Source organism: Ambystoma mexicanum, chromosome 2p (genome assembly GCF_040938575.1).
Source record: "Ambystoma mexicanum isolate Mex_15411 chromosome 2p, UKY_AmexF1_1, whole genome shotgun sequence".
Classification (NCBI taxonomy): Eukaryota; Metazoa; Chordata; class Amphibia; order Caudata; family Ambystomatidae; genus Ambystoma; species Ambystoma mexicanum.
Window position 1 is genome coordinate 252,974,867 of NC_090923.1, and position 144,179 is coordinate 253,119,045.

The 144,179-nt window shown below is 43.6% G+C and overlaps 1 long non-coding RNA gene and 14 other non-coding genes across 17 annotated transcripts; all 15 read left to right on the plus strand.

The window, feature by feature from the left end:
• The first annotated feature begins 40,798 nt into the window (after positions 1-40,798).
• Positions 40,799-86,466, plus strand: LOC138566365 (uncharacterized). 3 transcript variants are annotated; one of them, XR_011301921.1, is made up of 20 exons: positions 40,799-40,863; positions 42,327-42,379; positions 42,886-42,937; positions 47,868-47,903; positions 48,086-48,129; positions 49,449-49,501; positions 50,031-50,071; positions 58,429-58,481; positions 58,984-59,035; positions 63,942-63,994; positions 67,201-67,241; positions 69,452-69,517; positions 70,699-71,175; positions 71,262-71,313; positions 72,899-72,934; positions 73,121-73,161; positions 77,127-77,179; positions 77,713-77,764; positions 82,831-82,872; positions 86,162-86,466. It is a non-coding gene; the product is annotated as an uncharacterized lncRNA (long non-coding RNA). The 3 variants fall into 3 exon arrangements; XR_011301920.1 differs by lacking the exon at positions 40,799-40,863 and adding an exon at positions 41,026-41,134; XR_011301922.1 differs by lacking the exons at positions 40,799-40,863; positions 42,327-42,379; positions 42,886-42,937; ... (1 more) ...; positions 48,086-48,129; positions 49,449-49,501 and adding an exon at positions 49,800-49,933.
• Positions 41,498-41,640, plus strand: LOC138568126 (small nucleolar RNA SNORA16B/SNORA16A family). The gene has a single exon (XR_011302498.1). It is a non-coding gene; the product is annotated as a small nucleolar RNA SNORA16B/SNORA16A family (small nucleolar RNA).
• On the plus strand, positions 47,950-48,020 carry LOC138568158 (small nucleolar RNA SNORD65). The gene has a single exon (XR_011302524.1). It is a non-coding gene; the product is annotated as a small nucleolar RNA SNORD65 (small nucleolar RNA).
• On the plus strand, positions 49,249-49,383 carry LOC138568128 (small nucleolar RNA SNORA16B/SNORA16A family). Its single transcript, XR_011302500.1, has one exon. It is a non-coding gene; the product is annotated as a small nucleolar RNA SNORA16B/SNORA16A family (small nucleolar RNA).
• LOC138568154 (small nucleolar RNA SNORD65) lies at positions 49,883-49,953 on the plus strand. The gene has a single exon (XR_011302520.1). It is a non-coding gene; the product is annotated as a small nucleolar RNA SNORD65 (small nucleolar RNA).
• On the plus strand, positions 57,602-57,744 carry LOC138568125 (small nucleolar RNA SNORA16B/SNORA16A family). The gene has a single exon (XR_011302497.1). It is a non-coding gene; the product is annotated as a small nucleolar RNA SNORA16B/SNORA16A family (small nucleolar RNA).
• Positions 67,063-67,130, plus strand: LOC138568157 (small nucleolar RNA SNORD65). Its single transcript, XR_011302523.1, has one exon. It is a non-coding gene; the product is annotated as a small nucleolar RNA SNORD65 (small nucleolar RNA).
• LOC138568127 (small nucleolar RNA SNORA16B/SNORA16A family) lies at positions 69,898-70,040 on the plus strand. Its single transcript, XR_011302499.1, has one exon. It is a non-coding gene; the product is annotated as a small nucleolar RNA SNORA16B/SNORA16A family (small nucleolar RNA).
• On the plus strand, positions 70,478-70,616 carry LOC138568129 (small nucleolar RNA SNORA16B/SNORA16A family). The gene has a single exon (XR_011302501.1). It is a non-coding gene; the product is annotated as a small nucleolar RNA SNORA16B/SNORA16A family (small nucleolar RNA).
• On the plus strand, positions 72,979-73,049 carry LOC138568156 (small nucleolar RNA SNORD65). Its single transcript, XR_011302522.1, has one exon. It is a non-coding gene; the product is annotated as a small nucleolar RNA SNORD65 (small nucleolar RNA).
• LOC138568131 (small nucleolar RNA SNORA16B/SNORA16A family) lies at positions 76,309-76,446 on the plus strand. Its single transcript, XR_011302503.1, has one exon. It is a non-coding gene; the product is annotated as a small nucleolar RNA SNORA16B/SNORA16A family (small nucleolar RNA).
• LOC138568130 (small nucleolar RNA SNORA16B/SNORA16A family) lies at positions 76,910-77,044 on the plus strand. Its single transcript, XR_011302502.1, has one exon. It is a non-coding gene; the product is annotated as a small nucleolar RNA SNORA16B/SNORA16A family (small nucleolar RNA).
• LOC138568155 (small nucleolar RNA SNORD65) lies at positions 82,681-82,751 on the plus strand. Its single transcript, XR_011302521.1, has one exon. It is a non-coding gene; the product is annotated as a small nucleolar RNA SNORD65 (small nucleolar RNA).
• On the plus strand, positions 84,606-84,678 carry LOC138568159 (small nucleolar RNA SNORD65). The gene has a single exon (XR_011302525.1). It is a non-coding gene; the product is annotated as a small nucleolar RNA SNORD65 (small nucleolar RNA).
• On the plus strand, positions 86,023-86,097 carry LOC138568163 (small nucleolar RNA SNORD99). The gene has a single exon (XR_011302528.1). It is a non-coding gene; the product is annotated as a small nucleolar RNA SNORD99 (small nucleolar RNA).
• Positions 86,467-144,179: the final 57,713 nt, after the last annotated feature.

Consider the following 144,179-nt stretch of genomic DNA (forward strand, 5'->3'; position numbering starts at 1 on the left):
CACGCTGCTAAGCCAGTGGAAAAGTACAAGGGTTCTTGGTGGCAACCCAATCATAATGGACCAAGTAATCTAGGATCTTATCGTTTGTAGAACCAATGGGACGCCGTACTTTTAGTGACATCCACAATAGCTATTTTAAAGGAAGGACTTAGATGCCCCACCTGACACTGATTACCCAATCCAGTCACCCGTTACCATATACAGATATAGTACCTATAGTAAAGTTACCTTCCTTTAACCAATCAAATTGCATGCAACATTTTAAGCGTTACACGTCAGTGATGATGATTTTTTAGTATAAAAGATGTGTTTTCTATGAAGTTCATTGGAGTTTAAGCGATAAGGAGGATCGAACGGTTGCTGATGTTCACTGAACTCCCCGTTTTTTGTACTTGTCCTCAAACAGACTGCCTTTGCCAAACAATTGAGTTGTCATTATTGATTTGATGCTAGAGTACTAACATGCATCCCCATTCATCTCACGGGTGCTGCTACCTCATCTTACAGTGCTATTGGGCAACCCCCAGCTTTATACCAATTCACAATCTGAAAATTCTAATTCTATAGCCAAAAGTAATGAGAAACCAGCTCAAAGTTTAGCTGATATTCAGAAAATTAGAGAACAGTCATTCATCCCTTTTCAGTTGAATGAGGGGAAGGAATCTGTTCTTGCCCGAGTGTGCGTGAACAATGGTAAGAGCTTCATCAGCGAAGCCATGTTCAGGCAGCTCTCAAAAGATCCAGCTATTCCCACATTTAAATTGATCGATAAGTGGGAAATAGGCCTGGAAACTTCCAATTCCAAACATCTCCTGCCTAGCAGTTGTATGCTCAAAATGTCTATAGGAAACAAAAGCATAGTACATAATTGTTGGGTCGTGCGAGATGTCCCTGCAGCATTCTATTTAGGCAGTTACATTCTCAATCAGTTTGCCATTAATTTGGACCTGATAAATTACAAAGCCTGGTCCCAACTAGGGGTAATCCCATGGTAATCCGAGGACAGAAACTGCAAAATCCTGATGCATGTGTACACCTCAATGCCCATTTCCAACAGCAGGGGTCGGGGATAAAACCAACGCCATTATTCTATGTAGAACACAACACCATTCCAATATTGATGGATAACAGCGACCTTAGGAGTATCACTCTGGGCGCAGGCAACATTATTGGATTGGCGGTTGATGACCGACATTTATCCATGGATTTATGTAATGAACTGATAGGACCAATCCCCAATGACTGTTTTGACAGTGATAGTGACTATGACATACTACCAGACAGAATAGTCACCCGGCAAGGGGAGAATTTCCTGGTGTACTCATCCTGCCCTTATGGTGAGGAAGAGGTGACCTGTGACATCGGGCAGGATGAGGTGATCTTCCAGGTCCACAGTCACAGCCTCTCCTACCTGAAACCCTCTGTAAAGGTCAATACTCTAACCAGGGACCTCTCCACCCAGCTGGAGGAGGCCGCTGAGATAGCAAAACAGCAAGTCTTTCCAGGCTTCAGGCAAATGCTTGAGGAGCGAGTGAACCTATCTGATGCCTGTGAGACTCTGGAGCAAAAGCAAAAGTTGAAAAACGTGTTCTTAGATTTTCAAGATCTCTTTGCGGTGGACTCGTATGACTGTGGTTGCACTGAAATCCATACAACAACAATTCCCTTGCACCCTGGAATGACTCCAGTGTTTGTGAAGCAATACCGCTTGCATCTCGCATCCATGGAGTCCCTGACGGAAATCATCAAAAACCTTGAGTCCCGTGGGATAATTCGTCCAGTCCACAGCACCTTTCATAATCTGGTGCTGGGGATTTTAAAACCGAATGGCCAGTGGAGACTCTGTCATGACCTGAGGGAGCTGAATAAACGGGTCCACATGTCCCGATGGCCTCTCCCATATATTGACCAAGGACTGGCACAGATCCAGGGGTGAAAGGTATAAACTGCCATTGACCTGACCAATGGGTACTGGACCGTGCCTGTCAGTAGGAGGTCCAATATAAGCTGGCCTTTACCTTTGGGGGTCAGCAGTACACGTGGACCCGGACTCCCTTCGGATAGATCAACTCCGGCAACAAATTCAACATCTTCCTACATAAGACCATGCCCAACTTGGGTGAAAGGGGTAACCTGGCCTATGTGGATGGTGCCCTAATAAAAAGCTCAACTGTGGAGGAACACATAGCAGAAATCCGATATGTTCTGACACAGTTGAGGGTTGCTGGAGCAAAACTATCCTTCCAAAAGGCACAGTGGTGCAGAGCCTGTGTCAACTTCTTGGGACATGAAATCACTCCAGAGGGTCTCTATACCCAGGAGAAGAAAGTGGAAGCACTCCAAAAACTTAAAGACCCCACGATGCTGCGGGAGCTAAGTAGCCTCCTTGGACTGACTAATTACAGTAGGAAGTTCATTGAGGATTATGCAGAGATCACAAGACCACTGATCCATCTTTTGAAGCGGGGGGTCAAGTGGTAGTGGGGTCCAGAGCAAGCCGAGGCAGTATAGAAACTCAAAGGTAGCCTCTCACAAGCACCTTGTCTAGCTTGCCCTGTCAGAAACAAGAAGTTCTTCTTGGAGACAGGGATCTTGAATACATGCTTGACAGCAGTATTATATCAAAAGCATGACAAGATCAATAAAGTCTTCTCCTATGCAAGCAAGACTTTATCCTCTGTGGCGGAAAAATTCTATGATTGTTGAAAGCACTCCTGGCAACAGTGTGGGCATTGAAAAATTACCGCCCAAATTACCGCCCGTTCATCCAGGGGGAACACATCATAGTGGAGACTCCAGACCAGCCTTTGCAATACCTCCAAAGTGACAGAATCCAGCCCAGAAATGTAAGTAATTCCAGAATTACTTCCTAGATTCTGTCAATGCAAGGCTTTCCTGTGGAGGTCAGATATGGCCAAAACAGGAAGAGTTCCCTCATGCATGGTCTGGCTGACTTGCATGAGTGTGCCAGAGAAAACTGCCTAGAGGACGAAAGTCTTAAAACCAAGGACAACATGGAGGAATAACTGAATTCCCTGCACAAAGTCTATGACAAAGACATGTGCAAGGGGATGCTCACAGTTTATGTGGACGGGTGCTCCTACCATATTGACAACAAGAGGGAAAAGGAACTGGTGGCTGGCATTGGGAACGCCTGGGTGAATGATGCCACAGAACTCTCTGCTGGGTACAAAATCGGTCCCTGTAGTAGTCAGTTGTCAGAGTTGATGGCAGTTCATCAGGCCATCCTCACTGCCGTCCAACACCAACTCCACGAACTGGTCATAATCACAGATTCAGATTATGTCTGGAACGGGTTCGTGGAGCACCTGGTTAATTGGAAAACCAGAGGCATGCTATGTGCTAATAACAAACCTCTCAGAAATGGCAAGCTAATCCAAAATATTGATGATCTGGTCACCTCTAGTGGGATGACCATCTATTGGAAGAAGATGAGAGGTAATTCATGAATACAGGGACAAGACAAAACTGGAAACGACCCAGCTGATCAGCTGGCCAAAACCAGAGCCATCCAGGGGGATCTCCTCGAGATCGAGCCCCTGTTGGGGAAAATCCAGGTCAGTGCTATCACTAGGTCCTAGTCAAATGCTCACAATGAACTCTCAACTGCACAGTGGAGTAAGGAGATTTAATCACGGCACAAAAAAGGGTCCGATTATTGGTACATTTTATCAACACATTGAGGACCCTGACGGATATCGATTACATTGGGAAAGAGGACCTCAGGGTGTTAATGAAATGTCTAAAAATGTTCCAAATCCAAGACTGTGTGTTGGTGAGGATATCCATATCTGGCTGTTACCAGTGGGTGGTCCCTACCTCATTTCGAAGCCTGATGCTAAGTCTTGCCCATGACTCATCCACAGTCGGTCATCAGGGTTTTCACACTATTTTACAAATCTTACGAGAGGTTGCATACTGGCCACACATGGGGCATGACCTCGACCAATACTTGAAGGGGTGTCTTGTGTGTGCACAATTTCAGCCATCATCTCTCACACACCAAGCTCCCCTCCAGAAGTGGGGGATGGCACTGCCTTGGTCAGATTTAATAGTATATTTCATTGGGCCCATGATTCGCTCCTCTAGGGGGAACAAGTACATGTTAACCGTAACATGCTTGTTTACCAAATGGGTGGAATGTCTCCCGGCCCCAAATTGCAAGGCAGAAACAGCAGCTGCCCTGATGATCAACCACATCTTTTTGAGTTTTGGGCTACCCCAAAGGATTGAGTCAGACCGAGTTAGTCACTTCACCAGTGAAGTGAAGACAAAGATGTGGGAGATATTTGGGTTAAAAAGGAAACTTCACATTGCATACCGCAATTCCTCTAGTGGTAGAGTGAAAAGGTACAATAAATCCATTGTGAGCATTCTAAAAAGGTGTGTGGCAGACTCTGGGCCCAGTTTGGACATCTGATTACCGCTTGTCCTGATGGCCATCAGATCTACACCTTTTTCTGCAACCAAGATGTCTCCATTTGAGCTGATGACTGGACAAAGGATGGTGCTACCTCAGAATTTGCTCTATAGAACACAGGAGCAGACACTGATAAACGCCTCCACAACTCATGAGTATGTTGAGAATCTAAGAAAACACCTTCAAAATGCTTTTGCGTATGCTCAGCGGAATCTAGAAAGATCTGCAGAGGGTATGGAGACTCAATATGATCTAAAAACAACCAAAAAGGAATACCAAGTAGGAGACAGGGTCTACTTGTACTATTTCCAAAGAAACCAGACAAAAGAGCTTAAACCTTTACCCAGCTGGCGAGGACCTTTTGAAATTGTAATCTCACCTGTCGCCTACAGAATCTGCATCCTCAAAGGCGAATTGACAGGAGAGAAATGGGTCCATATTAATCAGTTAAAGAGTTGTCACCCTAGGCACACTTTGCAACAAATTGTGGAGCTCAGAGAGAATCAAATAGAGGAGACATCTGAAGCATAAGAATAAGAAAAAGAAGAATCAGAAGGGAACAATGGATTTATAAGTATGATGATGTAACAGGGAGTATTTTTCTTCATTATCAACTGTCATTATTAAATGCATGGGTGTCCCACTGCCACCAACCCTATTGGAAGTCAGTTAGTGGGAAAATGAAGTAACTAGTTTGTATTTATTTAACAGATTCGTATTGGTTGCGCCTATTCAAAGACCAAGGAGGACCTCCCCGGCAACCTGGAAGGAAGAAATCAAAGAAAACCTGGGGTGTGTTGCTCACCACCATAAAGGAAGATCCAAGAGAAAGCTGTGGGTGTCGTTCCACGTTACAACGAGAGACAGCGAGAGGATAGTGGAGTTCCACTCTCTGATGGAAGAAGGACTCCTGACTGATGAAGCCCACTGTTAGGGAGAATTCTCTGTTTAGGCTGAATTTCCTAATCTAGTGAGTCCCCCAGCAGCTTTGCTGGATTTTTGGGGTTTATTTTTTTCTCCTGCCAAGAGTGAGACTCTTTTACCCTCACTCTTGGGCATGATTTGAGTGTGTATCTTTGACTCTAGATGTGTTTAATGGGCTATGGGGTATTTTACTCCATAGGGCTTCATTTGTTTTTGTGATGTGTGTTACACAGCACCCTCAGTGCAGTAACACAGGGGTGTCATAGTGACCCCCCCAATATAGACTCCATACCCTGGGACTGACTACTGTCTCCCAGGGCATGTAAAGTCACCATTGACTTTACTAGTCTCAAATTCTGAACAGAACCAGTACAAACCATCATATTGTGGACGTACTGGCCGGGGCAATTCGATTGCACCGGGGTCTGTTAGTCAAGGGGGCACGTCTCTGTCCCCCCTGATTGAGTTTTGGCTGGTGGCAGTGGATACTACCTTTTACATTCAACCGCGAATATATCTCTATGGGATTTCCCATTGTTCGAGGCTACCAACTTTAATTATTTAATTCCTATAGCCTCACCGGGTTATTTATTTAATATGAATTCTCCGGTTGGTATTTTTTGCCAGAACTCGGTTCTAAAATGGCGTTTGTGTTCGCTTCTTTGACTCCAACCCAAGTTGAGCGCTTTGTTCCACTTTTTGGCAGGCTTCTCCACAGAAGCCATCCAAAGTGGTGCCACTCTAACTGGGGTACTTAGGAGGGGTGGAGGGGGATTTAGGCACCCTGGACTGAGTTGCCTAGGCAACTCAAGTCGTACTCCGTCCTGATTGGGACAAGTGGTGAGCCGGCCGGCTCACCACTTAGCATGTTTGAGTGACTGCTAGGCTGAGTGAATGGGGGTTTTCTGCATAAAAGCAGGGCTTTGGGGACTGGAACTTTAAAAGTTGCCACAGGACCTAAGAATACGATGAGGGAGAAGCTGAGCCGACCTGCTACGACGACACCACCGGTGGAGCCCTGCTGGACCGTCTCACCACTTTTCCCAACGACAGAGGAGATCTCCAGCCCGGAGAGTCTTCTTCCTTCGATTGGTGGGGATAACCAGTCTGCTTCCTTTTCCCTTCCTGGAGCATCTCGTGGCCGCCTTGCCTGTGCCAAGCACACCGGCAACCGGGATACCACGTTTTACCACTACCACGAATCAAAGGGTAGTACCTTTAACCGGAAAACTCTGCGGCTGGTTTCTACCCTGGCAGTGCAACAACCTTCATCTTTCCTCCACGTCGAGATCTTCTCTTCCTCTGGACGACGACGCAACTTGCACCCACTACCAGGAACAACTGCCACCGCTGGAGGATCCTTTCCACATAAGGTACCATGTTGCGCCTGGCTTCCCTTGCAACCGACTGTACGGGGTAGATTTAGCCCCCGGCTTTCGAACCTGGGTTAGCCTGGGACACCCTGGCTAAACTTTTCTTAGCCTAACTAAACCCTTTCTGAACTCCCTGCAAGACTTTTTTAGCCTGTTGTCATTGTTTGATCTTGTGTGCATTTGTGCCCTGCTCTCTCCAAGAGTGGGCCCGGCCTATGGACTTTGGCTCACAAGTAACTTTTGACTTTCCTGCCTTGCTTAAGAGTTCCTAAAGAGTAGTGTGGTGTATTTTCCTACCTTCTGCCTTTTTCCCCTCCCTTTTTCATTAATTTATTGGAGTGCCATCTATAGTTAAGCGCTCACTTCTGTCAGGAAATAAGCAGTGTTAACTAAGACTTGTCTGATAAGGAATAAGGGATGTATATATAATAATAGTAACTGTGTTGAGAGTGATTTAGAATAATAGTGCTGGAGTGTTTCAATCAGTGTGTTTTTAAATACATAATTATATACTTTGATACCAAAGCTCTGGTCAGTGTTTGCTTGTGCTATTGTATCTGAGTGCCTATTGTGTATACTTTGCATACTGCCTAACTCTTCTTGAGGGAAGTCTGACTGCTCAGCCACAGCTACCAAGTGAATCTGTGTGGTACAGACTGGTACCAAGTGGGTTTACTGCCAAACATCTGTAGTCTTAAATCTTTTGCAGTGGTCCCAGAGGGAACTGCACAGGTTTCTACCTAACACCCACCTTGCCCTACTCTCCCTCGAAAAGGGGGGAAATCTGTGGGCCACATTGACCCACTGAACAGAATTTCACCAAAACCAAGCTGCCTTTGCGAAGAAACAGCAAAATAGCTGCACTGGTTTCTGTGAGCTCCAAGGCCTCAAAACTGCGTTTTTGCAATAACAAAATGAAGGCTGCAATGTCTTGCCATGCATACATTGGGCAGGATGGAACAAGGGGACACACTGAGGGAGTGTGCCAGTGTGTTCTGACACATACAAATGGAATGAAGTGAAAAAGCAGCGATGCTTTACTGCAAGCCCAAAATCCACATTAAAAAGGAAACTTTTTCACCTTTAAAATGCTGCTCTGACCCTATTTCCATCTGTTCTTCCTTACACCACTGTTATTAAAAAGGCCCTGCCATGTTCAGTATATCTCATTGTGCTTCAGTAAAACCAGGCATGATTTCTGAATGACAGGCCCTGTCAAATCAACTCTGAGAAAAATCACCAAGGAACTCCACGTTTACCCGCATGGGAAAACACGTTATTTTCTTCACAAAGTATCAAAGCTCAGTTGTGCAAAGAAACTCCAGCCATCTGAGCCATGTCAATTTCAATGCATCTGTGCTTCAAACAAAACTCCTGCATACAAGAAAATAATTATAACTGCAAGACAGTGTGGGAATCCAGAGGGAGATGCAAATCCGAATTTAAAAAGAAATGCCTGTTTTTCACCACACATGTAAAATGGGCTTTGCAAACTCAAAGAGAAAAATGCCTGTTTTAAAAAGTAAACCGTTGAATGAAAGCCTACCATTATCTAGCAATGTGAAGGGATTTGTTGCTGGGGAAAATACACACATGGGTTATTTTATTCAACTGGCTTGTTTAATTCAGGACCAAATATAAGAAAGTGAAACTGTTAAACTATATTGGCTGGATTTTGCAAGTTCCAAAAGAAAAATAGGTTTCTGCTTGGGGGGATGCTGCCAACAGGAGGGCCTCTCTCAGCAGATACTAACACCCCAGTGATAATTATTAGGTTGGACAAAATCTAGTCTAGGCTGAGCCCATTGACAATGGGATTTCCAGGACAAGGAAGTGTGAACTGGGAAGAGGGCAATAAACCTTCGATTAAGCAGTGAAACCCCCACCTTGCTCTTGAGGAAATGACAGTTGGTGGCAGATGAAGAAAGAAAAAAGTAGTCCAGTGACAGACAAAGGACTGCCATTTGCTTCCAAAGACTATTTATGAATAAAAATGTTAAGACTTTTATCTCTGCAGCAGGACTTTGTAAACATGTAAAACATTTCACAGTTTAAAGGTGATTTTATGGGCTTGCATTTAAGACATGGTAGAATTCACTGACCCTTTGGGAATGGAAATGGCAAAGAATCCAGGATTACAAGGAAAGTATCCAGGATGCCAATGTAAATTTGTATACTTACATCCCTTATGATAATCCAAACATGTGTATAAAGTTATGGAATTTTAGGCTGAATCGTTCACACTCAAAAATACCATAAAGTATTAGAAGGTCGAAACAATGTCGCACAGATTGCAGAGTTGGAGTGCTATGCTCTACATAAAATATGTAACCTGTGTATATAATTTGCTACAAGATTTCCACTGTATAAATGTACAGTTTGTGGCAAAATCGGATTATGGCTAAGATAACTGTAGGAGGTTTTTGAACATTGTAAACTCACATCACAAATCTGCCCTCCTGCTTTGAAATCCAACCAGTTGAGAGCAAGGCATAGACTAGCACCCCTGACCAATCCCGTGGGTTAGAGTTGTGCTTAGCTAAGCCTGCCCAGCCATATACTTTGATGATGTCACTATGCATTATAAATAAGAGTCCCTGACAAGACTCTAGGCACACACTCTTCCTGATTTGCCTGCATCTGCGTTTCTGTTCCATTCATCCTGCTGAGTCCAGATTCCAACTATAAGGCCAAAGCATTGCTGACCCTACTCCAGGGCCCACTGCAAAACCCAAGCATTGCTGATCCTATTCCCAGCAAGGCCATTGATCCAGAACCAACCCACCAATCTCCCATTAAGAAGGTGAAACCTGTGGTATTCTTTTGGGAAGCATCCTGGACCAGCCTGGCTTGCTGCCCTCTAACTGCAGGCCCACTAACTGCATCCAGAGGTACCTGTGCCATCCAGTGACCAGAATAACTTTCCGGTGACTCTACCCTCCCCAGCTGTCTTTTGCCCAGCTGTCCTTGGCCAGGAACGCTGCCGTTTAGTGACCAGAAACATTGACAGTCCAAAAATCCCAAAACTAAAAGTGGACTGTAAGTATAATCCCTACCCCATAGAAATCCATAATCTACCTTGTCTTGCATTTGTCCGTATCCCACTCTCTAAGCCATCCTATCCTTATCCTGGTAACTTGTTAAAACTGTCAGAATTCTCTGTGTTCTTGCCCTTAATCTCGGAGCGTTAGTACCACTTTTCTCTTCATTTCTGTCTTGCATAGATCATAAGTCATTAGCAATATTGGGTTGAATAAATAAATGTTCCCTAAAGAAAAGGGATACACTACGTGAAGGGTTACAACTGCAGCGTAACTTATATTCACGGGTGGCGTTCCTCTTTACTTAGCCATTAAATCTAGTTTAAATAAAATTTGCCTTTCACTTTTAAAACCAATTTTCTCTTTTTCACTGCTATATTGCCCTAAAGACTACCTTCCAAATCTTTCACAATTCACTAGCTAGAGACCTATTTTCACCTCGATGTTGTACCTGTGATATATATCTGTCCCTCAGACTAAAAACTGCATCACAATTTGCGATATTTCACCCGTTTTTTCAAGAAACCATTTTTACACAGAAATTGAAAGGAAATGCAACTATTACACGTGTCATTTTGCTGCAATCCGTTTTAAACTTTCCACTCAGTTTTCAATTTATGCTCTTGGTAATCCATTTCTGGTGATTGTTAGTGTCTATGCATTGTTGCTTTAGTGAGAAACTGTATTTACCTTGGAGTTTTAACCGCACTTTAATTATTTATTTGTCCATTTCTGAGTGTCATTTCATAACATTACAAGTGATTTAAAATCTGTTTTCCACTCTTATTTGGTGAGGGAAGGTCGGATTTCTATTCTGTTTTCTGCCTCTTATTCCTGATTACCTGCTGTGTTGTTCTATCCATTCAGAATTCAATTATTTGAGGGTTGAGGGAACATTGCAGGGGGAAATCCTAACTTGGGTGCTATCTTTCCTAAATCAAAAAGTGCTCCTATTCCCTGGTGTTTTGTATATGTGCCACTAGAAGGTTAAACCAAGTGTATTGCTTACATTCTCATTTGTAATTATCACCTATTGGTGATTGCTGCCCCATATTAAAAATGGTATGATTTCTTTTGAATTTTAAAATAAATAAATAAATATTGTATTTCACCAATCAGCCTGGTTCATGGTCCATTGTGACCCAGGGTATTTGAAAAGGGGGTGTGATACGAGTTGTGTACCATCTCAAATTGAATCTGCATAAAGTAAGGAGAAAAGCATCTCAGTTGTGCGCTACATACTAGGCCGAGACCAAGGTGTGTGTCGCCTGATTGAAATCCTTAATAATATGGAGCCGCCTCTGTAGGAGCTGCCCTTTGCCTCAGAGCCCTTAACCGCAGGGGCTGCCCTGGGAAGGAGGGTTAAAAGCACCTACATGGCCTATCAGGGGAGGTGGGCGGGCTGCGAGGTGGGAGGGAGATGGAGTCAGGAAGTATTGAAACTGATCGGGAAGCAGGCAGCCCAAACAATTGCACGGTTTTACTCAAAATAGAGGCCCAGGACGGTCAAGTAAGGAGAGCACTCACCAGTGGAGGCTGGAAGAGGAAGGGTGAGCACGGCACACGGCTGTGGACTAAGCCAGGCATGTGGAATAAAGAGGCCTATCAGTGGAGGTGGGAGGGCTGTGAGGCGGGAGGGAGATGGAGTCAGGAAGGATTGAAATGGGTCGGGAAGCAGGCAGCAGTGCAGGGCAGGCGGCCCAAACAATTACACAATTTTACTCAAAACAGAGGCCCAGGAGGGTCAAGTAACAAGAACACTCACCAGTGGAGGCTGGTGAGTGTTAATTCTGCACACTAACTACACTTATAATATAATAGTATTCATGCTCACACATGTAATACTAACATTAATTCACCATACAAAATGATTGTACTTTACAAAAAATTCATTTCGTTTGTTTGCGGTGCACACTTTTCTCTTTTGATATTTTCATGTACATCCTTTTAAAATATACAGTGGGCAATGTTGAAAGCTGTAGTCAGTGGCCATGGCTAAAGGCCATCGTTAGTGCCCATTAATATGTTAGAATATACAGTCAGCATAGCCAAAGGCTGTGGGAACTCTCTAGTATTCTGTTGAAGACCATGGCAAGTGGTGGTTAGTCTATATAATATACAGTGGACACAGCCGAAGGCCATAGCTAGTAGCTGGTTAGTGTTGTATAATACACAGTGGGCACGGCCGAAGGCCTTCGCTTTGTATTTTATTATTTTAAAATATACAGTGGCACCAGCCCACTTACCATAAAACACACCACACTCCCGCTCGCGCTCCCGGGTTCAACTTTGTTCTATGGCCATTAACTCATGCCAGAGAGATAACAAGTCAGGCATAAAAACATAGAATTTTTTTAACAATAAGCAGATTAAATAAACAGACAGCAATTTTAGTAAAATGGGAAGAATAAAATGCAAGTTATAAATCACAGATATTTAAAACTCGGCCTCATCTCACGTTTCTTTCAGCCAAAAGTTTAGAACCCTGCTCAGCCTAACGACCGGCCTCTCATCTCAGGATGGCACCCCTCTTGTGAGACACTGCACTCCCTTCACCCTAATGCTCTGGTCAGTGCTTAAGTGAGAACGTGGCAAGCAATGAATTCCGCAGGGGCAAATCAAAGCCTGGGCAACTGCACACGCTCGGCACAAGCCCACGGGAGAGTCCCTGCCAAATAATGTGGGTATACATTTTTATAAGGAAGGGCTGTCACAGTGACACACTCATCCAGAACCTTCCTTCAGTGCAAAACATGTTTGTGCTGGTGGAACATACCCACTAGGAATTTATCCAAGGCACTCCTATCCCTCAAAACTCGGAGGCCAGCTGCACAAGCTCTGGTATGTCTCTTATAAGAAGTGTTCTGGACAAGCTGTTTTTCACTCTAGTGCAAAAGAGTGTCTGTTTACAAAGGATGGCAGAGCCAATGTTGCAAAAGAAAAATGTTTCAGGGGAATCTGAAACATATGCATTGCAATTAACCCCTTGTGAGTAAGCTCTACAGGCCCTGCACTCTGCTAGTTGGTGTCATAGTATTACAGGACTGGCCATCTAGGCGTTATAATGTTTGAATACTGCAGGTCTGCAAGTACTCAATATATGCCTCTATTAACTACTAAACTCAGTCCTCTGTCCTGCCTTTGCAAGCTATGCACTTGTGCACAATGTAGTTAGCTCAGCAGGTTTTGCACCTGAGCATCATTATATAACAGGGTGCATTCAGTATGTGTGCAGCCAGTGTGATTTGCATGATGGTGGCTCCATCCTAACACTAGGTGCGGTGGTAGTTAGAGATCAGTCGAAATGTGTGCAGTCAGGTGGTTGGTCTCTGAGACTGCATTCTGGCGGCATTATTGATATTGATATTTTATTTCTGTCACGCTAGTACACAAGTGTTTCAGAGCGCGGCAAGGGATGGGAACAGGGGAGAACAAAACAGCAATCTTACTAGGCCCAGTGGCATTGAGAATGCGCAAGTGCATGGGAGAGGGGGAGGGGAAAAGTGCATGGAATGGGGAGAAGTGGAAAGTGCTAAGCAGAGGAGAAACAGGTAAATAATAATAAATACATAAATAATAAAGGCAACAAACAGTGGTAGTGCAGCCAGCAATTTGCAAGTTCTAGGTTTAAGGCAGCAGACAGGGTAGGTCTGATAAGTGCAGGAAGATAAAGGGAGGGTGTATGGGTACAGATACAGACCCCAGTGCAAGGAGTGGCCTGGAGGCAGTGCGGGAGGGTAGCAGTTGGAGCAGGTACCTGGGCCTGGAGGACACAGGGTGGCCAGGTGCATGGTGCCAAGAGAGAACAGATCAGCAGGGGGGAGGGGGGGCAAAGGCAGAAGAAAAGAGGAAGGTCTTGAGGTGCTTCTGGAACCAGAGATGGTTCTCCTCAAGTTTTAGAGTGGCAGGGAGGCTGTTCCAGAGGGAGGCCCCAGCCGAAGACAGAGATCTACCCCCAGCTTGTTTCTTTGAAAAACGACTGACCCTGAGGGAGTTAGAGGCAGAGGAGCGAAGAGCTCGAGAGGGGAGGTATTTGCGGAGGGATAGCTGAAGGTATTTTGGACATGTGTAGGACATTTATGTGTGCAGCTAAGCTGATTTTTTGATGGGATATAGCTACGTTCTCACAGGTTGTTGAGGTGTTCATAGAGAATTGTTTGTATGTGTGCAGCTATGCCAAAATTGATCGAGGGGTATAGCTGTTTGTTGGTTTAAAGTGGAGAGTAAGCATAGTGGTAGGAGAGGAGAGTGTCTGGAGTGGATGATCAGCTCTTAGGAGCCCACTCTTCCTGGTTACTTTCTGGATCTGGATGAGCTGGCAGGGATCGTCTTCATGTTTCACAGTAGCGGTACTCTGAGGTACACTGAGGTAGATTCACAGGTTGAACCGGAGTAAGTTATGATTTGCACGGTCGGAGGGTCATTATTCTTAGGCTCAGAACGATGTGTCATGGAGCCTACTTTCCGGGTCCTTGGTTGTGGTTTATGATGGGTTACAGGGTAGGTGTTGGCAGGATACTGGTTATAGGTCAGGATATACTGTGCAGCAATGCAGTCCTGCAGGGCAGTGGTGCCAAAGGACAGGCTGGGCAGAGGCATTGTAGAGCCTGGTTGTTTTAGTGCCTGTAAGGCACATTCCTCTTGGGTGTAAGACACATCTTCGCAACACTTTCAAGTACAATGAACAAACAGTGTGGCAGGTGGGAGCGCAAACTGTCCTCATGAGAGATCAGGCATGACTGGAGATTTCTGTTGCCTGGTGGATTTGGGCCTAGTTCATGCAATGCCACCTTTACCCTGCAAGCCTTCTCTTCTGCCTATGATTATTAATGTCTACACAAAAATAGTGATGCCGCCCCCACCTTGGGCCACACCATATGTATACATTACAATTGATTATGTCAGCATGGGGTCCTGCTGGATGGGAAAAAACCCCTTTCACTGTCCCTGCACCCTCTGGCTCATCACAGTGCCTCAAATTCACCTTGTCTCACTGTAAAGCACCTGAGGGGCCTACCCCCTTTCCGACAGAACTCCACAAGTGATTTTTGCTGGGTCAGAGACAGCATGACCCCACCAGATTTGAGGTTTTCTATTAGTAAGAAATGAGTTGATCCAGTCAACGGCGTCCTTGGAGCAGCCTCCTATACTGGATAGAGTTCTTGGGAGCCTCTCGTGATCAAGAAGATCAAAAGCTTCTGATAGATCGAATAACATCACTAGTCCAGTCTTGCTCCTATTGATGACACCTGGCATCTGAGTCTCAATATCCAACAAGGCACTCTCAGTGCAGTTATTAGATCGAAACCCTGGCTGCCTAGGATGCAGAATATCAAATGATCTAAGTGCTCCTGGAATTGTATTGTGGCAATTGTGAATAGGTCTCACATTTCTGTTTATGATGGGGTTCTGTGTCCAGGTTTCTTTAGCAAGGTATTTACCACAAAATCTTTTATAGAGTAGGGAACAATTTTGTGAAGAAAGGTTGCGTTGGTAAATCGCGAAAGAAAAGGGGCAAATTAATTGATTTTACCCAGAATAAACTTAGATGAAATGATATCACCAGGATAGGTCATTGGATGCATTTTCTTAAGTACCGTCTTCGAATCAGACACAGAAATGGGATTAAACTTAAAGGTAGGCTGTGGTTTGTTTCTCGGGGGACTCAACTGGGTTGGGCAGCATATCCAAGGCAATATTCCTAGCAATATTGGAGGTAATAATCTTAATCCAGTGAGGTAATAGGTGAGGTCATGGCTAGAACAAGACCTATCCATCCTACCACTCCCAACTGTTTATCATGTGGCGAGAAAGGGTTTTTGCTCGCACATGTCCGAAAAACAACCTGATGAACCTATGGAAAGCGGGTGGCTAGGAACGGAGGAGTGGAGAGAATGGGAGGAGAAGGGGGCAAAACCACTGAGGAAACTGACATCTTCCTGTGTTCTATCAGCTCCTTCCAGGCCTGGAAGTCTGTCCAAACAAATCAATTCTGGGCCCTGGTTGACTCAAGAAGCAGACAAATGGCCATCTGCTCGTATCTGGTCTGTCCGAACAGACTAAACTTGAAAGAACCCATAAAAATAACCTGTCTCTATAGGGATGCTGGGGTCTGTCCTAAAATTCCATTCACATTAGTGTAAGGATAGCTGGAAGAGGATGCAATTCAACACTACAGCTAAGTCAACGCCTAGTCTATAATACTGAATGAAGACCCTTATTGATATATCTTTATGTCCAGTTCATGCGTTCTGGATGACTACCCCTATATAACACCCCTCTCTTGGAATCCTCCTGACCCCACTGAGCCAAGAAGTAGTTCTGTTTTGCAAGTTACAAGGTTTATTTGATAATTTAAACAATAGGTATATATATCACACTTTAGAATAAATTAATAATTGAATAGCACACTTAATCTGATATGATAAAGATTAACAACGGAGAATCTGGCACTAGCACACTTCTTGATAATCACTAAGGAGTTGACATGAAATGGATAAGATAGCAACAATACTTTTATGGTTTCAAATAGATGCAATGTGGAATGAAATGCAGTAAAGAAAATAACTTGATAGGATTTCAGCAAAAGACAATGTAATCACTTTCTTGTACAATTCACCCCCCCCCTTTTATGCAATGCAAGGAAATGGACGGAAGGCACACAATTCTCAGAAATTCAATTCAAATGTAATTCAGTTCACCCAGCAACTTAGACTACAGAAGTTGAAAACACAGGCAAAATGCTTTGATATGTGCTGGCAATGGAGTGAAAATATGTTAAAATGCTTTTAATTCCCTCTAGAGGTTCAGGGTGAGTGGTATCTAGTTAATATTAGTCCAGGCTCACTCTTGCAATGATTCAGGGATAGTTTTTATGAGGCAAACGATTTTTTTCAGAGGAAAGCAAAAGCAGCTATCTTTTTGCAAGTGGAGAAATTTTCAAATCGCGGCAAAATTCGCGAATGCGTCTGGCGCGATTACAGAGGAAATACAAGGACTATCACTATCGTTTTGGGGTCCTATGATGAAAGCCTAGGATCACAGCTTCCAGATGAAAGTTACTGCAAGTCTCTAGCACAAACGGTTACGGAGATATGAGCGATTAAATAAAGGTCGTTTTTCAGATTTGAAATTTTAAAGTTCAAAAAGACAAGTGCAGCTTGCAACTAGAAAATGACAGTGACAGCTTTACAAATGACAGGTGACAGTTAGGAGACAGTTCTACTTAGATTAAAATAGCTTGAATTATATTATTTTAACTAAGAGATTGGTTCTGCACAGTTTTACTATGTACTCACACTATATTTAGAAATATGCCTCGCCACGGATCTGGTCAGGTTTTAGACTGGACTCTGCACTTCACAGTGATCTGGGTCAGCTCTCTCTGGTTCTGCTAACAGTGATCTGGGTCAGCTCTGCTCTTTCTCTGGTTCTGGAAATTTGATAGATTTGAAGTCTCTATGTCTGCTCTCTGAAGGTTGATGGAGGTAAAGTATGGATTTTCCCGGCAGAGCTTCCAGCTGCAAATGGATTTGAAGGTCCCTATCTGTCCTGTCTCTCTGCTTTTATGTGTTTTTAAAATGGGTGTGTGTGAGCAGCATCACTAGCCAGCCCCTCTCCACTTATCATTGGCCAAGCTTTCATTTCTCCCCTGATTGGGGGAGCTAGGTTGTGTCAGAGTGATGTCATTTTACAGCCTGCAGAAAGTCCACTCCTCCTGTCAACTTGCACACAAATCTAGATTTGAACCAAATACATATTTCATAACTACACAGTGGTTTGAAATTACATGCACCCTTCACATATCACAGGAGGTATACCCTGTTCAAACTCTGCTCTTCCTGGGGGCTTGCATTCAGAAATGGCAATATTTTGCACTTTTTAACTGGTTTGCAATACCGGACATTACCCCAAATTTACACACATGTGCGCAAGGAGTATGGACATTAGTTGATGAAGTGTCAGATTTTTCACATGCACACATTTTGAGTAATATCCTCTTTTCCGCTAAAACCCCCCTGAACATGCCACCGGTTCTAAAAACCTCTTAAAATGTGGGCAGAAAAATCACAAGAATTATGGTGTCATTTATAAAATTTTCACAAGTCCGCTCTATGAGTTATTCATCTTTTTCTAAAACCATATTCTGGCTATAGAGGTGTGTCTTTTCATGTCACATGGTACAGAAACCAGTCTTTCCAGTTTCTGCCAAGCTCAGAGACCCTGCCCCTCCCAGCTTCTGCCAAGAGGAAGCTCCATTTACGACTCCCGCCAATAAAACATTTGCCTGAGTCAGGACAGGGCTTTGTTCAGAGCTCCTGTATTCTGTGGGGCTCCCCTTAATTCAATTATCAGAGAGATGGCATATCCTTAGTGTGGCCAGCAAAAGGCAGATAGGCCTGGGAACACAGCTGTGACTCAAGTTTCACTCCTGATGGGGTTAGTTGCCAGGCAGAATTCAGTTCCTTAAGCCAGGTTTCAGATAAAATGTCACTTTTTGTTACCCAGTTTTCTGCATTCAAATAAAACTAAACATTTTTACATATGCAGCTAGGATGCTGATTCTAAGTTTAAAACTATGACATTTAAACAATTGAAACCTATGTGACACACAAAAGTAGGTCACTCAGTCAATTTAAACATTTAGATTTTTTTAGTGTCTTTCAGTCCAAATTTACTTAAACTGCTGAAATCCACAGCTCAGCCAGTCTTGTTATAAACCTTCAAGTCACTTCAGAATGTAACTTTACATTGGATCCACCTCTCAGTAAGTCTTTCTTTGGCTTGCTTTGGGTTTATTTATTCAGTTTTCTACAAAATCTGGTGGTTTTAAAACGCCGGCTTTTGGATAGTGGTGAGTACTGGTATTGCACCCCTTTTTGGGATTTAAGAAAATGAATTCCCAACAGTTATGGGTTTGCTTTTGGCAATCAGCATTGCCATTCCCAATGGTTTCAGACTACTGTGTGGGTAGTCCACTGGTAGTTTTAGGCAGTGTCCTTCTGTGCCCATAACATATTCTTCATGCATTTCCCTGTGCATTTTCTGGGAAGCTCTGGCCATCATGATGTTTTCCATGTCAGTACTGCACAGTTTTGAGGTAGGGCTCGGATGCGTGGATAAAAACATCCCACAAGCCCCCCTCTTGCGATGGCCATTCTGTTTCACTGATGGGACTCGCAAGACCTGAGATGTTTCCTCATCTTCTTCCAATAGATGGCACAGTTCAACATCTTTTCCTCCATCCGGTCCTGATCGATCGGTTCTCCTCGCCGGTCCTGATGGGAAGATTGGGCGGTACCCCGGGCCCGTTGCGTCTCTGCTCCCGGTCTCCGGATCGTCCTCCTTGGCCCGTCTCCAGGTTTTCTTTCTCCTAGGACGACAAAGGAAGAGCGGCAATACCTATTCATAGACGTTTTTTCCACCACTGTTGAGATAGTGGGGCAGCATATGCATTTCATCATAACGAAACATTACATTCTTATTTTGAAAAAAAAACAGTATAACTAAGAGACAGTTTCATGCAATCACAATATTTTAGAGACTAGATGTGGTATGTTTTATGGTTGGAACTGAATTAGTCTGAGACAGTACCCGCTAGGATTCCAGTGGATTCCTCCAGTTGTTGCAGAGTGTGCCTGGGATGGCAACATTTCAACTGGTTTATGTGGACCCACTTGTCTTCCCCCTCTGCCAAAGGACCTTTGGGGATGTGGATTTTGTAGGCCACAGGGGAGATTTTGTCTATAATCTCAAAGGGTCCCTTCCATGTAGGCAAGAATTTCCGCTGTTTTGCCTGGTTTCTTTGGAAGTTGTACAGATAGACCCGGTCTCCCACCTGATATTCCTTCCTGGAAGTTTTCAGGTCATAATGGGTCTTCATGCTATCAGCCGATCTTTCTAGATTCCGCTGAGCGTAAGCAAAAGCATGTTGAAGGTGTTTCCTTAAATTCTCCACATACTCATGAGTTGTGGAGGCATTTATTAGTGTCTGCTCTTGAGTCCTGTAGAGCAAATGCTGCGGAAGCACCATCTTGCGCCCAGTCATCAACTCAAATGGTGACATTTTGGTTGCAGATGAAGGGGTAGATCTGATGGCCATTAGGACCAGAGGTAATCGGATATCCCAACTTGGCCCAGAATCTGCCACAAACTTTTTTAGTATGCTCACAATGGTTTGGTTGTAGCGTTCCACTGCTCCAGAAGAAGCTGGCCTGTAAGCAATATGTAACTTCCTTTTGACCCCCAGTATCTCCCACATCTTTGTCATTACTTCACTGGTGAAGTGGCTACCCCTGTCTGACTCAATCCTTTGAGGTAGACCAAAACGGGAAAAGATGTGGTTAATCATCAAGGCAGCTGCAGTTTCTGCCTTGCAATTTGGGGCTGGGAGACATTCCACCCACTTGGTAAACAAGCATGTCACAGTCAACATGTACTTTATCCCCCTAGCCGAGCGAATCACGGGGCCTACAAAGTCGATTTGTAAATCTGACCATGGCAGTGTCATCCCCCTCTTTTGGAGAGGTGCACGGTGCGTGAGGGATGATGGCTGAAATTGTGCACACACAAGACACCCCTTCAAGTATTGGTCGAGGTCCTGCCCCATGTGTGGCCAGTATGCAACCTCTCTTAAGATTTCCAATGTTGTGTGAAACCCCCTATGACCGGCGGTGGCCGCATCATGGGAGTGACTTAACATCAGGCTTCGGAATGAGGTAGGAACCACCCACTGATCGTGGCCAGCTTTGGATTTCCTTACCAACAAACCGTCTTGGATTCGGAACATTTTTGGACATTTCATCAACACTCTTAGGTCCTCTTTCCCAATGTAATCGGTATCCGTCAGGGGAAAGTTCTCAGGGTCCTCAAGGTGTTGGTAAAATTTACCAATTATTGGATCCCCCTTCTGAGCGGTAATCAAATCAGCATCAGGGGTCTCCTTACTCCATTGTGCAATTGAAAGGTCATTGTGAGCATTTGTCTGGGACCTAGTGATAGCAGTGACCTGGATTTCCCCCAACAGGGACTCAATCTCAATTAGATCCCCTTGGATGGCCCCGGTTTTGGCCAGCTGATCAGCTAAGTCATTTCCAGTTTTGTCTGGTCCCTCTACTTTGGAATGACCCTTGATCTTTTTCCATCTCATTCGAGGTGACCAGATCATCAATGTTTTGGATCAACTTTCCATGTTTCAAGGGTTTGTTATTAGCACATAACATGCCTCTGGTTTTCCAATTGACCAGGTGCTCCACGAACCCGTTCCGTACATAATCCGAATCTGTGATTATGACCAGTTCGTGGAGGTGATGCTGGACAGCAGTGAGGATGGCCTGATGCACAGCCATCAATTCTGCCACCTGACTACTTCGGGGACCAATTTTGTATCCAGCGGAGGGTTCTGGGGACTCATTCACCCATGCATTTCCTACGCCGGCCACCAGTTCTTTCTCCCCGTTGTTGTCAACATGGTACGAGCATCCATCCACATAGACAGTGGGCATTCCCTCACACTTGTCCTCTTCAAAGACTTTGTGTGGGGAATTAAGGTATGCCTCCAGGTTGTCCTTGATTTTTAGACTTTCGTCCTCGAGACAGTTTTCTCTGGCACAATCATGCAAGTCAGCCAGACCTTGCGCGAGGGGACTCTTCTTGTTTTGGCCATATCTGACCTCCACAGGAAAGCCTTGCATTGACAGAATCCAGGAAGTAATTCGGGAATTACTCACATTTCCGGCCCGGATTCTGTCACTTTGGAGATATTGCAGAGGCTGGTGTGGAGTCTCCACTATGATGTGTTCTCCATGGATAAACGGGCGGTAATTCTTCAATGCCCACACCGTCGCCAGGAGTGCCTTCTCACAATCGTTGAATTTTTCCTCCACAGAGGATAAAGTTTTGCTCGCATAGGAGATTACTTTATTGACCTTGTCATGCTTTTGGCATAATACTGCCGTCAAGCACGTATTAGAGAACCCCGTCTCCAGGAAGAACTCCTTGTTTCTGACAGGGTAAGCTAGGCAAGGCGCTTGTGAGAGGCTTCTTTTTAGTTGTCTTACTGCCTCGGCTTGTTCTGGACCCCATTCCCACTTGACCCCCCCCTTCAGGAGATGAATCAGGGGTCTGGTGATCTCTGCGTAGCCCTCAATGAACTTTCTGCTGTAATTAGTCAGTCCAAGGAGGCTCCTTAGTTCCCGCAGAGTTGTGGGGTCTTTCTGTTTCTGAAGTGCTTCCACTTTCTTTTCCTGGGGACAGAGACCCTGAGGAGTAATCTCATGCCCCAAGAAATTAACACGGGTTCTACACCACTGTGCTTTCTGAAAGGAAAGTTTTGCTCCGGCGGCCCTCAACTGGGTCAGAACATAACGGATCTCCGCTATGTGTTCCTCCACAGATGAACTTTTGATGAGGACATCATCTACATAAGCCAGGTTACCCCTCGCACCCAGGTCGGGCATGGCCTTATGTAGGAAAATGTTAAATTCATTGCCGGAGTTGAGGTATCCGAAGGGAGTCCGGGTCCATGTGTACTGCTGGCCCCCAAAGGTAAAAGCCAGTTTGTATTGGTCCTCCCTACTGACAGGCACGGTCCAGTATCCATTGGTCAGGTCTATTGCAGTGAATACCTGTGACCCCTGGATCTGGGCCAGCCCTTGGTCAATGTAGGGCAGAGGCCATCGGGAAGTATGGACCCGTTTGTTGAGTTCCCTAAGGTCAGCGCAGAGTCTCCACTGGCCGTTTGGCTTTAATATTCCCAGCACCGGATTATTGAAGGTGCTGTGAACTGGACGGATTATTCCCCGGGACTCAAGGTTCTTAATTATTTCAGTAAGGGACTCCATTGATGCGAGAGGCAAGCGATATTGCTTCACAAACACAGGAGTCATGCCAGGGTCCGTGGGGATTGTTGTTGTGTGGATGTCAGTGCGACCACAGTCATATGAGTCTACCGCAAAGAGATCTTGGAAATCCAAGAAAACTTGTTTCAACTTTTGCTTTTGTTCCAGAGTCACACAGGCATCAGCTAGGTTGACTCTCTCTTCCACCATCTGCCTGAAGCCTGGAAAGACTTCTGGTTTGGCTATCTCAGCGGCCTTCTCCAGCTGGGTGGAGAAGTCCCTGGTCAGAGTGCTGATTTGGACTGGAGGCTTCAGGTGGGAAAGGCAGCCCTAATGGACCTGGAAAATCACCTCATCCCTCCTGAAGTCACAAGTCACATCTTCCTTACCATAGGGGCAGGAAGTGTACACCAGGAAGTTCCCCCCGTGCCGGGTAAAAATCCTGTCTGGTGTTGTATTGTCATCACTGTCAAAACAGTCCTTGGGGATTGGTCCTAACAGTTCATTTACTAAGTCGATGGAAAAATGTCGGTCATCAACCGCCATTCCAATAATGGTGCCTGCGGCTAGAGTAATACTCTTTAAGTCGCTGTTATCCACCTCTATTAGAATGGTGTCATGTTCTATGTTGACTAATGGAGTTGGGTTTACCCCCAACCCTTGCTGTTGGAGAGAAGCGTTTAGATGTATGTAAGCATCAGGGTTTTGCAAATATTGTCCTCTTTTAACTTTCACTCCCAGGGAGAATTGTCGGGTCCTTTCTGGGATGGTGACTTCCTCTTTAATCTGAATTTCAACTGCATAAGGTAGCAATTGAGCTGACCTAAATGCTTTTTCTGGATCATCAAAGCCCATGGGATTATCCGCTAATCGGGACCAAACTTTGAAGTTTATTAGGTCCAAACTAATGGCAAAGCGATTGAGAATGTCACTGCCTAAGTAAAAGGCGGCAGTGACGTCTCGCACGACCCAACAATTATGGACTATGCTCTTGTTGCCAATAGAGATTTTGAGCATACACCTGCTTGGCAGGAGATGTTTGGAATTAGGTGCTCCCAGGTCCATTTCCCATTTGTCTATCAGTTTGAATGCGGGAATGGCTGGATCTTTTGGGAGTTGGCGGAACATGGCTTCGCTGATGAAGCTCTTACCATTGTTCACGCACACTCGAGCGAGAACAGAGTCCTTCCCATCATTTAACTGAACAGGGATGAACAACTGCTCTCCGATTTGCTGAATATCAGCTAGGCTCTGAGCTGATTTCACATCTTTCTGGACTATTGGAGTGGGAGTTTCTGATTGTGGATTAGTATAGAATCTCAGAGTGTTTCCTTCCAGCGTGGAGTACCACTTTAGACTGGAAGGCAGGTTGATTTTCAGAAATAGAGAGGACCCTCCATCACCAGTCTGTTGTCCTACTGCTATTACTGTCACGTCTGGAATTTGGCTATTCTGGAAGTGAAATTCGACTTGGTCAGATTTTTGTTCAACCATGTGGCAGGTTGCCGTTTAAACTAACATGGTTGACACTCTGTTTTAATTTTATTGGTCGGCTAGTCTGGGTCCAGAGGACCTTGTTTACGCAATCTATTAGGGGTGACAACCTCCTCAGGAGGTCATTGCCCAGTAAACAAGGGGTGCCCTCTGGAGTCACTACTATGACCGGGTGTTTCACCTTGTGTCGCCCGATCTTAATGTCCAAGTCTGCAGTCCCCTCAATGGGAATTTCCTTCCCGTCAAAGTTCTGGAGTTGTCCAGGAAGAGAGGTGAGAGGAATTTGGTAATTCCCTCCCCTTCCTGCATTCAGTTCGTCAAAGGCCCTTCTGGACAGAAGGGTAGCTTGAAATCCAGTGTCCACCAGTGCCAAAATTTTACCCTGCCCCTGTACTTGTACCGGGGCATAGTATCTTCCCTCCTTCTCCTCAAGGGGGCACAGATAATGTACATTTTTGGACAACTGGTGGGCTAACTTTCTGGTTTTGGACATCGCTGGAGAAGAGATTTGGGCAGAATTCTGTGGAGAGCCTTTGGAATCTGAAAGAAAAAGTTGGCAACTGGAGATCAGAGCCATTGTGGGTTCCCCTGGCTCCGGTTCTGGGCCGCCCCCCCCTTTTTGGAGGCAGTCACCAGGATGGGTTTGAACCAGGGGATTTTCTTGCTGTTGGTTCTGGGATGAGATGGTGGGCGGCGGTAGCTCAGTCTCCACATCTCCCCAGTCTGGATTTGCATCCCTAGGGACCCATTTTTCTTTGGGAGGAGTTCCCCCCTCTCTGAAGGAGAAGATCCTTTTCCCAGGATCCTCTGAGGATCCCTCTCCCTCAAATTGGAAGATCTGTACCTCCTCCTCAAACTGAGTCTGTTTGGGTCTTTTGTTCCTCCTACCCCCCCTCTGCTCCTTAGGAGGCAGACTTTCAGGGGCAAGAGATTTTTTTTCCGGTTCCTGGGTTTCCAGGGGCTGTTTACAAGTGAGGAAGGAAGCTTCCTCCAAGGCTTTACACCCCCCTTCCCTTTGTGCCTCCTCCCTGGGAACCGGTGAGTTATCGGGGTGCTGCCCCCGTCATTGTTCTGGAGCACCAGGTCCAGAGTTGGGTGCGTTCTGCGCCGGCACACCCATCTGAGGGTTCTGCTGAGCCCTCAGTATGTGACCCAGATCCCGCGCCATGTTTTGAACCTGGCGCTCTAACTGGGAAACCCGCTCAGGCTGATACGGGGCCCTGTTTTCTCCGCTGGGCTGATCCCGGGAAGGGTAGCTGTCCCTTCTCTGGTAATACCCCGGATTGGGAAGATTTGGGTACCCCTCCACCCTTGGCCTCCCCTCTCCCGGATTAGGTTGTCTGGGCTCAGGGAATTGGGGAAAGAAGGATGGATGATTTTGGGGTTGGAAATTGGGTGGATACCTGGGGAAAAAGTTCTGCCCAGGATTTGGAGAATTTCTGCCCTCCTGTGGGAAGTTGGGAGGGAAGTTCCCTGGGTTAGGTGCTTGGCTGGACCCCCCACCTTGGGCTGGAGGAGTCCACACATAACCCAGGATGGGTCGATTTCCCTTGTAACGGGGACTTACATAATCAGGAGAGCGAGGGACCCCATTTGTGGGGCTGCCTCCCTGGCTCCCTGTCTGTGACTGGCCCGAGGACCTTCTGGGCCTAGCATTATTAGGTGCAGGTAGGTTTTTAGGCCCCCCCATCTCCAAATCCAAAACGGGGGTGACCTTTGCCTCTGCCACCTTGGCAGCAGCAGGGGTGCTGTTGGCTTTGGGGTTTTTCTGGGCATTACTTTTGCTATCTACCGGTTTCTGCACCTCATAGATCCGGGTAGCCTGTTCAATGACCCAGTATAAAGATCTTTTCTCGTGAAAATCCCTCACGAGCTGGGTCATTATGTATTTGGGCAAGGCATGAAAAAATTTATTAATGAATTCTCTACTGTCTGTGCGCACCCTTCTGGTGGTCTGCGCAAAAGCACGCTTTAACTCCTGCACAAATTCTTGTGGGGCCTGATCCTCCCCACATTGTAAATTGTAGGCTGCCTTGCGAGCCTCTTGAGGATTTCTATGAATGGAAAAATGTTTCAAGATGGCCGCCTTATAGGTGGACCATCTTAAATGATTTTGGTCCTCCAGCCCCGCAAAGAAACTGGAGTATTCCAGGGAGAAGGTCCACTTTACATATTGAATACAGCTTTGGCTGTCCTTCAAATGGAAAGTCTCCATCATTTGCTCAAACAACTCTAAGTGCTCCCAAACAGAATACTTAGCGTTCTTATGGTAAGGCGTGATGACGCTCCTGATCGCCTTAATCTGCTTTAAGGGGTCCTTAAGCAAGGCCCTTTTTGCCTTATTGGCCTTTTTGGTTCGGGTAACCCTTGTCCATTCATCCTCTGACTCAGAGGCACTGCTCCCAGAGGTTCCTGTCTGCTCTTCCAGGTTTTCCCGGATTCTGCGAGCCTGGGAATGGCTGGCAGAATGTGGGGACCTGGTCTCCTGTGTCCTGCGCAGTTCAGAGGAGTCTTCAGATTCCTCCTTGCTGCCAGGATTTGATGGGTACCCCCTCCACTGACCTAACTGGGCAGAGGTTTTCAGGATGCCCTTAATGGGCCTACTCTCCTGGGGTTCCCCATTAAACTGCACTGTGCTTGGGTGCCCATACCCGGATGCCCGCCCCTCCATACCTGGGTGGTACTGGCCTATGAGCCCCATACTTTTGTCTGGATAGTAGTCTGCCATCCCTGTGGCCCGGTGCTCATGTGCGCCAGGGAATATGGGGGTGGCAGAGTCCAGTGACTGAGAGGTATGAGGGCCTCTGGTACTAGGGCTCCTGAGGTTATGCTCCGGAGCTTCCCTTTCCCAGCGAACCTCATCTCTATCCGCCCCTGCTCCCTGTTGCAATGCAAGAGCCTGCATTTGTGTCTTCAGTTCCTCAGTTAAGGCCTTACTAGACTCTATCAGTCTCTCCTGCATCGCTACCTGTTGCTGGAACCTATCATTGTGCTGGCAGAGAGCCTCATTCTCTCTCTGTGTTTCCTGATTGGTCCTGGAGCACTGGGCCAGTCTTTGCTGCAGGAGGGTTACCTCCTGAGCTGTGTCCCTATTGGCCTGCTCCTTTCTTGCTAGAGCATCCTCCACCCTCCTGGTGTGCTCTAACAAGTTCTGGTGTTCTTTTTGGAGGTCACCCAGTCCCTGGTGGGCCAGGTGATTTTCTTCCATTTTTCTTTTTAAATGGCAGACTTCTTGGCCTAAGGCGTCTCTTTCCTGACTAAGAGCCTGCATTTGTGCCGCCAGGTCGTCCCTTTGCCTTTGGAAGGCACCAGCTTTCTGCCGTTCTTCATCAAACTCTGCCTGGGTATCCAGGTCTTTCATAATCAGCTTGTTACTCTCTACCTTCACTCTATCTAGATGACTTTGCAGGGTGGCTACCTGCTCTGTGCATGCCCTGTTAAAGTCTAATTGTTGCTCCAGCTTTTTCTGGCTCTGCAGTAAGGAGTCCAAACTGTCTTGGTGCTCCTTCTGCAGGGCCAGAAATCTAGTATCCTGGTCAGCCTTTTCCTGTTGCAGTATATCCATGTCCTCTTTTATTTTAATGATATACTGCCTGCTATCATTTTCTGACTCCTGGCTCCTCTGCAGCCTCTGCTCAGAAGAGTCCAGATCAGATTGGGCCTTCTGTAATGCCAGCAGTTGCCTACTCACCAAATCTTGGCCTTCAGCACATTTGTCCTGCATGGCTCCCATATGTAAATATAAATATGCCGCTACCCTGGCAATCTTGTTGTGCTCATCCTTGGCCTTAGAGGACATATATAGTTCACTCAGGGCCACATGTAAGGGACCCTGGTCTTTCCATATATCTGACCCTGTTTCCGTGATTTGGGGTGTGATGGCCTGCAACCAGCCTGTTTGGTCCTGGAGAGTCCACTCACCTCTCACAAATAACTTATGTAAGAAGTGCTCTCTGGCTATTTTCATGTCTACTAAGGTCGTCATTCTAGAGATTGGTCTTTGTCCTGACTTACAGAAGTTTGTATTTTATTTTTGCAAAACAGACCTTTTCCCAAGAGCGTTCCTATGAGGAGTGCTTTACAGCGTAACACAGCGTGGTGATCCGACCGGATATGTGTATCTGGTCAGCTGGCACGCTGTATTAATCTGCACAAATGGTAGATCCAACCCAAACGTCCGGCACGAGCCCCCAATTTGTAAGAGGATGCAATTCAACACTACAGCTAAGTCAACGCCTAGTCTATAATACTGAATGAAAACCCTTATTGATATATCTTTATGTCCAGTTCATGCGTTCTGGATGACTACCCCTATATAACACCCCTCTCTTGGAATCCTCCTGACCCCACTGAGCCAAGAAGTAGTTCTGTTTTGCAAGTTAAAAGGTTTATTTGATAATTTAAACAATAGGTATATATATCACACTTTAGAATAAATTAATAATTGAATAGCACACTTAATCTGATATGATAAAGATTAACAACGGAGAATCTGGCACTAGCACACTTCTTGATAATCACTAAGGAGTTGACATGAAATGGATAAGATAGCAACAATACTTTTATGGTTTCAAATGGATGCAATGTGGAATGAAATGCAGTAAAGAAAATAACTTGATAGGATTTCAGCAAAAGACAATGTAATCACTTTCTTGTACAATTCACCCCCCCCTTTTATGCAATGCAAGGAAATGGAAGGAAGGCACACAATTCTCAGAAATGCAATTCAAATGTAATTCAGTTCACCCAGCAACTTAGACTACAGAAGTTGAAAACACAGGCAAAATGCTTTGATATGTGCTGGCAATGGAGTGAAAATATGTTAAAATGCTTTTAATTCCCTCTAGAGGTTCAGGGTGAGTGGTATCTAGTTAATATTAGTCCAGGCTCACTCTTGCAATGATTCAGGGATAGTTTTTATGAGGCAAACGATTTTTTTCAGAGGAAAGCAAAAGCAGCTATCTTTTTGCAAGTGGAGAAATTTTCAAATCGCGGCAAAATTCGCAAATGCGTCTGGCGCGATTACAGAGGAACTACAAGGACTATCACTATCGTTTTGGGGTCCTATGAAAGCCTAGGATCACAGCTTCCAGATGAAAGTTACTGCAAGTCTCTAGCACAGGGGTGCACAACTGATTTTGACAGAGGGCCGAAAGTACCTTACATGAGGGCTATAGTGGGCCGAAAAGTAAATGTGGGCGGGGCTGTAGGCGGGGCATGGCAGGAGGCTTTTTAAACCCCCAATTTCTACTAAACACATGGAAAAATAATGTTTTTGAGGGGTAACGATTTTTATTTGCATTTCAAACTTACATTTTATACTACACATTTTCCATTGTTATAATTTATTTCTATATAGTTATTGTATCTCGCATGTTTAGTTAACATATATATTTTATTGACCCTAGATTGGACATGCCGTCATTTTGGACTGCTACAGTTTGCTATTTGGGTTGCCCAAGAGGAGTATGGCCTTCGTTGAGTCAGGTTTCCTCAAAAAGCCAAAGATGAACATCTCCCAACTGTGCCTGTTTTAGCTTTATTATTGGGTTCACTCTTGGAGTGCAACACTATGCCCCGTGTCCCTCACCCCCAACCACACACTATGCCCCTTGGCCCCCTCACCCCCAACCAAACACTATGCCCCATGGCTCCCTCACCCCCAACCAAACATTATGCCCCATGGCTCCCTCACCCCCAACCAAACACTATGCCCCATGGCTCCCTCACCCCCAACCAAACATTATGCCCCATGTCCCTCACCCCCAACCAAACACTATGCTCCATGGCTCCGTCACCCCCAACCAAACACTATGCCCCATGGCACCCTCACCCCCAACCAAACACTATGCCCCATGGCTCCCTCACCCCCAACCAAACATTATGCCCCATGGCTCCCTCGCCCCCAACCAAACATTATGCCCCATGGCACCCTCACCCCCAACCAAACACTATGCCCCATGTCCCTCACCCCCAACCAAACACTATGCCCCATGGCCCCCTCACCCCCAACCAAACATTATGCCCCATGTCCCTCACCCCCAACCAAACACTATGCTCCATGGCCCCCTCACCCCCAACCAAACACTATGCTCCATGGCCCCCTCACCCCCAACCAAACACTATGCCCCATGGCACCCTCACCCCCAGCCAAACCCTATGCCCCATGGCTCCCTCACCCCCAACCAAACATTATGCCCCATGTCCCTCACCCCCAACCAAACACTATGCCCCATGGCCCCCTCACATCCAACCAAACATTATGCCCCATGGCCCCCTCACATCCAACCAAACACTATGCTCCATGGCCCCCTCACCCCCAACCAAACAGCACACTCTCAAACATGCACCCATACAGACCCGAACCCCCCACCCCCCCAACTCCAAACCCCCACCCCCCAAATCAGCACACACACAAACATGCACCCATACAGACCCGAACCCCCACCCCCCAACTCAGCACACTCTCAAACATGCACCCATACAGACCCGAACCCCCCACCCCTCCAACTCCAAACCCCCACCCCCCAAATCAGCACACCCACACAAGCACCCAACCAGACCCGAGCCCCCACCCCCCAACTCAGCACACTCTCAAACATGCACCCATACAGACCCGAACCCCCCACCCCTCCAACTCCAAACCCCCACCCCCCAAATCAGCACACACACACACGCACCCAACCAGACCCGAACCCCCACCCCCAACTCAGCACACACACAAACATGCAAACATACAGACCCAAACCCCCACCCCCCAACTCAGCACACACACAGACCCGAACCCCCACCCCCCAACTCAGCACACACACAAACATGCACCCATGCAGACCCGAACCCCCCACCCCCCCAACTCCAAACCCCCACCCCCCAAATCAGCACACACACACAAGCACCCAACCAGACCCGAACCCCCACCCCCAACTCAGCACACTCTCAAACATGCACCCATACAGACCCGAACCCCCCACCCCCCCAACTCCAAACCCCCACCCCCCAAATCAGCACACACGCAAGCACCCAACCAGACCCGAACCCCCACCCCCCAACTCAGCACACACACAAGCACCCAACCAGACCCGAACCCCCACCCCCCAACTCCAAACCCCCCACCCCCCCAATTCCAAACCCCCACCCCCCCAATCAGCACACACACAAACATGCACCCATACAGACCCGAACCCCCACCCCCCAACTCAGCACACTCTCAAACATGCACCCTTACAGACCCGAACCCCCCACCCCTCCAACTCCAAACCCCCACCCCCCAAATCAGCACACACACACGCACCCAACCAGACCCGAACCCCCACCCCCCAACTCAGCACACTCTCAAACATGCACCCATACAGACCCGAACCCCCCACATCCCCAACTCCAAACCCCCATCCCCCAAATCAGCACACACACACACAAGCACCCAACCAGACCCGAACCCCCACCCCCCAACTCAGCACACTCTCAAACATGCACCCATACAGACCCGAACCCCCCACCCCCCAACTCCAAACCCCCACCCCCCAAATCAGCACACACACACAAGCACCCAACCAGACCCGAACCCCCACCCCCCAACTCAGCACACTCTCAAACATGCAAACATACAGACCCAAACCCCCACCCCCCACACACACCCAACACCCCCGCATCTCAACATACACACAAAATATATTCAAATCCAAACATCCGACACACATCCAACACCCCCCCACCCCAACATACACACAAAAAACATTAAAATCCAAACATCCGACACACATCCAACACCCCCCCACCCCTGCATCTCAACATACACACAAAATACATTTAAATCCAAACATCCGACACACATCCAACACCCCCCCCACCCCTGCATCTCAACATACACACAAAAAACATTAACATCCAAACTTCCGACACACATCCGACACACATCCGACACCCCCTCGCAACATACACACAAAAAACATTAAAATCCAAACACCCGACACACATCCGACACACATCCGACACCCCCTCGCAACATACACACACAAAGCAAAACAGACCCGACACACATACACAAACAGACCACTTACCGGAGACGTGCTGGAAGGCAGGCAGGTAAGCGGCAGGTAAGCAGGAACGCTGGACTCGTACTACGGCTGGCGTGGTCCAAGGCTGAAATGCCTTCCGGCATCAAGCCTTATGGACCACGCCAGCCGTAGTGCTGGCCCTCTATTGGTGCAGCACACACGCATTACGTGGCTCGTAGGAGCGACGTAATGCGTGTGTTTGCTGAGCCAATGGGGGCCAGTGTTTTGTCCGGCCCGGAAGACAACAAAGACTTTCCTAATGGAGGGCGGCCGCGGGCCGCCCTCCATTAGGAAAGTCTTTGTGCCTCGCGGGCCGGACAAAAGAGCATGGCGGGCCGCAACTGGCCAGCGGGCCGGATGTTGTGCACCCATGCTCTAGCACAAACGGTTACGGAGAGTTACGGAGATATGAGCGATTAAATAAAGGTCGTTTTTCAGATTTGAAATTTTAAAGTTCAAAAAGACAAGTGCAGCTTGCAACTAGAAAATGACAGTGACAGCTTTACAAATGACAGGTGACAGTTAGGAGACAGTTCTACTTAGATTAAAATAGCTTGAATTATATTATTTTAACTAAGAGATTGGTTCTGCACAGTTTTACTATGTACTCACACTATATTTAGAAATATGCCTCGCCACGGATCAGGTCAGGTTTTAGACTGGACTCTGCACTTCACAGTGATCTGGGTCAGCTCTCTCTGGTTCTGCTAACAGTGATCTGGGTCAGCTCTGCTCTCTCTCTGGTTCTGGAAATTTGATAGATTTGAAGTCTCTATGTCTGCTCTCTGAAGGTTGATGGAGGTAAAGTATGGATTTTCCCGGCAGAGCTTCCAGCTGCAAATGGATTTGAAGGTCCCTATCTGTCCTGTCTCTCTGCTTTTATGTGTTTTTAAAATGGGTGTGTGTGAGCAGCATCACTAGCCAGCCCCTCTCCACTTATCATTGGCCAAGCTTTCATTTCTCCCCTGATTGGGGGAGCTAGGTTGTGTCAGAGTGATGTCATTTTACAGCCTGCAGAAAGTCCACTCCTCCTGTCAACTTGCACACAAATCTAGATTTGAACCAAATACATATTTCATAACTACACAGTGGTTTGAAATTACATGCACCCATCACATATGACAGGAGGTATACCCTGTTCAAACTCTGCTCTTCCTGGGGGCTTGCATTCAGAAATGGCAATATTTTGCACTTTTTAACTGGTTTGCAATACCGGACATTACCCCAAATTTACACACATGTGCGCAAGGAGTATGGACATTAGTTGATGAAGTGTCAGATTTTTCACATGCACACATTTTGAGTAATATCCTCTTTTCCGCTAAAACCCCCCTGAACATGCCACCGGTTCTAAAAACCTCTTAAAATGTGGGCAGAAAAATCACAAGAATTATGGTGTCATTTATACAATTTTCACAAGTCCGCTCTATGAGTTATTCATCTTTTTCTAAAACCATATTCTGGCTATAGAGGTGTGTCTTTTCATGTCACATGGTACAGAAATCAGTCTTTCCAGTTTCTGCCAAGCTCAGAGACCCTGCCCCTCCCAGCTTCTGCCAAGAGGAAGCTCCATTTACGACTCCCGCCAATAAAACATTTGCCTGAGTCAGGACAGGGCTTTGTTCAGAGCTCCTGTATTCTGTGGGGCTCCCCTTAATTCAATTATCAGAGAGATGGCATATCCTTAGTGTGGCCAGCAAAAGGCAGATAGGCCTGGGAACACAGCTGTGACTCAAGTTTAACTCCTGATGGGGTTAGTTGCCAGGCAGAATTCAGTTCCTTAAGCCAGGTTTCAGATAAAATGTCACTTTTTGTTACCCAGTTTTCTGCATTCAAATAAAACTAAACATTTTTACATATGCAGCTAGGATGCTGATTCTAAGTTTAAAACTATGACATTTAAACAATTGAAACCTATGTGACACACAAAGGTAGGTCACTCAGTCAATTTAAACATTTAGATTTTTTTAGTGTCTTTCAGTCCAAATTTACTTAAACTGCTGAAATCCACAGCTCAGCCAGTCTTGTTATAAACCTTCAAGTCACTTCAGAATGTAACTTTACATTGGATCCACCTCTCAGTAAGTCTTTCTTTGGCTTGCTTTGGGTTCATTTATTCAGTTTTCTACAAAATCTGGTGGTTTTAAAACGCCGGCTTTTGGATAGTGGTGAGTACTGGTATTGCACCCCTTTTTGGGATTTAAGAAAATGAATTCCCAACAGTTATGGGTTTGCTTTTGGCAATCAGCATTGCCATTCCCAATGGTTTCAGACTACTGTGTGGGTAGTCCACTGGTGGTTTTAGGCAGTGTCCTTCTGTGCCCATAACATCGGCAAAAATGAGTGGCAGCCTATTCTTCATGCATTTCCCTGTGCATTTTCTGGGAAGCTCTGGCCATCATGATGTTTTCCATGTCAGTACTGCACAGTTTTGAGGTAGGGCTCGGATGCGTGGATAAAAACATCCCACATAGCAATACTAAAGGTAGTAGTTGTCCCGGGACTCCCAGAGGACATGATCATTGGAACAGATTTTCCCACTTGGCAACATGCCCCATTCGATTTGGGAGATTGCATTCTGGGACTTGTAGGCTTAGATTTCCCAAAATATAAATTCGGGACTAAAAATCCTAAGATTTTAAGAAAAATGCGTTGGCAAAGCCAACAGTTGTGGCATTTGAGTGGGATGGGCATTTTCCAAACACTGATATATAATAACTACCTGATGATACGTTGGCAACAGCTAGAAAACAGTCACAGTAACTGGGCATATCACGGCAGTTCCTGGAAATGCCTAACCATATTCAAAGCGCGCAACTGATGTAAGGACACACATATTGCTCTGAAATCATGCTGTGGAAGGAACACTTGCTTATAATATTTTTTTTAGACAAAGAGCGGGTTCACACGGCAGTAAGCAATTGATTGTTCTGGCGGTGTGCTCTTAAGAGGATGTGTATATTATTTCTAAGCAGTCATCTGACAGAAAAATAGGGTTTTGGGGTTTCGGTAGCGAGGGCAGGTGTGTGGATGTGGATGGCATGGGCAGGAACAGTCCATGGGTTGGAAGAAAGACAAACAATATCAATAGGATGTTAGTCGCTCAACCATTTCTCTCCTATCTTCACCTGTCATGCTAATAGCGTTGGTTTAAATAGTGATTGGTTTATAAATACCTCCTAATAGCCAAAACTAAAATTAAGTACTACTACCATCCCGCAAACCGCATGGGCCTGTTACTTAGCATATATACCACCAGTAAAAAGAAGTGTGATGCTCTGATTACTTACCGGTAATCTTCATTACTCCTAGTCCTACTCTTCCTCGTCACAGTACTTACTTCATGAGGCACCTGCCTCCGACACAGGACCTTCTTCTATTTCTTTAAATCTCTATAACTCCTCCCCCACATCCATGTCACTCAGTTTCATATTACCAAGCCGGAGCATGGGACCTTCCCCGGAGGGAGGGTGAGGAGGGTCGTCAGTACTGTGACGAGGAAGAGTAGGACTAGGAGTAATGAAGATTACCGGTAAGTAATCAGAGCATTACCTCCACGTCCACTCTTCCTCGTCCCAGTACTTACTTCATGAGGTATACCAAAGCAGCAACGGGGAAAAGGTCCCAATGAGACACAGAGCTAAAAACAGTGCAGCAAAACACACCCTCAATAACTCTTAAATCACATCTCCACAGACAAAACTCCAACCACGAATGAACCAACCCCCGAGTGGGAGAAACTCAACCCATAGCGGTTGATGAAAATGCCTAGACCAGCCAAGGCGGCAGCCATACAAATCTCTTGCAGAGAAAAACCCTCCTTGCATCGGCCCAGGAAGCCGCCAAACCCCTGGCAGACCGCCCCTGATTGTGCGCAGGCACAGGCAGGCCAGAAGCCACATAGGCCCTAGAGATCACAACCCTGAACCACCGGAAAATGGAAACCACAGATGCGTTATGCCTCGCCCCAGCCGGACCACAAGCAATCAGAAGACTATCAGATTGGTGGAAAAAGCAAACCAAGCCAAATACTCCAACGCGTCCCGTCGGACATCAATGTTAAGCCGAGCCACCTCCTCAGGCGTTCTTGGATCATGAAAGAAGTCAGGGAGAACCAGACCCTGAGAGGTGTGAAAACCGAGAGACAACTGAAGGGAGAAACATCGGACCACACCCCGGCACCACCGAGTCTGGCAGCACCCTCAGGAAAGGAGCGTGACATAAGAGAGCCCCAATCTCCCCAAGCCTACGGGCAGAAGTGAGGGCAATAAGAAAAGCAGATTTCAGTGTAAGATGTTTGATATCAATCTCGGAAATGGGCTCAAAAGGAGGCCCTTGAAGGAACCGTAATACAAGAGGGAGATCCCAAGAGGAAAGCCCTTTATCAGCACAAGGACGGGAAGAAGAAAAACCCTGGATCAATTTCCCCACCAACACCTCCCCATCCAAGTGACCGTCAGAGTCCCTCAAAAGTAATTTCATGGAGGCCCACTGAGAGCGAAGCCTGGAAAAACTGCCAGGCCCCTGTCAAAACCCCTCCTGGAGGAACTGAAGGATAGCAGAGGCCAGAACGCAGGGGAGGGATCCCAGACCGCCCATACCAGTCTCGGAAATGGCCCCAGAGTCTGCCTAACACCTTCAGAGTGGAGGGTCTAAGAGCATCCATTTGGACCCAACTACAGGATCTGAGAACCCCTGAGATATCAACCTAGACTGAGCAATAGCCACACCGCCCATTGCATCTGGTGGAATTCCAACCGCAGATCCCCTTGAAGGGGACACGGCCACCTCGGAACCAGCCAAGGTTCCTAGGACCGAAGCTCCAACAGAGAGGGGAGCCAACTCCGGCGGGACCAGAACGGAGCTAACAACAACACAGTCACCCTGGACACTCTGATGCGCCAAACCACCCGGGGCAGAAGGGGAATAGGCGGAAAGGCATAAAGGAAAACCCCAAGGCAACTGTACAGAGAGCGTCCATCCCCCAATCCCCTCAGCCTGAAACCTAGAGCAGAAGAGGGGATGCAAACAGGTCTAGAACCAGGGACCCTAATCTGACACAGGTCACCGCAAAGACCTGGGCCAACAGGACCAGTTCCGCAGAGGAGCAGAGGAGTGAAAACCGGCGTCTGAGAAGATCCGCTTGAACATTGTCCACCCTTCTGATGCGTGAGGCCACCAGAGACACCAGATGAGAGTCCTCCCAGGTGCCTATCAGCGCTGCCAGAGCATTCAAGGAGTGGCCGGAACCCCTTTTGCAGTTGACATATGCCAAGGCCGTCGTATTGTCCGATCGGACCAAAAACCGCCGACCGTCCAGCAACTCCTCGAAGTACACCAGAGCTTGGACAATGGCACAACTCTTGCCAATTGGATGATCGCCGGCTCTCCCCAGATCTCACAACCCTTGAGCTGAGAGGACCCCCAATGTAGACCCTTTCTGCTGGTGTTGGTAGTAGGAGAGGCCACAGGAGGAAGGACCAAGCACACCTCAGCCTGTAGACCTGAAACCCCCCGCCACCATAGCAGGGACACTCGCAGCGCTGGGGACACTGAAAACAAAACTACGAAAGCTGAGATGTCGGGAGCCAGTGGGAGAGAGTATAAGACACCAGGAGACGTAACCGAAGACGGGCTCAAGGAACTGGAAAACATGCAAGACGCCACGTGCCCCGTAACTTCAGCAACAGGCGAGCCGAGACATACTGCCTTCTGAGAACCCAGCCCAGAACAGCCAGAAAGCGCCCCCCCTGCACAACATCCAGAGTACGCTCTCCCCAGTCGTCCGGACAAGCAGTGCAGGGTCTTGAGACCCATAAGCAGGTGACACATCCTAGAAGGCATATGGACCAGGAACACCCGCAAGTAGAAAACTTGACCCTGAACAGGGAGAGGAACGGGCAAGACGGTAACCAACAACAACCGTTCGGAGAGAACGGATCCCATGGCCAACTACTTGGACCGTGAGCTGGGTACCAAAGTCCTAACCATGCAAACCTGGACAGGAGGAGACAGGAACGGCAACTGATACCCCCTCCAGAAGGAGCCCATTACCCAGGAAGCCGAACCCCACCGGTCCCATACACCTCCGAGAAGATAGAGACGAGGAGCCAGGGAAAACCGCCAGTCACTGCACTTGCACCAGATGGAAATCACAGGACGTTGAAACAGGCCTGCGCCACAATATAACAGCATGCTTGTCAGCCCACAAAAAGATCTGACCTATCAAAAGGAAGATACTGGACAGCCCAGAAGTCCAGCAGACTATGGCCCCCTCAGCTGACAGAGGAGCCACCAGGCTGGCGTCAAAAGGGCAGAGTACTGTCACAAAGCGGGGCAAAGCAATCCATCCCGGATAGCCGACATCAAAGGCAACCCCCTACCTGAGGTATGCCTATACTGGAAAACCCACTGAAGTGACATCCCCCTCCACCGGCACCAGGGGCTCTGAGAACCCCTCTAAGCACAGACATGTGCCACCATGTGCCCTATCATTTCCCACAAGTCTGAGAGGAGGCATGAAAGCAACACGTCGGCACCGGAGGACCTAGGCCCTAAAAGAAGAGACACTGGGAACCCCCTGCATGGCCGTTACTTCCATGATGCATTTTCCATAATCCCATGCCGGAAAAGGGAAAAGCAAATCAACTACTTTGACTTTCCCTCGCGCAGTTTAGAGGAAGAGGACAGGACAAGGAGTCTGCGTCCATAGCTAGCACAGACCCAAACACACCACTAACACGCCACATGACTGAGAGGTGGCTTGAGCCCTGTATCCAGTAGCTGGTAGCCCCATGCTCTAGATCGTTCCAATGCGTCGGTCTAGGAAGGTTGAAGGACCGAATCAGCACCGCTAATACTCGAACCCGAAGTGTAGACTATGCCCGGCTGGTACCCTTCCGGCCACTTGCAGACGTGTCCAAATCTGCGCCGTATTCACAGGCAGCACGCAAGGAATGCAGCCAACATCCGGTGCATCCTGGGCTGTGTGTGTCTGAGGAGCGGGTGGTATGCGACATGCCTGTGACAGTACAGAGCCCCCACACTTTCAAATACTCTGTCACAGACACCCCACGACAAGAAGCAGAGAGGCCTCACAACAAAAAGGGAAGGCTAGCCCATACTGCCAAGTGCTTGCCATCATTTCCAATAAAGATGTGTACACAGAGCACGAGGTAACGGCCTTTCGAAGGAGTCAAGATGGCCATACCAGCAAGAGAGGGGAAAACATCAAGCACAGTCCTCCCCCTCTCTTTACCTTCCCCCAGATAATGCAGCTAACATCCGGTGCATCCTGGGCCGTGTGTCTGAGGAGCAGGTGGTATGTGACATGCCTGCGACAGAACAGAGCCCCCGCACTCCCAAAGACTCTCTGCCACTGTCACCCCACGACAAGAAGCAGAGAGGCCTCACAACAAAAGGGAAGGCTAGCCCGTACTGCCAAGTCGAATCAAGACGGCCAAAACAGGAGGAGAGGGGAAAAACATCAAGCCCAGTCCTCCCCTCTCCTTACCTTCCCCGGGCCATGCAGGACCCGGGACACAATGCTCACGCTGCGGTCCGGAGCCCAGCAAAGAACCGAGCGAGGCAATCCAGCTCAACTGTGACCCCAAGCCCCGCATGGGGCCCAGGAGCAGCGCCGCACCTGAGGGAGCCGAGGGCCCCGCCACACAGCCCCCCCCAGGGGGCCAGCAATCGGTGCTCCCTGGTGCCCCACACCGGGAAGAAAAAGTCCAACCTGCCGGAGGCAGGAAAAATTAAAACTGAGTGACATGGATGTGGGGGAGGAGTTATAGAGATTTAAAGAAATAGAAGAAGGTCCTGTGTCGGAGGCAGGTGCCTCATGAAGTAAGTACTGGGACGAGGAAGAGTGGACGTGGAGGTAATGCAGTATATATTGCTACAGATTAATTGCTTCCGTCAGCAGGAATTACAATTGACTTGGCGAACTGAAGAGGTAGATTACTTTTTGTGCCTGGCTAGTAACTTGCAAATTACAATATTTATCCTGAAGACACAGTAATGCCAGAAATTGGGTTGTTAGGCTAATGTGTGAAATCATTTATTGCATCATTCTTTTATAGTTTTTTAAAAATGTATTAAGCCATAGCTTAGTAAAAAAACACAGTAGCATGTTACAATTATCTGTTATCTAAAAGCGGGTAAAAACAACATGTTGCACATTTTCTGCACACTGATGCATAGGAAATGCTGGGGTTCTACCACTTCTTTTTTTTATTTGCTTTAATTGATTACAATTTATTTTGCAAAAGGAAGACAGAAATGTGTTCCGTTTCATCACATAGTATAGTTAAAAAGAAAAGGGCAGCCAAAAACTCCCCTAAATGTCATGAAAACTGTGTTTAGAAATCTGGCAGCAGCTATCACACGAGCAGTCTGTCTGCCATTCATCAGAAAGGACCACCAGTCTTCTGTATCCTCTGCTGACTATTTCGACATTATCTGTCCAAATTGCCTAGTTCTCGACAGTTAATCTGCAAAGATTTAGAATTTATAGACATGCTTCTTTTCCAGCAGCATGGCGTCCATGGCCGCCTCGTTTTGTGCTCTCATCATGTTGCCTTCTAGTTCTTCTTTAAAACTCTATGGAACACCCATTAGCTCAAAGAACCAATGAGAGAAGTGCACGTTAGGAGGTGTTGCAGCCACGATTATTTCTGGTCAGAGAGTGGACAGGTAATCTTGGTGACGATCCGTTGCCTTCTGCCACGGCCCCGCTTGCGGGTATTTCCCTCTTAAGTAGTGCCCAGCATCAGTCATTGGGTTGATGTTTCTTAGCTGCGCGTGCTTGTATCTTGGTGTGTAAATCATTCGCTGCGTCGGTATCGATTGGCTAGACTTTAAACCTTTGGTTTAATTATTTGTTTGATCTCTTCATTGCGGTACTCCCCAACACCACTTTTTTGGAATTAGTACGTGTTCTGATTTTCTCTCCCACTCCTTCCAGGTAGGTTGGAATGTTGGCATGTATGTTAGTGACTTCTTTAAACGTTGAATTTGATGGGGCAAAGTGTGTTTTTCACGGACTCGTAATCCACGCTGTGATTTTATTTATTTATTTTATTTTTTTCACGGCTGGATTTTAGGAAGTGCTGCAAGGTTGGATTTAATGATTACTATTTAATGTGAGTCTTGCTATAATAATCTCGATTGTCCAGTTTACTGTTCCGTTAGCAAGAGACTGGTTTGGTTATCGCATAGAACGTGAACGCCTTTCAAGTGTTACCACCTGGAGACTGGGGCGGGAAGTGCAAAGTGAGCGCCGCAATTTAAAATGTGCACGTCACGTGTGATCGATAAGCGCCTTCCACACGGCCCTGATCGGAGGCATGTTAGCCCAATTACCTTAGCTAACGTGGTCTAAACAGGTGCCAAGAGCAAATGTTTCTTTTGACGGTCGCTGGGTTCCGTTTTATTGGTAACGGACCAGCAACATTACAGGGAAGCACAATACATGCATGTGAAGGTATTCAAATGCAGGTTCTATTTGCGTTAAAGGCAGCCATATACCAGAAGGTCTCTCGTGTTGGGTATGTTTGCTCCAGTCGCCCCCTCACCGATGTAGTGGACATTGCTTGCAGCTGACCCACCACACGTTACCCCCATCTGCAGCCGCCTGCACGCCCATAACTGCTTTCTTTCTTTACAGATATTTTTCAAATACTACAGTCGTAATTTAAAAATCATGAAGGAAAAATGCAAGGTATTGTGGTTCGGTATTGACTGAAAATCAAGCCCAGTTAAAAATGTCTTTTACGAAGAAAGCAAAAAAAAAAAAAACATTGCTACGTCTGATGCGTAGACCTTTTTGTACCGCTACTACAGTTATTTCAACATTTGTGTGTAGGTGTTGTAATGTGTGTACCTACCTCCTGGTTGTGGAACTTCTCGAATGTACAACATTAAATAGATCTGACCATGTTCTTGCTTTTATCCAAGCCATGTGGACTCGTTGTAGTTGATGTGGATAGAATTGACCTAAAGTGAGGCCTTTCCTTGACAGTTACGTGACGGTCTCAATGTGGCTGACGAGCACCATTTCAGGACAGTGCATGTTCTGGGCGGGTGCTGGTCAGTTTCTGCATCATTTTTTACATTAGAAATGCAATAGACATCCTAACGATTGCATCATTTTGCAGGTTGTTGGCAAAAGAAGTTCGACTTCCAGGAGATCTGTCCTAGGATTTACAAGGTAAGCGTGTGAATGATGCACCGCTGAGTGACATTCGCCGACCCCTGTAGTGCCTCGTGGATCCAACTCCAATGTGCTTCCCGGACACTGCAATGGTGGGATAGGGAGCATCGGTCGCTCTACCTGCAAGAAGCCTGCGACGTGTGATGGGCAATATAACCCAGCCAAATTACGCGCGCACAGGTGGTCAGACAAGCGGACAAAAACCGCAACAAGCTACCTGAAGCTATTATAAGCTACTTTTGGCAAAAGTTGCTTATAAGCGGGCATGATTTCACTGGATCTGGTAAATCTTGGGCGCAGACACACCTAGGAAGAGGGCAACCACTATTAAATGTGAAGGGGAGGGTGCCTGCAGCAATCAATACTGCTCCTATGGATTGTATTTCGCAGAAGATGACTAATCCACCCCTTACTACTGAGGTTTGGGAGGATGTGAACATTCAGATATTGGTATATTGTGGTTGAGGGGGCAAATATGGTCATCTTAATGTTTTTTTCTTTAGGTATGAAGCACTCCCAAGTTAGCAAGCCGACTACTATTCTGCCGTCGTGAAGGTGAGTTGTCTGCCTTTGCGTTTACCTTTGCCTCAGCTTTGAAAGAACAGCGGAGCCTGAACCATGCAACCTTAGTTTTGAGTAATTGAGAAGCCAGTCGTGTGATGAGTTCCTGCACCACACTGAACTTTGTGTTGATTATGAAATGCTGAAGACGCTCCTGCATTTACTATTTGATGGCTGAAACATGCTCCTCTTGAGTTGGTCCTTAGGATGGATTCCTAACCTCGAGTACAGATCTCACTGGGAGCCATATGTTTGTGGTGGACCAATAGATGCGGCGCAAACCTAAAAGCCACCACTAGGTATAGAGCACAATCCTCAGTTGGGTCTCCCTTTGGAGAGGGAAGGAATGGGCTGGTAATGCCGCATGCAGCAAATCGCTCCCATTTAAAGAACTCAATTTGATCCGTTGCTAACCTATTTTGTATAAAAGATGTTTGTACAAGGAGCTGATATGAGCTGCAAATTTTATTATTAAATGTTTTTAATTTGTGCTAAAAAAAAAAAAAAAAATTTGATCCGTTGCGTATCTCCATTCTTTTCAATATGGGTTTATCGTGGACCATGTGACTCCAGTTTACCAGGGTCAAAATTGGGTGTTAAAGATAACTAGCTCAAGAGGGCAAACCTATCTAGTTTATTTCCCTTCCTTATCTCCAAGGCCTCTTCTCGCACTCTTGGTAGGGTCATTTTTCTGACTAAAACGTTATACCCCTGGGTCCCTATAAGTGCTGGCTTTGCTTAGTTGGCTTCAAACTCGCCATGTGGGAGTCTCCCTGATCGCCTTTTGATATTCATACTAGTGATCTGGTGTCGGTGCATTCTGCACCCATTGTACAATCTTGGGCATGTTTGTTTGAAATTGGCAAGGATATCTAGGCCAAAATAACCTTGTGTGGTTCCGCCCATCCCCACCTCCATGTCTTCTGACGCCTGGAAACAATTGTGCATAGGTCCAATTAATAAAATAGATGAACCCTGCTGGACTTTGGGCCATGCTACTGTAGTGGGGAATTGTATGGGTTTATCTGCGACATGGGTGCTAATCTAGGATGTTAAATGGGTTTCCGTGATGAAACTCAAACTGCAATTACCGGCAGATTGTCAGCGGTAAGATTATAATTTTTTTTTAGCATCATTTGTCAACTATATTGCTTGAGACGCCCGTTTGTGAATAAATCGAATGCATGCTACTGTTGGAATTTGTTTTACATTTGTACAGTGCCTGTAAGTGATTTCAACCCAGCCCTCCACCTAAGTCAATGTCTAGCATGTGATGCACAGTTGGAACCCTTAATTATATATTTTTGTCTAACTTCTTATTTCTGAATGATGTACCCTTATATCACGCCCTCTCTTTGAATCCCCCCTGGTCTCACTGAACCAGGAAACGGGCTGTTTTGCAAAATTAAAAGTTAAAAGATTTATTTTATGAATTTGAACAATATATCACACTATTAATATTTATAGAATGATCACCATTGGTGGTCACAACAATCATCTCTTTAATCAGTATGAGTATGGATAAGAATAATAATGCAGCATAGACTAATACTTGATATGGGTTCAATCAATTGCAATGTCACTCTTTCCCCCTGTACACTACTCAATCCCCCTAATATGCAAGATCAAGAGATGGAAGAAGAGAACACGCGTTTCAGGAATAAACACTCAACAAATACAGTTTCAATCCCACTTCCCCCAGCAAGCAGTGAGAAACCGGAATGATTTCAAACAGGTCAAATGCTTTTGAATGGGATAAACACTGAAAATTGATTTTACTTTACTAAATTGGATTCAAAACTAGTGGGGCCCACTTTGTATAGTTTCAGGTAAACGCAATCAATGATCGAATAACTAGCAGATTGAATACTGAATTCTGAGGTCAGATGCCAAGAATAGCTGTTTTACACGTGATGAAATTTAGCCAAATAGCGGCAAACTTTTCAGCGCGCGAGAAACGCAATTGCGGCAAAACTATAAGCTGAGGATGTTGGCTTCAATTTGACACTTAAATTTTTGTTTCTAGCATATACGGTATGGAAGCTATGAAGGTTTTAGTAGAGGTTGACTTTTCTCAGAAAGAGTCAATTTTCAAATGAAAGATGCGCTTTTGAATTACAAACGGGTATTTTCTTTACACTAAGGAGGCTATTATGAAGATGCAAGATACCCAACGGACGGCCACCAGAACAACGGCGCCTCTGCTCTGACTGTTGTCCGCCGAGACACTTGTCTGACTTCAGCAAATATATTGGCGCAAAGATTTTCAAAGGACTATATGGATAAGGGAAAGATTCAGGAAAAACAAGATTCTAAATTGCAGTTCTGGATATGATAGAATGGGTTGGATAGGATTACTTAAGGATAAGAGATTGGCTATGGACAATTCTATGCTGTAGATACTCACAACTATGGTTTTGGAATAGGCCGTCAGGATCTGGTCAAAGGTTTTGGACTGGAATTCTGCTAGCCCACCGGACAGGATTCAGGCACCCGGTTCTGCACTCAGCACGGCACTCTGGTCTCTGGATTCAGGCACCCGGTTCTGCACTCAGCACGGCACTCTGGTCTCTGCACGGCCTCTGGACTGGATCTGACGGGTTGGTTCTGGGTTGCAGTTATCTGGTTACAGCTCTGCTCTGCTGGTTTGGATCTCTGGATTCTAGCAAAAGTTCTTTGCAAGAAAGCAGAAGCGGCACAGCCAGGCTGTTCAATTTTTGGTGTGCCCCTTGGAAATCTGGAGTAAAATCAGGTTGCAAGATTTTAAAGCCAAGCTGAGAAGGGTTCAGCTTTGGAATTGGTCCTTCTGCTTTTAAGAGTTCTGGAGTCTTGGATCTGGGTTCCCCCTGCAGAGCGCTTCACCAGTAAATCAGTTGATGGGTGAATCTGTCTGTCCCTCTAGGTCCTAACCTGTCCCTATTTATGTATTTCCCAAAGGGTGGGTAGGCTACATGATACTAAGCACACCCTCTAGGAAGCACACCCTATAGGAATCCTATTGGTCAGGGTCTTTCCCCTCTCCTGATTTGAGAAGGAAATCTAGTGTCGTAGTGATGCTGCATTTTACAATCCAGGGAGTACCTCCCCTTTGTTTCAGTACAGTAAATATATTTTTCACGAATCATATTTACAATATCACCAACTTGCTAATAATCCATATTCACATTACAGATTTAGTATGGCACGTATCTGTCCGAGACCCATCTTCTTTAGAGTTTTGGTTCAAAATTGCAGTTTTTTTGTGCATTTGGTGGGATACCCAGCGTCATATCTGTCCACATTTTTCTCCATACATGCGCATGACATCTGGACATCCTGTAAAGTTTCATATTCCTATCATTACACGATTGCTACATCAAAATCTCTGTAGTCCTGTCTCTGAACATCGGCCAGAGTTTAGAGTAGTTTCAAACGGTGATCAGCATTTTCATATTAACAACTTCTAAATTACAGATTTTTCCAAGTTTTGCACAGTTTTCTATAAGTATTTTTCAAAAAAATATTTCCTTGTGGTTTGAGATGCACAAATCTGTCTGATACCGCCCCCAAGATTTGGCTGGGTCCAGAGCACTCCTGGCCTCTTCCTGCTGGCAGTTTGTTGACACCTGAATTTGCTTTTACTTCCAGTCCAGGAAGCCTATTGTCTCTTTCCCAGAGAAGCAGAGCAAAACCCCCTCCTCCTTTCATTAGCATTTATATGATAGTTCCTGGGCAGAGAGCAAAAGCAAGGCCCCCTTTGTTGGAGCAAACTATGGAATGTGCCTTTGAAGTCCAGTGTGGCTGGCCTCAGTTCACTGTAAAACACTTTTTTTTAAATTGTCTTTTGCTAAAATAGCTTACATTTTCAACAAATATACACACAGATCTCTTAATTCCAGTCTTTTTAAAACATAGAGATTGAATTGTAGCAACCTTGTATTGCAAAATATAGAGATTGAATTGTAGCAACCTTATATTGCTTTTGATGGCAAGTCTCTTTTTTTCCACAAGTTTTAAACTGCCAGTATAAGTAAATGACAGCTTTGACACAGGCAAGCACCTTTTCTGCGCCCATATTCTGACATATTTTTCCAGGCAAGCACCTTTTTGAATGGGGATATTTTTGTGATGAAATATGCTTCTGACATTGTGCTTATGGGGATTCCTTAGATAAGGTGATGGTTAACACCCAACAGAGATGTTGGATCTTTTTTGAGTTTGCAATTTCAACAGCCAAGGAAAACCAGATTTTAAAGCACTTAGGGTTTTCCTTGGAATGTGTTTCTGCCTTTTCCGGTAGTTCGGGCAGCCCAATGACAGGTTTTGGTAGTTTGGTCTCCGGTTCTACCACTGACACAGGCAAATGGATTGGCGGCCTATTTTTCAGGTTTCCCTACGCACTTCTCAGAGATTTTAGCGCATAGGGCTATTTGGCGGCCATTCTGTTTTTGATGAAAGCAGCACAAAGTGATGTTGCAGGGCAGAGCCTCGTGGGCCAGAACATCCCACATGCCTGAGCCCGGGGGCATCAATTCACTGTTTCAAACCAGTTTCATTTAAGAAAATACTTTGCACATCAGAATCATGTGGGGGCAGACAAGAGCAAAGTGAGTGCTGTAGTCACTGAGGGGCATACTTGGATGGTAAATTTGTTTTTTATAACACGCTTAATACCAACAAGTGTGTAAGCATGGGATCAGTATTCGAACTGTGTTGCGCTGCCTTATCTTGCTTCCAAGACTAACGCGTTGCCCCTGAGCTTACCCTTCCTATAAGGGGCCTGGTGGGGTTACTTGAATTGAGTGAGTTATGGGCACTTAAAGCTCCAGTGATTAGGATGTTTTAGGTTATGCAAGTAAATTGGGATCCAGTTATTTTATAGCCCTTCATAAAGTACTGCCACACACTTGAACCAGAATTAACCTTTTTTATTCTTTTTTGTCAGGATACGAAGCGGCGTGTAGTCTTCAGGACTGATCTGGTGAGACCAACATTTATTGTGAAGGGTTTTATGTGTTAGCCTAGTGTTATGATGATGCTACTTAAAACAAGCTGCAATTACCGGCAGACTGTCAGTGGTGAGACTGTTTTTCTGAACACTAACATGCTCTCTGTAAGCATTTGTATAGATGTTAACTCCTTGTCTTTTTTTGTGTTGTGCAGGTCGAGATGTTGCTTCTAATGACAATATAATTTGAATTTGACTAGTGAGTATATTGGGCTGATGGAATATTGTTCAGTGCTATATGCCGGGGGTAAGGGGTTCCCAGTGATGTCTAGGTTGTCCATAAGTAGTTAACCAGGAATTGGTCCCTTCTGTCGTAATCGGCGACCCAACAATGGTTTTCCAACCCACCCTCAGCCTTTTGTTTTATCTATCATCTTCATATATATAATCCCTAATCGGCAGCACTTCATTGATTGCTTGCTGAGTAGGTTTACTGTGGCACTGATCCCTTTTGTTCTAAGACACCATCGCTCTTCCACTGAGAAGGCCAATATTTAATGGTGGGTCCTTCCTTGGCGCTAATTTCATTTTACACTTCAGTTTGTTGCACTATGTTTAGGTTCTTGCTAACTGATCACACTTCCCTCCCTACTCTCACTCCTTAGTAAGAGAGCACCTCTATATTATGTGCAGTTTCCTCTTCTATTAGGAAGAGACCGGTATGGTTATCGCGTAGAACATGAACGTGTTGAATTTTCTCCAGTGTTAACACCTGGAGACTGGGGCGGGAAGTACAAAGTGAGCGGAGCAATTTAAAATGTGCACGGCACGTGTGATCGATGAGCCCCTTCCACATGGCCATGGTCAGAGGCATGTTAGCCCAATTACCATAGCTAACATGTTCTAAATGGTTGCCAAGAACATTATAGAGAAGCACAATACATGCACGTGAAGGTATTCAAATGCAGGTTCTATTTGCGTTAAAGCCAGCCATATACAAGAAGGGCTCTCGTGTTGGGTATGTTTGCTCCAGTCGCCCCCTCCCCGATGTAGTGGACATTGCTTGCAGCTGACCCATCACACGTTCACCCCATCTGTAGCCGCCTGCACGTCTTTAACTGCTTTCTCTAAAGACAGGTTTCAAAGACTACAGTCGCAATTTAACATCATGGAGGAAAACGCAAGGTATTGTGGTTCAGTATTGACTGAAGATCGAGCCCAGTTAAAAATAACTTGAAGAAGAAAGCAACAAAAAAAATCACCACGTTTGATGCGTAGATATTTGTACTGCTACTAGGTTATTTCAACATTTGTGTGTAGGTGTTGTCATTTGTGTACCTACCTGCTGGTTGTGGAACTATTCGAGATCTGACCATGTTCTTGCTTTTATCCAAGCCATGTGGAGTCGTTGTAGTTGATGTGGATAGAATTGACCCTAAAGTGAGGCCTTTCCTTGACAGTCGCATGTCGGTCTCAATGTGGCTGACGAGCAACATTTCAGGAATGTGCATGTTCTGGGCGGGCGCTGGTCTTGCATTAGAAATGCAATAGATGTCCAATGATTGCACCCTTTTGCAGGTTGTTGGCAGCAGAAGTGCGACTTCCAAGAGATCTGGCCTAGGATTTGCAAGGTAAGCATGTGAATAATGCACTGCTGAATGACATTCGCCGACCCCGGTAGTGCCTCGCGGATAGTGTCCAACTCAATGTGCTTCTCGGACACTGCACGGTAGGATCGCTCTATCTGTAAGAAGCCTGCGACGTGTGATGGGCAATATAACGCAGCCAAATTATGCGCGCACAGTCTACCCAAACAGACATAATTTTGAACAAACCCATAAAAATAACCTGTGTCGATGGGGAGGCTTGGGTATATCCTAAAATTCCATTCACAGAAGTAACCTTTTATTTTATTTTTTGTCAGGATACGAAGCGGCCTGTAGTCTTCAGGACTAATCTGGTCTGGTGAGACCAACATTTATTGTGAAGGGTTTTCTGTGTTAGCCTAGTGTTAATGATGACACTACTTAAAACCAGCTGGAATTACCGGCAGACTGTCAGTGGTGAGACTGTTTTTCTGAACACTAAAACATGCTCTCTGTGTAAGCATTTAGTTTCAAACATAGATGTTAACTCCTTGTCTTTTTGTGTGTTATGCAGGTCGAGATGTTGCTTCTAATGACAATAGAATTTGACTAGTGGTGAGTATATTGGGCCCATGGAATATTGTGCAGTGCTATATGCCGGGGGTAAGGGGTTCCGAGTGATGTCTAGGTTGTCCGTAACTGACAACAGATGTAGTTAACCAAGAATCGGTCCTTCTGTCTTAATGGGCGACCCAACAATGGTTTTCCTACCTACCCTCAACCTTTTGTCATATCTATCATCTTCATATGTATAATGCCTTTGTGTTGTGCAGGTCGAGATGTTGCTTCTAATGACAATATAATTTGACTAGTGGTGAGTATATTGGGCCCATGGAATATTGTGCAGTGCTATATGCTGGGGGTAAGGGGTTCCCAGTGATGCCTAGGTTGTCCGTAACTGACAACAGATGTAGTTAACGAAGAATGTCCTAATGGGCGACCCAACAATGGTTTTCCTACCCACCCTCAACTTTTTGTCATATCTGTGATCTTCATATATATAATCCCTAATCCCCTAGGAACGGAGGAGTGGAGAGAATGGGAGGAGAAAGGAGCAAAATCGCCAGGCCCGGAGCAAAATCGCCAGGCCCGGAAATCCGTCCAAACAAATCAATTCTGGGCCCTGATTGATTCAGGGAGCAGACAAATGGCCATCTGCTCGTATCTAGTCTACCCAAACAGACTAAATTTGAAAGAACCCATAAAAATAACCTGTGTCGATGGGGATGCTGGGGTCTATCCTAAAATTCCATTCACATTCGTGTAAGGATACCAATGCTAAAGGTAGTAGTTGTCCCGCGACTCCCAGAGGACCTGATCATTGGAACGGATTTTCCCACTTGGCAACATGCCCCATTCGATTTGGGAGATTGCATTCTGGGTCTTGTAGCCTTAGATTTACCGAAATATAAATTTGGGACTAAAAGTACTAACATTTTAAGAAAAATTCATTGGCAAAGCCAACAGTTGTGGCTTTTGAGTGGGATGGGCCTTTTTCAAACACTGTTGTATAACTACCTGATGGTAAATTGGCAACAGCTAGAAAACAGTAACTGGGCATATTATGTCAGTTCCTGGCAAATGCCTAACGAAATTCAAAGCACGCAACTGATGTAAGGACACACATTGCTCAGAAATCATGCTGTGGAAGGAACACTTGCTTATAGTATTTTTATTAGCCCGAGTGGGTTCACACGACAGTAAGCAATTGATTGTACTGGTGCTGTGTTCTTAAGAGGATGAGTATTATCTGCCGGGCAGTGGTGCCAAAGGACAGGCTGAGCAGAGGCATTGTAGAGCCTGGTTGTTTTAGTGCCTGTTAGGCACATTCCTCTTGGGTGAAAGACACATCTTTGCAACACTTTCAAGTACAATGAACTACAGTGTGGCAGGTGGGAGCGCAAACTGTCCTCATGAGAGATCGGGCATGACTGGAGATTTCTGTTGCCTTGTGGATTTGGGCCTAGTTCATGCAATGCCACCTTTACCCTGCAAGCCTTCTCTTCTACCTATGATTATTAATGTCTACACAAAAATAGTGATGCCGCCTGTGGGATGTTTTTACCAATGCATCCAAGCCCTACAATAAAACTGTGCAGTACTGGCATGGAAAACATCATGATGGCCAGAACTCCCCAGAGAGTGTGCAGGGAAAACATGAAGAATAGGCTGCCACCCATTTTTGCCTATGTTGTGAGCACAGGAGGGCACTGCCTAAAACCACCAGTGGGCTACACACACAGTAGCCTGAAACCATTGGGAAAGGCAATGCTGATTGCCAAAAAAGCAACTCAGAACTGTGGGGAATTCATTTTGTTAATCCCAAAAATGGTTGCATTACCAGTACTCGCCACTATCAGAAAGCCGGCGTTTTAAAACCTTCAGACTTTTGTGTAAAACTGAACAAATGAAACAAAACCAGACCAAGGAAAGACGCTAAGAGGTGGATACAATGTAAAACTATATTCTGAAATGACTTGAATGAAGTAATTATTTAATGTATATGTAAAAATTGTCAGTTTGATTTGAATGTAGAAAACTGGGAACAAAAAGTGACATTTAGCTGAAACCTGGCTTAATGAAACTGGATTCTGCCTGACAACTACCCCCGACAGGAGTTGAAACCTGTTCAGCCACTCCCCTTGCCAAAAGGAGTTGTCACCTCTCTGATTAGATTAGGGGTGGAGCAGCTGGAGACTACAGGGAGTTGAACAAAGGCCTGTCCTGGACTCAGGCAAATGTTATATTGTGGGGCCGTAAAGTGGCTTCCTCTTAGGGGAAACTGGGAGGGGCAGTGCCTCTGCTAGTAGCTGAGCTTGGGGGAAGTGGATAAACTAGTTATTCCACCCTGTGATGTGGGAAGCCACACCCCTTTTTGACCAGGGCATAATAAGATAGATAACTCATAGTGCGGACTTGTCAGAATTATATAAGTAATATCATTATTTTTATGATTTTTCTGTGAACATTTTGAGAGGCGTTGGGACCCTGTGGTGTATTCTGGGGGATTGCTAGCGGAAAATAGGGTCTCACTCCAAATGTCTGCATGTTAAAAATCTGACACTTCATCAATTAATGTCCATACTCCTTGCGCACGTGTGTTATTTTGGGTAAATGTCCGATATTGCAAAACCAGTTAAAAAGCGCAAAATGTCATTTTTGAATGCAAGCCCCCAGGAAGATCAGAGGCGATCAAGCGTGGACCATAAGGCATATATAATGTGCACATGTAATTTCAACAAATTGTATATCTGGGAAGGATGTATTTGAATCAAATATAGATTTGTGGGCAAACTGACCAGGGGAGGATCCTCTGACCCATAAACAGACTTCATCATGCTGACGATCCATTTCCTTCCCCCAATCATGGGAGAGGGGATAATTGGGCCAATGACAAGTAGAGAGGGGCAGGCTTAGCTAGGCCCAGGCACACACCCATTTTCAAAACACTAAAAAGAGACTGCTGGGACAGGTAGAGACATTCAATTCCATTTGCTGCGGAGCATGCTGACCGACGACTTCAAAAATCATTTGCAACTATTCCACAGCCGGGCGAGCTGTTTGAATTCTTTGCCAAGAACAATTGCCAGAGACCAGAGATCCAGAGTGACCCAGACCGCTGTGAGCAGAACCAGAGAGCTGACCCAGATCACTGTGAAGTGCTGAGACATTTTGTCTTCCACCTCTCTCTACCCGCAGCGTCCCCCAGGTTTCTATCCTATTGCTGTGACTTTTCAATATCGATCTCCTTATACTTTTTCCGCAATCGCGAGACACGCACTCGCGAAATTTACCGCGATTTGCGATTTTGGCTCAATTTCTCCACTTGTCAAAATAGCAGCTCCATTCTTTCCTTTGTTAAAATCCGTTTGCAACTTGGTAATAAACCATCCCTGAATCATTGCTAAAGTGAGCCTGAGCTCATCCCAAGTATCTCTCACTCACCCTGAACCTCCTAAAGGGAATTAAAAGCATTTTCAGCATATTTCTCCCTTCATTGCCACCACATTCAAAGCACTTGGGCCTGTGTTTTAAAACTCATACCGGTTTTCTCTAAACTTGCTGGGGGGGAACTGAATTTCGTATTGTATTTGATTGCATTCCTGAGAACTGTGTGCTCCTCTTTCCATCTACTTCCATTTCTTACATTGCATAGGGGAGGGGGGTGAATTGCCAGAGAAAAAGTGATTATCTTATCTTTTGCTAAAATCATCTCAAGTATTTCTGTACTGCATTTTATTCCTCATTGCTTTTCCCTTGAAATCATAAAAGTATTTTTGCTACTTGATCCATCCTATACTAACTCCTCATTGATTATAAAGAAGTGTGCTAGTGTCAGATTACCCATTGTTGATTAACATTATATTTATAAGGGCGATATCGATTATTAATTTATTATAAAAGCGTGGTATCTATATTTTGTTTTATTTCTCAAATAAACCTTTTAAACTTGCAAAACAGAACTACTTCTTGGCTCAGTGGGATCAGGGGGATTCTAAGAGAGGGGTGTTATATAGGGGTAGTCATCCAGAACTCATGAACTGGACATAAAGATATATCAATAAGGGTTTCCATTCAGTATCCCAGACTAGGCATTGACTTAGCTGTAGTGTGGAATTGGGCCACACCATATGAATACATTATAATTGATTGTTAGCATGGGGTCCTGCTGGATCGGAAAACAACCCTTTCACTGTCCCTGCACCCTCTGGCTCATCAGTGCCTCGAATTCACCTTGTCTCACTGTAAAGCGCCTGAGGGGGGCTACCCCCTTTCCAACTCCACAAGTGATTTTTGCTAGGTCAGAGACCGCATGACCCCACCAGATTTGAGATTTTCTATTAGTAAGAAATGCTTTGATCCAGTCAACGGCGTCCTTGGAGCAGCCTCCTATACTGGATAGAGTTCTTGGGAGCCTCTTGTGATCGAGAAGATCAAAAGCTGCTGATAGATCGAATAACATACTAGCCCAGTCTTGCTCCTATTGATGACACCTGGCATTGAGTCTGAATATCCAACAAGGCACTCTCAGTGCCTTAATTAGATCAAAACCCTGGCTGCCTAGGATGCAGAATATCAGAATGATCTAAGTGCTCCTGGAATTGTATTGTAGCAATTGTGAATAGGTCTCAAATTTCGGTTTATGATGGGGTTCTGTGTCCAGGTTTCTTTAGCAAGGTATTTACCACAAAATCTTTTATAGAGTAGTGAACAATTTTGTGAAGAAAGGTTGCGTTGGTAAATCACAAAAGAAAAGGGGCAAATTAATTGATTTTACCCAGAATAAACTTAGATGAAATGATATCACCACGATGGGTCATTGGATGCATTTTCTTAAGTACGCTCTTCAGATCAGACACAGAAATGGGAAAGGCTGTGGTTTGTTTCTCGGGGGACTCAACTGGGTTGGGCAGCATATCCAAGGCAATATTCCTAGCAAAATTGGAGGTAATAATCTTAATCCAGTGAGGTAATGGGTGCGGTCATAGCTAGAGCAAGACCTATCCATCCTACCACTCCCAACTGTTTATCATGTGGCGAGAAAGGGTTTTTGCTCGCACATGTCCGAAAACCAACCTGATGAACCTATGGAAATAGGGTGGCTAGGAACAGAGGAGTGGAGAGAATGGGAGGAGAAGGGGGCAAAACCACTGAGGAAACTGACATCTTCCTGTGTTCTATCAGCTCCTTCCAGGCCTGGAAATCCGTCCAAACAAATCAATTCTGGGCCCTGATTGACTCAAGAAGCAGACAATTGGCCATCTGCTCGTATCTGGTCTACCCGAACAGACTAAATTTGAAAGAACCCATAAAAATAACCTGTCTCTATAGGGATGCTGGGGTCTATCCTAAAATTCCATTCACATTAGTGTAAGGATAGCAATACTAAAGGTAGTAGTTGTCCCGGGACTCCCAGAGGACATGATCATTGGAACGGATTTTCCCACTTGGCAACATGCCCCATTCGATTTGGGAGATTGAAATCTGGGACTTGTAGCCTTAGATTTCCCAAAATATAAATTCGGGAATAAAAGTCCTAAGATTTTAAGAAAAATGCGTTGGCAAAGCCAACAGTTGTGGCTTTTGAGTGGGATGGGCATTTTCCAAACACTGATATATCATAACTACCTGATGATACATTGGCAACGGCTACAATACAGTCACAGTAACTGGGCATATCACAGCAGTTCCTGGAAAAGCCTAACCATATTCAAAGCGCGCAACTGATGTAAGGACACACATATTGCTCAGAAATCATGCTGTGGAAGGAACACTTGCTTATAGTATTTTTATTAGACAAAGAGCGGGTTCACACGGCAGTAAGCAATTGATTGTACTGGCGGTGTGCTCTTAAGAGTTTCTAAGCAGTCATCTGACAGAAAAATAGGGTGTTGGGGTTTGGGTGGCGAGGGCAAGTGTGTGGATGTGGATGGCATGGGCAGGAACAGTCCATGGGTTGGAAGAAAGACAAACAATATCAATAGGATGTTAGTCGCTCAACCATTTCTCTCCTATCTTCAACTGTCATGCTAATAGCGTTGGTTTAAATAGTGATTAGTTTATAAACACCTCCTAATAGCCCAAATTAAAGACTACCATCTCGCAAACCACATGGGCCTGTTACTTAGCATATATAACACCAGTAAAAAAGTGTGATGCAGTATATATTGCTACAGATTAGCTGCTTCCGTCAGCAGGAATTACAATTGACTTGGCGAACTGAAGAGGTAGATTACTTTTTGTGCCTGGCTAGTAACTTGCAAATTACAATATTTATCCTGAAGACACAGTAATGCCAGAAATTGGGTTGTTAGGCTAATGTGTGAAATCATTTATTGCATCATTCTTTTATAGTTTTTTAAAAATGTATTAAGCCATAGCTTAGTAAAAAAACACAGTAGCATGTTACAATTATCTTATCTAAAAGCGGGTAAAAACATGTTGCACATTTTCTGCACACTGATGCATAGGAAATGCTGGGGGTTCTCTTTTTTTTTTTATTTGCTTTAATTGATTACAATTTTGCAAAAGGAAGACAGAAATATGTTCCCTTTCATCACATAGTATAGTTTAAAAAGAAAAGGGCAGACAAAAACTCCCCTAAATGTCATGAAAACTGTGTTTAGAAATCTGGCAGCAGCTATCACACGAGCACTCTGTCTGCCATTCATCAGAAAGGACCACCAGTCTTCTGGATCCTCTGACTATTTCGACATTATCTGTCCAAATTGCCTAGTTCTCGACAGTTAATCTGCAAAGATTTAGAATTTATAGACATGCTTCTTTTCCAGCAGCATGGCGTCCATGGCCGCCTCGTTTTGTGCTCTCATCATGTTGCCTTCTAGTTCTTCTTTAAAACTCTATGGAACACCCATTAGCTCAAAGAACCAATGAGAGAAGTGCACGTTAGGAGGTGTTGCAGCCACGATTATTTCTGGTCAGAGAGTGGACAGGTAATCTTGGTGACGATCCGTTGCCTTCTGCCACGGCCCCGCTTGCGGGTATTTCCCTCTTAAGTAGTGCCCAGCATCAGTCATTGGGTTGATGTTTCTTAGCTGCGCGTGCTTGTATCTTGGTGTGTAAATCATTCGCTGCGTCGGTATCGATTGGCTAGACTTTAAACCTTTGGTTTAATTATTTGTTTGATCTCTTCATTGCGGTACTCCCCAACACCACTTTTTTGGAATTAGTACGTGTTCTGATTTTCTCTCCCACTCCTTCCTAGGTAGGTTGGAATGTTGGCATGTATGTTAGTGACTTCTTTAAACGTTGAATTTGATGGGGCAAAGTGTGTTTTTCACGGACTCGTAATCCACGCTGTGATTTTATTTATTTTATTTTTTTCACGGCTGGATTTTAGGAAGTGCTGCAAGGTTGGATTTAATGATTACTATTTAATGTGAGTCTTGCTATAATAATCTCGATTGTGCAGTTTACTGTTCCGTTAGCAAGAGACTGGTTTGGTTATCGCATAGAACGTGAACGCCTTTCAAGTGTTACCACCTGGAGACTGGGGCGGGAAGTGCAAAGTGAGCGCCGCAATTTAAAATGTGCACGTCACGTGTGATCGATAAGCGCCTTCCACACCGCCCTGATCGGAGGCATGTTAGCCGAATTACCTTAGCTAACGTGGTCTAAACAGGTGCCAAGAGCAAATGTTTCTTTTGACGGTCGCTGGGTTCCGTTTTATTGGTAACGGACCAGCAACATTACAGGGAAGCACAATACATGCATGTGAAGGTATTCAAATGCAGGTTCTATTTGCGTTAAAGGCAGCCATATACCAGAAGGTCTCTCGTGTTGGGTATGTTTGCTCCAGTCGCCCCCTCACCGATGTAGTGGACATTGCTTGCAGCTGACCCACCACACGTTACCCCCATCTGCAGCCGCCTGCACGCCCATAACTGCTTTCTTTCTTTACAGATATTTTTCAAATACTACAGTCGTAATTTAAAAATCATGAAGGAAAAATGCAAGGTATTGTGGTTCGGTATTGACTGAAAATCAAGCCCAGTTAAAAATGTCTTTTACGAAGAAAGCAAAAAAAAAAAACATTGCTACGTCTGATGCGTAGACATTTTTGTACCGCTACTACAGTTATTTCAACATTTGTGTGTAGGTGTTGTAATGTGTGTACCTACCTCTTGGTTGTGGAACTTCTCGAATGTACAACATTAAATAGATCTGACCATGTTCTTGCTTTTATCCAAGCCATGTGGACTCGTTGTAGTTGATGTGGATAGAATTGACCTAAAGTGAGGCCTTTCCTTGACAGTTACGTGACGGTCTCAATGTGGCTGACGAGCACCATTTCAGGACAGTGCATGTTCTGGGCGGGTGCTGGTCAGTTTCTGCATCATTTTTTACATTAGAAATGCAATAGACGTCCTAACGATTGCATCATTTTGCAGGTTGTTGGCAAAAGAAGTTCGACTTCCAGGAGATCTGGCCTAGGATTTACAAGGTAAGCGTGTGAATAATGCACCGCTGAGTGACATTCGCCGACCCCTGTAGTGCCTCGTGGATCCAACTCCAATGTGCTTCCCGGACACTGCAATGGTGGGATAGGGAGCATCGGTCGCTCTATCTGCAAGAAGCCTGCGACGTGTGATGGGCAATATAACCCAGCCAAATTACACGCGCACAGGTGGTCAGACAAGCGGACAAAAACCGCAACAAGCTACCTGAAGCTATTATAAGCTACTTTTGGCAAAAGTTGCTTATAAGCGGGCATGATTTCAATGGATCTGGTAAATCTTGGGCGCAGACGCACCCAAGAAGAGGGCAACCACTATTAAATGTGAAGGGTAGGGTGCCTGCAGCAATCAATACTGCTCCTATGGATTGTAATCGCAGAAGATGACTAATCCACCCCTTACTACTGAGGTTTGGGAGGATGTGAACATTCAGATATTGGTATATTGTGGTTGAGGGGGCAAATATGGTCATAATGTTTTTTTCTTTAGGTATGAAGCACTCCCAAGTTAGCAAGCCGACTACTATTCTGCCGTCGTGAAGGTGAGTTGTCTGCCTTTGCCTTTACCTTTGCCTCAGCTTTGAAAGAACAGCGGAGCCTGAACCATGCAACCTTAGTTTTGAGTAATTGAGAAGCCAGTCGTGTGATGAGTTCCTGCACCACACTGAACTTTGTGTTGATTATGAAATGCTGAAGACGCTCCTGCATTTACTATTTGATGGCTGAAACATGCTCCTCTTGAGTTGGTCCTTAGGGTGGGTTCCTAACCTCGAGTACAGATTTCACTGGGAGCCATATTTTTGTGGTGGACCAATAGATGCGGCACAAACCTAAAAGCCACCACTAGGTATAGTGCACAATCCTGAGTTGGGTCTCCCTTTGGAGAGGGAATGAATGGGCTGGTAACGCCGCATGCAGCAAATCGCTCCCATTTCAAGAACTCAATTTGATCCGTTGCATATCGCCATTCTTTTCAATATGGGTTTATCGTGGACCATGTGACTCCAGTTTACCAGGGTCAAAATTGGGTGCTAAAGATAACCAGCTCAAGAGGTCAAACCTAGCTAGTTATTTCCCTTCCTTATCTCCAAGGCCTCTTCTCGCACTCTTGGTAGATTCAGGGTTCTGACTAAAACCTTATACTTCTGGGTCCCTATAAGTGCTGGCTTTGTTTAGCTGGCTTCATGTTAAACTCACCATGTGGGAGTGTCCCTGATCGCCTTTTGATATTCATACTAGTGATCTGATGTCAGTGCATTCTGCACCCATTGGACAATCTTGGGCATGTTTGTTTGAAATTGGCAAGGATATCTAGGCCAAAATAACCTTGTGTGGTTCCGCCCATCCCCACCTCCATGTCCTGGCGCCTGGAAACAATTGTGCATAGGTCCAATAAATAAAATAGATGAACCCTGCTGTGATCTTTGCAGATCTTCAAAGATGGACTTTGGGCCATGCTACTGTAATGGGGAATTGTATGGGTTTATCTGTGACATGGGTGGTTAATCTAGGATGTTAAATGGGTTTCCATGATGAAACTCAAACTGCAATTACCGGCAGATTGTCAGCGGTAAGATTATTCATTTTCTTTTTTTTTTTTTTTTTGCATCCTTGTCAACTATATTGCTTGAGACGCCCATTTGTGAATAAATCGAGTGCATGCTACTGTTGGAATTTGTTTTACATTTGTACAGTGCCTGTACGTGATTTCAACCCAGCCCTCGACCTAAGTCAATGCCTAGCATGTGATGCACAGTTGGAACCCTTAATTATGTATGTTTGTCTAACTTTTATTTCTGAATGATGTACCCTTATATCACGCCCCTCTTTGAATTCCCCCCCCCCCCCCCCGTCTCGCTGAACCAGGAAACAGGCTGTTTTGCAAAATTTAAAAGATTTATTTTATGAATTTGAACAATATATCACACTATTAATATTTATACAATGATCACCATTGGTGGTCACAACAATCATCTCTTTAATCAGTATGAGTATGGCTAAGAAGAATAATGCAGCATAGATTAATACTTGACATGGGTTCAATCAATTGCAACGTCACTCTTTCCCCCTGTACACTACTCAATCCCCCTAATATGCAAGATGAAGAGATGGAAGGAGAGAACACGCGTTTCAGGAATAAACACTCAACAAATACAGTTTCAATCCCACTTCCCCCAGCAAGCAGAGAGAAACCAGAATGATTTCAAACAGGTCAAATGCTTTTGAATGGGATAAACACTGAAAATTGATTTTACTTTACTAAATTGGATTCAAAACTAGTGGGACCCACTTTGTTAGTTTCAGGTAAACACTAGCCATGATAGAATAACTAGCAGATTGAATACTGAATTCTGAGGTCAGATGCCAAGAATAGCTGTTTTACACGTGATTAGTCAAATAGCGGCAAACTTTTCAGCGCGCGAGAAACGTGATTGCGGCAAAATTATAAGCTGAGGATGTTGGCTTCAATTTGACACTTAAATTTCGTTTCTAGCATATACGGTATGGAAGCTATGAAGGTTTTAGTAGAGGTTGACTTTTCTCAGAAAGAGTCAATTTTCAAATGAAAGATGCGCTTTTGAATTACAAACGGGGATTTTCTTTACACTAAGGAGGCTATTATGAACGGACAGCCACCAGAACAACGGCGCCTCTGCTCTGACTGTTGCCCGCCGAGACACTTGTCTGACTTCAGCAAATATATTGGCGCAAAGATTTTCAAAGGACTATATGGATAAGGGAAAGATTCAGGAAAAACAAGAGATTCTAAAATGCAGTTCTGGATATGATGGAATGATTTGGATAAGATTACTTAAGGATAAGAGATTGGCTATGGACAATTCTATGCTATAGATACTCACAACTATGGTTTTGGAATAGGCCCGTCAAAGGTTTTGGACTGGAATTCTGCTAGCCCACTGGACAGGATTCAGGGCGCTCGGATTCTGCACTCGGCACGGCACTCTGGACTGGATCTGACGGGTTGGTTCTGGGTTGCAGTTATCTGGTTACAGCTCTGCTCTACTGGTTTGGATCTCTGGATTCTAGCAAAAGTTCTTTGCAAGAAAGCAGAAACGGCACAGCCAGGTTGTCCAATTTTTGGTGTGCCCCTTGGAAGTCTGGAGTAAATTTAGGTTGCAAGATTTTAAAGGCCGAGCTGAGAAGGGTTCAGCTTTGGAATTGGTCCTTCTGCCTTCAGAGTTCTGGAGTCTTCGATCTGGGTTCCCCCTGCAGAGCGCTTCACCAGTGAATCTGTCTGTCCCTATAGGTCCTAAACTGTCCCTATATATTTATTTCCCAAAGGGTGGGTAGGCTACATGATACTAAGCACACCCTCTAGGAAGCACACCCTCTAGGAATCCTATTGGCCAGGGTCTTTCCCCTCTCCTGATTTGAGAATCTAGTGTCAAAGTGATGCTGCATTTTACAATCCAGGGAGTACCTCCCCTTTGTTTCAGTACAGTAAATATTTTTCACATCATATTTACAATATCACCAACTTGCTAATAATCCATATTCACATTACAGATTTAGTATGGCACGTATCCGTCCGAGTCCCATCTTCTTGAGAGTTTTGGGTCAAAATTGCAGTTTTTTGCGCTTTTGGTGGGATACCCAGTGTCAGATCTGTCCACATTTTTCTCCATACATGCGCATGACATCTGGACATAATCCTGTTAAGTTTCATATTCCTAGCATTATCACGATTGCTACATCAAAATCCCTGTAGTCCTGTCTCTGAACATCGCACAGAGTTCAGAGTAGTTTCAAACGGTGAGCAGCATTTTCATATTAACTTCTAAATTACGGATTTTTCCAGGTTTTGCACAGTTTTCTATAAGTGTTTTTCAAAAAAATATTTCCTTGTGGTTTGAGATGCACAAATCTGTCTGATACCACCCCCAAGGTTTGGCTGGGTCCAGAGCACTCCTGGCCTCTTCCTGCTGGCAGTTTGACACCCGAATTTGCATTTCCTTTCAGTCCAGGAAGCCTATTGTCTCTTTCCCAGAGAAGCAGAGTAAAACCCCCTCCTCCTTTCATAAGCATTTAAATGATGAGAGCAAAAGGAAGGCCCCCTTTGTTGGAGCAAACTATGGAATGTGCCTTTGAAGTCCAGTGTGGCTGGCCTCAGTTCACTGTAAAACACTTTTTTTTTAAATTGTCTTTCGCTAAAATAGCTTTTACATTTTCAACAAATATACGCACAGATCTCTTAATCCCAGTCTTTTTAAAACCTAGAGATTGAATTGTAGCAACCTTATATTGCTTTTGATGGCAAGTCTTCTTTTCCACAATTTTTGATTTTAAGCCACAAGTTTTAAACTGCCAGTATTAGTAAATGACAGCTTTGACCCAGGTGAGCAGCGGTACTGCGCCCATATTCTGACATATTTTCCAGGCAAGCACCTTTTTGAATGGGGATATTTTTGTGATGAAATATGCTTCTGACATTGTGCTTATGGGGATTCCTTAGATAAGGTGATTAACACCCAACAGGGATGTTGGATCTTTTCTGAGGTTACGGACCCATGAAAGCACTTCGGGTTTTCCTTGGAATGTGCAGTTTACTGTTCTATTAGGAAGAGACCGGTATGGTTATCGCATAGAACATGAACGTGTTGAATTTTCTCCAGTGTTAACACCTGGAGACTGGGGAGGGAAGTACAAAGTGAGCAAAGCAATTTAAAATGTGCCAGGTCGGAGGCATGTTAGCCCAATTACCGTAGCTAACATGGTCTAAACGGTTGCCAAGAACATTACAGGGAAGCACAATACATGCATGTGAAGGTATTCAAATGCAGGTTCTATTTGCGTTAAAGCCAGCCATATACAGGGCTCTCGTGTTGGGTATGTTTGCTCCAGTCGCCCCCTCCCCGATGTTGTGGACATTGCTTGCAGCTGACCCATCACATTGCTTGCAGCTGACCCATCACACGTTAACCCCATCTGTAGCTGCCTGCACGTCTTTAAATGCTTTCTCTAACAACAGGTTTCAAAGACTACAGTTGCAATTTAACATCATGGAGGAAAACGCAAGGTATTGTGGTTCAGTATTGACTGAAGATAAAGCCCAGTTAAAAATAACTTAAAGAAGAAAGCAATAAAAGAATCGCCACATTTGATGCGTAGATATTTGTACTGCTACTAGGTTATTTCAACTTTTTTGTGTAGGGGTTGTCATTTGTGTACCTACCTCCTGGTTGTGAAACTATTCGAGATCTGACCATGTTCTTTTATCCAAGCCATGTGGACTCGTTGTAGTTGATGTGGATAGAATTGACCCTAAAGTGAGGCCTTTCCTTGACAGTCGCATGTCGGTCTCAATGTGGCTGACGAGCAACATTTCAGGAATCTGCATGTTATGTTCTGGGCGGGCGCTGGTCTGTTTCTGCTTCAATTTTTACATTAGAAATGCAATAGATGTCCAGTGATTGCACCCTTTTGCAGGTTGTTGGCAGCTGAAGTTCGACTTCCAAGAGATCTGGCCTAGGATTTGCAAGGTAAGCATGTGAATAATGCACTGCTGAATGACATTCGCCGACCCATGTAGTGCCTCGCGGATAGTGTCCAACTCAATGTGCTTCTCGGACACTGCAACGGTAGGATCGCTCTATCTGTAAGAAGCCTGTGTTAAGCGGCTTCACGTCAACACTACAGCTAAGTCAATGCCTAGTCTGGGATGCTGAGGGAAACCCTTATTGATATATTTTTAGGTCCAGTTCATGTACTCTGGATGACAACCCTTATATAACACCCCTCTCTTAGAATCCCCCTGACCCCACTGAGCCAAGAAGTAGGTCTGTTTTGCAAACTTAAAAGGTTAATTTGAGAAATATAACAAAATATATCTATCACACTTTTATAATAAATTAATATTGGATATCACACTTAAAATATGACGGTGATCAACAATGGATAATGTTCTACTGGTAAACTGATTTGGTTACTTAGAAGTAGTATATAGGATGAGGTAGCTGAAATGCTTTATGGTTTCAAGGAAATGCAAGGTGGAATAAATGCAGTACAAAAAAATAAACTGATATGGTTTCACAAGAGATAATATATTCACTTTTCCCCTGGTGGCAATTCAACCCCCTCCCCCTATATGCAATGCAAGGAGATGGAAGTAACACAGTCTTCAGGAATACAATCCAATACAATAAGGAATTCAGTCCCCCTCCCCCCAGCAAGCTTAGACAGCAGGTATGCTTTTTAAAATGCAGGCAAGAGTGCTTTGTAATGTGGTGGCAAGGAGGTGAAAAATGCTAAAATTGCTTTTAATTCCCTATAGGAGGTTCAGGGTGAGTGGTAGACGCTTTAAATCAGTTCAGCCCTAACAATGGTTCAGGGATGGTTATTAGGTTGCAAACAAATTTTAGCAGTTCAGGCAAAAGCGGCTATCTTTTTACAGATGATGAAATCGGGCCAAATCGCGGTAAGTCTTAGGCTTGTTGGAAAGCTTAGATTCTAAGCTTTCAGAGGAAAGTTAAATCTCGTTCCTAGGACCAACGGTTCCACAGATACGGACGATTTTGTGAAGGTTGTTTTTCAGATTTAAAGTAAACTCAAATTGACAGGTGACAGTTGTGCAGCTTTAAAAATGACAGATGACATGATTTCTAGGAGGCTGTTCTAATTAGGTTAAAATAGTTTGGATTAGATTATTTTAACTAAGAGATTGGGTTCTGCACAGTTCTGGCGGATACTCGCTCCTAATTTTGAAATGAAAGGGCCTCGTCACGGATCTGGTCAACTGGACTGGACTTCGGCGGTTCTGAACAGCGGTCTGGTCTCTGGTTCTGCTCTCAGCACTGCACAGGTCTGGTCTCCCTGGATCTCTGGTCTCTCTGGATCTCTGATCTCTGGAGGTTGATGGATTTGAAGTCTGGAGTCTCCCGGCAAAGCGTCCCGCAAGAAAGTGAAAAGTGAATCCCCTACCTGGGTTTCAGTGGCCCTATGTGTTTTGAAAATGGGTGTGAGCCTGGGCCTAGCTAAGCCTGCCCCTCTCTACTTGTCATTGGCCCAATTCTCCCCTCTCCCATGATTGGGGAGAAGGAAATGGATTGTCGTCATGATGAGGTCTGTTTATGGGTCAGCGGATCCTCCCCTGGTCAATTTGGCCACAAATCTATATTTGATTCAAATACATATTTCCCAGATACACAATTTGTTGAAATTACATGTACACATTATATATTCCTTATGGTCCATGCTTGTCCACCTCTGATCTTCCTGGGGGTTTGCATTCAACAATGACAACCTTTTGCGCATTTTGACTGGTTTACCAATATCGGACATTTACCAAAAATTACACAAATGTGCGCAAGGAGTATTGACATTAATTGATGAAGTGTCAGATTTTTAACATGCAGACATTTGGAGGAAGACCCTATTTCCCACTAGCAACCCCCCAGAATACACCACAGGGTCCTAACACCTCTCACAACATGCACAGAAAAATCACCAGAATAATATTACGTATATAATTCTGACAAGTCTGTACTATGAATTATCCATCTTTTTTAAAATTATGCTCTGGCCCAGATGGGTGTGGTTTAGGTTCCAAAGCACATGGGGGGGGAAGCTCCCGTCTGTCCCTGCCTCCAGCTCGGGTGGCTCCCAGAGGCACTTCTCCTCCCACTTCTCCCAAGAGGAAGCCACTTTACGGCCCCCCCAATATAACATTTGCCTGAGTCCAGGACAAGGCTTTGTTCAACCTCCTGCAGGTGCCCCTCCCATAATCGGAGAGGTGTCATCTCCTTTTGGTGGGGAAGCAGGAGGCAGCTAGGCCTGGGAATGCAGTTTGATCAAGTTTCAACTCCTGTCGGGGGTGTCGGGCAGAATTCAGCTAAATGTCACTTTAGTTCCCAGTTTAAATTAAAACTTACAATTTTTACATATACATTAAATAATTACTTCCTTCAAGTCATTTCAGAATATAGTTTTACATTGTATCCACCTCTTAGCAAGTCTTTCCTTGGCCTGGTTTGGGTTCCTCTGTTCAGTTTTACACAAAAGTCTGGTGGTTTGAAAACGCCGGCTTTCTGATAGTGGTGAGTACCGGTATTGCATCCATTTTTGGGATCTGTCTTGAATTGCTGCATTTCAATAGAGTGGTCTTTTGCTTGATAGTATAGGACCCTTGCTTAACATTGTTTTGATGGCATCCTTACAGTAGAGTGGTGATGTGGAATCCCCCACAAGAAGGTTGTATCTTTGGAGTGGTCTTGTGCCAACTACACAGTTCTCCTGGATTCTGGTGTGAATGTGGGCGGCGATAGCTCATCCCCACATCTACCCAGTCTATTGATTCAACATGGGTCAAAACCCTTGACACCTGTGATGGGCAATATAACCCAGCCAAATTACGCGCGCAGTCTACCCAAACAGACATAATTTTGAACAAACCCATAAAAATAACGTGTCGATGGGGAAGCTTGGCTCTATCCTAAAATTCCATTCACAGAATTAATCTTTTTATTTTTTGTCGGGATACGAAGCGGCTCTTTAGGACTAATCTCGTGAGACCAACAATTATTGAGAAGTGTTTTGTGTGAAAGCGTAGTGTTAATGATGACACTACTTAAAACAAGCTGGAATTACTGGCAGACTGTCAGTGGTGACTGTTTTCTGAACACTAACACATGCTCTCTGTGTAAGCATTTAGTGTCAAACATAACTCCTTGTCTTTTTGTGTGTTATGCAGGTCGAGATGTTGCTTCTAATGACAATATAATTTGACTAGTGGTGAGTATATTGGGCCCATGGAATATTGTGCAGTCCTATATGCCGGGGGTAAGGGGTTCCAAGTGATGTCCTAGACAACAGATGTAGTTAACCAAGAATCTGTCCTAATGGGCGACCCAACAATGGTTTTCCTACCCACCCTCAACCTTTTGTCATATCTCTGATCTTCGTATGTATAATCCCTAATCCCCTAGGAACCGAGGAGTGGAGCGAATGGGAGGAGAAGGGAGCAAAATCGCCAGGCCCGGAAATCCGTCCAAACAAATCAATTCTGGGCCCTGATTGATTCAGGGAGCAGACAATTGGCCATCTGCTCGTATCTGGTCTCCCCAAACAGACTAAATTTGAAGTAACCCATAAAAATAACCTGTGTCGATGTGGATGCTGGGGTCTATCCTAAAATTCCATTCACATTAGTGTAAGGATACGAATGCTAAAGGTAGTAGTTGTCCTGCGACTCCCAGAGGACCTGATCATTGGAACGGATTTTCCCACTTGGCAACATGCCCCATTCGATTTGGGAGATTGCATTCTGGGTCTTGTAGCCATAGATTTCCCAAAATATAAATTTGGGACTAAAAGTACTAACCTTTTAAGAAAAATGCGTTGGCAAAGCCAACAGTTGTGGCTTTTAAGTGGGATGGGCATTTTTCAAACACTGATATATTATAACTACCTGATGATACGTTGGCAACAGCTAGAAAACAGTCACAGTTACTGGGCATATTATGTCAGTTCCTGGCAAATGCCTAACGAAATTCTAAGCACGCAACTGACATTGCTCAGAAATCATGCTGTGGAAGGAACACTTGCTTATAGTATTTTTATTAGACCGAGCAGGTTCACACGACAGTAAGCAATTGATTGTACTGGTGGTGTGTTCTTAAGAGGATGAGTATTATTTCTAAGCAGTCATCTGATAGAAAAATACGGTGTTGGGGTTTGGGTGGAGAGGGCAGGTGTGTGGGTGTGGATGACATGGACAGGAAAGGTCTATGGGTTGGAAAAAAGACCAACAATATCAATAGGATGTTAGTCGCTCAACCATTTCTCTCCTATCTTCACCTGTTATGCTAATAGCGTTGGTTTAAATAGTGATTAGTTTATAAACACCTCCTAATAGCCCAAATTAAAGACTACCATCTCGCAAACCACATGGGCCTGTTACTTAGCATATATAACACCAGTAAAAAAGTGTGATGCAGTATATATTGCTACAGATTAGCTGCTTCCGTCAGCAGGAATTACAATTGACTTGGCGAACTGAAGAGGTAGATTACTTTTTGTGCCTGGCTAGTAACTTGCAAATTACAATATTTATCCTGAAGACACAGTAATGCCAGAAATTGGGTTGTTAGGCTAATGTGTGAAATCATTTATTGCATCATTCTTTTATAGTTTTTTAAAATGTATTAAGCCATAGCTTAGTAAAAAAACACAGTAGCATGTTACAATTATCTTATCTAAAAGCGGGTAAAAACATGTTGCACATTTTCTGCACACTGATGCATAGGTAATGCTGGGGGTTCTACCGCTTCTTTTTTTTATTTGCTTTAATTGATTACAATTTATTTTGCAAAAGGAAGACAGAAATGTGTTCCAGTTCATCACATAGTATAGTTAAAAAGAAAAGGGCAGCCAAAAACTCCCCTAAATGTCATATAAACTGTGTTTAGAAATCTGGCAGCAGCTATCACACGAGCAGTCTGTCTGCCATTCATCAGAAAGGACCACCAGTCTTCTGTATCCTCTGCTGACTATTTCGACATTATCTGTCCAAATTGCCTAGTTCTCGACAGTTAATCTGCAAAGATTTAGAATTTATAGACATGCTTCTTTTCCACCAGCATGGCGTCCATGGCCGCCTCGTTTTGTGCTCTCATCATGTTGCCTTCTAGTTCTTCATTAAAACTCTGTGGAACAACCATTCGCTCAAAGAACCAATGAGAGAAGTGCACGTTAGGAGGTGTTGCAGCCACGATTATTTCTGGTCAGAGAGTGGACAGGTAATCTTGGTGACGATCCGTTACCATCTGCCACGGGCCCCGCTTGCGGGTATTTCCCTCTTAAGTAGTGCCCAGCATTAGTCATTGGGTTGATGTTTCTTAGCTGCGCGTGCTTGTATCTTGGTGTGTAAATCATTCGCTGCGTCTGTATCGATTGGCTAGATTTTAAACCTTTGGTTTAATTTATTGTTCTCTTCATTGCAGTACTAGCAACACCACGTTTGGGGATTAGTACGTCTCCTGATTTTCTCTCCCAAAACTCCCTCCTAGGTAGGTTGGAATGTTGGCATTTATGTTAGTGACTTCTTTCAAAGTTGAATTTGATGGGACAAAGTGTTTTTGAATCACCGACTCGTCGTTCACGCAGTGATTTTTTTTATTTTTTTTTATTTTTTTTTTTTGTCACGGCTGGGTTTTAGTAAGTGCTGCAAGGTTGGATTTAATGATTAATATTTAATGTGAGTCTTGCTATTATGAGCGCCGCTATGTTATGTGCAGTTTACTGTTCCATTAGCAAGGGACTGGTTTGGTTATCGCATAGAACGTGAACGCCTTTCAAGTGTTACCACCTGGAGACTGGGGCGGGAAGTGCAAAGTGAGCGCCGCAATTTAAAATGTGCACGTCACGTGTGATCGATAAGCGCCTTCCACACGGCCCTGATCGGAGGCATGTTAGCCCAATTACCTTAGCTAACGTGGTCTAAACAGGTGCCAAGAGCAAATGTTTCTTTTGACGGTCGCTGGGTTCCGTTTTATTGGTAACGGACCAGCAACATTACAGGGAAGCACAATACATGCATGTGAAGGTATTCAAATGCAGGTTCTATTTGCGTTAAAGGCAGCCATATACCAGAAGGTCTCTCGTGTTGGGTATGTTTGCTCCAGTCGCCCCCTCACCGATGTAGTGGACATTGCTTGCAGCTGACCCACCACACGTTACCCCACCCCCATCTGTAGCCGCCTGCATGTCCTTAACTGCCATCACTTTCTTTACCGACATGTTTCAAAGACTACAGTCGCATTTAACATCATGAAGGAAAAATGCAAGGTATTGTGGTTCCGTATTGACTGTAGATCAATAAGCAAAACAAATCACTACATTTGATGCGTAGATATTTGTACCGCTACTACAGTTATTTCAACATTTGTGTGTAGGTGTTGTAATGTGTGTACCTACCTCCTGGTTGTGGAACTTCTCGAATGTACAACATTAAATAGATCTGACCATGTTCTTGCTTTTATCCAAGCCATGTGGACTCGTTGTAGTTGATGTGGGTAGAACTGAGCCTAAAGTGAGGCCTTTCCTAGATAGTTACGCGTCGGTCTCAATCAATGTGGCTGACGAGCACCATTTCAGGAAAGTGCATGTTCTGGGCGGGTGCTGATCTGTTTCTGCTTATTTTTTACATTCGAAATGCAATAGACTTCCTGACGATTGCATCATTTTGCAGGTTGTTGGCATCAGAAGTTCGGCTTCCAAGAGATTTGGCCTAGGATTTGCAAGAAGCATGTGACTAATGCACCACTGAATGACATTCGCCGACCCCTATAGTGTCTTGCGGATAGCGTCCAACTCAATATGCTTCCCGCACACAGCCATGGTAGGATCGGGAGCACCGGTCCCTCTACCTGCAAGAAGCATGCGATGTGTAATGGGCAGTATAAACCAGCCAAATTACGCGCGCACAAGTGGTCCTAGAAGCGGACAAAAACCGCGACGAGCTACCTGAAGCTATTATAATCTACTTTGGGCAAAAGTCACTTATCAAGAGCGGGCATGGTTTCACTGGATCTGTTACGTCTTGGGCGCAGACGGACCCAGGAAGAGAGCAACCACTATTAAATGTGAAGGGGAGGGTGCCTGCAGCAATCAACACTGCTCCTATGGATTGTAATTGCAGAAGATGACTCATCCACCTCTTACTACGGTGAGGTCCGGGTGGATGGTAATATTCAGATATTGGCGTATTGTGGTTGAGGGGGCAAATATGTTCATAATGTTTTTTTTCTTTAGGTATGAAGCACTCCCAAGTTAGCAAGCCGACTACTATTCTGCCGTCGTGAAGGTGAGTTGTCTGCCTTTGCGTTTACCTTTGCCTCTGCTTTGAAAGAACAGCAGAGACTGAACCAGGCAACTTTAGTTTCGAGTAATTGAGAAGCCAGTCTTGTGATGACAAGTTCATGCACCACACTGAAGTTTGTATTGATTATGAAATGCTGAAGACGCTTCTCGATTGCACTTAATATTTGATGGCTGAAACATGCACCTCTTGAGTTAGTCCTTGGGATGGATTCTTAACCTCGTGAGCACAGATCTCACTGGAAGCCATATATTTGTGGTGGACCAATAGATGTGGTGCAAACCTAAAAGCCACCACTAGGTATAGGGCACAATCCTGAGTTGGGTCACTCTGGAGAGAGAAGGAATGGGCTAGTCAGCATGCAGCAAATCGCTCCCATTTAAAGAACTCTATTTGATCCATTGCATTTCGCCATTCTTTTCAATATGGGTTTACCAGGGTCAAAATTGGGTGTTAAAGATAACCAGCTCAAGATGGCAAACCTAGCTAGTTATTTCCCTTCCCTATCTCCAAGGCCTCTTCTCGCACTCTTGGTAGGTTCAGGGTTCTGACTAAAACGTTATACTTCTGGGTCCCTATAAGTGCTGGCTTTGTTTAGCTGGCTTCATGTTAAACTCGCCATGTGGGAGTCTCCCTGTTCACCTTTCATATTTATACTAGTGATCTGGTGTCATCAGTGAATTCTGCACACACAGGACGATATTGGGCATGTTTGTCTGAAATTGGCAAGTATATCTAGGCCAAAATAACCTTGTGTGGTTCGCCCCCTAACCCCACCTCCATGTCTTCTGGCGCCTGGAAACAATTGTGCATAGTGCCAATAAATAAAATGGATGAACCCTGCTGTGATCTCTGCAGATCTTCAAAGATAAACTTGGACCCTGCTACTGTAATGGGGAGTTGACCCAGTATTATCCGGGACATGGGTGGTTAATCTAGGATGTTAAAGGGGTTTCTAAACTCAAACTGGAATTACCGGCAGATTATCAGTGGTAAATGTGTGTATTTTATTTTTAATTTTATTTATTTTTTTTGCATCATTTGTCACCTATATTGCCAGAGACGCCTGTTTGTGAATACATCTAGTGCATGCTACTGTTAGTTTTTATTTTTTTTTTATATTTGTAAATTGCCTAAGCCCGGGGGCATCAAGGCACTTTTTCAAACCAGTTTCATTTAAGAAAATACTTTGCACATCAGAATCATGTGGGGGCAGACAAGAGCGAAGTGAGTGCTGTAGGCGGTGAGGGGCATACTTGGATGTTACAATTGTTCTTTTATAGTGCGCTTAATACCAACAAGTTGTTTCTAAGCATGGGATCAGTATTCGAACTGTATTGCACTGCCTTATCTTGCTTCAAGACAACGCGTTGCCCCTGAGCTTAGCCTTCCTATAAGGGGCCTGGTGGGGTTACATGAATTGAGTGAGTTATGGGCACTTAAAGTGATTAGGATGTTGTAGGTTATGCAAGTAAATTGGGATCCAGTTATTTTATGGCACTTCATAAAAAAAAAAAAAAAAATACTGCCACACACTTGAACCAGAATTAACCTTTTCTTTTTTTGTCAGGCTACAAAGAGGCCTGCAATCTTCAGGACTGATCTGGTGAGACCAACATTTATTGTGATGGGTTTTGTGTGTTAGCATAGTGTTAATGATACTACTTAAAACAAGCTGGAATTACCGGCAGACTGTCAGTGGTGAGACTGTTTTTCTGAACACTAACATGCTCTGTGTAAGCATTTAGTGTCAAATATAGATGTTCACTCCTGGTCTTTTTTTGTTATGCAGGTCGAGATGTTGCTTCTAATGACAATATATTTTGACTAGTGGTGAGTATATTGGGCCTATGGAGTATTGTGCAGTGCTATATGGTGGGGGTAAGGGGTTCCCAGTGATGTCTAGGTTGTCTGTAACTGACAATAGATGTAGTTAACCAAGAATTGGTCCCTTCTGTCCTAATGGGCGACCCAACAATGGTTTTCCTACCCACCCTCAACGTTTTGTCATATCTATCATCTTCATGTATATAATCCCTGATTCCCTAGGAACAGGAGTGGAGAGAATGGGAGGAGAAGGGGCAAAACTACTGAGGAAACTGACATCTTCCTGTGGAAACTGCCCCTTCCAGGCACGGGAATCCGTCCAAACAAATCAAGTCTGGGCCCTGATTGACTCAGGAAGCAGACAAATGGCCATTTGCTCGGATCTGGTCTACCCAAACAGACTAAATTTGAAAGAACCCACAAAAATAACCTGTGTCAATGGGGATGCTGGGGTCTATCCTAAAATTCCATTCGCATTAGTGTAGGGATAGCAATGCTAAAGGTAGTAGTTATCCCGGGAATCCCAGAGAACATGATAATTGGTACATATTTTCCCACTTGGCAACATGCCCCATTCGATTTGGGAGACTGCATTCTGGGACTTGTAGCCTTAGATCTCCCCAAATTTAAACTCTGGACTAAAAGTACTAACATTTTCAGAAAAATGCATTGGCAAAACCGACAGTTGTGACTTTTGAGTGGGAACACTGCTATATTATAACTACCTGATGGTAAGTTGGCAACAGCTTAAACAGTCACAGTAACTGGGCATATTACGGCAGTTCCTGGAAATGCCTAATGATATTCAAAGCACGCAACTGATGTAAGGACACACGTATTGCTCAGAAATTATGCTGTGGAAGTAACACTTGCTTATAGTATTTTTATTATAGAGTGGGTTCACAGGGCAGTAAGCAATTGATTGTACTGGTGGTGTGTTCTTAAGAGGATGAGTATTATTTCTAAGCAGTCATCTGATAGGAAAAATAGGGTGTTGGAACTGGAACAGTCCATGGGTTGGAAGAAAGACAAACGATTTCAATAGGGTGTTAGTCGCTCAACCATTTCTCTCCTATCTTCACTTATGCCAATAGCGTTGGTTTAAATACAGTAATTGGTTTTATAAACCCCTCCTAATAGCCAAAACTAAAATTAAGGACTAGACTACATCCCGCAAGCCAAATGGGCCTGTTACTTAGCATATATACCACCAGTAAAAAGAAGTGTGATGCAGTATATCTTGCTACAGATTAACTGCTTCCATCAGCAGGAATTACAATTGACTTGCGAATTGAAGAGAGATTACTTTTTGGGCCTGGCTAGTAACTTGAAAATTACAATGTTTATCCTGAAATGCCGGAAATGGGGATGTTAGGCTAATGTGTGCATCATTTACTGCATCCTTTTTTAATAGCTTTTTAAAAATGTATTAAGCCATAGCTTAGTCAAAAAAACACAATAGCGTGTTACAAATATCTGTTAGCTAAAAGCGGGTAAAAAAAGTTGCACATTTTCTGCACACTGATGCATAGGAAATGCTGGAGGTTTCTATAGCTTTATTTTTATTTGCTTTAATTGATACAATTTTTTTTATCAAAAGGAAGACAGAAATGTGTTCCGTTTCGTCAAATAGTATAATTAAAAAGAGAGGCAGACAAAAATTCCCTTTAATGTCATGAAAAACGTGTTTCGAAATCTGGCAGCAGCTATCGCACGAGCAGTCTGTCTGCCGTTCATCAGAAAGGACCACCATTCTTCTGTATCCCCTGCTGACTATTTCGATATATGTCCAAGTTTAGTTCTCGACAGTTATTCTGCAAAGATTTAGAATTTATAGACCTGCTTCTTTTCCACCAGCATGGCGTCTATGGCCGCCTCGTTTTGTGCTCTCATGTTGCCATCTAGTTCTTCAGTAAAACTCTGTGGCACACCATTAGCTCAAAGAACCAATGAGAGAAGTACACATTAGGAGGTGTTGCAGCCACGATTATTTCTGGTCAGAGAGTGGACAGGTAATCTTGGTGACGATCCGTTACCATCTGCCACGGCCCCACTTGGGGGTATTTCCTTCAGTAGTGCCCAGCATTAGTCATTTGGTTGATGTTTCTTAGCTGTGCGTGTTTGTTGCTTGGCGTGTAAATCAATCGTTGCGTCGGTGTCGATTGGCTAGACTATAAACCATTGGTTTCATTAATTGTTCTCTTCATTGCGGTACTCGTAATGCCACTTTTTTGGGATTAGTACGTCTCCCGATGTTTCCCTCCTAGGTGCTTTGGTGTGTATGTTAGTGACTTCTTTTAATGTTGAATTTGATGCGGCAAAGTGCGTTTTTGAATCACTGCCTCGTTGTTTACGCTGTGAATCTCACGGCTGGATTTTAGGAAGTGCTGCATAAAAGCCAACATTCTGTGACCAAAAAGATATAGGATTTCTCAAGTTTCAATTCCTATAACAATGAGATCACATCCAATCTTCACAGAAGGTAATCACAAAGAGCTGGTAGGCACGTTTGCCACTGCTCTGAAGCAGCAGCCCAGGCAGTACATATTTATTGCAAGTTGAACACTACATGGCGACCGATACCCCCATCAGTCTGATGGGCAGATGCTGTGTGATGGTTACACTCTACCACTTGCCTTCACTGGTGGTTCACCTAAGGGTTGTCCCAGCAGGAGTGCAGGACAGTCCAGTAGCTGTCAGGTCAGTGGATTGCTCTAAGCCCAACCAAAGTAATCACCTGCCAGTCCACTGTACAGACAGACTAATATGTTGCATGCTTTATCCTGGAGCCTACCTTAGTCGTATAAATTACTTGCCACTGTAAAAAGCAGTATGATCTGTCACTGAAATCTGTAGGCACTGGGACTGCTTAAAAAGCAGTAGCCTACTGCCTAAATCTGTAGGATTGGCAAGTATGGTGCTGCAACGTTGGATTTAATGATTCATATTTAATGTGAGTCTTGCTATAATAGTCTCGGTTATGAGCGCCGCTATGTTATGCGCAGTTTACTGTTCTACTAGCAAGAGAACGGTTTGGTTATCGCATAGAAGGTGAACGCCTTTTAAGTGTTCCTGGAGACTGGGGCGGGAAGTGCAAAGTGAGTGCTGCAATTTAAAATGTGCACGTCACGTGTGATCGATAAGAGCCTTCCACACGGCCCTGATCGGAGGCATGTTAGCCCAATTACCGTAGCTAACGTGGTCTAAACAGGTGCCAAGAACAAATGTTTGACGGTTGCTGGGTTCCGTTTTATTGGTAACGGAGCGGCAACATTATAGGGAAGCACAATACATGCATGTGAAGGTGTTAAAATGCAGGTTCTATTTGCGTTAAAGCCAGCCATATACAAGAAGGGCTCTCGTATTGGGGCGTTTGCTCCAGTCGCCCCCTCCCCGATGTAGTGGACATTGCTTGCAGCTGACCCACCACACGTTACCCCCACTGCCCCCCATCTGTAGCCGCCTGCACGTCCTTGCTTTCTCTTTCTTTACAGATATGTTTCAAAGACTACAGTAGCAATTTAACATCCTGGAGGAAAAACGTAAGGTATTGTGATTCAGTTTTGACTGAAGATCAAGACCAGTTAAAAATAACTCCAAGAAAGCAGCAAAAAAAAAAAATTGCGTTTGATGCGTAGATATTTGTACCGCTGCTACAGTTATTTCAACGTTTGTGTGTAGGTGTTGTAATGTGTACCTACCTCCTGGTTGTGGAACTTCTCGAATGTACAACATTAAATAGATCTGACCATGTTCTTGCTTTTTATCCAAGCCATGTGGACTCGTTGTAGTTGATGTGGATAGAATTGACCTAAAGTGAGGCCTTTCCTTGACTGTCATGTGTCGGTCTCAATGTGGCTGACGAGCACCATTTCAGGAAAGTGCATGTTCTGGGCGGGTGCTGGTCTGTTTCTATTTATTTTTTACATTAGAAATGCAGTAGACGTCCTAACAATTGCACCATTTTGCAGGTTGTTGGCAGCAGAAGTTCGACTTCCAAGAGATCAGGCCTAGGATTTGCAAGGTAAGCGTGTGAATAATGCCCCGCTGATGACATTCGCCGACCCCTGTAGTGCCTCGCCGACCCCTGTAGTGCCTCGCGGATCCAACTCCAATGTGCTTCCCGGACACAGCAATGGTAGGATCGGGAGCACCGGTCCCTCTAACTGCAAGTATCATGCGACGTGTAATGGGCAATATAAACCAGCCAAATTACGCGCGCAGAGGTGGTTAAACAAACGGACAAAAACCACGACGAGCGACCTGAAGCTATCATAAGCTACTTTGGGCAAAATTCGCTTATCATAAGCGGGCATGGTTTCATTTCACTGGATCTAGTAAGTCTTGGGCGCAGACGGACCCAGGAAGAGGGCAACCACTATTAAACGTGAGGGGGAAGGTGCCTGCAGCAATCAGCACTGCCCGTATGGATTGTAATCAGAAGATGACTAATCCACCCCTTACTGCTGAGGTTTGGGAGGATTTGAACATTCAGATATTTGCGTATTGTGCTTGAGGGGGCAAATATGTTCACCTTAATGTTTTTTTTTTCTTTAGGTATGAAGCACTCCCAAGTTAGCAAGCCGACTACTATTCTGCCGTCGTGAAGGTGAGTTGTCTGCCTTTGCGTTTACCTTTGCCTCGCCTTTGAAAGAACCGCAGAGCCTGAACCATGCAACTTGTTTTGAATAATTGAGAAGCCAGTCTTGTGTTGATAAGTTCATGCACCACACTGAACTTTGTTTGATTTATAATGCTGAAGACTCTTCTCGATTGCATTTACTATTTGATGGCGGAAGCATGCTCCTTACTTCTTGGGATGGATTCCTAACCTCGTGAGCAAGGATCTCGCTGGGAGCCATATGTCTGTGATGGGCCAATAGATGCAGCGCAAAGCTAAAAGCCACCACTAGGTATAGGGCACAATCCTGAGTTGGGTCCCACTCTGGAGAGCGATGCAGTATGCAGCAAATTGCTCTCATTTGAAGAATTCGATTTGGTCCGTTGCATATCGTTATTCTTTTCAATATGGGTTTATCGTGGACCCTGTGACTCAAATTTACCAGGGTCAAAATTGGTTGTTAAAGATAACCAGCTCAAGAGGGCAAACTAGCTAGTTGCATTTCCCCACCTTCTCTCCAAGGCCTCTTCTCGCACTCTTGCTAGGTTCAGGGTTCTGACTAAAACATCATACTTCTGGGTCCCTATAAGTGCTGGCTTCATGTTAAACTCTCCATGTGGGAGTCTCCCTGTTCACCTTTGATATTTATACTAGTGATCTGGTGTCATCAGTGCATTCTGCACCCACGGGACGATATTGGGCATGTTTGTCTGTAATTGGCAAGTATATCTAGGCCAAAATAACCTTTTGTGGTTATGCCACAAACCCCCATGTCTTCTGGCACCTGGAAATAATTGTGCATAGGTGTCATGCAAGTGTCCAATAAATAAAATAGATGAACCCTGCTGTGATCTCTGCAGATCTTCAAAGATGGACTTTGGGCCATGCTACTGTAATGGCAGTTGACCCAGTATTTATCTGCAACATGGGTGGTTAATCGAGGATGTTAAAGGGGTTTCCATGATGAAACACAAACTGGAATTACCGGCAGATTGTCAGTGGTTAGTTATTTTTTTATTTTTTGCATCAGTTGTCACCTTTAATGGTTGAGACGCCTGTTTGTGAATAAATCTAGTGCATGCCACTGTTGGAATTTCTTTACATTTGTAATTGCGTAAGTCCGGGGGGCATCAAGGCACTGTTGCAAACCAGTTCCATTTCAGAAAATACTTTGCACATCAGAATCATGTGGGGACAGACTTTTAGGCAGAATCATATGCAGTAGTACCCTTTGGGAACATCACACACAATTAAGACTACAAGTGACAGTACAAATTCACATTTGGTACCAGCCTGTACTACACAGTAAAGTGTAACGATGGCTGAGCATCCAGACTTATATCAAGAGTAATGTGAGCAGTATCAATAGTTACACAAAGGACATCAATTACTATGGTTCAAACAAACACTGACTCAAGGTTTCGGAGTAAAAGAATATACATGTATTTACACATCAGTTGTAAAACATTTCACTAAAGTAAAGCAGTTGAAAACTCCTGCCCTGGCTGATTTCTGGAATCATTCCTTTGCCACTGGAGTCTTCCCATCCCCCCCGAAGCACTCCCTTGTGCACCCTCTTCTTAAGAAACCCTCTGCTGACCCCTTCTTCCTGGCTAACTATCGTCCAATCTCCATCCCTCCCTTTCTTGGCAAGCTCCTGGAGAAATTGGTCATCTCCCATCTTAATCTCCACACCAAAATCTGTTGGGTTGTCTTCCAGACCATCAGTCTGGCTTCAGGGCTGCCTGAAGCATGGAAACTGCTCTCCTGAGCATCCTTGAAGACGTCCTCTCAAACCTCGACTCCAACACCCCGTGTGTCCTTATCTTGCTTGATCTCTCTACTGCCTTTGACACTGTCAACCTCGCCATCCTGCTCAACCGTCTACGTGATAACCTGGGTATCATTGGACAGGCTCTGGCGTGGCTGACTTCTTTCCTCTCCGACCGACCCTCCCAGGTCCAACTTGGGTCCTTTCTCTCCGATATCTTTTTCTCTACTTGTGGCGTCCCCCAGGGTTCTAAACTCTCTCCTTGGCTGTTCAACTAATACCTGGCACTTCTTGCCCACTGCATCGCCACTCTATGCCCAAAATTCCAGTGCTATGCGGATGATACCCAGCTCATTTTCAGGCTACCCTCTCCTTCCCTCATCTGACTGCTATCCAGGAGTGGTGTCGCCAATGACCTCTGCCTTAATGCCAGTAAGACCGAGATTCTACTCATCGGCACACCCACTCCCTCCTTCCCTTCAGCTCCCTGGCCAGCCTCTTGGCCCTCTTCCTGCTCCCACCTGCAAGGCTAAAAACCTCGGGGTCATCTTCGACTCCACACTCTCATTCTCTCCTCACATATCTGACGTCTCTAAGAAGTCACACTACCAGCTGCACCTCCTCGGAGGTATTCTTCCTCCTTCCCCCAGAAGCTCACCGTCTCCAGAGCCTAAGTGCCTCTATCTAAATCTGCCTGCCTCTACTCTCCACTCTTTACAAATTATCCAAAACAGGATTTCGAGACTTGTGCTTGGCCTCAAGCCAAGGGATCGTATCTCTCCAGGACTGTAATCTCTGCACTGGCTCCCAGTTGCTGCAAGGATTAAGTTCAAAACCCTCTGCATTATCCACAAGGCCCACATTACCTTCAACTCTCACTTCCTAAATACCTTCCTTCTCGGGCTCTTCACTCATCTGCCTCCAACTCCCTCAGGGTTAGTTGTGTCTGTCTGAAACTTGAGGAGAACCGGTTCCGGAAACTCCTCAAAACCTCCCTCTTTGCTTCTGCTTTCTCTGCCTCTTTCCCCTGCTGAAATTCCTGCCGATTCTACACTGGTTACCTGGCCACCCTTCCTGATCTTTGGCCAGGTCCTGCCTTTGCACTCATCCCCTGCCTCCCTGGCAACCCCCTGCACTTGGGAGTGTTTCTGTATCCCTTCAGTCCCCTTCCAGCACTTATGTCTGCTCTTACCTTGCTCTTGCCACCATCAGTTGAGGCAAAAGTTGAGCAGCACCAACAAGTAACCAGGGCAATCTAGGTGGATAGTGAGGAAATCAAATCAAGGGCCCTAGGCGAAGTCAGTGGACCAAAAGTCTTTGCAGAGGATCACACAGTTCATGGTAGATTGCGGTAAAGTTCAGAACTTTAAAGAATAGAGAAGGACAAGCCCTCGGATAGGAGAAAGATTTCAAACATTTCACTGCGGTCTGACGGAACGAACAACCGGGTTTGAACAGTACCTTAAATGGAGAAGGCTGTAGCTGCTCACTGTTCCTGAAGCGACTGTCGGACTGACACGAAGTAGGAAGACTGGAGGGTCCTGCACTGCCCAGGGAAGAAACCAGCAACAAATAAAAGGTGCACTCCTTAAAACCCAAGCAGGGTCTGGTTCTTCTGCATATACGGTTCACTGTCGCTGTGCACAGCAAATTCGACCAGCGGAGGGAGGCCTGGCTTGCAGTTTGGCGAACTGGTTGGTCCCACAAGCTCAAGGGGAGAAGATTCCTTGCAGATATTCCCTGTCATCGAATTTTGGAGATTTGGAACCGCTGCAGGAATTCACCGGGAGGTTTAGTCGTGGTAGAGGTCTTCTTCTGTCAGCTTCTCTTTGGTTCTATCTAGCCAGTGGCAACTCTGCCTTCCCAGTCCCAGAGACCTGCTTTTTATGCAGTTTTCCCCCATTCACAGAGCAGGGTGGCTGTCCTGGCGGGACAGTCACGCAGTCAATCAAACAGGAGTGCGACTTGGGTTACCAAGGGAACCCATGGCAAGGGTCCTAAAACCCCTCCCTCACATCCTGCCTAGCCAGACTTTCAGGCACCTAAGGAGGGCTTCTGTGCAGAAGCCCGCCAAGGGGAGGTGAACAAAGGAACCAAACCTGGTTTGGTGCGCAGAGTAAAACACTAGACTTTTACAAAAAAGAAATGGCGAATAAACCCATCTGGAACCAAATTACAACAAATATGGCCCAGTGGATTTAAGTTCGAGGCTACTAAGGTAGACTATAACAAGGCTATATAAAATAACCGCTGTAGGAAAAATAGTGTAGATACCACTGCCAACCGCCAAGTCTTTGTTCTATGTGAGACAGAAACTATGTTCTACGTGAGACAGACAAAAAGGATAACTATTAACCCTTTCCAGTACTCTTTGTAAGATAGGTTGTACTGGGTCTGTGGTTTTACAAAGACTAATAGTCAATGGCAACTTTACATTTTCTGGGAGACAGTAGTCAGTCCCAGAATATGGAGTTTAAAGTGGGAAGTCTGAAAAAGACAACCCTGTGTCACTGCACTGAGGGTGCTGTGGAACACACATTAAAAAGATGCTTATGGAGTAGGTGAAGCTCCAGTCTGTGAACACAAAAATGTTACACAGCAAAACACATGTAAGAGTGGGGAAAAAAGGCTCACTCTTACCAGGTGGAAAAAATAAATCCTAGAAATCCAGCAAAGCTGCTGAGGGACTCAGTAGGTAAGGGAAATTGGCAATTCTGGAGAATTCTCCCTAACGCAGGCAAGAGTGAAGTGAGTGCTGTAGGCACTGAGGGGCATACTTGTATCACATGCTTAATACCAACGAGTGGTTTCTAAGCATGGGATCAGTATTCAAACTATGTTGTGCTGCCTTATCTTGCTTCCAAGACAAATGCATTGCCCCTGAGCTTACCCTCCCTATGAGGGTGGTGGGTGGTTACTTTATTGAGTGAGTTATTGGCACTTAAAAGCTCCAGTGATTAGGATGTTGTAGGCTATGCAAGTAAATTGAGATCCAGTTATTTTATAGCACTTCTTCATATAAAAGTACTGGCACACAATTAACCTTTTTCTTGTCAGGATAGCGCCTTGTTTTCACGACTGATGTGGTGAGACCAACATTTATTGTGAAGGGTTTTGTGTGTTAGCCTAGTGTTAATGATGACACTACTTAAAACAAGCTGGAATTACCGGCAGACTGTCAGTGGTGAGACTATTTTTCTGAACACATTTAAACGTGCTCTCTGTGTAAGAATTTAATGTCAAATATAGATGTTAACTCCTTACCTTTTGTTGTGTTATGCAGGTCGAAGATGTTGCTTCTAATGACAATATAATTTGACTAGTGGTGAGTATATTGGGCCCATGGAATATTGTGCAGTGCTATATGCAGAGGGTGAGGGGTTGAGTTCCCAGTGATGTCTAGGTTGTCTGTAACTGATTACAGATGTAAGAATAGGTCCCTTCTGTCCTAATGGGTGACCCAACAATGGTTTTCCTACCCACCCTCAACCTTCTGTCATATCTATCATCTTCATATATATATAGAATCCCTAATCAGCAGCACTTAATTGATTGGTTGCTGTGTAGGTTCACTGTGGCACTGATTTATTTGTTCTAAGACACTACCAGCCCTCTTCCACTGAGAAGGCCAATATTTAATGGAGGGTCCTTACTTTGCGCTACTTTAATTTTACACTTCAGTTTGGTGAACTCTGTTTAGATTCTTGCTAACTGATCACGCTTCCTTCCTTACTCTAACTCCTTAGTTTTGCGTAGCACCACCTTCCCTTCTGTTAGTTGTAACTTATGTAGGGCACTGCCTAGCAGTAATCCCAATGATCAACTTGGCTCCCCCCGCAGCCCCCAATCTCCAATTTTAACCTGTCTTTCATCCTTCACTGGGCAAGAGTCTAGATCCGATGTTGCTACATATATTGGGCATTCGGTTGCATACTAAAGGGCTTGGTTAATACACAAGTTAACGAAACATTCTTCACAATTCACTACAGATTAAATCCTCTCTCCCTGGTTCTGTTCTATACCTACCTCTTCCTGCAGTTACAGCACTAAACAAGCCAAAGCCACTTGGCTTGACTATTTTTGCTTTCAAATTTTTCAAGTCCACCAAAGCCATTTCTTATGCTAGGTTTGTCGCATTTCCTATGCTTAACAGGTCTAGATATCATGTTCTGTTCTCCAACAGCATGTTGACTATGGTATTTCTTGACCGATGCCACTCCTGGCCCACACCTTCTGGAATTACTGTTCCACTTTGAGATGTCCTATGTTAACTGGGAGCAAGGGCCTTTTGCAATTTAGGCCAGGGAGGGGACAGCAATGTGTCTTTTCAGATCTTTTGAACTGGTGCCTTCGATTTCCCTGTCCCTTGCCAATGGTTGTTGGCTAGTGTTGATGATGGTTGTATATTGGAAAAGACAAAGGTTGCAGATCACTAAACTATTTTGCACCCACCATCCTCACTGATGGTTCCTCCCGTCATAACCCACCAGTCGTACATAACCCCCAATTTCTTCCAGGCCATGTGCTTGAGCTGCTAACGGTGTGGTGATAACAGCTATGCCTCTATATTGCAGTTAAATGCCTACAGCTTTTAATTTCCTCCATGGGTTTGCCTCTTAAATCACACTTGTACAACCTCTAGTCTACACCTTTGAATGCACTATAATCCCCCTGGAGGACATAACCTGAACAGACAGGATGTTATGTATGTGTATTCCTGAACTTTGTGGTCATTTGCAAGGCCTCTAGTATTGGGTTGTTTTAATCGTCTGCGGTTTCCCGCACTAAGTGCTGTGCATATCTTGAATCTTGCTTCCACTACATCTAAGAGTTTAGTTGTGTTTCCATCATTATAATTTGCTTCTGTGACCTAGTGAGACACAGATTTTGGGAGTATGATTTGAATGGTTGGTAGATGTAGCAGTTTGTTTTTTTGGATAGTCTAATGGTTGAATTAATGGGTTGTACTGCCTTACAGATGGCAGTGTGTACTAGTCGAACAGGGCCACCTGTGGTTGCCATTTTCAAGCTAGCATTCAATTTAACCTGACGCTGTTTCCATGACGACACTCCTACTGAAAAAGCTGGAATTACCGGCAGATTTGTCAGTGGTGAGGACATTTTTCTGACTACATCTTGAGGGTTTGCGTTTATTATTTTTTAACATGTTATGGTCTTGCAGGGCTACAAGAGGAGTTGAACATGATGGTTCTACTTTTCCAGCACCTAGTTGTCCGTTTCATCCCTCCAATCCTGAACAGCTTATCCAGTTAATATTTTGCTTGGGGCACCATAGCATTTGCTTCTAAATGATGCATAGGAAAAGCCATCCGATGCAACAAGTTTCTGTTTCTGATCCACAGCGGTTTAAACTTTATTGCTTCTCTTTGCCCAGTTTGGGAGTTCATTTTTCAGTTTCTTACAGAAAGCAAGGCAAGATCTCAATTGTCCTACTATTGGGTTCCACACTGCTTATGGAATAGTGAGTATGAGTAGAGTTCTTTAGTCTTATGCTTGTTTCACATCCTCTGCCCTTGTGCAAACATCAAAATGAGCCTGAAAGATGGGGGGGGTGGGAGGGGGAGGGAGTGAAGCCGACAGATGTGGTGATATTTTTAACCTCTGACTTGTGGCTGTTTTGCTTTCTTCCTTGGACACAACTAGCTTTTTTTTCTTTTTTTTCCCAGTTCTAGTTGCTGAACTCTTGTGATCATGCAATGGCTGGCACACCAGTCGCCTTAACTCAAGGTGGCAATGTGACGTGGAATGGTAGTGCCGGTATTAACCAGACTCCTTGACTAGAATGCTAGCCCCCTTCAGACTGTTGTGCTAAAGTGATGGCAGTAGGCTGTGATCTTGCAGATTTATTGTACTATGCGTTGTATGATCCTGGCTAGCACCCTGTATGTGGATTAAATAATTGTTGGTTTGGATGGCTGCAGGTGAGAAACTCCTGGTTCATGTACCATCTATTTTCAATGGCTTGTACATGGAGCATGATTTGAGAGTAGGGCAGATGAGCTGTGCTAAAGCAAGCTAGTTTAGTTGTGGCTCAGTGTTGGTGCGCTGTTGTCTGGGGGATGTGTGCATCAGTTCTTGGTTGGGGAGTTGAGCAGTAAACAAAACCTGCATGCCTACTTCTTGCAGACTGGTCTCATTTCAGGATCTTGTATTTGGAGGACTCATTTTGAAGGTACAACTTTGATATAAATGTTACATTAAAAGTAGAGCAAAACAAGAGGTGATGGCTGGAAGGTTTAGAATGAATCTTAACCTCTGGCATTGCTCTGGTAAACCCTCCAGACCATCGTTCTTCGCCTGCCGAGCCATAAGGGGAAAGACCATATGCAAATCAGGCTTGGCCCCACCCCCAAAGAGGTAGTCCAGCCCGAACTGCTGGGTCACATCCCTTCTGCACGAGACCACAAGCAACCAGTTTGCACTTACTTCTGGATTGTGGCATAAGCAGGCACCAGCTGGTCTATGATGACACCAACTTTATTTGCTGACTCCTTGGATGAGGCGTGTGGATATGGGACTGAGATCAGCTGCTAAGAATTGTGATTTCATAAATGTAGTTGGCTATGTTGTAATGTCTTTTCTTCTCTTTGCAGGTATACTGCGAGTGATTGTGCTCGCTTCACAGTGAATCCTGGATACCGAAACTGCTAATTGAACTTGTTTAGGTTGGATCTACAGGACACAAGCTACCAAGCATGGAGGCTGCTGTCTGCTTTCTGTCTCACATGAGACTTGTATGCATTTGGCAACAAGAAAACTGTCTTACTACTGGAAGTGAGGATTCAGATCTAAACCTTATGGTTGTTTTGCCCTCATGGCTTGTGAAAAACAGTTGATTAAAATGTTATTGGTTTCTGTAAATTTAAATCTTTTTCAGAAATAAAAGATTGCTGCCTGATATTTGTGTGAAGTAAATGATTGGGTGCCGGAGACTTCGTTTTTAGTAAAGGACTTGTGGCTACAGGATGGCTTACAGGATACGTGCCCTCATTTCTAGAGATTGTACTTTGAAAAGTTTATTGTGCATAGCACTGTTGAGGATTAGATCTATTAGATTAGTATGCTTGGTGCCAGGCATTGTACTTCTAAGTGACTAGTCGGGATTCTCTGATTTCACCATATAGAATGTGTAGTCACAAAGGAGCACACACCATGCAAGAAGCCATGCTGCTTATTACAGTTCAGCCAGCACAAATCAAACTCTACAGGAACTGATTGATAGTGGTCATTTGTTCATACAGTGTACATTAGTGTTAAATGTACAATGGTCAAAGCATTTACATCCTAAAGGTTTGTGTGTTCTGCTGTTGCAGAGAAATTAATTGGCTATACTACGTCATCTTTTTAGAGCTAAAGATCAGCAGTATTACCAACTCAAATCACCTCCCATGTGGCGCCACATCACTTCTTGGCCCTCCCAGGAACCGTTTGAAATTAGTGAAATAGCCGGAACTGCCATTGAGAAAATAATCCGAGATGCCCTGCTTCTGGTCGGAAAGAGACGTTCACACAGTACCCACTGGATCTTGGCCTTTGCAAATCTTTTGGTGGATACTCTGAAGGCTGACCACCGCCCAGGGACAAATGTACTGTTTGTCCCTTCCTGGAACACCACTCTGTTCAGCTTCCCATTTTCATAACCCCATGCCGATAGGCACTCGTGGCCATGTGAACGATTTTCTGATCAGATGCCCTTTTGCATCACTTTGTTGGTCCGTTAAGGGACCTTTGTGCCGTGGTATTGCCACGGTGGTCCTGCGGTGGATCTGGGAACGGGTGGGGTGAGTTGGAGTGATGTGCTGTTGGCAGCTTCAGTTTGGTTAGTACCGTTTGCTGAGCTTTGGTGTGCTTTTTGGTTGGTAGCTGTCGTGGCTCTGTTTTGTTGACGCGAAGTGCATGTGGTTTGAGGTGTATGCAGAAAGGTAAGATTTTTAGTGGGTTGGTAAGTGGCATCGCTATCTAGATATGATGCATGCTTTTGTTAGGTGCTTTTACAGGAAATGAATACTGTTTCAAAGCGCCCATGGGACAACAAAGGGGACAATGATCAAGGGCATTAAAAACAATTCAGTGGGGGGTCGAACCTATAGGCCTTTTGATGTTTGGATTTTTGCAAGTGCAAAAAGAGAATGGGATGGGTGTTGTGGTGCTCATGTAAGTGTGAGCCTCCAGGATGAAAGGTGAGCTGAGGATATACAAGCTATGGGGCGGGGGGGGGGGGGGGGCAGAAGCCTAAACAAGCCACTGAGATGAGAGTGGAGGGGAAGGCAGAGGTAAAGAGGAAAGTCCTGAGCCTCTGGAATTTGACAAAGTGACGTGCAAGATGAAGAGGGATGGCAAGGCTGTACCAAAGAAGGGAGCCAGCTGGGGGACTTCCTGCCCTCTGTTTAGAGAACGATTTACAGAGTTGGTGCCAGAGGGAAAAGGGGTCTAGAGGAGGAATACTTACTAAGATTTGCAGGTAGTGTGGTCGCTGTCCAAGCCTTTCGGATAATAGAGGGATTTGAATTGAATCCATTAAGTAACTGGGAGCCAGGAGTTTGAAGAGCTGTGAATCGTCTGCATAACACTGGAAGTTTGGGGAGAATGAAATGAGGATTGCCAGCTGAGAAAAGTGGAGGTTAAATGTGCCAAGGGGAGGATGATGAAAGCCCTGGGGATGCCACATGAGAAGGACGCCTGAGAGGCAAAGGTCCCAAGGATGACTTGAGGAGCATTCAGGAAGGAAAGAGGATGGCCAGTCAGTGCACACTCTGAGATACCGAGGGTGTCGTGGAGCCTTTGTAGAAGGATGGAGTGGATGACCATGTCAAATGCAGAGGGGAGAGCAAGATGGGTAAGGAAAGCTGGGAATTTGGAATCCAGAAATGCGAGCAGTGCTTCACGGGTGTTCAGAAAAGCAGTTTCTGTGCATCTGGATGCTCTGATTCCAGAGTGATGGTAATGGAGACGACCAATACATTCAGTACATTCAGTGTCAGTTGGGACAGGGCTAACTTCTCCAGCAATCTCCCCTGGAAAGGGGTGATGGAGATAGGGTGGTAGTTGGCTGGACTGGTTGCCTTCTGGGTGTTTTTTGTTTAAGAAGGGGGAAAACAAGGAAATGCTCGCGGGCAGAGGAGAAGGAGCCAGTAGAAAAAGTGGTTAGTGATCAGCAAGTGCAGAGGTGAGAGAGCCAATGTCGAACTCGATAGTTCTTGAAGAGCAAGGGGAAACCCTGTTAGAAGAGACCTTCATGGAGCATAGAACTCTGGTGACTGCATCAGGTGGGACAAAGGCGCGAGCAGGAGTGGCGAGTCGGGGGATGAGGGATGTGAGTGTGACAAGGCTGTCCATAATGTGCTAGGGTTTGGTGGTGAAGTGAGTGGCGAGAGAATTTCAGAAGGCCTGAGAGGGAGTAGGGGAGGGGGATAGCTTAATTTTGAAAAGTTAAGCCACGTTGGAGGCTCCAGATACCCATGCCTGAATGTGGGTCCTTTTCGTGGCATGTATAGTTGTTTTGCCTTTGGATTAGGCGGCAGGCCAGTTTGTCCGAGGGTGCGCCTGACGTTTGCCACTTGTTCCACAGCTCTGCACTTTATCAGGGCTGCAAGTTCAGAGTCATACCAGGTGTTATGCTAACAGGTGTGTTTAATGCGCATCCTCATGATGGGGCAAGAATGTCAAGGGTGTTGGTTATGGACAGGTGGAAGCTGCTGAGAGCGGTTAATGGGTAAGTGCTGTGTCTCGAACTCCTCCAGGCCACATTTTTCCGATGGCAGCGTTCAGCATACATTCTTTTTTTCTTTACATTTTGTATGTTGTCCATAGACAGTGCAGTGTACGGGGGATTGTGGGGTGTGAGGGTGTACATGTTATCGGAGAGGGTCTGCATTCAATGTGTGTGTACATGGTGTGAAGGTGTCTGTGAGGGATTGTGCATTTGCTCCATGAAGGCAAATGATAGTTCATGTGCATGCACATGCACGCATGTGTATGTGAACATTGACACATAGTGTGAGAGTTATCAGTGTGTGTGCATGTCTCCATGTAATTCAGAAGATGCCCACCCTGTTTAGAAACTGTAGTTTTAGTTTTGTCCAAGTGTCCTGTACTAAAAGCCCCAACATGCAAAGTAAAAAGGAACTCTGAATGATCTTCCATGTAACAAGGGGCATGTGGCACACAAGCATATATACAAGATATGTAATCTGGCTATAATCATGATTTCTCCTGCAACTCTACTTGTTTGGGTTGAATGGCAGTAGGGGATCTGTGAGTTGTTGGATAAGGTGCGCAGTGTAGAATCGGAGGGGGGGGTTACAAAAAATAAAAACATTCAGCTGTAGAAAGTGAAAATGTGAATGGAGAGCAGTGGTGTCTAATTGCCCCCACCATATTCAGTCTAAGGGACTGGAAAGTCCCTCCCTTGAGCTACAAAGAAAGTATTTTTAGCGCTGGCTCACGTGCATTGGTGGTATAGCTAAAAAAAAACATAAAATCATGCAGTGATTGAGTGAACGTTTCTATGAAGTTGGCAACATGGATCAAAAGCATGCCTGTTAGACTCCATAGTCCACAATACAGAGTGTTTACCAAAATATACTGTTTTACATTTTTTTTTTTTTTTTGAAGTCGAACCCCAGTCTGCCAGAGTTCAAGGACCAGCCTTCCACCACTAGACCACAATTACGTTTTGCTTCATAAAGCATACATTTCATACTTGCTTACAATATAAATGTCCAATTGTAAAATTCTAAGTGATAAATTTATGAGAATCCTAACAATATAATTGTAGCATAATGGTTCAGTGCTGCATCTCGAACTCCTGCAGGGCAGGGTTCTTGAAGGCAGCAATTTCAGTTTTATAATGTTGCCCAGAGACCGTGTAATACATGCTCTATCCTGTTGGATATGTTGCAGTAGATACATTTCACGTTTACTCCACATTACAAAATGCAAAGAGTGTGCAGGTTCATGACTTGCCAATTGCAAAACAACCTTGCGCCAAGAGGTCTGTGCCCAACTGGCTGCGTCTAACTGGGCATGCTCAAATTAGGCGAAACGGTTGCGCCGTAACAGCATGCGCCTCAATGACTATGCTGAGCTGTCCTATCACATGCTCCCAAGCCCTTTGTTTTATAGCCAGCCTCCTGGTGACTGTGATATATTGCACAACCCCAACTAATCACTTTAAGCAGCCGGAAACGGGAAAGAATTGACACTCTTAGATTAACATATGCTCAGATATTTTCTGCACCCAAAGCTGGCACCCATGAATATATACACACAGTACTGCTTAGCTGAAAAAGTGAGGAAGGGACTGGGCCCCTCACCATGTGGCTCTTAAGTGGTCTTGTAACTTTCCTCAATTATTTGGCACTATGGCCTGCGGCGCTGTTTTTTTCTCACTTTGAAGCAGGATCAGTCCTGGTTAGTGCATGTATGGGAGACCTGTGTCACCAGTGATTTCACTCCTGATGTCACTGTAGCTGTAATATATTTTTTTTGTTATGTATAAAAGATTGCAGGCTTTGAGAACTCCCAATGTTTTAGTTAACACCCTGTGTGATTACATTATTTGCTGAGTATCTCACACTTTGGTTACGCAGCATGCAATAAGCCCCTCTTTTTGTGGCTGGTCTCTTGGTGACTGTCGTCATACATGGCACAACCCCATTTAAGAAGCATTATAAGGGAAGGAATTGGCCAGCTGCAAAAATGACATATCCCCAGGTACTTTGTGCCCAATAGTGAAAATCAAAAGATGGCACCCATGAATATATGCACAGTAAGTGAACCTATATCTTAAAGTGAAATATACAAATGTAGTTCAATACAGATTAACCCTCACTCTAACTCGTCTCCATGACTATCAGTCTGGCCTCCGAGCTGCCAGAAGCACGGAAACTGATCTCCTGTACATCTGTGATAACGTGCTCTCCAACCTTGACTCTAACATCTCTTCTCTCCTCATCCTGCTCTCTTCTTCTCACTGTCAACCATGCCCTCCTGCTCAACTGTCTCATGATAACCTGGGTATCACAGATGAGGCCCTGGCCTGGCTGACCTCTTTTCTCTCTGATCGACCCTCCCATGTCCACTTGGGTCCTTCCTATCCTCCATCTTACTCTACTTGTGGTGTTCCCAAAGGGTCAAACCTCTCTCCCTGACTGTTCGATTAATAACTGGCACCCCTTGCGCACTGCATTGCAGCTCTCTGATCCAACTTTCAGTGCTATGCGGATGACACTCCTAATTTTCAGGCTGCCCTCCGCCACTTCTCCCTCCTTCCCTCATCTGACTGCCATCCAGGAGTAGTGTGCTGAATATGATCTCTGCCTTAATGCCAGTAAGACAGATTCTCCTCATTGGCACACCTGGATCCTCATTTCCTGTCACTCTGCTGGCCTCCCTTGGCCCTCTTTTTGCTCCCAACTGTGAGGCTAAGAACCTCAGGATCATCTTCAACTCCACACTTTCCTTTTCTCCTCTCAACTCTAATGTCTCCACGTCAAACTACCAGCTGCACCTCCTCAGAGGTATTCTTCATTTCCTCTCCTTCCCCCAGAAGCTTACGGTCTCTAGAGCTCTGGTTCTCTCTAGGCTAGACTACTGCAACAGCCTCTTTCTAAATCTGCCTGCTACCACTCTCCGCCGTCTGCAACTCATCCAAAAAAGGACTGCAAGACTTTTCCTTGGGGTTGACGATGTCTGAGAACATCAAGAGTATCGGATATAGCAGAGTAGAGCATCAAAAGGGGTGTGAGTCAGCCAAAGGTCGGGTAACAGAGAAGGTGCCTGGCAGTGCTGGCTTAGCCTGTGGGGAGGAGGGTGAGCTGGGAGGAAAGGAGAACGTGATCACTCCAGTAGACGAGTTGTGAGAGGGATAGAAAGGGAAGGCCTGAGGAGTTCAGAACATCCAGAGTGTGCCCTGCAGAGTGGGTCGGGCCAGAGGGGAGAATAGAGAGGGAGCGAGAGCCGTAGGTCACGAAAGAGTCCAGACAAGGCATTCAAAAGAGTAGGCCTGCATAGGAATGACAGAGGCAGGAATCCGTTTGGGGAAGATCATTCATACACCCCCCCCCCGGAGTGGTTGGACTTGGGTGCAGAGAGGAACTTGTAGCCATCAGGGAGGAGGTTGTCCATGCTCATGACAGCTGGCCATGAACCATGCCTCGGTGAGACCTAGGACATCGAGGTTAAGTTCCTCCAGGAAGCGGCAGATGCCAGGCAAGTATTTGACAGCTGAGCGAGAGTTAAGAGTGGTAATATGGAGACAGTTGCCATCCTTGAAAGACTTTGGGGAGAGGTCCAAATTAGTGGTACGCCCTGCAGAGGTGTAGAAGAGGAAGGAGTAGAGGGTAAGGTTGCCAAGGAGGAGACAGAAGGTGAAGGCGAGGAAGCTGTGGAGGGAAGAGAGGGGACAGCAGGAGAAGGAAGGAAACTGATGCAATGTGGAAAGCATCCATCAAAGCGATTGGACTGAGGGCCTTGGACCAAGACGATATAATTCAAGTAAACATTAATGTTGACCCTAGAGGAATCCACCATTGATGGGAACAGAAGAGAAAGTAGAAAGCCCAGAGACCATATACAGAGTTTGTAGTTCTGGCGAGGGAACAACAAAGAGGATGTTGGTGAAGGTTTGCTTGGAGCTGGCACTGGTATAGGTGTTGGCAATAGGGAGGCCTGGGATGGGGACCAGGTTATCCTTTTAAACGTCTTCCTACCAGATTTAGTGAGGAGAGCAGCATAGTCAATAGAGAAGCAGTTAGAAAAGATGGGAGAGACGGAGAGCACCATAGAGTAGGTAGGGAGAGGAGAGGAGAGGAGAAGGGAAGGACTCTGGGCGGGGTGGAAGCAGACAAGACCGAGAGATGAGACAAGTTGACAATTATGACAGGCACTCAGGCAATGGTGGACAGTTGCTAGGCGAGTGCTTAGCTAGGAAGTCGACCACAGAATGGCACTACTATCACAGTGATATTTAGACACACGAGAAACGCACCTGTCTGCGAGTCCTGCAAGGGGGGAAATCGCCTAGGTTTCAAAATGCAATTTTGTTTGAACACACCTAGAAAACACACCTACGTCGGAGAGTCCTGTAAAGGGGGGTGAGGGGAAATAGGTTTCACAAAGCAATTTTAAATACTTTCACAATGCATGACTGAGAATCTGCTATGGGGCAGGGTTATCCGAATAGAGTGCATTCTCTAATAACTAACCAGGGCAGCTCCTACCTTTTTTTTTTTTTTTTTTGTTTGGTCGATGCTGGATGACAGCTGTCTGCTGGCTTCCCCTGTAGACACCTCAGACAGGAGCTGGTCCTGCCAAAGTGGTGCTGCCCTTAACCGCAGGGGCTGCTGGGCAGAGGGCTGCCCTGGGACAGTGATAATGAATGGTGGGAAGCCAATCTGGAGGGTGGGCAGGAGGAGGAGGGGGAACAAAGACACAATCACCGGCACCAGGGCCCAAGAAACTCCAATAAGCAAAAATCTGTAGGTGGAGCAGAGTGAATAACGAGGCACAAAGCACCTACCCCATTTTTCGCCCTCTACTTTAGGGCCCGGCCTTACGAAAACTTATCAAGAGCCGTGAAGCGAACAAATAGAAGACATCAGGAATAGACCTGATACCACATCATAGGCGGATCATTTTTCTCTATTGATGTCAGTATTTTTTTTAACATTGCTCCACAGTGCAATTGGAAATGGCTCTAAATCAGGGGCGATGGGTGTTTTGTAACTGTAAATCCTTTTTTAAAGGTCGAGATAAACCATTTACTGCTTACCTCGTACATAAAATGAGAACCCCTGCTTCAATCAGGATTTCACCATCCTTAAGTTTACTCCACGGACTAGACAAGGTTATTAAGGTACCTTGTCTGGTCACAGATTAATCTCAATCTTAGAGATACAACCGAGCACCAATAGCTTACCTTTCTCTTTTCGATCAACAGTTGCAACATAAAAAGACAGACTTTTTTTCGTTGCCACCAAGAGTGGGAAACATACTCACCTGATGAAATCATTGTATGTTTTGTTTTATGGTAATAATTGTACAGTAGCAAATACTCCTGGGCTTATGGGGCTGTGACCCCTTCCTTGCTTTGAAGCTGAGGGTTCATCGCAGTTACTGCCAGAATGGGAAAACCACTGTTGCTGTAAAAATCTAATTTTGTTATATTTACTGGGAGACGACAAATACCAGAATGCAATTCAGTAAAAGGAAAAAAAAAAATGTCTGAGTGCAAAACGTTCAAGAACGGACACTAGTAAGGTTTAAAAAAATAAATAATTTGAATGCCCATTCGGTCACCCATCCATGCACTAACCGGGACTGACCCTGCATAGCTTCAAAGGAAGGAAAGGACTGGCCCGTTTCTCTAAGTGGTCTTGTAAATTTGGCCCATTTATCGTGCAACATGGCCTGTGGAGGCTGGCCCCTTCACTTTGTAGCTAAACAGGGTCTGTCCTGGTTACTACATGGATGGGAGAACTGGATGGCAATTTTGGCGCTGTACAGAGGACAAGTGATTTGATCACCCCTGATGTCACTATAGCTGTAAAAATATCTTTTAAAAAATAACAGTGGGTATTGAACTCATAACCATGACTATCCATAGTACTTTATAGCCTACAATATTGCCACTTAAATCAGAATGAAGGTTGCCCCAGGTCTTCAAAAAGTGCCCCCCCTCATCTGTGCCAGCTCCCCCACTTCTCAGATGTCCTACTCGGCTCCCCTTCCCCCTCGCACACTGTTTCTGTGATGCAGTTTTCTTTGAGATGTCAGCTATTTGAGGCTATAGCCAAGGCTACAGAAAGATTTCTGTTGCAAACTCAGTCCTTAGACCCACTGCAACTCCCGAAATTTCACCAGGTGCCCTCTAGCACACCCCCCCCACCTAACTCTAGCCTGAAGGCATTTGCAAACTTTTTTCCTGCATTTCATTTTCCCATATCCTCAGCTATAGCCATGGATACCTTTCATCGAGAGAAAAACAAGATGACGGTTGTTTCATTTTTAAAAACCCCCGGTTTTGGGTAAATCCCTATTTTTGAGAAGAGGGCACCCTGTTCTCTGTCAAATATAAAAATAACTACTGCATGGAATAACCCCAAACCATGCATGGATAGCGAGTCAACTCTTTGTGCCCAAGTTGTTTCGGATATGTTCCAATCTGTCCAACGTTTTGGGCTGTGCGCTTTGGCAAAAATTGACCGTGTTCGTCCATGGAAAAATGAATGGGAAGTAGGCTGCACTTTTGGCACACAATTTTTTTATTTACACTTAACGTTTTATATTTCTAACAAATCTTTAAGAAACGTTCCAGTCTGCGTGGGGGCGCTAGTACCTAATCACTTCTGAAATTTCGGTCAAATCTGTTACTGAAATCAAACGTTAGTAATAGAATTTTGAGGGTTTCCTATGGGAATCTGACTCACCTTAACTGTAGGGTGGCTATAATATATATTTTTTTAATATATGACCTGCCAACCCATGAAGGAATCAATTCAAAGTAGTCCATCCTTCGACCTGAAGTAGAGATAACTTTGAATTCCGTGAACAGTCGAATTGGAAGCACAATGTCCCTCCTTTCACAGTAATCAACCAAAGATCTTTGTTGGAAATGATACTCTCGTCCATCAACATTCCTCAACTTTCATCAGGGTCTTAAGTACATAGTTGATCCAATAATTCCTATGTAGGTTTTCTCTGACCATACGATCTATCAAAATGTTTTGATTCAAACCATCTGCTGGCTTGGTCCATAATGATAACCACATACACATAGGTTGTTTCCTGAGCTCCTCATTTGTAATGGGAAGGTTCAGTTCTTAATACTTGACAAAGAGTGGGGCCAAGCTTGGGAGGTTGAATGTGTCTACTAAAGGCATCCTCCTTTTAGTTGGATTATGCGTGTCCTCAAATCCCCAGAGATCGGTGCCATACATTGTTATTGCATTTTGTTTTGCCCTATATATTGCAGACAATTTGCAGTGCTGTCAATGGCTCCACATATCTGACCCACAGATGGGGCTTATCTGGATATTATCCCTTCCATTGCATTTGTTTGTGAATACCACCCCACATAACTAAATTGATCTACCTTCTCCAGTCTGAGGTTGTTCTGAAAGAAGAGAAAAGTAATAACATGTTTCTCCCCGATCATCATTACCTTTGACTTCATGACATTGACTGCTTACTCCAATGAATTTTTAAACGGTCTCTAGTGCTTTGCGAGTCCTTACCACCAACACTGCTTAATCTGTATAGTTCGGAAAAGCAATACAAGTACCACCAGTCGTGGGAAAATCTGCCAATGTAGCATCTAGCTTGGACTCCAATACATTGGTATAGAGATTGAACAGGAGTGGTGCCAAACATCCCTGTTTCGCACCCCTACCTACGTTGAAGTAGTGAGTACACTTGCCCACACATCTGATGCAAACCGCTGCCCTTTGCCTCAATGTAAAAGCTTTATTATAATAGCATTTAGCCACTAGTGCATATACATTAAAAGTTGGATCTCTCGTGCCCAGTCCAGCGCAAAAGCCTCTGAGTCTCAACCAAAATTCCCACAACCCCTCAAGCCTAGTGGAAATCAGTTTAGCTGAAAGTTGACTGCCTGTATCCAATAAATCGATTGAATGGTACGATTGTGGAAGTGCTCAGTCACCCCTTCTTATAAAAAGTCACAATAACTGCCTTTCTCCAACTCCTGAGGATTTTCCCAGTGACCTAGATAGCATAAAACATGTTTAGACTTCTAGAGAGCCACTGAATCGCGTCAGGGCAGTGCTCTTAAAAGCTGCTTGATAAGTGAAGTCTTCCAGAACTTCCTTTATTGAAAACTCTGCTGGTGAAGCATGCTTGAAGCCCCCTATAGAAGTTAAATGGTACTGTGAAAATTCCCTATCCAAACCTTCCATCAAGTACACATCCTGGAAATACTTAGTCCAAGCCTGGGGACTGACGCTGATATCGCAAAAAGGTTCAATGGACTTACTCTTTGTGCATGTGACCAAAGTGTATGGGAGCTATTCAAGCATGCAGCCTATTCTATTTATTGTGCTGCCTTTTCTGCCTAAATGTTTTATGCACCCAGGTAAATAATCTTAAAAGCAACCCTCTTTAATGTCAACTCTTCTGGACTAGAAGTAGTTGATTTAATGGCAGTTATTAGCACCTGCTTAATAACTTGCACTCCCGTGAGAACTAGCTTATCTTGACATAGCGTGTATTCGCTCCTGGGTTTGCGGGTTTAGATTTGAAACAAAACCCAGCTACCTCTACAAATTGACTATGGCTGCAATTCTCTCCCAGGCAGTACAGAATCTCAATATCGTCAGTTGACAATTTAGCCCAGATCAATATTTTCCCCTTTTACAAGGCTACCTCAGCTGGATACAATGTGGAAGAATCAATGACCCCACTGCTATGTGTTTCCCCATACCAAATTTAGAGAGAGTGCTGCCTGATCACTATGTGAGTTATGGATGACCTCGAGTGACTTAAAATGGCCCTAATCGCATATTCTTAGTATACAATAATCTATAATAGACATGAAACGTGAGCTCCTCAAAGTGATATTTCCATGGATGTTAGGGGGGGACTCTACCATTGACCATTCCTGGACCCCAGTAAAATAAAAACATATTAAATTTAAGGGCAAATGCACCCTCCCGTGTATCTTGGAAAACTGGCAATTGTATATATGTGTCATGGTCATGAATCTCCCCCACATGGTCCCTTACAAAGGCGTGACCTCAATTTATTTGTATTTCTTTTTTAACTTACTTTTTATCAGCATTTATTAGGAGCAATACAAATAAAGGACTGTTTACCGATAAAATTCATTTCTGCAGAGTTAAACCACTACCAAACCAAAAAAAGCATAGGAGTTGAGGCTCCCCAGCTGTGTCATGCAATACAAGTCTCATCAACAATTCCTTCCAAATCTAGAACACCATCTAACAAAATGTATACTCACTCCCACCCTTCCCAAACTTAAAGTCCAGGTTAAAGTTCATCCGTGTGTTGTAAGGCCCAGCTATTGAAAGCCTTTGGCACATTATTTTGGGAAACGGGAATTTTGGTATATTGTCTTCCCCCCCCACCCCCCACCTTCTAAACATCCCATGTGTCATTTCACCCGTGTACAATCATCTGAGGTTCTGCTCCTTCTGCCACCCACCCATATAAAAGTACATACCACTCCTGCCTGAATGCTTCCAGCTTATCATTCACAATTGCAGTCAATCCGTCCATTACCATCATGGTATGCACTTTTTGTTCCCAGACATCCATTGAAGGGAGGATTTCATTCTTCCAGACTTGGGTGATGATCAGTTGATCTGCTTTAAGCATTGCCTCCCACGTTCTGGTAGTCTATGCTCATTTAAGTCCTTTGCAGGAATCCCCAGAAGCATCTGCAAACGGTCCAGCCCCAGCTGAATCCCAGTAATTTCTTTCATCCAACTCAACACTTCCTTCCAGAAGACCTTAACCTTGGGGCAATGTGGCCACATGTGTGAAAGGGGCCCCACCTCCCTGCATCTCCTGGGACAGAGGAGAAGATCCCAGGAAGATCCTAGACAACTTCAAAGGGTCAATTTGCCATCCCATCAACATTTTATAATTGTGCTCCATTGTAGAGGTGAACAGATTACCAAGAAACGTGACACTGTATATTTTCACCCACTCCTCCTCTGATAACTCCGCCCCTGCTAAGTCCACCCAATATCTCTGAAACGTTTGTCTCCCTTTCAACATCAATGAGTTTAATTTGGATAGAAAGCTCTTTCTAGTGTGTGATGAGTCAAAAGTATTCCGGTCCCTTGGCAAAGAGCGTTCCCATTTTGGATCAGTAAGTATACCCTTCACATGAATATATTTGAAGACCGATATAGTATCTTTGCCCAATACCACCCAAATCGACTCCAGGTCTAAGAATACCACATTTTTAAATAATTGTCCGACCTTCTCAAGGCCTAAATTGGACCATAATCTGCAAATGTCGCAGACCCAAACTCCCAAAGTTAAATGGAGGACCCCATACTGAGGACGGCGGTGAAGACCACGTTGAAAACATTTGTTTTAACCCCCTGTCCTGCCAGACCGACCAGAGGACCCCCAATGTGGGGTGCGCGCACTGTCACTCTGGAACTGCATTCAGCAGGGAGCAAAGATAATTCCTTACCTTTAGCGGGTGGACTACTCGATCTTCAAGATATGCCCAAAAGGTTTTTGTGTCATCCCTCATGTGGTCCCTCAGTGTACGTAATTGGGCAGCTTTCTAATATAGTCTAGTATCGGGGAATCCAAATCCCTCCTTGTTTCTTGAAAATGTAAGAGTAGCCATTTTCACCTTCGGGGTCTTATTATTCCGAATGAATTTGCTGATGTATCCCAGTGAGTCCAGAAAAAACCTGTCTGGCAGTTGACTTGGAATGGAGGGAAATAAATATAGTAAGTGAGGGAGTACATTCATTTTAACTGAGGTCATGCAGCCATACCAAGTTAATATCAAGGGGTCCACCTCTTCAGGTCTTCTTTAAGCTGTGACGGAAGGTGGTCATATTTCACTCGTACCATCTCTATCAAATCTCTAGTTATCTGTATTCCCATGCATGGAATTTTGTTGTGTTCTATTCTCATTCCCGAGTATTTCGTCCTCTGGTCCAATAGAGGACTATACATATGAATGCATGATTTCAATTTGAGGCCAGATAGGAGACCTGTAGGATTGTTTAGCGTGTTTTGGGAGCACAGAGCGCAGCACCACTGCACAGGATCAATGTATAGCATGTGTTTTTTTTTTTTATGCAGTACCACTGCATGGGTTTGGTGCATTGCTATGATGCAATTGTTTCAAGCTGTGTGTTGCCAGTGTAACATGGACATATAAGTGAGGGCAGGTTATTCAGTCAAAAAACGATTTTTACATATAAAATGCAAATCATTTTTTTTCACAGTTAAAAGCGCACATATGTACATTCAAAATGTGCACTATTATTCACCTGAAATGCCTATGTTGCAAGAGACACATTTGAAAATTAATGGACTAACCTCATTAACAAACAACTAACACGCTAACTCATTAATAACATAATGTGTTCTCCAGTGCAAAATGAATGGAAAATGACAGACTCTCGAATAAGCAGGAAATCAGTTTGGTTACAGTTGCAACTGTATAAGCCAAGCCATTGTGTGCAGAGGGTGGTTAGGGCATGATAGAATTTTATTGGTTAGGATCCTTTGGTAGGAGGTAACCAGAGTTTTCTTGTATAATCTCGAGGGAGAAGCTGGAGAGAGACATCTTGACACAGCTCGGAGAAGGACTGAGTTGATAGCTGGGGATGCCTGATTCCTAAAGCAGATTCAACTTGGTTGCAGAGATTGGGATTTCCAGTCAACAAGTCCCAGTTTCAGTGACAGCAAATGCTTGTCCTTGCTGGGTGAACCCCTCTAGAAGGCGACCAGCCAAAGAAGTAACATGCTGAACAAGCCTGGTAATTATCTCGCTGAAGTGTGGGGGCTGAGTGTGTGCGAAAATATTCAGTCAGTGTAGGAAAGGAGATTCCTGTGCTTTACCCACGTGTTTAATGTTGCAAATTGAGTTCTTTTTCCCCGCCACTCTCATCTCAGTGTATCACAAATAATGCTGTTACTGTGCTATTTCATTTATTTCTGTTAAAGAGTGAGATCGTGTTTAAATGCAACTTTTATAATACACAAAAATATCTGAAAGCAGACGGGTGGTGTGTTTTATTTTCTCTTTCCTTTCTGCATTTACCAATACAGTGCTGATGATGTGGGGAGATGTTTAGACAGTGCAATTGTCATTTTTAAGGTAGCTAAAAATAAGATTTGGCTGCAGCTATGTGCATAATGTCATTCAGTATGAGCAATTATAACTAACCGTGTGTGTTGTAGTCTGCCGGAGGTCTATGAGTTGGCAGAAAGGGAGACCCTGGACATAGCTCACCAGACGTAAATAAGTTGGTGATAAATACCGCATGATAGCTCGCTGCCATAGATAAGACAGCGAGAAATTGCCCATGGTGGCACACTAAAAATGAACATGTGGTGTTCCTGAAATGCAAGCCTGAGGTCTCTCTAGTGATTACACAAAAAATCTAAACAAAAATAAGGGGTTCCGGATATTGGGGCCACAAATAAAACAAAGAAATTATGCTCACCAAAAATACCACCAACCACGCATGTCTGTGTACTGAAATAATGCATATCCACTGTATTATTATTATACATAACCCAATCTGAATACATTTTCGGTGGTAAAAAAATACCGCCAGGCCCCAAATCTACACAAAATACCCAACAGGCCACAGCTCGATATTTGTCTCATTAAGGAGTGATAGCGATATATTGGTAAGGTAACTTGGTAACCTTGGCTGCACCTGATAAATGGAACACCTTGCCCCTCAAACTAAGACATTGTCCCTCTTTTGAGTGTTTTAAGAAACGGCTTAAAACATATCTTTTCAGTTAATGTACAGAGTTAGGCTTTTCTTTCTAGAGGGAGAAAGGTCTACAGAGATTGCCAAAGGAGTAGGCTGACTTATTAGTTAAGTATTCTGAGCACAAGTGTGGAGATTAGAGTTTTCAGAGAGTATTGAGTAAGAAAATGACGTATTTTCAAAATGTTGATAATAATAATACAAGCAGTGGAGATAGTGGTATTGATTATTTGTTACAGTCAAAGGTTAAAATTAAAGTGGACCCTACGATTGTGGAAAAGAGACATGAGAGGGCAGGGGAAGGATGATGCTGCAATCCAAGAGAAAGATGAATGACATTTTTGAAGAGTTCAATGTGAGGCAGAGACAAGCCATCCCATGACAGATTACAGTAAGAATGCTGGTGCGTTTAGTTAATTCTACCTAGAGCATCTTTATAGAGGGTCTAGAGAAGAGGTCCTAAAACGGATACTTACCCAAGAATATTTTAATGGAGCAACCTTCCTAGTAGTAGGCAATACATGCTACATTAGAAATGTGAAACACATATGGCACTGGAGAGTGAGAAAGAGAGAGGAAGAGTTGACTGTGTCAAATGCGGCAGAGAGGGCCAAATTAATGAGTATAGGTGAGAGTTTGGAGTGGTGACCATGAGAGGGAATGTTATGAGATATCCTTGAGTGCAGTCTTGGTGGCACACTTTACACCGGAATCCAGATTAAAGTGGATCTCCATGGCCTCAATGTATTTGTTTAATATGTATGAAGAACTGCCACTCAAAGACCTTTGAATAATGGGCGGATGTTTGCTTCAGCAGAGGGCTTCTGCAAAAGGGGAGGACAGCATAAAATATGAAGGGGTCAGGGAAGGGTTCAGCAGAGATGGACAGGTTAAATATCTCAGAGAGATGAGGGCTGGTGATTGGGATTAAGTATTTGACCATTTAAGGGGCAATGGGGTTGATTGGAGGGCAAGATGGGAGGTCACTGTGAAGGTTGGGTGCTAATTCAACAAGAGAGGTAGGGAAGAAGTAGTCAAGAGAAGAAGGGATAGGGGAGAGGTGGTTGACAGAGGGGGTGAGGAAGGGATAGAAAAGGGGAGTTAGAGTGTCACACAATTTAGAGGCTTTAGATTAAAATAGAGAGGAAATGTATTAGCTGGAGAGGGTTTTGACTTGGGAATAGTGAGCGAAGGTTAGAGAGTAAATGAAAGAGTATAGATGAGAGTTTGGGGTGCTGAGCATGGAAGGGAATGTTAGGCAATATCTTTGAGTGCTGTCTTGGCAGCACGCTTAATTTCTGAATCATGATTGAAGTGTATCTCCAAGGCCTCAATGTATTCTTTTATATGGTTGAAGAACCCCCCACTCAAGGATCTTTGAATAATGGCTGAAGTGGGAGACGAGAGCTCGGAGGCCCAGGGGCATGTAGCACATAACAAGAATACAAATTAATAAAGTTCGGGATGGTTACTGGAAATGGAGGTGATTAGTCTTCTGAAGCAGGGGGATTAGGCAGAGTCCAGTGAGGTTGGGATAGCAGAAAGGGCATTATTGTAAGGTTGTAGTAATGCATTGCCTCCCGATGAGGAGAGATTAAGCTGGCCAAGCATGTTGGACTAGACACAAGGGCCTCTTCGTTGGCAGATTGAAGACATACTATGGGCAATTGGTAAGGCAAAACCATCGAGGGCCTTTGGCCCAGGCAGCATACTGCCAGCACTAATTAAAACCAACCCAGAAATATGGGATGCCCCGTTGAGAGATTTGTTCAACCACATAAGCCAGACTCTTACTGTACCAGCTACATGGAGAGAATCCCTAATAATTCCTATTCACAAGCAAGGAGACAGAAGTGAACCAAAAAACCTCAGACCAATAGCCTTGTTGGATTCTTCCAGCAAGATCTTCGAAACCCTTTTGCTAAGGGAGCTTGTGGGTCTTATATCAAAAAAGTGACTCTACTCAGAGTACGAGATAGGGTTCAGAGGTGGCATGGGAAATTCCCTGAATGCTTTTGCTGTGTCACATCTTTTAGCAGCTGTCAAATAATCCAAGGTATGGACTTCTATATGGCATTGATAGACATGTGCAGTGCCTTTTGACACAGATAGTAGAGCAAGGCTTTGGAACAAACTCTTGGGCATGAATCTACCCTGGTCGCTGGTTCAGCTGCTGGCCTTTCTGCACAAGGATACTACCATTAGGGTGAGGTTGACGGGGGAGGGAGCTATGAGGGACCCTATTGCTACACACGTGGGTTTGTGGCAGGGGTGTGTGGTGGCCCCCACCCACTTCAACCTCTACCTTGTCGATTTAGACTGTGTCTTGGAGGGGGTTACTACAAATTCTGTAAAGCTGGGCTCAGTGTCTTTATACTGCATTGCCTCTGCAGACGATGTGGTCTTGTTTGATATGACACCTATGGGGCTCCAGAGAAAACTGACACTGTACTTTGAATATGCTGTTAACAACAACTTTAGAGTAAATGGTCAAAAGTTATTATTTTTTTGAACAAGAGCCGCCCAAAAATCATGAACTGGAGGGCTGGCGGCAACCCGCTCGAAAGAGTGGACTCTATTAGATACCTTGGCTATCATGTTACCAGCACACACTCCAAGGAGATTTGGACAACTCTTATTAGTGGGAAATGTTTTCCCCTATTAGCAAAAATTAAGAGGGCATATTCACAATGATGTCACTTCTCGCTCAATCCTCTGCTCCAATTTTATCTTTTAAGTGTGGAGGCCACTTTGCTTTATGGCCTGGATCTCTGCCTCTTTGACCTGGGGGACTCCCTTAATTCCATCCAGAGGACTCTCCTAAAGAAAGCTTTGGGGTTATCCTTCTCTATTCCGAACGCAGTAATAAGGCAAGAGTTTGGGCTAATTTCATTGGGCACAAGAGCGAAATGGAGGAAAATAGCAGAATATGTGAAATTATGAAAAACACCAGCTATGTCTCTCTACCAGAGCAGGGGGGAAGAGCAAAAGAGAAAATCTGGGGCCTCCATTACAACGTTCAAGGTAGAAATTAGTGAAACAATTGACTTGATAAGGTCATCCAAAGAAGATCTTTCCTATAATCTTGGTCAAGAATAAGCTACATAAACACGATTGGGTGATCTTCTCAGATCAGGTGGGGACATACAGTATGTATACTGAATACAGTAAACTCCTCACTAAAAGAGAAGAACTTCCCAGGTACATTCATATATTTCTGTGTCCTAAACATAGAACTATTTACCTGCATTTTAGGTTAAATCAGATCCCTTCTTTGGAAAGGACTAGCAAGTGGGGCCTGGGCAACAGCAGTCAGAGTTGCAGATTCTGTAAAAACGCTCATTACAGAGACCATTAGGCACCTGGTAGCTGATAGTCCAGCATTGCAAAAGGAAAGAGACACTCATCTGGGGATGGAAACTGTTACTGAATTGACCTGGACCCGTTTTATGGCTGGTCAGGGACAGTCGCTGATATTGGTCTTATGTGGCTTCCTTGCCTTGTTATTGAAGAAAATCTCGCTACTATGATGGTGCATACTAACCCTTCAGTTCTTTACTTGTGTAATAAGCATGCTATAAGCACTGAAATGATATGGTCTTATGAATCCCAATGAATGTTGATGTTTTCCTTTTAAATTTTGTATGTAAAAATGTTTTTTACTTTTTTGTGTGATTATTTTTCCTTTGTCTTTTTGTATAAGTGAAAGGTTTATACAATTCTTTTATGAACCAACAAACTCAATACATAATTTAAAAATGTGGGTATCATGTTCATTGTTTGATTTGAGGGTCTTGATCTAAGATGGGACCTAGGGCTGAGGATGGGGACAGGAAGGTCTGAATATGCATGCAGGATTGTGTTGGTCAAAGGTAGTCATAAGTGCATAATGAACATAAGAAAATCCATGGCTGAAGGAAGAGGCATGCATTGGTGATGGAGACAGGAGAGAAGCACTCACTCCATTGAGGCAAAGGGCAAGATAGTTCTATTTGTCAATGAAGCGGAAGAGGAGAGGTAGATGGTAGAGGGATTTAGACTTAAGGTTAATATGAGAGGTCAATGGAGAGGTCAATAGAGTGAAGGAGATGTTCAAAGACAAGTTTGAGTGTCCTCACACCAGAGTTAGCATTCTGTCATGGTGGGAGGAGAGGAGGTGGTCATAAAGGAGGGAGTTACGTTTATTTATTGTGCATTTGGAAGACACTTATACAACAAGTACATTGTGAGGGATATGGGAATGAAGAACAAATACAACAATGAAACATAGAGGTGGACCTACTAGGCCTTGTGAACATTCAGAATGTCCAAGTGCAGAGAGCGAGAGAGAGAGAGGGAATGGATGAGGGAGTTTCAAGGTACTTGGCTGTGAAGGGGTACAGAAGATTGAAGTAATCCAACATGACAATGAGGATGTTGATGGGAAGTATCTCAAGGAGAAGGTGCAGGTCAGGGAACAAGGAGGTGGGAGGGTGTGTGGTCAATTGAGCACCAGAACATGAAGAGGAGTCGAATAGTCATATACTAAATATAGGTTCAGAGGGATTGTGCCAAAGTGACTTCTGCTCTGCAGGACTATAAGGAGGAGTAGTGGTTAAACCGCCTTTATCTTTTGTGGTCATGTGGGTATAGGAAAGACTATACCCTCACAAGGGTTGTGAATGTGAACCCAAACAACAAAGTACAACAGTAAAAAATAAAACAAATATCTAATCAAGGTTCTATTTAAACACTCTGATACATAAATAACTATAAAAACACTATACAACCCACTTCTACACCTAGCACATAGTTTTTCAGCAGGGAGGAGAAACGAAGCAAGAAATGTAACAACCCAGTCGCTAGGACTCCAAACGGTGGCCCAGGGAGACAGGGTTAGTTAAACGTACCTTAATCAAATGTTAGGTGGTTCAACAGTGTTGAAATAGGCTATAATGTTTTGCAGGTTGAACCAGGATCAGTTGTAGAGAGTCCTGCTGGGTCAAGAGGAGAGCTAGAGTCTAGTCAGTTGGAAGCTGGAGCTCAGTGTGTCTCAAGTTCAGCATTCAGGTTATGCATGATTGAATGCACAGTAGAGTTGATTCAAGACATTGGGAACTGCTTTTATGGGTCAGTGATTAAGAAGATTCTTCAGCAGTTCCAGTCAACATCTGTCAGATTAATGGGTGACCTTGGTGATCACAATTTGAACAGGCAGTGGTTTGAGTTGGTCTGCAATAGTAAGCAGATTGTTCAAGCCAAACAGGTCACATGCTTCATTGGACGTGATGCACTGGCAAGCCAGTTTCGGTCGATGCAAGACTCTGCCTAGGAGCATTCCATCTTCACCTAAATGGCTGGGGTATTTATAAAGACTCTCAAAAAAGAGGTACAGACAAACTCTTCCTTAAGTTCTTGATGGTACAAAAGTGAATCCAGGAAGGAGTGGGAGATCTCCTCTTTTATAGGCAAACGTCCAAGGTGATTGGACAAATGCAATCCTGCTTTAAGGGAACCCATCCCTGGTTTTGTGACAAGCGGTCTTTGCCTTCTTGCATCATAAACAAAGTGCTTTTGCATTAAGTAAGAAGAGGAGACAGGAGGTGGCGGTACAGAGAGGAACAATATGGTTCAAATGTTCCCCTACAGTGATGAGCTCCCTCTGACTACATTAACCCTGCAGCCTTCTGAGACCCATAACATCTGTAATGCTTACCTGCTTGGGTGTTGCAGAGAATTCCAGAATACATCGGGATGCTAGTACCCGCCACTCCTGCCCCAACCACGGATGGCACATGCTAGGTTCACTGGAGTGTTTGAGCCAAAAGGGATGTGTTTTTTGTAGAAGGAAATGTGCCATTCTTGGATGAGTGAAGCGATGTTGTTCCCCTCTCCCTTAACTCTAATTACTGATCTCTGGGTTCCTTTCTCAATTATTCCTTCTTCTTTATGCAGGTCGTTGATGGATTTCAGCTCCAGGAACGGCTATTCAGGAGGATGGCTGTCATGTGGTCAGGTAAGTAGAATACAGAGCTTCAGGAGTGCAAGTACAATGTTTAGGATCAAACGCTGCGCATGTGTGTTCGATTGGGCTTGGCATTTATAGCTAAGTCCAGCAAGATGGCGTCCATGATCTTGGGAAACTCGTGGGATGTCATAATCTTGTGAGATGTCAGCCATCAGAGTTTTTTTCGAATTCTAGTTGCAATCAAGCAAGTTGTGGATGGCCTTGTCTCCACCCACTAACCAGGCTGGTCCAGCTAGGCATGGAGTGTGTGCCCCGGTGATGTCAATACTTGGGAGGGATACCCCTGTAATGACAATGAATGTGGGGGTAGCAGGCCTTATAAGCAGTGATGGTTGAGGGTGTGGGATGTGTCTCTAGGGACCCTATCATGACAGCATCAATGGCACTTTGGTATGAATCACACTAGTGTGGGGATAGTCCTTTTGTATAGATTGAGCCCTTTGACTCCTGTTTCCCAGAACAGCTCCTGCTGAGATACTGTATTACTTGAGAGAGGCTTTACCTAACTTCACAAATAATCACAATAGATACATAGTCTTTCAGTCTATTGTCTTACTGCGTGGCAGGGACAGGCTGTCTGACTAGAATGCACACAACCCACCCACCCGGGGATTACAGTACTTAAATGTGTAGTCTCCAAACCCTATGCCACACTGAGTAGGGTATATCATTTCAGTTTACTGTGTGACAAGATGGGGGTTTTCATAATCATATGGAATTAGGAACAGATGTGTACACTTATATGCTACCACTGCACTGCATTTACTGGCTGTCACAACAGCTGTCAAACAGGACACCTTTAGGCTCTGAACCTGTCTTGTAGGTGGCAGATATCAAAAGGTCGATCTTGATGGATGTCTTCATGGCACCAGTACAACAGGACACAACATTAATGTCCTCAACAATTATCATGGTGTTTCCATGCAATGTCAATACTTGTGAGTGATACCCCAGTGATGACAATGAATGTGGAGTTATCAGGCCTTATAAGCAGTGATGCTTGAGGGTATGGGATGTGCCTCTGGGACTTCTATCATTGTATTAATTTAAAACCAATATAAAACAGGTATTCTGTACCCTTGCCAGATGAAAATCTTCACAGAGGTGGCAGATATCAAAAGGTCAATCTTACTGTCTTCATAGCACCAGAGAAACAGGCCTCAACATTAGTGTCCTCAACAACAATCATGTTATTTCCAGCAAATCCTTTACAACTTACCACTGTGGCCAATTCAGCTGGAGAAATAGCATCAAGATATTGGGAAATGTCATGTCTCAAGGTACAGCTCAGGGACCAGAAATATAACAGAGTCTGTGTGGTAGATGAATTTCTGAATGCCAGGAACAGGGACTGTATGTCTGTCTGTGTCATATTTGGCCTGCCATTGGCCTTTAATAACACAGATGTTGAATAATTGTGCGCCCATCTCCTATCTCTCACTGGAATTGGGAGAACTGTTCTGGATGAATCTCCTATTTTCTGCAGGACAGGTCAGAGCAGGTGAACATTCATCCATATGTCTTACTTATATAGATATTGATATTTTATTTCTATCGCGCTCGTACACAAGTGTTTCAGAGCGTGACAAGGCAATGGAGGGCAACAGGGGAGAACAAAACAGCAATCTTACTAGGAACAGTGATATTGAGAATGCGCGAGTGCATGGAGAGAGGGAGGGCAAAAGTGCATGGAAAGGGGGAGAAGTGGAAAGTGCGAAGCAGAGGAGAAACAGCTAAATAATAATAATAATAATAATACATAATAATAAAGGCAACAAACAGTGGTAGTGCAGCCAGAAATTTACAAGTACTGGTTTAAGGCAGCAGACTGGGTAGGTCCGATACGTGCAGGGAGAAAAAGGGGGGGCTGTATGGGTACAGATACGACCCTAGTACAAGGGGTGGCCCGGAGGCAGTGCGGGAGGATGGCAGGGTGAGCAGGTACCTGGGCCCGGAGGACAGAGGGTGGCCAGGTGTGCGGTGCCAAGAGAGAAAAGATCAGCAGGCGAGAGGGGGAGCGAAGGCAGAATAAAAGAGGAAGGTCTTGAGGTGCTTCCGGAACCGGAGATGGTTCTCCTCAAGTTTTAGAGTGGCAGGGAGGCTGTTCCAGAGGGAGGCCCCAGCCAAAGACAGTTTCTTTGAAAAACAACTGACCCTGAGGGAGTTAGAGGTAGAGGAGTGAAGAGCTTGAGGGGGGAGGTATTTGCGGAGGGATAGCAGAAGGTATTTTGGACCCATGCCCCAGAAAGCCTTGCGGACAATGCAGAGGGTTTTGAATTTAATCCTTGCATCCACTGGGAGCCAATGGAGAGATTTCAGAGCTGGAGAGATACAATCCCACGGCTTGAGGCCAAGGACAAGGCTTGCAGTCCTGTTTTGGATTAGTTGCAGAGGGCAGAGAGTAGAGGCATGTAGATTTAGAAAGAGGCTGTTACAATAGTCCAACCTAGAGAGAACCAGAGCTTGGGATACCATGTGCTTCTGAGGGAAGGAGAGGAAAGGCAGAGTACCTCTGAGGAGGTGCAGTAGGAAGGTTGACTTTTTAGAGACCTCAGAGATGTGGGCGGAGAAGGAAAAGGTGGAGTCAAAGATGACCCCAAGGTTCTTAGCCTCGCAGGTGGGGGTAGGAGGAGGACCAAGGGAAGCTGGCCAGAGAGTGAGGGGAAAGGATGGTGAAAGTGTGCCAATGAGGAGGATCTCCATCTTGCTGGCATTCAGACAAAGATCATTGGCGGCACAACAATCTTGAATGGCAGTTAGGCAATCAGAGATGAGAGAGGAAGAGGAGGTGGCCGAGGGATGTTCAGGTGAGCAGTTTCCGTGCTTCTGGCAGCTCTGAAGCCAACCTGGTGGTCATGAAGACAGCCAACGGAATTGGAATGAAGGTTACACTGAGAGATGCAAATTAACAAGGGGGTTCCTGGGAGTCCCTCTGCCAGACATTAGTCCTGGTTACGAGAGACTTACCTAGAGTCTTTAGCTCACTATCTTTCACAGAGAAGATATGTCCCAAACATGTCAGTCTTTGTCCTGCCCTGGGGCAGTCCAGCACCGAAATGCTAGGCAATTCTCCTCTGAACAAGAGTACCAACAGCAACCCCGAACACATGTTTCGGTCTGGTTGGACCTCATCAGTAGGGTGGAGCTGTGCCTCTCTAAGAATAGTGAGAAAGGGGTGCACGTCTGGATTCCCCTAGTAATTTAGGGTGAGACCCAAAGTTACTTAAATATGCAAATTTATAAGGGGGTCTTGGGAGTCCCTGTGCCAGACATTAGTCCTGGTTACGAGAGACTTACCCAGAGTCTTAAGCTCACTATCTTTCACAGAGAAGATATATCCCAGTCTTTGTCCTGCCCTGGGGCAGTCCAGCACCGAAATGCTAGGCAATTCTCCTCTGAACAAGAGTACCAACAGCAACCCCAGACACGTGTTTCGGTCTGGTTAGACCTCATCAGTAGGGTGGAGCTGTGCCTCTCTAAGAATAGTGAGCAAGGGGTCCATGTCTGGATTCCCCTAGTAATTTATGGTGAGACCCAAAGTTACTTTAATATGCTAATTAACAAGGGGGGTCCTGGGAGTCCCTCTCCTGACATTAGTCCTGGTTAATGAGAGATGGCCAACTTTACCAGGAGTTTGCGATGAAAGGGAGTAATGAAAATTGTGTTATAGTTAGCTGGACAAGAAGGATCAGCTGTGGGGGGGGTGGCTAAACGAGGGTCAGCAAGCACAGATGGAGAGGGGAGAGGAGGGTTTGGTGTGAGACGTTTGAGACGTATGCTTTATGGTATCCTGCTAGGGATACATATTCTCTTCTATCAGACCACTGAGTCATATTTTATGTAGGCATTATATCCAGTTACAAATTACAATGGTATGGTGATTACACTCACATGTATGTGTCATTCCAATGCAGGCATGAGGTGGCACAGGAATCCTTAAAAATCTACTTTACCAAAAGCATTGCTTAAAGCTGTAGATTATGGCTCTAGTTTTCTAGTTTCTGATACACATCTAAGGTTAAGAGTGTGAAGAGTTAAACATATCTTATCCAAGTATGCAATCTTAAAATCGGTTTTGACTGTAACTGTAGACTTAATAGTTGGGTAAACTAGACTGCAGTGTTTATGGCATATTATTATCCAAACATGCAGAGTTGGTTTTCCTTCCATGTCATACACTTATCTATAATTACTAATATATTATTTGTGGCCATCAGCCTTTATGGAAGGAAATGCAATGCATGTAAAGTTTCCTGTTTTCATGGAAACATCAATTAGTGAACAGTACTGCCCCACCTATTACCCCTGTTTGTGTGATCAGAATTGCCTACTCTTTGTTTTTTGTAAATTCAAGTTAAAAAGGACCATCAACTGGTCTTCAAAAGTAACTTAACCTATCTGAGTGATGTGGAATGAAATCCTCAATAGAAGACATACATTGGTGCTGTACCCTTGGTTCATGTTCAACCCCGTGCAAGTCCCCTTTGAAGCAGGTAAAATCTTCTCACTCTCTACAATGAGTGACCTTGACAGTGACAGGGCTGATAATGCAATGGGGAGAATGGTGTGTCTGGGACTTTCAGTCTGCTTAAACTTATATGAAAAATCATTTGCTAAAAGAGCCAGTAGAGATCTGCATGGAGCCTTTCATATTGAGGGAAGGATTTTAGGTCATTAAAAACAGTGGGGCTTGTTCCAAGTTTGACAGTGCGGGATAAAAGTGGCAATAATACTGTTACCACCAATTTTCCCAAAACTCCAAACTAAGTTTGCTGGCTAACAGCTGGAGGTAAGTCAGGCACCCCAGCAGCAAAAACAGCCAGTATTCTGTATAGATAATTCTGGTGTTCCACCCATGGTGTCCTATGGACTCCATGGAATTGGGAAAACCATATCATTGCCAGCACCTGAAATCTTCCAGTAATAACGTTAGATCAGGCGCAGGTAACGGTATTACAGTTTGCCCGTATCCCACCAGATTTACTTAGAATGAGCCCCAGTATCTTCGTGTTGCATGCATGACCAAAGATTCCTTTATGAACTTTCTTAAATATCATCATCATAATGCTTCAATGATCCTGGTCGGGTCAATTGATAGACTTAAGTGAATATTTTTGTTATTAATACAAAATTAAACAAATCTGTTTGGGGAAAGTAAGAAGGTGGACTTATGATATGGATTTTAGTTAAGGTGAAATCAACTTCTATAAAAACATTCTTAGAGACAGGTACAATACTTGTAGCAAAGATGTCCATATTTGTCTGATCTAGGCCCATCTCTTGTTACTTTTTCTAATGACAACCTGTGGTCCTGGACAAAGTAAATGACAACATCAAAAAAATAGTTATAGAAGGGGGATATTAATCTTAAATTATAATTATGTTTGATTCCTATTCTTCTACCCGAGAACAGTATACAGTTGTAGTAGTTCGCGCCTCTATTTTGTAGGAAGGTCCTTGAGTGAAGTATTGATTCTATCCTATCTCAGTTTATAGGGATCTGATGCTTTAATGGAATACCTTTATGTAGCTCTTCCAACAATGTAACCCAAACTCTGAATTTGTGTTTTGATTACTATCCCTCTTTCCAAAAATAGGATATAGCTGAAGTAGCTTTACTCCTCTATTCTATAAGAAGCACGGTGGTCCTTGTGTAGATTGTTTTTCCTATCTTATCTCCATTTTTAAGGACCAGATGCCTTAATTGAAGAACTTTATCTCACACTACCGGCCCTTCCAATGGCAGGCCTGAGAAGTAGTAGCAATTTCGATTATCTACTTGTATCAATATTATTGAGAATATGGTGTTGATCAAGCATGTACCTGACCATAATTAACTTATGGCAACACATTTGTAGGAGCTTTTCTACTACAAAATCACTTTCATAAAATGGTGAATGTGGGCGTGGTAACCAAAAGACAGGTGTTCAAAGTTTACTGACTATTCTATTTAAAGTCTGTTGGGGGCCTATTCAAAACAATAATAACAGTAATGATAAGAATCATTATTATAATAACGTATTATTAAGATTATCATTATTATTATTGTTAGTAGTAATATAGTATATATTGAGCGTGGACCTAGCTTCATGAAGCAACTGAGCCCCTTACAATCATAGGGGGAAGAACAAAGTGGGGGAAACAGTGACACAATGGAGCAGGGAGCTAAGAAATTATAGTGGAGAGCAGGCAATTGGGCAGCAAGGGGTGGTAACTGTGGGGTACAGCTCACCCAGTCTCAGGTACGTTGGGGACTGAAGGATGTTTGGACCTAGGTGTAAAGATGGAGCAATTGCTTGAATAGGATGGTCTGGAGCTCCTTCCTGAATTGTAGAGCAATTCCTTTAAGAGGAGGGTCTGGAGCTTTTTCCTGAACTGTAGAGATTATAAGGCAATTCTGATGCTGATGGGGAGCAGGTTTCAGAGTGTTCGAACATAAAAAAAGAAGGCATGTCATCTCTTTTTTCCCTTCCTGCACCAGCAAAGTTCAAGCGAAGTTCAAGTATGAACATGTCCTTACATCTGGTGGATTGTATACATATGGATATGCTGACTTTCTCAGTGTGGTAGGTTGGGGGACTTCAGTATGACATCCTTGTAGATGATGCAGCAGTATTTGAAGATAATATGGACAGCAGGAGCTAGTGCATTTTGATGAGAGTCGGGTTGATGTTGAATTTGATGAGTGATGCTGCAGCATGCAGGACACATATCCTGCATGATGTAGGGCATGCTACCATCCAGGTTAAAGAGGACCAACGCATGGACAGCATATCTGAAGTTGTTATTTGGGATGCAGAACTTGGTTTTACACAGGAGAGAAAGTTGGCAGGAATCCGTTTGTGTCTTCTTTGCTATGTGCTGTTTTAAGGACAGGTGTTTGTCAATGTTGAACCCAAGGGGCCTGGCCCAGGTGGCCACCTGGGGTGTGAAGCCCTCAAGGTTCATAGCAGAGAGCCAAGTCTGGATGTCAGGGTGTTCTTTGTTGTTGGTCAGCAGTATGAAGTCAGTCTTGGAGGGGTTGAGCTTCAGGTAAGCACTGGATGTCCATAACTGGATCTATTTTAGGCAGGCCTTGAGCCTATTTATATCTTCAGTGGAGGATATCTTGCAGCAGGACTGCATGTCATCTAAGTAGTGGATTCGGATGTTGTGTAGATCGAGTAGAGTCCCAAGTGGTTCATTGTAACAATTGAAGATCACAGGAGTGATGCTGGATCCTTGCGTGGACTCCACATCTAACGGGTCGAGTTAGTGATCAGGAGGAATCCATTTGTACAAATTGGCAGTGATTAGCACGGTAGGATTTGAACCAGCTGAGGATGATTGCACTGATCCCCAAGTAAGGATGTAGATTACCTGTGAGTATTTGGTAGTCTACTGTGTTGAATACTGCTGAGAGGTCAAGGAGAAGTAGGAGGTAAAGATGGACATCATAAAAGATTTTAAGGTCATCTTCGATCACCCTGATGGCAGCTATTTCTGTGCTGCATCTGGATCTGAAGCCATGTTGGTAGGAATAAAGGATGTTGTTGGCGTCAGTGTGTTGGATGAGTTGCGTGGCTACTGATTTCTCAAGATCGTACTGAATGCGGGAAGATTGGTGATAGGGTGGTAGTTGCTGAGGCTGTCAGGATGCAGTGTGTGTTTCATGAGAAGCAGGAGGATTAGTTTAGTCTTGAGGGTCATGGGGAAGGTACCTTCAGTTAAGCTGCTGTTGATGATTTTCAAGTAAGGGAAAAGAGCTTCAGTTGGAAGGATCTTGCGTACGGATGCAGGGGGAATGTCACTGTGTATGATGTGGTCTTGAGTAATGCTACAATGGCAGAGAGGTCTTCCATATTGAGATACTTGAATTTTGTCCAGGCACATATGGCTTTGTGAGTTGGGATATCTAGTGTGCTGTCATTTGTGATGTTGGTGTCTATGCGTTGGCAGATCATGCTGATCTTGTTCATAAAGAAAGAGTTGATGCAGTTTGATTATTTGATAGAGTGCAGTATGGGTGGGTTAGCCACAGTTTTGAAGCAGTGATTGATGGCTTATAAGAGGGTGCTACTTTCATTGTTGGCATTGGCTAAGGTGTTTTGGTAGTAGTTGCCAGTGGTGACCAGTTGCCAGCGCCCCCCGTTGTTTCACTGGGGTGGTTGATATTTTTTGTGAGAGTGTTGATGACTAGAAGCAAGTCAAAGCCCTGGTTCCTCAGAGGTGTGAAGTGGATTTCCATAAGATATTTTCGATGAACGCCTCCACTGGGAAGTTCCTGCATGATCTGAAGTTTTTTTGTTCTCAGTTTTCAATTTGTTTGCTTGACCACTTTGGAGTGACTAATGTCCAAAGGGATTACCCAATGGATTGACCAGTCGAGCAATTTTGGAGAGCTGTGATTGAAGGTGGGTAGAGCTGTGTGAGGTTCAGAAAGTTGAGTAGGCAGTGGAGATCTTCCTTCATTGTCTTGGTTGGTGGGTTGCCTAGGATGTCGAAGTTGCAAAGAAAGATGTTGTTGGCAAGCTTGAGAGACAAATTGGTGACCAATACTGCTAAGTCTTTGATGAAGGAGGTGTTGTGCTTGGTAGGTCTTGTCGATGAGGTGAACAGTAATTCTGCAGCCATTGGAGATGAGGACATCTAGAATGCAGATGATTGTGGATGTTATCCAGGTATCAGTAATGACAATGGCAAGCAAGTATTGTCTGATGACGAGGTTAGCAATACCTGCTGCATGGTTGTTTGCTGAGTGGACTTTGTTGAGCATCAGTTATTGTGTAATAGTGGATGATAGAGTGCATATGGGGCCTACGATGACACGGGTGAGGTTGCTGCAATGTGGTGTCCATAATGTTGCTGAAGAATGGCATGTTTGGGGATAAGTACTGATGGTAGGGCCGGGCTATTGCAATAGAGGGGTGAAACACATATTTGAGAGACCTTACTCGATGTTAGATGAGCAATGTTTCTGGTCCTGTGTCCTTCTGTTTTGAGCAGTTCCAAACAGGAATTTCCCATTTCTTTGTTGGCCCTTCGCTTCGGACACCTGAGCGTGAGACATCCTTGATCTAAGAGTTACGAAAGGAAAGAAAGTGTCAGTGCTAAGTAGGTAGGTGGGGCTTAGGTCATGTGACAAAGATCCACTTTCACCTGCTTACCAACTTCAAAGGAAAAGAGGCTGGAGAGGCTGCTTAAGTAGGGAGAATAGGTGGAAAAACAAGATGGTACCCAAGGATTAGCAGTTATTTAACCATGGTGAAGCTTACGTTACTTGACCAATGTCCACTTGCACCTGCTCACCAACTGAAAAGGAAAAAGGGCATAAATAATTATAACTTGAACGGATTAAGTGCTTTTCTACTGCTTTACTGATCAACAGGTGACTCAAAGTTTTCATAAGGATTACAAGAAGGCTAAAAAATAGCCCTTCAAATCACCAAAGCAAAGTTTTGTTACACCCCATGATTTATTAAAGGATACAATTATAAAAGACAGTTATCATGGGAAAGCCGCTGTAGAAGGAAAATGCCAGTAGCAATTTGAATAATTTTAAGTTTTGGGCCCGGGAAGCCAACGTTGAAATGCACCATTGCCAACAAGCTTTCCAATGCTAATGTAGACTAATCTGAGAAATTAAAATCATTTTTGTGTCTGAACAATACTTGGTCAATAGATATGGCGGCAAATATGAGGATATGGCTCAATATTCTACAGATGTGAAACCTAACTTATTTTTTGCAAATGTGTGCAAGTTACCACTACTTGTGCATGTTCTATTTAAACCCAATTTTCAAAATGGGTTCCAGAGAAACCAATCTTGTTACTGCTAAATATCACTTTGAGCCGCAGATCAAAACTGGTAAAGTGCTCCGTTTCAGGTGAATTGGACAAAACACACATATAAGTTGAACCTGGCAGTTTAAATTGCATGGACCCGCCATGTGTTTTTGATGGCATAGTTAGAAACCTCTCTGTTCGGCATGTGAGAACGGCCTCCAATATGCTCTACTGAATATGGACATTCCTACTGCCTTGAAAGTCACCCAGTCTTTTCAACTGAGAACTTTCAGCAAAGATATTATTTTTAAAACATATTTTCCGCATTTTCCTCCAAAATGTAGATGGTTCATTTGGATGAGACACTATTCTATGGGACAGATAAGAGGAAATAATAGGCTGAGGGGCAATACTCAGGATTTCCTCCAGCATTTTCATTTTGGAGGAAGAAAGCAGTAGAAAATATGGGGAAAACATCTTTGGTGAGGAGATGGTTTGCATAAACACAGTTAGATGCAGACCTGCTGAGGAAGGTATCATTGCCATTTCTATCGGTTAAGGTTGTATGACAGTTGTGTGTTCTTGCACCCCTGTGTTTTGAGCTTTATATCAAAGGCCTTGAAGAATACCTCAGTAGCATTAGAGATGTCTGTGTAATCGTGTGTCATCTACTCTTATTGATGTCATATGTAGAGGTTGCAGTCTTTATTGCCCTCATCCAAAAGACCTGGAAGCCTTGATTGCTGAATATATAAATTCATGATGAATAGATGCCTGTCGGTCAGGACTTGAACATCCACGTTTTGTAATAGGCACTGTGAACCCTGCTTCCACACCTGCCTGGCACCTGTACTTTGTCCACGGCCTCCTGGTCCTGTCCTAGGGGCCTTTGCTACTCCTCACCAGTTCCCGCAAGCAATTTCTATCCTCTCTCCTTGTGTCCCTCTGGATGCAAGGAACAGTTCATTCAGCTGAAGCCATAGTGGGTGTCCTTCCATGGGTGGTCAACCCTGTGATCTCTGTCATTTTACTTTTTTTAGAATAGGGGACTATGTGTCCTTTCAATGTGTGTCTCTAGATGGAGCCCATTCTTTTTGTATCCTGCACTTTTGCAGAAACGTTTTTGGCAAAAGCACAATCACAAAATAATCTTGTACTCCTAGCCTGACCATTAGTCCCAAATATAAAACGTGGAAAGCTCCTTTACTTGCTCTCTTTAGGTTGGAATTATCATTTAAATGAACAAAAACAATCTGAATGTAGTTAATGAATGCTACCTTATTATGGATTTTCTGCAAGACTAAATTGCATAATAGGTAGAACTGTCAGCATATGGGGAGGGTGTTTGGGGTTATGGAAAGCCAAGCCATTGGGATGTCTCAGTCACCTTCAAAGTATGCCAGCACGGTGTAATGTTGGAGCAGTGTGGTTGTTCCTTGTTTCCATGGAAATCTGGTGTGCTGTGAGTGTGTTGGCTGTGGCTGTCACAAAGCTTTCTTTCTCCTTGCTGTACCCGGACCTGTGAGGAGTCTTTCTTCAATTGCCTTTGCAAAGGCAGACCTGAAAATATATTTGCCTGCAACAGCAATGTGCAGCGGAGTGCTACGAGTGTGTGGGCTGTGGCTGTCATGAAGCTTTTTTTCTCCTTGTTGTACACAGACCTGTAAGGAGTCTTTCTTCATTTGCCTTTGTAAAGATGGACATAAAAATATAGTTGCTTGCAACAGCGAAGTGCTCCAGAGTGCTGCAAGTGTGTTGGCTGTGTTTGCTGTGTTTGTTGGAGAGCCGAAGGGCCCTGTGTGAATGTGGTTCAGCCGAAACATCTCACTGCACTCCTACTAACGCAGCACCTGGGTAGCTGCAACTCACCCTTTTACTGAGTAAGTGATAAATTACCTATTGACTTGTTGATATTATTTTAAATCCTCCTGATCATTCAACATAAGAAAATCTCTGCAGATGAGTGTGTCTTTCAAAAATTCCTGAGTAGCTACAACAACAATCGAAAAGTGTTAAGGAAAGATAAACGTAGGTAATAAGGTCTCTCCGCGGTTTCGTATCAGACACCACAATTTAGTATTTCTCCATCAGAAAGTATGTATAACCTAAGAAGTGCTACAATGAAGGACAACTTAAGAGCACCAGAATTTGACCCTTCTTGAGTGATCCAGGATAATCAACGCTGAATGTCAGACTATTTCTCACTGCCCATCACAACTACAGCTACAAAATACGGTGTCAAAACAGATGACAGTCCTGCATTGCTTGAACTTCCATACTTCACCACTTGGTCAAAGACTCCAGAGATGTCAACTTCGAGTACACAATCTCTATTACAACTATGAAGAAAACAATATGCAACCTTGCAAGTTGCAAACAACTATCGCAGAGCCTGGACACATTGGATAATCTTTGGAATGCAACTAGAACACTACATCATGGTTCGACCAGGGAAGGTGTTATATCAGTGCCTCCTATGAGAGAAAACATACCTGATGATGGGCACCAGGAAGCACATGAAAAAGTACACGTGGAGCATGATAACCCAATTGATAGTGAACAAGATCTTCACAACCGACCCCATCAGCTACATACCCGAATACCCACACACTATTTAACTTTGCTCCTCTTTCTATTAAAGAGGTTGAGGACATAATCATAAAACTAAAACCTTCAAGATGTCAGGGAGACATCTGCCCTGCTCCTATCATCAAAGAGGCAGCCATGGAACTGGCTCCATTCATCACCTCCCTAATCAACACCTCATTTCAAACAAGCATAGTCCCTAACAATTAAAAAAATGCTTGGGTCCTCCCTTTACTAAAAAATGCTGACTCTAGACCCAAACATCCCAACTAATTACAGACCAATCACTACGGTTCCTTTTCTACTGACAATTCTGGACAGAGCAGCCTACCTGCAGATTCAAGAACATCTAGAAACAAAGAACCTCCTTGGTCTCAGGCAATCAGGCTTCAGACAGGGTACAGAAACCGCTCCGATTGACCTCAAGACAGAAATTGAAGATCTAAAAGAAAAAGACAAACATGCTCTCCTTCTTTATTAGACCTGTAGGCTGCATTTGACTTAGTAAATCACAAAGTCCTATGTAATCATATAACCTCATCAGCACATTCCACTGATAAAGCTAATGTATGGATCCAGTCATTCCTTGATAACAGATCGATGAGGGTCATTGCACCTTCGGCTTCTGCTGTGCCAGTGCCAGTCTTGTGTGGAGTCCCCCAATGATCCTGTGTATCTCCAACCTTGTATAATGTGTTCATGAAGCCTCAGTTTGATGACCTTGACTATTTGGGTGTCACCTATACCAATTGTGCTGATGACACCCAAATACACATCCCTATCACCAGAGACTACGTAACTGACACTAAAGTACTTAATGACATCTACCTTATCATACAAGCCTGGATGGCTAAGCATGGACTCTGTCTAAACAATGATAAGACAGACTTACTCCTCTTAGGATCCCAAACAAAACTTAATAGATTAGATGGACAGTTGAACTCCTTTAACATTGACAATAACATCATTGAGGTCTCTAAGGATGTGAAAACACTAGGCATCTATATTGATTACGCACTAACTTTATCAAGACAAATCAATGTAACAGCCTCCTCTAGGGCTTACACCTGTAAATTAATTACTGCTTGTAGACTGTTCCAAACCACATCTAATTGCATATCCATAGCCAGAGCATTAGTCCTATTAAAACGAGACTAATGCAATGCACTCTACCTGGGAACTAACCAACAGAGCATAAAAAAGATGCAATTAATACAAAACAATGCCATTAGATCAGTGTTGAACATTCCTAGATCTCAACACATATCCAAATCGAGACACAACCTGAACTGGCTATCTTTTTATTTTATTGTTTTATTTTTATTTGTTTTTAGTGCATAAGCACCTTTACAAATTAGAGTATTACATTACATTTCATACAAAATTGTATAAAACATCAGTGTTAAAACAATGCAAAAAGCCATATTTCAAAGAAGAATGTTTAACATAATGTTTTTTTAAAAAAAAAAGCTTAAACAAAGGAAATTGTATCACAACCGTTTTAAAACAAACTTTTAGAATATGTAATAACAAATTCATCATTAAGGGTCACACTCACATCTATGGCAAAGCCAACATTGTCATAAAGAGATCAGAAAATGCTGAAAATAAGAAATAAAACCATACCCAAATGGAAATTAAAGAGATGACATAAGCAATACACCACTTTGCCTGTCTCAAAAATCGATATACAAACATTGTCATATCTTAACATACAAGCAAAGTAGAAGAGTAAACATAGCCATATCTGTATTAGAATTAAGGTATCAAAGAATTAAAACAAAGTGCGTGTATTACAATCAAATAGGAATTCTAGAAAATATTACACTGAATAATAAAAAAAAATACTCTATCCAGACCAAACTTCAATTTGCAATCGTTGAAGAACATCACACAACCTGTGTCAAAGAAGGGTACAATTCTTCACTTGTGTGAATAGTATTGTCCCAGGCTGAGCCTTCTTTTTTAAAAAGTTCTATTTCAATGCAATTGAACAAGTGACAAGTAGCAAGTATAATTGCATTGCTTCCACCCCACATGCATCTCATCCAGATGAGATTCTGAGCATATGGTGAGAGAGCAACCTGAAAGTCTTTCATGATGTGTAATCTCTGTTGTTCAAAATGGGAGCATGCAGGAAGAGATGTTTAAGGGATTCCTGAGCAACCGTAGGGCCACAAAGGTGACAATTAGTGGCAAGCGTGGGATCTGGGTTAACTTTCCAATGTTTGGTGCAAAGTTTAGTATGAAACAAATCTAAGCGGAATCTCATGTAGAGAGACCGTATCTTATTGCATGGAAAAAGAGTAAGATAAGGCAAGCGAGGAAGAATAAGTAGCAATTTGATCGGAAGTAGAAGCACAATCATTTTGATAATGTCTTTGCTTCGCTAATCCAGGGTGCCATTTAAGATCTTCAGGATGCATATTAATCAATGCTAGTAAAGCGTGCATCCGTGCCTGAAATTGAGCAATTGAAACAGGATGATATTTTAACAACATACTGGAAAGATCTTCATAAAGAGAATTGGAGGGCAGAAATAACATTTTGGTGTAGTTGGATAATAACCACCAGTTCAAACGAGATGCCAGTGATTTGAGACACAATTTGTGACTAAGTATGGTGTTGGGTAGATATTTGGGAAGACCAAGAGTCTTCCCAAATATGGCTAGCTGTCAACCAAAGGATTGCATTCATAACCCTGTCACTCATGCATAAGTGCCTCGCGAATCTAGTGCCTAGATAACCAACAATTTCTCACGCAACATCTCAGATCATCCTACCAGATCTGCACAGTCACATTGCCTCAAGAACCTTAGGTTCAAACTACAGAAGGCAGGAGGTAGTAGCCTTATTGTACTAGCAGCTAAATTGTCTAACACTCTAGCTATATATTTAAGAACAGAACCTTCCTACCAGATATTCAGGAAAAATGTACAGGAGACTTAGACATTTTTCTCTCCTCTTTCTTATTTTCCTATACTCCTGTCTTGCACTTTCACTGAACCTGTTGTATTTCACTAACATGTATGTAACTATGTAACTTATTTATATGGAAGATATGCACCCAGATGCCTTAGGGCTTGGGGCGCTTTACAAATAAATAAAATACAAAATACAAATACAACCCCATGACTCCACGTAATATTCAATTTCTTCCTCCAGTGGGAGCATGAATATAAGAGAGAAACAATCCCTCCCCCAGTGGGGCAATCCACAACATAAAGCAACCATGGAGCTTCCCCAAGAAACTACTCTAAAGGCGCTAGGTTTTGTATTGAATTTTCGTGTTAATGTGTTTGACTCCTTAAAAAAGAACTCTGTACTTGGGTATTCTAATGGAATTATTCAAGGACGTAGACAGTTGTCAATCTTCATTGGTGGGCCTGAATACAGTCCTCAATATGCAAGTAAAAGAAATGCTTGATTTGCTATATTTGACCAGCAAAGAGCATACAAGTATGCTCAACGATCTAAAAAAGGAGATCACCTCCGAAAATGAATTTAATGAACTCATGTGAAAGGACTTTAAAATCATACTTCTAGATTTAAAGAAATCTCATAAAAGTATACAAGAAGGCGCAGATGAGGCCTTGAACAATCTGTTCTGTGGGGATCATACACCGCTCTCTGCATCAGCTCTAGAGGAATTCGTGAGATTGGCCCAATTGGTGGACAAAACATAACTGGCCCAAATTGGCGCACATGGGCCCGACAATAACAAATCAGCTCCTCCCTCTATTCCAACTAGTAAAAATGCAGCAACCAATAAAAACCCATTAGAGCTCCCAGATCAGAATCAAGACAACATCAAGAAACAGTCCAGCACAAATGACATTTGACATAAGAAAAAAAAAGAAAAAGGACACTATGAAAAATGTGAAGATCTCAAGTGAAAATAAAGACGAGGCAGAGAAACCGGTTGGAAAATCTAAAACAAGGAAACAAAAAAAATCAAGTAAAAAAATACTTTTCAAAGCCTTAAATGAAATTGCAGATTCGGACTGCTTGTCTGAGAAGAGAATAATACCTAATACATCACACACCCCTGTAGGCCAAACAAAAAAAAAGGAAAAACTCCAAAGATAACGAGTCTCCAGAATACATAGAAATAAAAGCATCTGTATCTCAGCAAGCAGAGTTAAAAACAAAGTCTACACTTGATGTCAGACAGAGAACTGGGTGATTGAACCTTCAAACCCACAAAAACTGTTGCGACTAGCACCTATTTTTTGCAAGAAAAACCGTCCTTTTACTGATGGAAATGTGAATAGGGGAAAATTAAAGCCTCCTCAAATTCAAGCAATATTGGCAGTAGCTTTCTCAAGCAACGCTGCCCCAATTCAATCTACTAGTCTTCGGGGTCAAATTTAGCCCAACTACCTGGATGTTCCAAAATAGTTGCTGCTCCAAAACTCTGGTTGAGACACACAGCTTGGACAACAGGCCACAAAGCATTAAATCGTACTAACATCCTGTCACACAAACACACAAGAATACCAGATGTGTACCTATTTTCGAGCAAAGACATTGATGGGATTTCCTTTCCTCATTAAAACTGCACTTATATAGTGGAACTCATCTTGGGTTCAAACGAAGGACAGAACGCATTATTAATGTGCACAGACGCATTACGAAATGCAAATATTGAAGTGTCTGACATACTACAACAAATAGCATTAGTGATCCCAAAAACATACATTAAAAACACAGATGATCAAAGTAAGATAAACGGCAAAGCCCTGGCAACAACAGATATCACATCTCGAACAGGCGGCAAAGGATCAGCGTCCAATGAAAAATCAAAGTTATGGGCCCTCTTACCAGACATCTTGTCTGAAGTGCTCCAAAGGCTTAATTTCAATGAAGATCTGCTTTAGGTAAAAAAGAAAATAGTCTTTTCTATTTTAAGTTGGAACACCAGAGGTCCTTCATCCTTTAGGGACCATGGAACAAGCAAAATGATCTTCAAAGACCATGATTTGATATCTCTTCAAGAAACTTAGATCATGCACAATGACCATCTCGACGGTTTTACAACGACATGTCAACTCGCCACACCTAATGGAGGAAGGCCCTCTGGAGGCCAGCATATTGCTATTCGCAATAGCATAGGATAAGACATTAACTGTTTAAGCTGTAACATTCTAGGAACTGTCGTCATCAGATGCTTAATTGGTTGGAGTGAAACTTGATGCTTGATTAGTTGACAAACTCTCGACTAGTAACCGAAATACACATCTCCTTCGCTGATGATCTCATCATAATAGGAGGCGATTTTAATGCTTATTGTTCTTCCTTGATTAGAAAAAACAGCTAGATATAATTTAAAGAAGATTAACGGCTAATTGTGGGATACTTGGTTTTCCGATTGGAACATGACAATTCTTAATGGTAATGTGGGCAATAACTTGGTCAACGGTTACCTCCACCTTTGACTACATTGTAATCTCAACAGAATTGTATCATTACTGTACAAAGCTTTATACTGTATATATGAAGTATAGTGATCATAAATCCTTGCAGGCCTGTTTTGCGCGTTGACAGTAGTATAAATGAGAATGTGTATTCTAATTGCCTTCAAGTATCTAATCAGAGGCACTGGGTAGTTGGTTTTACTAAACAAGGGAAAATCCTCAATTCCAAATGAAGCCATATACTAAATCTTGGCCATGAAGCTGTAATTAAATCCTTAAGTGCTACAGGTAGTTATGTTGAATTTCTTTGGGACTAAGATAATCGCAAAGAAAAAGAAAATTCTTTCAAAATCTAAGCCAAATTCACATTATTTTGTTGAGGATACGCATACAAAAAAAAACTGAATAAAAACCTGTGCGCATTTAAAAAAGAAGGCCTCTGTGATAAATCCCTGATAGGAAAACAAAAACAACTGTAGAATAGATACAGACATTAATCACGTGTACAGAGAGTAACTCGGAAAATCCGCAATGGCCAAATGATACTCCAAGCACTTCTACCAACACAGTCAATGTTTCTGGCTGTTAATCAATGGTTTATTCGTATCTCAAGGGATGCAACAATCATGCCAAATTTCAGGCCAGTCATGGGTAGAGTACTTTTGCAAGCTTCCCCATTCTCCATCTCTCGTCCCTACTGTCTGTCAAGATAAAAATCACTGGACACTCACTATTTCTAGAAATGAAATAGACTCTCGTATTACAAATTCTTCAAAATCAAGAACTGCTGGTCTGAACGGTATCACCAATATGATCCTAAATTTAGATATTCCCACCTGGTCAAATATTCCCATCTGGTCAATTATTCTATGTGGTCTTTTTGCAAATAGTGCCTCTTTGCCAGAATCTTGGAAGCACACTATCATAATACCTATTTACAAAAAGGGAGACAGAATGGCCCCAGCATCTATCGTCCCATAGCCCTCCTCAACTGTGATAGTAAAATCTTCTCAGGCCCAGTGCTGAAGGGCCTAGTGAAATGGGTTGATACTAAAAAAGATGCTGGCTAAGCAACATACGGGATTTAGTAAATGCCTTTCTACTACACTCAGAGGCCTGACATGTATTGCTCTAATTAACCTTACAAGGACCTTCGATCAGGTCAATAGAACCAAATTATGGGCAAACTAATATCTTGGGGTAACGCAGAGGGATTACTAGGCGTCATTATAGCCCTTCACCAACACACCACATTCTGTGTAAGACTGAACCTCAGTGGTGATCTTTCTCCTTAAATATCTGCTGCAAATGTAGTCAGGCAGGGGTGTATCTTAGCTGTGTATATTTTTAACGTTTATTTGGCAGATAAGTCAGATTTTCTGTTAGCTCATTTGCATGCAAGTCCCAAAATAGGTAAAAACCCTATTCATTTTTTAGCATATGATAATGATAATGATAATGATGATAATGATGTGTTATTTATATAGCGCCTTTATCCAAAGCGTTTTACAGAGCACATATTTACATACAATATCACCCAACCGAAATTGGTACTCAAGCATATGTTGATGATATAGCCCTGATAGATCACAAACCTGTAGGATTACAAAATCTCCTGCACTCTATGGAACATTATGTTGATGCAAACAAACTAATGATTTATCCCTCGAAATAAAACATAATAATCTGTGGCAAACAACCCAAAAAATGCTAAATTTGTGTATGAACGACCACATTCTGCCAGTCGAAAAAAAAAATCAGGTACTTGGGTTTCAATCTAAGAACTGCAGTCAGTGAAAGATATGACAGATGACTTGGAACAAAATGTTACTCAATATATAAGTCAACCAAAAAAAGCTTGAACTCTTTATGTACATTTTCAATGCATCCTCTGCTGCATTTTTACAAAGGTAAGGTGATATCAGCAATATTGTGTGGCATGGAACTTAACCATCGTCCACGAAAATTGAAATGGTTTCTAATAGAGGGAAGTATATGGAAAAAGACATTATGTCTGCAAATGTCCTTTCCCACAGCATGTCTTAGATATGAATTGGGCTTATACTCACTTCAATCACAGTTCCACTGGAAAATAATACTCATATATCGATCTATATCAGATCCTTATCAACACTTATTTTTTATTTTTTTTTAATTTTTGGTTTAACTGTTCATTACAATTTTTACAAAATTTGTGTAAGCTTTCGATTTTTTGTCCTTAAGTTCTTTTGTTAAAAATGTATTGTCACGCTTAACTCCATAACTTTGAGGGTTATTCTTCTTCCATTGTGTTCGAGATTATGGTGTCTAAATGTAGACTGTTAAAGAATTTTACTACCGCAATCATTGATTTCATCGTTTTTCCGCTCATCAAGTGGTCCCACCAGTGTTGTTCATCTAAACACTTATTGTATGTGAATATAAGAGATCATATTATCTCAGATAGAAGTGAATACCTGTCCAACTTAAAAAGAGACGTAGACAAAATTCTAGAAAACTGTGAGATGTCAAGTGAGAATCTGATTGAGGACCCAGACAAAGATAAATCTGCCCTTTTTTTTTTAGAACTAATTGGATAACAACAAGAGCTTCATTTTGTGATCTCAAAAGCACAAAAAAATTCAGTGTTTGCCAACAATCATGTAAATATATATTACCATATCTAAGAAGATTTCCTAATTCCTAATGGTGTGCCAAATTACTATGGTTTTGTCTAAATTTAGTAAAAACTAAAGAAACCATGAGAATATGGCAAACATTAGATTATAACGAAGGATAACGTGACCTATGGGGTGAAGGGCATGTTCAAGACAATAGACATCTCCTAATAGCCTGTTCTGCCACTTTCCCATTAAGAGTAAAATACCTAGCAAAATGTGTGCACAATATAGAGTGGCTTAACTCTCAAGATTTTTGGCAGACTCGGCTGGAAAGGAAATCTTCTTATCAATAGCATTATTGAAATTGCTTAATGAACTAAACTTGGTCAACATTCTGTTGTAACCAGAAAAAATGCACTGTCACATATCTTCACCTCTTGCTTTTCATTAATCATCTGTTTTATGATGAAGTATTGCTTGTTAAGTATGTTGTCTACTCAGAAGAAGTATGTAAAAAGTAAATGTATGACCAAAAACATAATACACACATTTTTTCAACAAAAAAAGGATAACAGCCATCCTGAGGTAGGAGTTTCTAAACAAACTCTATTGTCACTATGTGACTATGGTGCCAATGTGGACAATTAGACATGCTCAGCCTACTTGTGGTATTGTTAGAGATCTTCTAAGGAGGACTCTTAATGATCTCATTTCCTAGCTAAAATATATAAGGGTATAATTGGTTAAATTGTCAATTTCAATAATTTTGGCTGAAATAACAAGCTGGTTTTGAAGGTTCGCTATCGTACATTTTTCAACTTCCTACGGCCGGATAAGGAATTGAAAGAAAGATGGAATCATCTCTATCTGACACTTAAATTACTGTTTTAGAATATCACCTACATTGAGTGACGAATGTATGCTAGTGCTCACATTTGAACAAGGTCAGGTTCAATGAATTTATGACCTGTACGTCTTTCAACCTGGCAATGCACAGGGAGTGTAACAGAGGAGTTGGCATCTGCAAAATGTATATTACTCAAACAGTTTAATTTCATGGTAAATTCATTTGTCTGCGATATGACGTTATAAGAAGGAGAATGCTCATTAATGACATTCTTAAAAGACTAGCACTTTACTCAATGTAGACCTGTGATGCTGTTCTTCGCTTTCTAAGTTTGTTATGTTATGGTGAAATACCGGTTTCATAGCATTAAAATTAGAGCTAAAGATAGAGATACTATCCTTGCACCCATTGGAAATGGTCTCCATAAGAATTAAATATTTTAAATTGTAATCATCAGTTGTAAACCATTGTATTATATGTCGCTTTCATGGAGAACGTATTTTTCATCCTGAATAAAGCTGTTTCTGCTTCGGTATCTGAACCTTTCTCTTGCGGCAGCCGCTCGCCTATTTGAGCGTGACTCAAATGGTTGTGTGTGCTCTGCATGTTGCTTTAAGACAGCGGTATTCAAACTGTGGGGTGCGACCCCCCAGCAGTCCGCGGGTGCATCCCTGGGGGGCCCTGAGAGCTCAGCATGAACTATAAAAAAAAGAAAAAACTTTTTTTTGATTGGAAGAAGTGGGCAGGGGTGGCTCACATGGTCGGGCTGCAACAATGAAAAAGTGCCCCTCAGTTGTAAATGGATATTCATTCCTTTAGTCACAGACTGGGCCTCATTACAACTATGGCGGTACGGTAACAATGGTGCCAGTAAGCTACCGGAACCATTGCTACCGTACCGCCATAGTAAGAGTTGTGCTTGCGGGTGCCTGACAGCCCGCCAGGTCTGACCTGGCAGGCCATGCGGAAACTGCGAGCACAGCGCATCGGATGCACTGGCATCGTTAATAACGGTGCTGATGCAGCCACGCTCCCCATACCCATTGAGCCCTATGGGGCTCAAATGGGAATGGGGATTACCGGTACCGGCACCCGCGAAAGGGCAATTATCAGGTCCGCCTAACTCACATGACCCGGTAATTGCCCATTCGCGGGTGCAGGACCCGGATGCAACTCCGGCAGCAGCCGTGCCGGTTTTACCGGCACAGCAACTGCCAGGGTTGTTATGAGGCCCACTGTTTCAATAGTACCCAAGGGGGTGCTTTGTGTTAAAATGTAAGTAAATTGTGATATATTCAGCAACAATGGTCAAAATTACTAACTGCATACTTAAGTAACTCATCAAACTGGTCCACATTTGCCAAAATGGTGGCTCATGTTGACTGGCTCAAACTAGCATTTTACATTTTTGGTACAGGCATTGCCCTATGGGCCAGTCCGAGCCTGGCGGCTCATTCATAATGGCGAGGGGCGCCCACCCAGTGGCCCCTCACCCATTATGGAGGGGCTAAGGAGCCAGCCCAGTGAAACAGTGAGCACTCCCTCAGCTGCTTTTTCCAGCTGAGGGCGTGCTCCTGGGCTGGCTGAACTATCAAAGGGAAACACTGATTCCCTTTGACAGTTCAGTTTAGTATATGTATGGTGATGGATGCTCGTGTGAATGATAGAGTGATTGCTGTATGAATGTGCAGCGCCTTGCATAAACACATACTCATGTTGATTGTGTTAGCCCGGTGGGGCCCAGGGGACAGGGATGGTATCTTTTTACTGGACATCTATCGTAGATGTCCAGTAAAAAAAAGTCATGCCTACCCCTTTAGCCCCCCAGCACCAATTGGAAACTGTTTGGCTATTTACCCATTTCTGTTAAAAGTATGCTCTACAATGCAACATTTTAACCCAATATTTAAAATAAATTCACAGGGGGAAACCCCCCCGAACTCCTCTTTATTGGTTCGGGCTCCCTCACTATGCTCGGTCGCTGTGACATTTTTGGGGGAAATAGTTATGCTGCTCCACTTAAAAAAATCACCAGCCGCCACTGGCCCTCAGACTGTGTCGAGAACGGGATGGGGGAACCCAGAGACTATGGTGGGAGCACAATGGGCGGGAATAATGGGATAGTGGTGGGAACAGGGTAGGGAGAGCCCAGGGTGTGTGATGGGGTGGGGAGAGACCAGGGACTGGGTAGGAGTGGGATGAGGGAGCCCAGCGACTGTTATGGGAGCAGGTGAAGGTGCGCAATATATACTGTCTATTTGGCCTTTCTGGGGGGTCCCGACCTGCCCAAATTTTGCTCAGGGGGGCCCCGGCCAAAAAAGTTTGAGGACCAGTGCTTTAAGATGTACACTGATGCCTTCCCTACCTTGGGTCCAATGTAAGTCTCACGTCTTACTTTTCATTTCTCTCACTAAAGTTAACTTTGAATAATATTGGCATTAGGATTATGTTGACAAAATGAGCCTGGTGTACAACTTTTTTTCAATAGGCTTTTCCCCTTTGGAAAACGCTTTTGTAAATCAGGGCTATTGTCCCCGTCAATGCTGCGAGATGGAACATATGATCCGGTGGCAAGTGGCCTACTCCCCACATTAGTAAAGTCAGTGGCTAAACATTATTTGGGGTTTGTTGAAAATACCACCTAAGCAGATATATTTTGCGGTCCAGGTCAAGAAAATGGGTACGACTCAAGTTATATGACATGCACTCCAAGCTGCTCCATTTGAATCTGTACTGGTTGGGCATTCTGGAATTTCTCCAAACAAGAGTCCAGTTTGGACAGAGGAGTAATTTTGCTGAAAAGGTTGCGGGTGTGGGGAAGCGATAGCTGAAGAAACGTTGAAAGGCAGGTGGAAAAGATGTGTAAAAGGGCGGGGCGAAGGAAGCGAGTAGGGTATAGGAGGGGGCCTTCTGCACAGGACATATTGAAATGGAAGGCCTAACTCACAGAAGCGTTGTATAATAGCGCAAACCCTTGGGAAAACGCTCTGTGAATAAGACCCTAAGGGCGCGATTCATGGAATTATTTGCACGACTCAAAGTGACTTTGCACTGCTGAAAAGTGACTTTGCACTGCCAACACAATCCCTGATTCACAGAACTGTGCAGAGGGCATTTCTGCAGTGCAAAGTCAGTGCAAAGTTCATTTTGTTCTGCAAAAATAAACTTTGCACCGTTCCATGAATCAGGGTTTGTGTCGGCAGTGCAAAGTCACTTTGAACAGTGCAAAAAAATCCATGATTTGGGCCCTAATTTTTAAAAAAAAGTGTGTTTTCAGGTCGAGTTCTCATGTGCCAGTGGCTGTATTAGACCACCAATGATATTTGGCATTAGATAGTTCAGTGGGTTGAGCACCTGTGATTAACATGCAATGCACTTTAGCTCCAGATACTGTGAGGCCCTGACAGGGGTGGGTAGTGTGAGAAGCTGGCACTGGTGCACTGATAGGTGGTGTGAGGGGCTATTGCTGGTAGCAAGTGTGTGGTACCTGCACTAGTGGGAAATGTGAAGATCTAGTAGTGGTGGGACAGTGTGGTGAGCTGCAGTGTCCTTCAAGGAGCTGACAATGGAATCAGTAATTCCACGTAGAGCACCTAGAATCAAACCACATTTGCATTACAAACAGTAACACGTTTTAAAACACATACAAAAAATGAATGTCATTTAGTCATACTATAAAGTTGTAAGAATGCTAAAATGATACAGGAAATAGCACCTGCCAGCAGCAATAACTTTTCAAAGTGGTAGGATTAGTCATTAATGTTAGTAGAGCAATATGGATAGTCTATTTAAGTCTGATTGAGCTTTTTTTTTCCTTTCAAAGTGTATCTATAAACTGAATCACTTCGATGTACTAACAATTTTGGAAGTAAGAGAACATTATTTGCCCAAGATCACACACTTTAATTACATGGAGAACAGGAATTTGAGTCCAGCCTGCAATGTGGGCCCTTGATAGACCAAATCTCTTCTTAGCCTTGGTTGGTAAAAAAAAAAAAAAAAAAGGCCCATAAGACAAATATAAAAATCCTTGTTGAAAATCCATGAAGCAAAAGAGGCATTGTTGAAGCATTATATTCCTGTTTCAGAATGAAAGCAGGCACTTATTGGAAAGCTAGGTAATGTATCAATAATCATTCCCTTCTTGCAACTCAATTTGAAGACTGAAAAAACATAACCTGAATCTTGTGATTATGCATAACTTAGAGAAAACCCAGTGTTGACTTTGACATCATGGAAACATATACTGGGAGAAAGAGATATTACATGGCCTGCGGTAGCGGCCATGTAGTTATGGTTAAGTTGCTCATCTCATAGGAAGAGCACTTTTTGGGCGGCTTATAACTTCGCTCCCCCTGGACGAATCCACACCAAACTCAGCAAAATAAGTATATGGTCCACTTTGAGTTATTTTGCAAACTTTAGTAAGGTTTGGTCCAGGGGGGGTAAAGTTATAGGAGGGGTACCAAAATTTATTTTTTTCCCATAGACTGAATGGGGAAAAAACTTTGCTCATACATACAGCCCAATCCGCTGGACGGATTTTCACCAAATCTGCGGCAGGTTGGTCCCGAAAGCGTGCTTTTGTAAATTTGGTGAAAATCCGTCCAGTAGTTTTTTTTAAAACAACCAAAAAGTAGGTCACAAACAATTAGTTATATCCATGTCCGCTCCGCGGAGAGGACACCGATTGGTTAATCGGCTTTCGTCATGTCAGCGGACATGCAGCGTGTTCTCTGATTGTATGGTGAAGAGTGTGAAGTGCGTCAGAATTTTGGAAAGACCCGCCATCTTGGATTCGCGGAGAGCGGCTGATGTCCGCAGACATCGCGGAAAAAACATATTAAAAAACACAACATTGCACTTGTCAAACTTATCAAATAATCTCTGGGGAGTTGAGGGGTGATGAGGATGGTATGGGATATGGCTGCAAGAAGCAAAAAAAAGCTGGTGTTTTTTGCCGCGAAAGTCCGCGAACAGTTTGGATGTTCACGGACAGTCCTGTGAAGTTTGCGAACGCCTCAGCATTACAGGGTTGGTGAAATGCAGTTCTTGGATGGCTTATAACCTTGGGGCCACTTAATGGAACTGCATGAAATTTTGCATGGATATTTCTCACCTGATTCTGATTGATACCAAAGTATGGTGGGATTCTGTCATGAGAGGGCAAAATTAGAGGGGGGTCCCAAAATAATGTAAAGGCTTATAAATGAGGTGCCATTTGACGAATCTACACTTCATTTGGCAAACTGATAATATATCTAGATATACACGTTTTCGCGAAGTTTGGTGCGATTCTATCAAGAGGGAGCAAAATTAGAGGGGGGGTCCCAAAATATTGTAATGTCTTATAAATGTGGTGCCATTTGACAAATCTACACAAAGGTTTGCAAAAAGATTATAGATCTAGATATATTTGTTTTCGTAAAGTCTGAATGGATTTTGTCAAGTGGGGGCTAGGTTATATGACGTTTGTATGTGCATACATTTGACACTTTTGAAAAAATAAAACATGAGTGGATTTCCAGCAAACCTGCGTAAGGAGCATTGGCAAGGACCTACAAGCATGGTTTTGCAAATGTGCCAGTGTTTTATTATTTGACAAGTGTCATAATGTAGATACAAAAAATAATGGTATACCTTTAGTGACTGAGAGGTAACCTGTGACAATGGGCAGTGTCCAGATTGTCTGGGTCATGGAATAAGGTCATGATCCAGACAATCTGGCTACTGGCCATGACCACAAGGGACAAAGCATAGGATTAAAGTGACCATGACCACGACCACCTGGGACTGGCTTTGTGGTAAAGTTATTCGAAATTAGGATAGATCTGAAAGGAAAGAACAATGTGCTTGTGGTAATAAGGTCATAGGTTTCTCTTTTTGCCTTCTGCAGGCTGCCATGGAAAGCGAAGAGGGGCCCTGTATGGAAACCTCGCTTCCCTTTCCATGGTGGCCATCTTGGAAAAATCCTCTCTTTTAGCACCCCGGGTTCCCGCTTTGGCAACCTAGGGTGCTAATGGCCTTCATCCCCCATTTCAGGTGCTGGCATGGGGGGATAATGGTCCAGAGACCTCATTATCCACCCTCGCTTCACTTGGGCTGATAACTTGGGCTGCCGGGCCAGTATCCATTGTTCCAGTCCCTGGAACAGAGGATGAATGCCACAATATTCCCATTAGCATAACACAAAATGCAAATGCAAATGTTGGAACATCTTATTGAGTCTATGTACTTTATTGAGAAATATAAAGTAGGTGGAGTCTATACATTTCTTTTTAGTTCTATTTTTTAACTGTAAAAGGTGGTTCCTAAAGGAATATGTCTTTTGTTGTTTTTGGATGTATTTTTATGTTTGGCAGGAGAGCTAAAAACGAAAGGTGGGCAGGGAAATGAGGGAAGAGGAACCAAACACTAATATGGAGGGGTAGGTGGACAAGGGAAAATGTTGCACGTGTGTTATTTCTAAGGTAGGGGGAAGTGTTTCTCATGCTCCTAGATTACAACAGTGGTGGTGGCTCTTGGGGAGGAGGAATGGCATTAGCTGATGCCATTTTAAGATAAATAACAGTTTTGCTAAAAGTATGTTCTGTGTACTAGACTGTTAATGGATAATGAGTAGGAATAGGTGTTGGAGCTGTGCAAGGGAAATTTTGAAGTTGAACGTTCCTAAATCAGTAGAAAATGCAGTTCAGAACTGTCCGTGAAGCAGAGATCTTATCGTGAAGTGTGGACGTGCTTTCGGACATGTCTTCATGCTACGCGCCAGAGTATGGTCATGTGGCACTGCAGGGAAGGTCTGCTATGAAGTCAGATGTTCGTAAACGTCTACTGATCCAAAACTAGTTGAATTAGTTGCAAAAAGTGTATAGAAGTGTTAAAACTGATTCCAGAAGGTGGGAAATGGCAGAGTTTTAAGGTGAAACTTTGTAAATTGGACACATACGTTGCTATATTGGGTAAGTATGATATTAGTAAGTTGTAGGAAAATAGCATGCACTGGTAAAAACCCATGAAATTCACTGAAAAAACTTAGTTTAAGGGTGTTATGGATAAGATGGACTAATAAAAACCTATGAAATTCAATGAAAAAACTTTGTTAAAAGGACGTTATGGATAAGTTGCACTAATAAAAACCTTTGCAATTCACTGAAAAAACTTTGTTAAAGGGACGTTATGGTTTCAAGTAAAATCGAAAAACCCCAGAAAAACCACAGAAATTTGCCAGTTATGGTAAGCTAAACAATCATAACCCGCACCACCACAGAGCACTGCTAAAACAAATAGCCAGGACATCAAAGATCAAAGTGCACCAGCACCCCTATAAAAGGCCACACCCCAGAGCTCATCCTCATTGTGTTTCTGGCTACCTGACAGAACACAGTGTATTTTATTGCCAATTTATGAAGATTTTCTTCTGAATCCTGATGGCATCCATGGCTCCTCTACTGCCACCTGGTGCTACATCTGCCTCAGCACCACCCCCACCCCCTCTACCACCACCTCCCCAAGGGCCTGAAAAGGGGAACAGGTGTGAGGATGCAGAGGAGGATGAAGAGGATGAGGTAGTGGAAGTCCCTACTACCAGCACTCGCCGTGAGTCTTGGGTGTGGCAGTTATTACCATTCATGGTAACGTACCCGGGGCGCGTGCAAACCAAGTCACCTGCAACAAGAGCAAAATGGGAGGCCTGGTTCGTACAGCTTTGGTACGACTACTATGAAGCATCACCTAAAGTCATTCCACGGTAGGGCCGTTCGTAAGCTTGTACCTTGCAACGAGTGTAGTAGGTTGTGTTCCTCTACTTCATCCTCTGTTTCTGCTTCTCTTACCACAAGAGACACTCCTGTGGGAGAGCGCATCCCTCCAGTTGCCCTACAGGCCATTCACAATGCTGATGACCCTTACCTTTCGAGGGTCACAATTTTGTGTTAGTCAGTACTCTGCAGCAGAGAGAGACTTCAAAGTGCTTTTGAGACTCTGGTGTCAGAGCACGAGAAGACTTGCTCCCTACCTAAATAAGGCCCACCCTACATCTTCCTCTCTCCACCCGCCCTTTCTTATCCCTGTGGTTGGTGTCCCCCCTTATCCTCCTTTCCCCTCCTCTTCTAGTGCGACGTGTGTAAAAAAAAAAAATACAAAACAACAAAAAATAAAAAAAAGGCTCTTTTCAGAGCCGCCTTTCACAGTCGAAAAATAGAAGTGGGAAATAAACTGAGCAGGCTACTGTTTTTGTTTTTTAGAAGTCCGCGGACAGTTTGCGAACATCCAAAAAAATTGGAGTATTTACCTCTCAAAATTGTTGCACTTTTATTTGGGAGGAAGTGGTGGCTCTGAAAAGAGCCTTTTGTGGTATTTTTTGTATTTAAAAAACTTTAAAAAATCAACACCTACTGCAAAAAAGCTGGCTGTAATTTCACAAAAGGACGCAATGCATGTTGTACATTTCTCAGAAAAATCTTATTACCAGCATAAGTAAGATGGACTCCATCTCTACCAAAAATGTTTGTGCTACGAAACATAATATTTTCATTGTGAAAAGAGGACATGCCAACATCTCTTAGAAAGGCACAAACAGCCTTATTGACATTAAGCCTTGCTTTCTCCATTTGTGGACCAAATGAAGAAGAACGCAGCCGCATTTGTGTTTGCGCAATATGAGAAAAAATCACTTGGGAATTTGGAAACATATCCATCACCTTCCCAAGTCCTTCTTTCATCGCAAATTGCAAAGAAATTCCTGACACATGTCCCAAACTATTCCCTCCACAATGAATTATAATTATGTCTGGATGATGCTCTGTCTGCAAACTAGCACAGAGAGGTAGCAAGTCTAGCCACTTCATTCCGCGTACTCCATGCCAGTGCACTTCGATATGAGAGAATCCAAGAACTGCAGCTACTCCACAACGTTGTGCATGTACCTCCAACCAATGTATCCATGAGTCTCCCAAAATAGAGACAATCTGTTTTCTGAAACACACAGCCATAGCTAACTGTTCTTCTCTCAGGAAAAAGACCTTCTGACAAACTCTCTTCTTACACAACACACCCACCAAACTTTATTGACCAATCAATTCCTCTGCTCATTCTCATTTTCATGCCTCTCCACCCCAAAATCCCTGTATGTAATTTGCGGTGTCCGCAGACTTCCATTAGGTCCACAGACATATGATAACCTAGACAGTCCTTCTACCATTTCCACTTCACTCTCTGTGCCATTCCCTCATTGGATACAGGTAAACAGTCACACAGCCATCCAGCAATCACATTCAAGACCTCTACATCTAACTACATCATCAGAGTTCAGCACTTCAAATGTACTGTAGATTACTCTGAGTACAAGTTTCATATCATTTGAAAGACCTACTACAAAAACTACTGCACAAGTTTCCAAGATTTGTACTTGCAGCTTTATGCATATCCACATGCATGAATACAAACAGCAGGTATGCATTTTTTCTGCCCAGTACAAATACAAATCTTATGAATGTATATAAACAGAGTAACTGTCACTTAATCTGTATACCCTACAAAATAAACGTACTGTCATTTTTCCCATCTACTATAATCAACTGTCACTTCCAAACCTGTCTGCTATCTAAACACATTTTTACACACATAGCTATCTAAAAAATTACACACAGCCAGGATAAGGTCAAGCACCTTCAAACACCCACACAGATAAACACTAGCATTGAAAAACTCCCAATTGGAACAACACCACTACCTGTACATCACATCCTTCTGATGTATGGCCCGCACCTTCACAAATGCATACATTCCATGCTTTTCGATAAAGTATCTGCCATTTACCTTATAAAAATTGCAAAATAAGTATATCATTATTTCTTCTGTCTCCTAACATCCATTAACACAGCCTTAAGAAACCAAGCGTGTTTCAAACACTTTCTATTCTACTTACTTGCATAGCATGTTGAATTAAAATAATGTAAATAAAATATGAAGGCTGCACATAGTCAAAGGAAACTACATACTATATACACACACAATTACTAACTTCTTTCCTTTACAATTACAGTGAAGAGCACTCTCCTGAAAAGCAGCAGAATCCGAAGTACAAACAACAACTCAGAAGAAACCTAATCTTTCCACACAAAAAAAGTAAGTACAATACTCAATACTGCCATAATATTCTTACTGTTACTCAATCACACTGTGAGGTTGATTCATGGAATTTGAGCACCAAAAAATAAAGATAAGAGCACCATTCTGTCCACAAATACCTATTTTTTAAACAGGAATTTGCAGTCAGAATTCTGCACAAATCCCAATTTTTTTGGTGCACAAATGACGTAACTCAGCCAATAGAATGTTTTTTTTTCAGAACAAAGTACTCTTTTAATCCTGTACCATTAGATTTAGTATTTGTGCTTCTCCTCACCACTAGCTTACTTTCTACTGTCATCTGAACCCCAGTATAGTAACACACAAATAGAAGAATAGCCTCCACACACCATTTCATACATCTCTTCCATCATACTCAGACACTCACGCACACAGCACACAAGCATTGCAGAACAATGTAACCCAACCCATACCTTCTTTATTTTTTTCAACAGACCCCAAAGAATGCCTACCAAAAAGCAAGTCTGTAGAAAACAACTTAGAAGTAGAACAAATGAAAAAAGAAGTATCCAAAATAAGCATCCATCACTAGCAGTATTTGTACAAAAACTTCAAACAAAACAGCTAATACAGTCATTTAGCAAAACTAAACATGTTTCCAGTACAGAACATTTTTCTCCTCTATCAAAATTTAAAAGGAAACAGAAAACGATTTTCAAGAATTCAGCTACCACTACTGCTAAAACTACTCCTATAATTCTTGATATAATGGGAAGTAAAAATACCCCAAAAAATATTTTACCAAAAATGTTCCGCCACAGAGTCTTTCAAAATCTTATAAAAACAGGAGAGAAATCATACACAATCCTTAAAACCTACCGTAGAAAATTAATATTAGAAGCCTTGATAGACAGTGCAATCCTACTCAAAAGAAAATTATTTATTTTAGTGTTAAAAAGAATGAAACCACTAACAAAACTAATTAGTAAATTACAAAAAAGACTTCTCAATAAACGGAATGTCAACAAAAATAACTTCTTAAATATCTGAGGAGGTGAATGGAGTCACACCACAAACACAGAACCATATTTGAATGAAGAAGCATACAAACAAAAGTAAACAAATATGATTGCTATACATAGCAGTGGACAAGGTTATAAAAAAAATAATAATACCCTAAATGAACAAGAAATACTGCTTACAAAAATATCCCCTGAAAACTCAATTACCTCTCCATTCAACTGGATGAAAACATCCAGTATACAAATGGTCATGCACGTCAATGTGTAACATTCCCAAAAATATTTCAAATCTTTACGCCAATTTCTCAATCAATATGTGAAAGGCAAAGACAACAACAAAATGAAACTGCTGCAAAATATGGATAACTGTCCAGTATTTAAATACACAGGGCTACAAGGACATTCATTGGCCTGCATTTCAGGACCAATTTGCAAAAGCACCTTCCATCATATCAAAATATCAAATCATCATCCAACTATAAGAAATCTAGTCTATGAACCGTACTATGCCAAAAGTCCTGCATTAGCACTAGCCAATTTAAATAACAATCTTCTACATGGTACAGCCAAAGAACTACTTGAAGAAAAGACCATATCCAGGAAAAATATTTTGGAAGTGAAAGCCACTTACAAAACGCAATACCTTTTCAACAAACTAGCAACAATGGGACACATGGCAACCTTTTACTACACACATACAAAAAAGAAATACTAACATTTAAAAGTACATCCGCTGAAATACCAAACCATGTGTGTGTGTGTGTTGCCGCAGAACTTTTTATAAAACTAACACAAAAACTATAGACATAACATACAAAATAGACGACAATGAAGATTCTAAATGGTTTGAATTAGCTCTCTATCTTATAGCAGAAAACAAATATGAAATAACTGACCATTTAATACTTTGCAGTTACTGCACTACAAAACTTGACAACAGCCAAACTCCTTCACATGCTATCACAAAATATTTGGAATTATTTCCACTACCAAAATCCCTGCAACAACTCAATTTATATGAGCGCATCATAATTCAAACAGCACACGCATTTCAAGCAATAATACATCTTCAAACAAAAACAGCAAAATTACCTCCATCAGAATTGATAAAAGGTATTTGTGGCAAAGTAGTTTATTTACCATTAAATCTGACAGAAAATTTACACACTCTAGGAGTGCAACGTCCAATAGAACAACAACAAAAGACAAAAAAAATTGGCAACAACTTGTCGACTTACATAAAGTTAGACAAGTCTTGCAATATTTAAAAGACAATACAGAGTACTCAAAGAAATACATATTGAAGAAAACTTAAGTGGAACAACTGAAATAATTCAAGAGTGACAAGAAACTGGTCAATTTGAACTTCTGGATAACGATGCAGTAGCCAATATTTTAGACCATCATATAATTCATCCATTGCACTCTAAAGACAGCATAGATGATGCACTAGAAACGTACCAATTGAGACAAACCGAAGGATCACCAATGAGCATATGGGAAAAAAGTATAGCAGCACGTGCTTTTCCTCTACTATTTCCTACTGGCAAAGGTGGAAGATACGATGGCAGACCCACTCAAATAACAGCATCAAAATACCGCTCATTACGAATGTATTCTGAAGATCCCAGATTTAGACAAAATGTGGAATATATATTCCACCTACTCTTTGAAAGTTAATTAGCAACTCTATGTTACGGAGTTGCACACATATTGAAATCAGGAACACAGTTTAAAAATATGTCAGCTGCACAATTAATATAAAAAGTGCAAGAAAAAGATGAGGTTTTACAATCAAGTATTAAAATCTGTTTGCAAACATGCGTGTTACAAGCGAATACTGGTTCTGATGTCACAGAGATGTACATTGTATGATAAGAAACATTACCCCACCCACTTGGTTTGTTACATTAAGTTGTGCAGAATATGCATGGGAAGATATACATGATTTCCTATGCATATCAAACAAAAACAAAACAAACATAGATATACTAACACCAGGAGAAATTTGCTCTCTAGATCCTGTTAATGTTTCAAGATATTTCCATCATCGTTTCATTGCTATGCTACACCTTATTTGTAATAAAACTGTTCCTCCACTTAGAGAAGTGCAACACTTCTTTTGGAGAAAAGAATATCAAGCCAGAGGAGCACCACATATCCACATGCTTTTATGGATTAAAGATGCTCCTAAATTTGGTCAAGACAGTGATGCCACTGTTTTGCAGTTCATCCAGAAATATGTTACTTGTGAAATCCCTTCACAAACGACAAATAGTGATCTTCATGCACAAATTGTACAATTTCAAAGACACAAATGTGGCCAATATTGTCGTCGCAAATACAAAAAGAAAGGGAAATACTACACCAAATGCCGGTTTGGTTTCCCTTGACCAGTTACAGAAACAGGTGAAGTAAACAACTTCATGTCTTCATTAGACATAATGTTAAAGGTAAATCGCCTAAGAACACATATTACATAAAAAGAAAAGAAGAATCAAAATATATCAATTATTACAATGTAATCATTTCCCACTTATGGAATGCAAACATAGATGTGCAGTATATTGCAGACAATTCCACTGCAGTTGCACGATATGTTACAGCATACTTAACAAAAGCAGAAAAAACAGAGCTTCAAGACATCTGGAATGACCTATCATCAGACAAAACACTATCTCAGAAATTGTACAGCTTAGGAATAAAAATGCTCTCTCATAGAGAATGTGGTGCCTACGAAGCTGCAAATCATTTAACCGGTACTGCTTTGTACGGAAAATCTGAAAATATAGTATGGCTAAGTCTTGGTCCTGCTAAATCTAGAAAAAGAGTTCTCAAATCATATGACAACATAGAAACAATAGCCAAAAATGATCCAAACAGCCAAAACATTTTGAAAAACAATTTACTGGACACATATTACCTGAACAGGAGTACCACTTTGGAAAACATGTGTCTATACTACATAGCCCAAAACCTTGCATACAAAAATAATATAAAACCCGATGAATGCAAAGGTAGATATACAGTGAGAGATTGTGAAGGCAGCTTAGTAAAACTTACTAAACCAACTTTTATTAATCATATCAAATTGTCATTAAAAACTCTACAACAGAAAGAACTATATTACATGTCCCTCCTACAACTTTTTAAACCATGGAGAAAAGAAGAAGAGTTACTAGATAACTATGACTGCTATAAAGATGCTTTCAATGCAAATGAAAGCACTATCACCGATCTGAACTTTATGCAGTACAAAACAATGTTGAAAAATGAACAGCAACATGAAGAAGAACTCCAGGCCCAACTAGATAAGGACACTCCCAACAGTAGTCAACCTTCTATAACAGAAAGCCAAAAACCCCTGGGACAGCCACTAATAGCAAATGAGGCAGAATTAGCTATGACAGAAGTAGATACACCATGTTTTACTTTGAAGAAGATACAGAAGACTTAACTGCCGTACAATCAAAACTAAACAAAGAGCAGCGCACCAATTTTGATGAAGTAACAAAACAAATTGCACATGGTGTACAACATGAAAATAAAGAATGTACCTGCCAAAATTATAAACCTATACTAGTATACGTCAGTGGTGAAGCTGGTTAAGGTAAAACATTCTTAATCAAAACCATCAGCAAGTTCCTTTAACAATTGAGAAACAACAAACTGTCAGCTGTTGTAACTGCCCCCACAGGTTTAGCTGCCCACAACATTGGCGGTGTCACTTTACACCGATTACTACTCCTGCCAGTAGAAAACCAAAACAAATTAGATTATTACAAACTTTCTACAGAAGCTGCAATGGA